The 144,179-nt window shown below is 36.2% G+C and overlaps 1 protein-coding gene across 1 annotated transcript; it reads left to right on the plus strand.

Annotated features, from left to right (window-relative positions):
- The first annotated feature begins 503 nt into the window (after positions 1-503).
- LOC111064491 (segmentation polarity homeobox protein engrailed-like) lies at positions 504-107,416 on the plus strand. The gene is made up of 2 exons (XM_022352226.2): positions 504-2,286; positions 104,250-107,416. The coding sequence occupies exons 1-2, from the start codon at positions 1,317-1,319 to the stop codon at positions 104,627-104,629; spliced, it is 1,350 nt and encodes a 449-aa protein (XP_022207918.2). The 5' UTR covers positions 504-1,316; the 3' UTR covers positions 104,630-107,416.
- Positions 107,417-144,179: the final 36,763 nt, after the last annotated feature.

The raw sequence follows: 144,179 nt of genomic DNA on the forward strand, positions 1-144,179 counted from the left end.
CACCACTCCGGGCACATTTATTCAATTAATGCCAGTGAATAATAGCAGCTAGGATACAGAGAAGATGAGAGGAGGGATGGTGATCCCTAGGAGGGCCTAGCCTACTCGAAAGTGATGGAGTTGAACGATTGATGAGTGAGTGCATGTGTGTGTGAGTGTGTGTGTGTGTGTGTGTGTGTGTGTGTGTGTGTGTGGTGTGTGTGTGTGTGTGAGGAAGTTGTTCTTTGTGCGTTGGATCTCGTTAAAGTGCAGAGAGGAGATCGAGCAATCGTTGCAAGTGCCACCAAAGTCGTTGGCTGGATCGTTTGCGATCGAGTGTTGAGGGGGGGAAGGGGGCTGCTGCTGTTCACGGCAGGGATTTGATAATTAGCAGCCATGGGGATAAGTGATGAGACGAGGTGAGAGGTGCAGGGGGGACGCGAGCAGAAAAACCGTGGTTAAAATTGATCCGCCGACAAAGGAGCGCCGCGCTAACAATAACCGGCCGTTAATCGGTGTGTGCCACCCCAACTCGGCACGCCATTGGTGGACGGCAGACAGGCCCCGCCCCCAAACATCGAACGGGTCCTCCCCGAGTCGAGACTTTTTCTGTCAGTGAATTATCGTTTCGACTGTGGAGAGGTTGTTGCTGGTTACGGCTGCCGTTTTCGTTTGACGCGAGGAAATCTGTGCGAAAACTCGTGAAAATACCGTCATATACAAACGATACACTCACAATTTTCAACTACACTAGCGTAGAACTGTTTGTTTATCTTTATATCTCTCAAAAAGTGCTAGTTTCTGTCAAGGTTACCTACGAACAACAACGTGATCCTTCAGATAGAGCCGGTGAACCTGGTGAGACTCTTGTTGTGGATGGACCTAGTGACTAGTTTTCTTGTTTTCATACCGTTCATGATACTGTGCTAACTACGATATTTCCAACACCCAACTACTTATCATGATTTATACTTGTTCAAACTTCTTGAAGGGCAGTAGTAACAAGTGAAGTTTCATCGTTGATTCTGTATTCGTGAGTGAGTGTAGTGTAGTTGAACTATATTATTCACCGAGCTTACGAAAACAGTAAACAAATCTACATTCCAACATCAATATTTAATTTTATGATTGTGTGTGTTTGAACTGTATTTATTGTGCTTGAAGAACAGTAAACAATTGAACTCTCAATATAAATATTGTATTTTCAGTGTGAGTGTGAACTGTATTTATTAGTGACATTGAATGTGTGAAATTTATTAGTCTAAAGCTTGCTACTGTCCACGGGTAATGCTGCGGACAGGTGGGCGAAGATGAAACGCGGTAGCTAGAAGCATAAGATGGCTACAGGCGTTGTCACCGAAGAGGAAAGCTCGGGCTACGAGTCGAAACGGTGTCTGCAGAAGAAGAGGATGAAGAGCGGAGGAGTGGTGAACCTTAGGAACGGGCTGGACGAGATGAGGGAGTGCTGCAGCCAGGAGTCACAGGAGGAGGAGGAGGATGATGACGAGGAGATCAGTGTGGGATGTCCAAGTCCCGTCCCCGCCGATGAGGGAGCGTCCTCGTCGTGTAGTGATGGCGGAAGGACGTCGTCTATGAGTTCCGGGTCGACGACAGTCGATTGCAGGACGAGGAGGTCGTGTGATTCGGAAGAGGAGAATGATAGACCTGAGGATGAGTACTTCAAGCCGTTGAAGAGGTTGAAGATGATGAAGATCGACAAGGTTAGTTATAGTATTGGAGGCAGCAAGACGAAGATATCTAGGAGGCCAAGAGGGAGAGAGGAACGAGCTGCCGTAGCAGCTGCAGCAGCCGGGTGCTCGGTGAGGAGACAAAGTGTTCCCGATGAAGGGAGCACAACAGCCTCAGGTGTGAAATCCTTCTCCATCCTAGACATCCTCAACCATAGGCCAAGTCGAGAAACAAGTGCAGGCGTTGGAGGCAGCATCCCCAAGATCGTCAGACCCTGGGACTACGGCGCGGACTCCTGTCCTCCGCACGCACACCCTCATCACCATCATCCTCACCTGCAGGTGCGACCCAAGTCAGCTGACTTCTGTCCCAAATCAGCTGATTTCTGTGCGTCGTCTACCTGTTCGAGTGGACGGTCGAGCACGGCGGGCAGTGACTGTTGCACGAGTCCTGATATCCTCAACTGTTCCCTTGCCGCCCCCGGATCGCGTCCGCACCCACATCCTCACGCCGCCTCCAGGGGCAAAGCTGCCAAGAGCGCAGACAACTCGCCTCTGGACGCCCTCTACCAAATGACCAGCAAGACCTTCGAGGAGCTCAACGGCGAATCTGGATCAGGTCAGTCAAAATCAAGTTATCATCACTCACTAATTACATTGTTGATGCCATTTATATACATCCCAATATATTTTATAGTTAACTGAGGATTATCTTAGATGAATTATTATTATTGTTTCTTATTCAATCAGGATAGCACAACTTCTGAAAAAGTTGCACAGGCTAAAGCTCAAAACGGTTTCAATTCTGATTTATACAACAGTCCAAATGTAGCTAGGTTATATGTCACTTTCACATTTTCGATTTACACTCAAATTTACAATGCAAAACAAAGAATTCAAATTTAAAATTACTTCCGAATCAAATAAAATCAATCACAAAAGATTATAAAAGTGCAAACTTTGAAAAACCATTGTTAATAGTTTAAATTAAAAAACTTATCAAACTTATGTCTTGTTATGCCCAGAAGTTGAGGATTGAGTAAATGTGAAGTGTTATTGACATTATTACAGGGTGAACTAGGTATTTGAAATGATATGATTATCTTGATTTGATTGATAGATAAAAAATGTAATGTTCAATTCAAGCTTACAATACAAATTGATTACGGTACATTAGATTAGATATACAGATTCCAACAAAATAACTCAAAAGTAGCACAATCAAAATTCTTAGGCATAGCCGAAGCCGTCAGCCAGAGTTGATAATTATTGTCTTCAGGTGAAAACATCTTAATCTTATCGTACTTGTCGAACAGATGACAAATAATAATCACAAATTTCATTTCCGAAATAAATTTTGGTAATAGAAAGAAACCCTGATATACTTTTATCAAGAATAGTCTGCCAAAAATTGAATGTTCATAACAATTGACTACCGTTCTATGGATATGGAAATATAAAACTCTACTGTGTCTTGTTATTCAGATAATTCAGTCAACTTATCTTATACAAACAAAAAGTATTTAAAACTAACAAAATGACACGTTTCTTACTAAAAATCACTAAACTTCTAATAAACAAGGTCGTATATTTAATTATATTTTAAGCTATATATGTAAATTGATGAATCTATTATTTTGATATGTAGTGCATCTATTAGATAATAACACAACAAATCAAATCATATTGGATTAAAATAATTACTGTTTATTCTCCAAAAAACAATGATTACATGATTTACCAATTTATATCGACTCAAATTATATTTTTCGTCCTCTGAAGATGATCTCATGATTTGGTTTATTCGGCTGTATAGCTTAACATAATAATCCTTGTGATTGGTGACGTCTCCTCCACTAGATAGGAGATCTGATAGAACTAGGAGCTGGAATACTAGCAAAATCTCATCATTCATTCAGAAAAGTATATATCATATCTATTCACCAAATCTATAATCTATTCACTGAGGCTGATGACCACACAGGTTACAAGTTTATGCGTGTGATAAATAGATAGCAGTTCAAGGTTTGGTCCAAGCAACCGAAAAGTGATTTTGAAACTCATTAAGCTTGTTTTTTGGAGCTGGACTCATGCAGTCACCCCTCCAATGAGATAACCAACAGTGTGGCTCTGACATGTTTTAAAATGTTTAATGACAGTGAAGTTTCTGCAACCTCAAGAAGTAAAATTTCATGAATATTTAAATTAGGGCACGACTTGCATAGAACAGATTATTTGTGTACTAGTATTGAGCTTATTGTATTAATTGTCGAGATAAGTGGCAGAATAATGCCACTTATAATTGATCTGTAATCAATTATCTGATAATTTTAGCCTCTTTTGAATTGCAGTACCTACTTGAAAATAAGCGTAATGTGAATTGTCAGATATACATAGAATTGAAATTTGTACAATGGTATGAGGTCTATAAACGCCCATGTAGCTTATTTGACATTATTATTATAGTATTTCATTGAAGCTTGAAATTAACCAAGGTTAATCATCATCTCACGTTTGCAATTAGATTAGAGGGCTTGAGCAATCAGATTACTTTAAATCATGAACGGTGAGAAATTAGAATAATACAAGATAGCTCTTCCACTCAGTTCATTGGAGAATATCTCTTAAAAGTTTGGCAAAGAGGAATGTGTAAGAATGAGGTTGGAAATGCATAGAATCCATAAAAATGAAATACTGTGGATACCATTCCGATATAATGACAAAATATTCCTCCTCTTGAATATGGGAATTTAATTACATACAACTTTGGTGAAATTTGCTGATGAGTATTAACTTTAGGCTATCATAGAAAAAATTTATAATTACAGTTTTGAACAGTTGAATTTGATGTTCAAAAAAATAATAATCATGATAATGAGAGATGAGAATAACTGCAATAGTTAAATGTTAGGTAGCCTACTGCTACTCGAAAATGCAAAATCAGCAATAAACAAAAATCAAAATCATAAAACACTAGTCTCCTATTGAATATTGATTATTGTATTTCAATTTGATGTAATTCGTTTGAATGCCTACTTCAATGTTGAAATACAATCTACTCTGTGCTATTCACTTCAACCAATCACAAGCAAGCTCATGTACGCTTTCATCACAAGAAGCGGTATTATTGGTTGGTTAGAAATTGTGGTACAGCCGCCATCTTGTGGCGGTTCTAGCCAGTTGGTTAGTTCTTTTCCAAATTTTCATTTCCACAATGTGAATATGTAAAAATGAAGATAATATTCTTTATCGGGTAGAACTTTATATTCTTCAAAGGTAGAACTTTGATGTCACCTCTACCACTCAACGTTGATGTGATTTAATTAGCTGATAGTAAGTAATGAAGTAAAGAATAGCCACATCAACCAAAATGAGACTAGCATTCAATTTTTCTGTAGAATGAAAATTTCACACATTTGGAGTACCAAAGTGTGTAATTCAGTTGAAAATTCAATACTGTCTTCTTCCCCCTATTTTGTCCACTGGATTGGAATCATTAAAAGCTTCAAGAGATTTTAGATTTCTATCATAACAGTTTTTCTTAATATTCAGATACAAAAATACAAATCTTATTTATAAATTCCTTCTCCATAGACCAATATTTAAGTAAATTAACTGAATTTTTCAATTGCTTTTGGGTTCAACTTCTGTTGTTCTCACTATAGAATCTCCACAAGTACTTCAAATAAAAAATAAATATTCCAATCTCTGTATAGTTGGGTTATAGCTATCCATAGATTGTACGAATCAACGTTTCCAACATCTATAGATTATCAAATAAGCTGTCTTGAAAGTCTTGTTCTTTTTGTCTGTATATTATAATCGACTTATATTATACGAGTACTTTGGGTTGTATTTTTTTCAAGATTCTACAGATTAGATTTTCATTTCTCATTTTTCTCAGATGTGTCCGTTTATCAAAATAGGATTTAATAATTCATTAGGATAGGTTGTAAATGGATAATTCTATCCCCATATAGCTCCATGTACAAGATGGATTTTTTCAGCTTGACAAATTGATTTTATTCATCGATATTTGAAAAATTTCTGCAGTTCATTATGCTCTCTGAATCCTCTTATACTCCAGAAATCTCCAGTCTATTGACAATCTATTGACTAGCCTACCCAATAGGAATAGTTGTCTATTCATGTTAATAATATGAAAATGAAAAAATGTTTCAGAAGAAGAAGATTTTTCATACCCCGTTTAAATCAAAATCAAATTTCTTCTAAATAAATTGTTAGAAATCGAGTAATAATTGGAATGAGACAATAGACGTTTCTGATATTTATATTTTTCAGCTGCAATCCTACTTAGAAAAACTGTTACTTTGTTTCATACTAGTAATAATTCTCTGCATCCTCCGCTATGTTTAATCAACTCGCAAGCAATTGATACCAGAGTTTTACAGCTCAAAGTTTATTGCTGACATGAAATTGAAAGAATCCATTGCCTGACGGTCTACCCATTTCAGGCTGGTGCGAAACGTAATAATACGAGCCTCTGAAATAAGCTCACACTAACCTACTTGTATTCCACGATGACATGCACTGTAATAAAGTATACTATCCACCAATAAACCGAGCCGAAGATATTCGTCTTCGTTCGACTAAATTAATTTTAGCATCGAGTGTCTCATTAGCTGGCTACTTGGCATCTATTGTTGGATAGGTAGCAGAGAAATAAACTGTGCGGCTAGCATCCCTGTGTTAAACGTAACTCAGCTACCGCGTTCCTGATTACATGGTCAGTTTATTGAACGAATCTGCCCATTTGCAGACTACATGTACAAAGAGCCAGCTAATTGACTTGTGTAACTAATTTTGATGAATTACGTCGCCATTTTGTTGCTTATACTTTACGACTGTTCAATTGAAGGGCACTGCATGCAGGAATGCATAAAACGAATGCTACTTGTGGAATACAAATTAAGATGTATGTAGTAGCTAGGACAATAAGAAAGCAGCCATTATGTTTTCTGTGGCAGTAGCCTTGCACAGATAACTCCGTTTTTCTAGAAACGGTTGTAAAGGCTACTGGCAAACAAACTTGAACGTTTCAGAAATTATACAAACGTGTAACTATTACAGCTAGACTTGATCGTTTTAGAAATACAAACTTGAACCACGGGAGTTGGAAATTATTAAGTTTCTTATTCAACGATTACTTGGAAAGCGTTTCAACTGCTACCGTAACTAGCCTACTTTGAGACATACATTTTGCTAATAATTTGGAGTAATGTTTTGATTCATCGTTCTACTTATTTACTACAGTAGTGGCCTACAACAGATTTCTCATGTCACTGCAACTCATCAAGAGCATCTCATTTTGAATTATTTTCCTGATAGTCATTAAGGGGGTACAATTCTACGAGTATACACTATTATGTTCAGTATCTACTCCACTCATCAACTTTAGCCAATTTTCATGTATAGGATATCACGTTAATGATAACACTAATAGTACGTATTTCTATTGTAGTTTTAAGCTTAGACTCTGAAATTAACATGGAGGATACGGAGTGTTCCATAATTGAGCGAATCACACATATATTCTAGAGAATTTTCAGATCATACTTTCATGGAGTAACTCTATCACTATCTCTATGAGTGATTCTAATTTTATCTTAGAGTAAGAGTGATGAGTAAAGTTTTCCTTATCAAGCTCAAATTAGGAGTAATTCACAGAAAATAAGTAATACATAAACTCTGGAAACTGTTACTTTGTAACTAATTCAAATTTGAAGTCCAGTCTCTCGTTTTCAAAATAAATTACCTAGATATTTCCCGTGAGAATTGAAATTTAAGATTCATATTTCTTATGAGTATGTCTTGATCAAAAAATATATCAAATCGAATATTCATTAATTATTCATCCCTGAAATGTATGGAAAGTTTACAAATACTATTGTACCACTAGAAGAGCCTCTACCCTTAGATCCCTAGGAGGACAACTATAGCGCCACTCATCTAAAGACATTTTAGAAGTCAATGCTGTGGAGGATACAACTGAATGACATGACTCAACTCAACAGATCAACGTGTGTCACACTGTTGTAGTCAGGCAGTTCGTCTTTGAAAAGAAATTCAGTTGGAAAGAAGGTCGTGTTGTCTTTCAGTCTAGCCCTGGCTTCTTCTTTCGGCCTGGGGTAGATGGGGGTGGGTGATGGGGCCTGGGTGGCCCTAAGGAGGAAAGAATAACTTGTTTATAAGAAATATCTCCTTATTCTCGCGTCGGAAAGCTTTACAAATGGGCAGCCACGCCCTGGCGGTGCCTTTGAAGTTCCCACTTGGCGGCCAGATTAGGCATTCAGCATCGGCGGTCCTCTTCACACCTTTGCTCTCTCTCTCTCCCACACTCCTCTCCCACCCTCATCTGTCTCTCTCTTGACAGCGCCGGACACTTTGTCTTTGACTTTTGTCCAGCGATGGTTGACGATCAATTTTTGGATGACAATGAATGGGTGGCCTCACCCCCTCTCACTCACTCACTGTGGACTCGTGGCAGGACTTCTTGCTCGCACGAGCTACTACGCCCTGGACATCCAACTCTGAACAAAAAAGCTGTCGTCGACATTGTCATGAAAGGCTGTTGACTATGACTTGCAAGTAGTCTGTTGAATTTGGCTCATTATCGAGGTTGAGGAAGCTTGATTATTCAAGTATCTACTACCTTTGTGTATTTATGGAAGAATTTTAATATGATATACTTGTATTTTAAAATTTCCATTTGATTAACTAGAATTTTACGTGTGATGATAAGAGGAAGTTATTTAAGAATCCAGTACTATGTTCGTATTTTTGAGGGAATATGTAATTCATGTATTTTAGAATCCCCATTTGGTTCACTAGAATTTCACCAGTAATGACAGGAAGAAGTCATCCAAGTATTCAGTACTCTGTGAATGGTTTTGAAGAGATTTCATGATGCATTTGCATTCTACAATACAGTATTAGATTGGTCCCCTAGAATTCACGTGTAATGACAGGAGGAAGTAGCATGCGTATAAAGGTGCGTACAGATTTACGCACCGCGAACATAAGCAATTCACTTTTAATCAACTGATGCCAAGCTTTTTATATCTGTATCTTACTGTTTCTGTAAAAATACAGATATAATCAGCTGATTGAAAGTGAATTGCTCATGTTCGCGGCGCGTATATCTGTACGCACCTTAAGAATTGACAAATCCAGATGAGCCATTTATCGTGATTAGTGAGCTTTTCCATAGATTACTCGTTCAATGGGATAGAGGCTTGAGAGAGATGCTTGATAAAATAAATATCTGGTTGGGAACGAGAAAAAGAGAATTTTGAATACATCTCATGGAAAGTAATGGTGAGAATAAAAAAGGAGATGAATGGGAAGAATTTATTCCATTGTCATTACAGATCATAATTATAATAAATATAATATGATTGGGAGAAGACAACAGGCATAGCCCAAAACTGTCTTCTCCCAAATTTTTACAAATACAAGTGTCAAAAAGAATAAGGTTAAGATTTCACTTCAATTTCCACTTCAAAACTAAAGACTAAACTAAAAATTTTGAATTTTGATATTTAAAAACTGATTAAAAACAAAAATATTTCACTCAAATCTCTACAGATTGGAAATTTTTGAGAAGTGAAGAAAAATAACAAAAAAATGAGAAAGATTTTTCTTAAAATTTTGATCTTCATAGATATTCTAGAAGACATGAGAATATCTTGTTGCTATAATTTTTTAGTTGCTCAACGTAAGCACTGAACAATACCTTTAGGCCTACGTTTCACAATAGTTATTCACTTCTATATGTGACAGTGTTGTGTTTTATTCCTATTTGAATGCCTCTTGAGAAACTTTTAGGAAATATTCCACACTGAAGTTCCCTTTTTCGCGCAGGACATCAGAATTAATAAACAGGTTGATATTAATAGCGTGAATTGATCACAAGTATCCGTTTGATGACGATCTGAGATTATAAATTAAACCCTGATAAAACAGCGATTTCCTGATCATACTAGATCTCCAATAGTGATCTCCATTAAGAAACTGTTTTATCACAAAAACACGACTTCCTTGATGAATATAGCTTAGTCCTCTTTGTCGTACTATCATAGATCAGCTAAAAATATAATCTACTCCTACTCAAAGCCGGCCGGCTTTGAAAGCGTCTTACGATCAGTTTAATTATCGATTGTATCGTTCCAAGCCAATCGAAAATAATTATTACCATAGTCTAACGTGATCCGAACTATCAATCAAAACTTCATTATCGTCCTGTGAGCCGATATTGAGTGATCATAAATCATTAAAGCTTTCACAATAGGCTGCACTTAGATGCCGTGCATTTTCAGCTATGATCGGTTGTTACATTGCAGATCACCACTACTATACTATTCTATTACCTATTTCAAATGCTAATTATGTTACAAGATTGAGTATTAAAATGTTATGTAACATACTGGTAAGATTGATACATTAAAGATTGAGTATGACCAGAGATCAGTGGGACACTACCTTCCAGTCATTGGCTCAAGTTTGATGAGCAACTGATTGATTGATTTGAGAATTTATTAGAATTCTTTAGGGTGACTTTCATAGTATCAAAGCTTATAGTTTCATTTGGAAATTCGATTCTCATAGGCTGCAGTTAGAATAATCAAACGAATGCTTGTTCTAATCAGAGATTAATAGAAATCTGGGTGGAGTCAATTTAAAATGAGAACTAATATTGGATTCATACAATTTAGTAGTTTCATTTGAAAATTTGATTCTCATAGGCTGAAGCTAGAATAATCGAACAAATGCTTGTTCTAATCAGAGATTAATAGAAATCTGGGTGAAGTCAATTTAAAATTAGAACTAATATTGGATTCGTACAATTTAGAAGTTTCATTTGAAAATTTGATTCTCATAGGCTGTGGCTAGACCAAACGATCAAATGCTTGTTCTGAACAAAAATTGATGAAAATATGGATAAATCCAGTTTGAAAGCTACAAAACCATGAAGCTAACAGTGGATTCATACACATTTGGAGACAAAATCTATCATGCTTCTTATATGTTGGGGTGTTTCTATGTGTTTTATGCTCCAGAATTCTTGCTCCAGCTCTATGCTCCAGTTTGAAAGCTACAAAGCCATGAAGCTAACAGTGGATTCATACACTTCTGGAGACAAAATCTATCATGCTTCTCATATGTTATGAGCTGTTCCTATGTGTTTTATTCGTTCTCCAGCTCTATGCTTGTTTGGTCTAACCCCAACCAGAGGAAAATAAATGTTCAACCCACTAAATTTGGAGACAATCTTGTTTTCAGTTTTACGAATTCTCACTTGTTTTGTTCATTTTCTAATGAATTCTTCATTTTCATAAATTTTCTAACATCCCACTAATAACTGATAGCATAGGTTGAGTTGAGGTCGATTCCCAGTGGTTCAGTACCTTGCTGTAGGTCCACTAATCTCTCATTAAAATCTTCTTCATCACCCACACACAAGTTTGTGAAGTATAGCTCAGGAAAGTAACCGTATTGAACTGTATTGTATTAGAATACATACAGTACACACTAGTACATTAGATGTACACACAATATTAACCCTACCATCATATAATTTTGTCAGAAGATGAATCTTCATCTAAAAGAGGTTAAAGTTGTATGTTTCCTGAAAATATTCGACTTCATTTCTTTGTTGGGTCAGGTAGGTGGTTCTACCGAAAACACTCTAATAAGAGCAGAATGATTAACCGGAGGTTAAATTGTCGATTAAAATGAATTAGAATAAGTGACCGTTTAGTGTTTGTTAGGAGCCGCCTTGTAAGCAACCATCTGCCGTTTCCATCCATTTTGTTCCCCATATGTTTGATACAAGGCTTCCTCCTTGAAGAGGAAGAAGCATTTTCGTTACTCCATTGCCGTATTACGGCCATTCTCACATGGTAATTGATCTGTCTCTTACTTGGAATTATCTTGATGGGTGGGCTCGAGCTGACGAAAATGTATAGTTGTAATCGTCAAAATATGAGCTCAAAAAACAATTTTCGTGACATTATCCGACTAGTTTATCCCATGATATTCATGTTGGATAAATGAGGAATAATATGCATGTTTCCGAAATATCTTGCCATGCTATAGTATAAATTGATTGCAATACTGTATTATATAAAACACTTCTCTTATGAGAACTATAGAATTTACTCAATCATCCATCTTTTTTGGTTCATTGAATTTGAATTAAGTCTTTTCCATAACTATCTGCATCACTCTCCCATCATGTTATGGAAAGCACAAGGCACAAATTCATAAATTCATGCACTATACTCAACCAGGTGGAAAATTGAGAATATAGTGTGGAGAAGAAAAATATATATTTGTTTAATTGAAACATCTATTCGAAAATTTGAACTTATTGATAAATACAGTAGTCCAAATGATTTTCATTCATCAAGACATTAGCTGTTCTAAAAGCTATGTGAAAATCATGTTTGAATCCACATTGGAAAATTTCCATTCTAAATAAGCAAACCATACGTCAATATTAGCGATTGAACTCAGAATAGGTTGATAATAAAACCGGAAGTAAGAAAACTCTCCACAATCTTCTATGTTTTTCAGGAATTTTGATCAAATTAATCATCAAAGAATGTTGTTGATTGGTTCTTGTTCAGATTGCTCAATTTCGGTCTGATAAGTAGGCTTGTTTGATAAGTAGGCTGAAGTTTAGAGTTATTTCAGAGATTGGTTTGTAGGCTAAGTTTGATAAGTAGGCTGAAGTTTAGAGTTATTTTAACGATTGGTTCGATCAGTATTCTAGTGACTATGACACGTTGAACAAAATGAATCGGAAGAAAAAATGGAGGAACTATTCAACATTCAATATTTTGAAATTTCAATCTCAATCTATTCAAAATACGATTCCAATAAAAACATATATTTTGAAATTCCTCCAGCTATTGAGCTATTGAAGGAATTATTAAATGACAATACATTCAAAGTTATCGACAAGAATACAACTGAACAAGCAGAGACAACGTGGAAAAGTTTTTTCTTCAAATTCTCAAATAATTTTCATCGAGATCGCATTGGCATATTTTGAAATGATAATTCCTATTAAAGGAATTATGAAAAGACAATACATTCAAAGCTATCGTCAATAATACAACTGAACAAGAAGAGACAACGTGGAAAATTATTTTCTTCAAATTTTTTCAAATTTTAATTGAGATAGCAGTAAAATGCCCTCAGCAAGAACCTATTCTAACGCTCAACCAAAAACATTACAGAGAACAGTACTCAACGAAAAAGACTATTCAATTCAACATTATAGTTGTGGTACTGATACGACCGCATATTGTCGATGTAAGTGTTATTTAGGGATATGATATCCCATTCACGAGAACTACAATGCGTAACTGATTATGGAATGAAATAAGACGATAAAAAGGCGGGGAAAAAGGAAAAAGCAGGAAGATAAAAGAACCGAACTCCTACTATACTTGATGAGGAGGAGAGCCGCTCGGGATGAATGGGTTGTCTACAAGCAGACAAGACAGTTTAAAAGAATATCTAGTTTGGCCGAGCGTGTATTATCCTCCAATATAGAGGAATGAAAGAAGGCGGTTTTCAGAGGAGGCTCTATCGATTTCGATAGGGTTGTGTAGTGGATGATTGTTGTGGGAGAAGAGAATTAGGAAACTTTCTGAGTAGTTGTGAAGGTGACTTTGTGGTAGTTATACTGAATACTGACAATGTCTAGTCTTTTATTCTGAATTAGAAGAAACTGGAGGAGATGACTTAGGAGGAGATGCTAATAAGAAGGATGAGGAAGGAAGAAGGGAAGAGGAAGATGGAAAAGTGATTGACGGTAAAAGGAAGGGGATAAGAAGAAGACAAAAGAAGATGATGAATAAAATATGGTTAAAGTTGATGTGGAAGGAAGTGGATGAAAGGTAAGATAAACAAGAATAGGACAAGACTAAAATGTGAGAGTGGTGGAAGGAGAAGAACCAGATGTAAGATGCAGAATAGTAAGGTGAGAAAATATAGCAGGAAGAGGGAAAATAGGATAGATAAAAGAGAGAAGAAGAGGTGAATAATGATAGAAGAAGAAGGATAAACCTGAAGGAAAGATCAAATAAGTTATAGGCGAAAGGATGGGAGAGGGACAAAGGAAAATATGAAGAGGTAGACAGAAAAAATCGAGGAAAGAGGGTGGAAAAGTAAAGAGTATGACTTATTAAGAAAAAAGAATAGAGAAACAATTCAGCAGAAGAGAAGAAACAGTGGATGAGGTAAAAAAGAAGACATAAAAACTTGAAAAGTGGAGTGCATAAGTGCAGGAGAATCGGACGAGGAATAGAGAACAAAAGAATAAGAAAATGAAGAGAAAGAAGAGAGGAAGTATAAGAGAAAGTCGAAAAAACTAAAGAAGAACGAGAAGGAGAGCTGAAGAGAAAGAGGAAGAAGAAGAATGGAAAATCAAAAGAAAAGAGAAGTGAAATGAGAGGAAGAGACAAAAAAGAAGGATAAAAAGAAGCGAAAGGTGAAGCGAAAATAAAAAAAGGAAAAAGCAATTGAAAAAAGGTAACAAGGAGAAATGAGAAACACAAAACAATTGAGAAATTTGAGAGGAGGGAGGAGAAGAATTCAGAAAAAGAACTGGAAGAAAGACGGTGGGATTAATCAGAAACGAAGTACGGGGGAAGAGAGGCCTGAAGACGGAACAGGAAAGGTGCGATGAAAAAAGGTATGTTGATAATTTAATGTGAATACGAAGGAGCCGATATCAAGAAGCAATGAGAAGAAGAAAACTCTAGAAGAAGAAGAGGAGAAAAATAATATAAGAAGGAGAAGGAGAAGAAGATGTGGAAGGAGAAAAAGAAAAGAATAAAGTAGAAGAAAAGAATGAGAAGAATGAAAAGAGCTTGTGTGAGAAGAAGCTAGAAAAAGATGAACTAGTGTAGTAGTTGTAGCCTAGCAAGCTGGGGTGGTTGAATGCAGTGAGAAGTAGTAAGTTTGGTCCAAGAAGCTGACTGCATCGAGCAGCTCTAGTGAGAAATGCAATTAGCAGCCAGCGAGCGAATGTTTTCAGAACAGCGGATAGGTGTTGGAGCCGCGGCTTGGAGCCGCGCGGGAGGATGAAGTTATTTGCGGCGGTCTTTTTGAGACCACACACCTGATACACCAATTAGGCTGAGCGCTCCTTTCATCTTACCGACAGCCGCTCCCCGTTCCAAAAACATCGGTCCACTAATGCTTTGTCTCACTCTCACTCCCGTATCATCCAGTTCTTCTTCTCTGCTATACCTTCTCACTGACTTGTATCGGTCTATTCTTTCCTTCTCACTCCCTCTCCAATCGTTCAAACCCTCACCCATCACTCTATCAACCAGTCACTCTCTCTCTCTTTCCTATCCCCCCGTCCATTCTCTGCTCTCCTCTATCATTCCTTTGCCACGATGTTACCTCTCGGACACCTTCAATGATCGTCATCATCATCAAATCCCTCCTCCCCCCACTACCACACCCCTCTCCGACACCTCTAATAATCATCATCAACATCGTCATGATCTTTGACGGCAAATCTCTGCTAGCAGGCTATTAACGTTTAATGTAAACCATGCATGATGTGTCTCATCAAATCGTCAATGCATAGTTGGTTGCCGCTGCGAAGAGCTTGTTGTAACGTTGTGGGTTCTAAGCAGTGCAGCAAACGGCGTGATCACAAATTTTGAAGATTGGTTTGCGAATGTCTGGACTCTGGAGCCTTGTTGGCTCCAAGGAGTCTCATTATTGTGATCACAAATTTCGAAGGAATGTTTGCAAATCTTGAGCCTTGATAGCTCCAAGGGCTTACATTATTGGCTCAATGTTTACGATTAAAGCATACTAGGAGAATTTTGAGATGTATTCACCCTTGAATTTTATAATGAAGTTTGGGTGTAATCATTGTCATATTTGTGGGTGGAGGGGGGGAATTTGAGAGCGAAAACAACCTGAATGGACGAAATTAGGTGACTTGAATGCTAGTCTTCTTTTATCATTTCCAGATGTAATCTGAAATTCATCCAACATCAAACGTGAATTCAAATGCGTATACTATTGGAAAGTTGTGATAGGAATGAATTCCTAGCATTTTTCTTGATGTGAAAATGGACTTAAGTTTAATCTTTAATATTCTCAGAAATATTATCATCTACTGTAGGAATATTAGCTTCATGATTCATATTGAAAGTGAGTCAGTTGTTTCTAGTTACAAGCTCATTTTCTTCAAATAATTAACCTGAAGAATCACTATTAAACCATCTACTCTCTTTTAATATTCCCTCCATTTAATCTATCCATTTATTCACTATACAAATGACACTGATGTGATAACATTGGTAGATATAATAATAAGGCCCTTGTGCTATTTTTCTTCCAAATTTATAGATGATGATACACCTTTAAAACCATCCAGCTTTATCCCAGCATACTTTGTCTTTATACTTAATGCAATTTATCAAAATCTTCAATCGTCACTCAAAACACAATATCCTGTAGGTACTCAAATAATAGAAAAAACAGAGAAAAATAGTCAATTTTCGCCCTTTCTATCTAGCAGATACAGGAGGCTATAATATTGAAGAATCTCATCCCCCAGTTTTCAGTTCTGTCTTGTTTCAATTTGGTTCCAAATAAACCAAAATTCCAACAATATTTGGCTACTTAATTCAATACCAACTAAATACTTGAGTACAATATTATTCTTCAATTTTGTTCTGTTATGTACAAATATTCATTTGATGAATATTTCTCATATACTGTAGTTAATTCATTAAATGAATCAAGAAACAAGGTACTTGCAGTACTTGCAGAACATTACCTTTTCAGTTCACCCTCACGATTCATTTGTAAAGTTGCATGTGGAGATTCAAGCCAAGCCAAGCCGAGCTGGACTGTATTCACTCGCCATGAGTGAATCGATGCAAGGTGACCATTTTGAACGCGGAGACTTTCCCCATCATAAATTACGACCTATTTCGTGTCAAGACAATGCGGCTTGCCTCTTCCGTAGGCTCGGTACTGCGGCTAGATCAAAGGGTCGCCGCCGTGACCCGTTTCACGTGTCTATATAGTAACATTCACTTTAAAATGTCAGCGTTTCTCATACAGTGCTACCCATTGAAACAATGCTGACTGTCCGTAGTGAAACTTGCTATAGTTGCGCGCGCACCTTCTCGGGACTTCATTCACCGAAAGCCTCGCATTGTCACAGAACTGTGACAATACACCCTCGACTATATGAACACACACAGTCTATAGACGTGAAGGTTAGTCACCGACATACACACAATCACTAAAGACGTGAAGGCTGTTGACAGTTTGTTTTGGTATTGTTTTGCTAGGATCTATTGGCAAAAGAAAGTGTGATCGCAAACAATATGGATAGTTTTGACAGAGCAGTCTGAAGGACATTTTCACAATAATATGGTTGGAGCCAGGCCTATTCTAGACCTATTGATAGTATAGTATAACTAGAATGTAAATAGACGTACGGTACCTATTGAAGCTAAATAGGATTTATGGTTCAGTGTTGGGTGGCTTTCTAAGAACAATCAAGTTTCCTACACTGCTTTCTTCCCAGTCACTATGTCTATAGGTAACTTACTACAGTATTCAGTGTCAATATTGATGGTAAATTGTGAATAGATAGTATAGGTAAGCTCATATTCCAGAATTGTTAACTTGCTCCTCTATAATTCTAATGATTCGTCACTGAGAACTATGCTATTTAAAAATATATAATGAACTTTCCAATATTGAATCGTTGTTTTCAAACATAATAAAAAAATTATTGTTGGGTCATCATTCTATAATATCCCTAAAGAGACACACTGGGGTGTTTCACACCCCAGGGATTTCTTTTCTTTTCTGTAGTTGACAATATCAAACAGATGAGAATTTTTTCCCAGTCTAAATCAGGTTTGAAGCATTGTCAACTGCTCTCCACCACTTCCAGTCAGTAATAGCATTCTACAAGGTCACCAGCTCATCTTATTCTTTTACGTAGGACTTTTATCAAATACTATTTTACAAAGATTCACTTGTATTGACCACTGCGAATGTGGTATGGTATGATGGATCAGATTGGAATAGATGCTAGTAGATTCTCTACTACTTGAGGTTCAAAAAATAAAATTAAGAGACGTGAGTTTTTGATGAAGTTGTCATTGGCAATGATCAAGCCATGTTTCCTTCAAACCAGATTAGGAACTCCAACACTCAGGCGGAACATATGTACTTCTGAAATTAGTATAAATATTGATAAGCAGTGCTTTACTTTCGATTTCTGTATGCACTTGGAACAAAAATGATTAAGAAATGATGAAGTATGGGCTAAGTACTTTTTTCTCTATATTTTTCAAAGAAACATGCGAAATTAAATTGGGGTGTTCAACACCCCAGTGTGTCTACTGTGTTAGCATAAAGTAATTGTGTCTCTGTAGGGTTAAAATAAAGGAAAGAATTGTTTTATACAAGTGCAGGATAGGAAATTTACGATTGAGGCATCATCACGTCTGAACTACTGGACTGATTAACATGAAATTTTGCATATAGATTCTTAATTTACAGAGGATGGTTATGGAGGTCTATTTTAAATTCTCCAAGATTTCAGTAGGTCAAGTTTTTAATAAGGTTCTTGCGAAGCACAGGTTACCTTCTAGTTTATAATAATACTAATGATTCACTTTTTGTGTAGTTGAGATGTTGATATTGTGGTAATTATTCATATTGAATGTAAAGACTAAGAAATTGCCAAAAACCACAGATTTAAAAAAAAATCACAAAATCTGTATTTTTCTTGACAATTTCTTAGTCTTTTTCATCCAATACCAATAATTATTATTATTATTAGACATTCTCAGGGTAGCATGATGAAGCAGAAATCTTCACGTAACAGAAGTCCAATGAAGATGGCAAAGGTTTGATTAAACAGATTGAAGCCCGATACAAAGCTGTGGTAGGATAAAATAATCATGATTTGAAACATCTGCTCCATCTTCATGATAATGACTTCAAATAATGACTACTGACTAATGAGCTGTGTGCATCCTCATTGAGCAACCTTGGTGATTGCTCCATTCTCATTAAATCACAAATCAGCTCCCTCACTTTTGAATTTATTCTCTGTTGAAGAGAGTGATTTTTCTTTTCACACTCATATTTTTCCCGTCAACTACTTTGTTGTCTCCTCATTTTTATTGGACGTGATGAATTGTGGGAAGGACGTCCCTGGGATTGGCGTGAGTTATTGTTTCACATAATGCAGAGCAGCTAAGTAGCCGACCTGTCTGGAGCAATGATGACGAGTATGTCCGTGATTAAGGACATCATCTGATGAACGTGATTCGGTTGCATCATAAAAGAGGCTTCGACGTATTAACGAGTGTGCTTCTTATATAAAAATGGAAATTGAATGTAGCTAGAAGCTACCTCAAATGGACTTTTCAAGTCGGCTGTGAGCAGGGTGAAATACCATCATGATAGCTAACCTCCGCCCTGGAGACGGCACATGAAGAAGAAGAAGCTACAATCATTGCTAATTAACTACTTAGTATAAGCTTCCATTTATGAATTGTATATCATTGGAAATGAAATCAGAATCAATCTAATAATTAGTAAATTCAGTAAATTCCAAATGAATTGATCATGGGAATGTCAGAAGCATTTTCGGAATGAAGATTTAAGACATTCATTCTATTCTTGAACATTTTTACAGGGGATTATACCAAAAGCATTAGTGAAATAAAGATTCAAGACAGTCATTTTATTCTTGAACATTTTTATCCTTGGAAACAAGAAATATTGCCATCAAAGCTTGGGATATCTTGTTTTACACTTAAATTGATTAATGTTCTGGGAGAACTGGAAGAGACGTGGTTTGTCATAAAGTTCCATCATAAAAGCTCCATTACTTCATCTCATTCTATTATGATGAATATTGAGTATTGTTGAGGATTGATATGATTTTTTGGATTAAATATTCAATTCTTTTTATTCTTTATTGATTCATACAATGAGTACATCATCAAAATAATAGGGAGTGGAAAAATAAGTAGAAAATGAAAAATAAATTGTTGCTTGGCATTTGATTGAAACTCATTCGTTCACATTTGGTTGTACAATTCAAATAATTGGGAGACAAAAGTTTTCCAAGTTACAATGAAACTAAGCCTCCACTTCCTCGAGTACAAAATATTCTGGTCAATCCGAGACAGCAAACCTTCAACTCTATCAGCAATATAGCTTGTTTTCAACTATGAATGGATGAAAATTACAATAATTGACATGAGTATCCCACTAACGCGTCGATTATAGAGTCATGATGACAAGCCCCATTGGCATTTCCTTGAGGCACAGCTGAAATTGAAAATGAGGCGTTACGTCATTTCTTCAAAAATCTCCTAATGATTCGTGAAAATAATCGTGTACCTTCGAGTTTGGCCGCAATGAGAGCTTACAAGGCTACCGCCACTAACTTATCATTACGAACAATGATGGGATGTCACGATACTAGAATTCAATTTGCATCTCAGTTCTCCAGTACAGGTTTCTCAGCCTATCGACGATCACCAATCCTCGACTTTCCTGTAGAGGACACTAGTGATTGGTCGAAGAAATCCAATTCTATCCGCTTGTTTGAGCCGAAACTGCAAAAAGATCGAGTAAAGTCAGAGACAATAGAATAGCAAGGCGATTATTCACGCCATATTACACAAAAAATGAGGCTCTCGTATTCGAGATCATTACTGTAATCACTTTCATCGATGTGTCCTTGCTATCATGTCTGATTTTCATAGATTTTGTTTGGGGGATAGTCTGTTGCAGCTTTAGAGAATAGCAGAGTAGTTGCTTGTCATTCCAAGCACAGTTACTTTCAGTGAGTCTTGTCAAGGTACAACAAATTTATACTTGAAAAATATGAATAAAAACTGAAAACTATTAGTTTATGAATCGTACAGGGAAATGAACCGTTGAACCGTATGAATCGTACAGGGATGTATCATACAGTTTATGAATTGTACAGGGAAATGAAACATGGAAATTAAATATTAACTTAAACATCGAACGTACTGACGTAGAATGAATCATTTTTAATGAATGTTATCGTAGAATGAATTGGTGTTTTGTACTCTATAATCGTTTTGAACCATATGAATTGTACAGGGATGTATCCTACAGAGAAATGAATCTTGAAAATTAAATATTAACTCAAACATCAAACGCACTGACGTAGAATGAATTTTATCGAAGAATGAATTATTTTTAATGAGTATTATCGTAGAATGAATTGGTATTTGAACTCTATAATTTAGAGAACTCTAATTATTTATTGATAATGATGAATTAAGATTTATCAGGTTCGAGTATTTGGCTAGGGCTACTACTTGAAAGTTTATTTGTGTAGGATTAATTTATCTCCTTGATTGTATTTTTTTCTGACACAACTTGAATATTTTAATATATTATTATATTATTTAGTTTCAATGAAAGCTTTTTTAATTTTGTAAATTTCCAATATATGTAACTGAATTTTTTTCTTGTTTTTCAAACTGGAAAAAATATTGGTATCTAAAATAAAAAATAAGGGTACTAATAAATAAATAATTTTATTTCAATCATAAATTTCACTTGACATTCATTTTAAGTTTTGGAAATGATATGACCACTTTGACAAGTTGTGTGGTCATTGTTGGTAATGTATTTAATTGTAATTACTAAATTTTTAAGACATAGATTAATTTTTGGAGTTCAGTTCATCACTTTACAGACATTTTAGCGCACGACGTCTGTAGCATCCTGTAAACTTTAATCACTATTCCCAACAAGCCAAGATAACCAGCAAGAAGCGAAAAATCAAATATAACAAGACAACATACATGAGTGGATCTCTGTACAGCACAATGATATACAAACATACAATTAACAAAAAACAAAGCAGTAAACAAAAACAATACCCAAACTGAAGAACAACTGGATTCATGAAAATCAACATAATCAACTCTAAATAAACAGTAATACTAGTAATTCTTTAAAAATTATTCATCGATAAAATTATTTAGTACAATTCATTCAGTTCCAATGTTTATTGAACTCAACCAATAGGCCCACCTACCAAAGAGTCAGTCTGTTATTGGATGAATTTTCCTTGAACTTGTTTCACGCCAATGTTTGATCATTCTGAACTTTCATTGGCTAGCTCCTCCCATTTTCGAAAGTGAGAATGCTTTAAAATACAGCCAATAGAAACACTCCATCGTCTCAGCCTATCAGTACGCAGCTAGCCAATTGCAGCACTTCTTCGTTCAGCCAGACAGTAGCAGCTATTTTCTAGAAGGAGGCGGCCATTTTTATTTTCAAACACAAACATCCATTTCCAAATGGATTTCTTACAATATAAATGAAAATAAAAATCTCAGTACCCTTTTTGAAATATTTTATCACAACATGTTTCGGACATTGATGCCGTTTTCAAGTGATATGAAGTAGGCCTAAATAAAAATTTATTAAATCTTTTATACTGAGATTTTTATTTTTATTCATATTTATATTACGAGTAGCCCTATACAGAAAAGGGATTTCTTGCAATACATTGATATTATTATATTCAACTTTCAATGAGAAAACTCGAGTTCCTTTTTGTTTGAAGAATTCAAATACTGCAAACCTCATAATTTTCCACAAATATGGTGAATGTAGTTTTAAAAATTGGGTTCCAGGCTAACTTCATGGAATACTCGAACTCAACTATCACTTTTAATTGGTTGAAATCCGAAACAAAAAATTGTGAAGGAGGAAACTACTTAGTTCGTTCAGTTTTAATCATTTCCATCCTTATTTCTCCCGGTGATGATTTCCCGTTCTTTGATTGCAACCTCAATTATTACCGTATTTTACTTGACAGAAACGTTTTTCCTAATTATCTTTGATCTTCCAATGGAAGTTTTCAAAACCATTTATTCATGAATTACAATGAATTATTCTTTAGTAGGCTACTTCTGATTCTTGAATACTGTAACATGGATGACTTGAGGTAGAAGCTTTCTCAAAAATGTCGACAACTTTTATCCATTTCGTCACTCTTCTTTCAAAAAACTCAATCAAACCAATCATAATTATTTCAATTTTCCCAGCACACTACTGGGAACTGAACCGCTTGAATGACATTATTAAGCTCTCAATCAGACATGGAGAAAATGTGCCTGTTTCAATTGAATGGAGTCATGCAGTTCTCTCAATCAGGCCCGAACCAAATAGGCTGTTCCTGTTGCAACCTACCTATCAACCAACCAGCAATCTTCCAGCATTGCTCCTGTTCCTATTGCAGAAAATGTCTCGACTAGTTTTTGACACTTTCAGTTCTGGACACTTGACTGGTATGCTCCAGACGTCTAGATAATTTGAGTAAATGGTAACAGACTGTCTAACAAGTGCGTGAATCTCACGGTGTGGCTTCAAGCACCGCGTGGGAATCGCGTCTCGTTATATCCTCTCCGATCGTTTCCGAACGACCACAGTCGTACGGCTACTGTTACGCTTGGTTGCCCCCTCGATATCGCCTTCCATTAAACAGTACACTCATCCGACCGAAATTACTCTGACGATCCTCTGATTGTCGAAACATTACGTGAGGGGGGCACTTTTAATTATGCTAATGTTCCATAGACATCAAAACTATCCATAAAAGTAAATTCCTAAAAGTGAGGAGAGCACTTTCAATTATGCTAATGTTCAATAGTCATCAAAACTATTCATTGGTTGAATTCGGACAAGTGATGTCTAGACGTCTAGACTGAAGTGTACGAATCGGCGATTCCTTTTTGAAGTTGGAGAAGTATGAAAAATAATAGAAACTATATAGTGTTTATGTTGTAGAACTAAGTGCTAAGCTGGGGTTATAGCACTAAACTATTGTCTAGAGTTATTCTTTTATAGAATTTGATGGAAATAAATTGGTCTAATCGCTAGTCTAGACATTAGTGTTCCTCAAAACACTCCACTCAAATCCACCAGTCGAATTTAGGTGGAGGAAGATAATTCTTCAAATGGAGCACTCCTTTCACGTAAATCCAAGTTGACGAATGTTTTACCAATGTCAAAATTTATCATAATTGGAGTTTATTGAAATTATTGATATATCCCTAGTGGTTTTTGTGATTAACTCCGTATAATTTCATCCTCTTTTATGTTTTTTTATAAGTGAATGGTAAACTTTGTGGATGAACTACTACAATAATATTGAATTGTCCTACATGATGAAATGAAGATATTCAAAATCAGTTTTTAAGGATGTATAATGGTTGTGTTCTTTATCAACAATACTTCTATGACATTGATTCATGCTCAATATATCATATTATGCCTTGTTCATTCAACATTGATCGAGAATGAATTTCGATGAAGAATTTTGCTATTCATTGAATCATGTGAATCGTTTTGCTGTGTTCATAATATTAGTCTATGATTTACTGAACAAGTTATGCTGTTCCCTCTCGACGCCATTCCGTTGATGATGGACCTCATAAAATTTCTATTAAAAAGTTGATAATAGAATAGAAATCGATAGCAGTATCAATTTTTATGATAATTGTGGAATGGATTGATGATTGATGTATAATTTCCATGATAGATGTGAAAATTGATTGATAGTTGAATAACAACTAGAATTAATGAAATTCCTGTGAATGAAATCTTCCTCAATTACCAATCAATTCTTCGCTTCAGTGATTTCATAGCCAATAATTTCATCATTAACCGATATTACTACGATTTTTATGTCCGATGATTTTTATCGGCGATTTCCCCGTTTGATTCGATAACTTATGTTGAAGATATAAGTCAACCGAGGCGATGCTCGCGTCTGACGCTTATGGCCTATTCTTGAATGCGAAATCACATCTCTAATAACGGAGGCGATCATGTAGAAGTTGATGGACATTTAATTTCCTGTTAGTTGCTTTCTGCTTTTTATGCTTGAAGCTTGATGTTGCAATGAAGGTGGGACGGACGACCCGTGCATACAAACTGTCTTCTGCGAGGCAGCAGAGTTGTTTTGACGTGGAAATAATGGGATTGTCATTTGAATTTCATGAATCCGTAATTGGTTTCCGGATAACATGGTTTTTGATTGATGTCACTGGTATGGGAGGAAAGATTGCTCTGAATTATTTTGTCTATTAAGACTGTATTTCAGTATTATTGTAAGACAAAATGGTTTGTCCTATGAGAGTCCAGGAGGGAATGGGTTTAGATTTACAGATATTGAGGAGAAAATAAAGCCTGGTTTTGCTTTATACTTTCTTAATATTGACAGTCTGGTAATTAGCATAGATCAACCAAAAAATTTCCACTCATCTGTAAGGTAAATGTGATCCATTGATACATATTATGACTATTTATTTATTCAATCTTCAAGAATCACCCAACAGAATTATGAAACAGATATTATAAGTAATATTCTACTGTCTTTTTTCTTCAGGGCTACTTTTAATATAAATGGAAAAATAAATCTGAATACCGGTACCCTTTTGAATTATTTTGACACGACATGTTTTGTACTCTTTTGAATTATTTTGAAACGACATGTTTCGGCTACTAATGCCATTTTCAATTCGAAATCTAGTAACCGAAACATGTCATCTTAAAATAATTCAAAAGGTTTTCAGATTTATATTTTCATTTATAATATTCTACTGATACAATGTTTCAACAGTAAAAAATTGAATCACAAGCAGTCTTAATCTTTTAAAAGCTGGGCAACCAAATGATATTTGTTTGATACTAATTCTGAATTGAACGTGAATGAACGCTGCATAAGTAGGCTATAACTAAAATATAAAAACAAATCAATATTATTTCCCATGGATTGCTGAATTTGTTAGAACGATGCAACCAAATTCGGTGCATTTCTCCAACAACCCAAACGTCCGCCAACTTCCAATTATTACAGACGGCTGCAATTTAGAACCTTGTTCTAAATCCGGCCGACGAATTACATCGCAGCTAGTTTGCAGTTTGACGATGATGAGGCCGAACCTAATTGGCGAAATCAGTGCATGCACAATATCGTACTGCACTTGGACAGTTGAAGCCTGCAAAGTTTCAGACAGGTGCGTGAGGCTCTGTTGTGAACAGTTCGCGTGCCTTATTAGGCTGACATGAGGCTCAGACTGAGCCTATCGATTCCACAACCTCACTCATCGACTACCCGAAGCCTCCTGTTTAGCCTCCTGAAAAAGAGTGAGTAAATATTGGAGAGTGAGGAGACATTATAGAGTGTGTGAGTAGCTTATTGGAGTGAGTGCGATACTCATTTAAGATACTCAGTTGAATGCTTATAAGAGAGACCAAGTACATTAATTAGAGATAGAGGAGACAAACAAGTACATTATAAAATGCTCGTAAGAGTGAGTGTGATACTCATTTCGGATACTTAGTTAAAATGGCGAGCCTAACCCAACACTAACTTGAACACCTTCCTTTCCTAGTAAACTTCAACTTTCCTGCTGCCTAATTACGACATTAACTGACAGGTTTCATGCTCTTTCTGCTGGCCTTATTGGGTTTAATCAGGTAGCAAAGTTTTAGTCCAGTTACCAGTTACTATCTAGTAGTTCCAATATACCAGGCTATAACATGGTAACGATATGAGATATCTGTATCGGCTGCCAATTTCAGTTACTAGTAGTTCCAATATTGCATCCAATAACAGTGTGAAAACATGATAAATGAGAGATATATGGAGAATATTAGCTGTACTAATCAGAACATTGATCACATTATACACCTTGCTTTATTATATTTTAGCAATTATTTTATATTTTATCAATTATTTGATCATTGTATTCAGGCGTGGTGGAACATTCGTCAGGGACTCCCACCAATGAAAGCACTACGGATATCATTCATTGATCACAAAATAGTACAGCGTTGGACTTCACGTAAATAAATGCAACAAAATATACTCTACACCTTCATCCTTATATTAGGATAAATAAAACTTGAAAAGTCTACTCATCAAGTCTTATTGATTCCATAATTAGACTGATCAGTAGTGATTAGACTTGCAAAACTGATGTCAGTGTCTGTTCAACTTTGTAACAAAAATTAACACATAATATATAACAAAATTTGAAATGTTGCTTCAGAATTCAGGAGAGGAACAGTTCTTGACTGAGAGCCTAGGAAAGTAATGTTTGAACCAAACCAGATTTTTTTAAAGTTGTTTCATTGAACCATTCCGTACCCCAATTCATGAAGATGAGTTCCCAAGTAATGATTTTAAAGAGCATAACTGAGCCTTGTTCGTTTTTGCCTGAAAGCGTTCACCATATCAAATGGTAGATTCAAGTATTCTGCTTACTTCTGAAACAAATAACAAAAGTTTCGATATCACGATGATTCACAAAAATTTACTCATGGTTCTGCAATTACATTCATATTTCAAAAATTGCACTTCACATACTAGTATACCTGAATATTATTATTTATCTGAATTGTTGAAAATTCACTATAAAAATATGATACTTCTCAGTAGCGGTGAGCTCTGCAGCATACATTTTGGTTGACCAAATGTCCAGTACTAAATAATGTAAGCGTAAGTTTTAAGTTGTCGGAATGAAGACCGCTGCTTTGAGCTTTGAGCCGGCAAGCTGGGTAGCCTTTTCTCGGCTATAAATCCCAATTAGACGGCAAGTATAAAACGAAAAAGAAGGAGAAGACGTGAAAGAAAGAAAGATGTGCAATTTTAAAGCTTGATTGTTTCCGCTTTCGCTCCTCCCGGCCCCTCCCAGCAACACGTCTGATCTCGACCCGTCACATCATTCTATTATTCTCTCTCTTTCTCAATCTCTAATTTTTCTTCTCTTTTTGATAAATCTCCATCATTTCTTCCATTTTCCAGTGATATCTACTTCAACTCACCTCACAATCATCGCACTCTCTCTCACACCAACTTTTCATTATTTTCTTGCTTTATAAATTCCTTTTTTGTTTTTCTTTCATTCCTCTTTCCCTCACGTAATTTTTTTCTGTTCACTTTCTTCTCCCACCACAACTCTCTAAACCCCCACAATACCCTCTCACACCATTATTTCATTATCCTCGTACTCTATCAATTTATTATTCTTCATCTCTTTTGATACATTCTCCCCTCCCTTCATCTATTTCTGATATCTCCTTCCCAATCCTAAACTATCTAGACCCTCACAATTAACTCACTCAACACTCAACACTACACAATAGCTTATTATTCTCTTTTTTTCTCAATTTCTTATTTCTCAACTTTTTTGAAACATATTCTTTTCCGCATCTTTTTCTTATATCTTCTTTCCCTTCCTCATCTCTTCATATCCCAAAAATCATTTCTCTTTTTCGCAAACTATCATTTTATTATTCTCTTCCCCCATCAATATCCTATTTCCCGTCTCTTTTGATATCACCTCTAATCTCTGCCTCTCTGTCCAATCATCTCTCTCTCTCTCTTTTCTCAGCTCTTCCACACCTCATTTCTCCTCTCCCGTCTTCTCACTCACACTCTTTCTCTCTCACTAGCTCTTTCATCCTCTCTTCTATCACCTCCTCACTAGCTCTCTCTTTCTCTCTCTTCCCACCTCTTCCATACCTCATTCCTTTTCTTCTGTCCTATCTCAGTATTCCTCTCTCTTTTCACACCTCATTTCTCCTCTCCCGTCTTCACACTCTTTCTCTAACTAGCTATCTCTTTCTCTCTCTTCCCACCTCTTCCATACCTTATTCCTTCTCTTCTGTCTTCTCTCAGTATTTCTCTCTCTCTAGCTCTCTCTCAATTTCTCTCTCATTTCCCACCTCCTTCACAGCTCATCTCTTCTCTCCCGTTTTCACTCTCACCCTTTCTCTCTCTTTTCCAACTCCTTCCACACCTCATTCCTCCTCTTCGTCTTCTCACTCTATCTCTTTCTAGTTGCATTGTGCATGGGCATTGTCGGCCGGGACTTCTTTTCGACTTCATTAGACACTAATAGCGTTGTGGTCGGGTGTAATGATGGATTCTATTACTGGGGAATTGATCGGCCATCTTACTGCCATTTACTCCTTGATGCCTTTTGCGCCTGCGCCCTCTCTGATGTGATCACTCACATCCGTGCAATACCTGGCACAACAGCTGACACCGATTCTCTTTTCATTATGTTCTCCGGGATGACTCCTTCAGAATGGTCGGCAGGGATCTTGAACCTCTACACTTCCGTTAGTAGATAATGTTTGATGTTTGAAAACAATTAGACGACTCAGGCTACCTGGTGATTGATTTTTTTTAGTTTTAGAGAGAACGGGATTGAATCTCATATTTCAGTAGTAGGCTACACGATCTACTAGTATGTTGTGAGTTCTTCCAGATGAGTTTTGTTCTATCCAAAAGAATTATTAATCACTTGCACTTGTTCATTTAGCTACATCTCCACAGCCTCATAAGAAAGCAGAGTGTACAGGATACATCAAAATTTGTGCTTGGCCTCTATGAAATATTCATATGATTTTTTTCGAATTCAGAAAATAATCATTTTAGATTGATGTGAAGACAGTTTGTTCATTAGCCGTTCGTTTATTTTCAACTCAAGGCCTACGCCGTCAATTCGCCGTCAATACGCTCTGATAGCTCTCTTTATCAGCAACAAAATTCAATTTTCATCCGTCTAGTATGTTTCTTAACATATCAATCTCTTACACATTAACTATAGAGAATAATATAGAAATAGGAAGATATAATTGTTCTCCCATTGGACTCTACAGTCACAGGCAACGTGAAAATCATTCATAAGAAAACACAAGGATACGTTGTGTGTAAATTGATATGATCAATATTTTTGTGTTCTAATTATGAATAAATATCACTATACCTCACTAAATACTGTGTCACATGTTGAACCCAATGTTTGTTTATTTTATCAACATGGCTCCAATGAATTGAAACTAGTTGTGATTTGATCAACATGAAGAAGGGTACTCGATAACTTTTTTGTGTCACAAGTCATGTAAAAGATATATGCAGAACAGAGTTCAGTACTTGGAAGATGCAGAACACCATTACTGCGATATCTTACCAAAATATGCCCTCAATACCTTACCAAAGTATGTTATTCCCTTCAGTTTATGCAGAACAGAATTCTGTATTTTGGAGATTCTGAGCACCATAACTTCAATATCTTACCAAAGTATGTACTTCCCTTCGGTCTATGCAGAACAGAATTCTGTATTTTGGAGATTCTGAGCACCATAACTTCAATATCTTACCAAAGTATGTACTTCCCTTCGGTCTATGCAGAACAGAATTCTGTATTTTGGAGATTCTGAGCACCATAACTTCAATATCTTACCAAAGTATGTTCTTCCCTTCAGTTTATGCAGAACAGAATTCTGTATTTTGGAGATGCAGAACACCATTACTGCGATGTCTTACCAAAGTAGTAGCCTATGTTCTTCCCATCAGTTTATGCAGAATAGAATTCTGTATTTTGGAGATGCAGAACATGATAACCTCAATAATATCTTACCAAAGTATGTTCTGCCCTTTAGTTGAGCAGTTTCTTTCTTTAAGTCAATCGGAACCAAGAGGCATTTGACCGCGCATGCAATCAGCTACCGACTGGTATAGTCACAAGTAGTCACAAGTTAGAAATCGATTTGTTTTCAGGCTGTAAGCTGCGAGTACAGAACTGTTCATTACTCTCTGCCCGCACCCGTCATTGTTCTTCTGTGGTGGCCAGTCCTCTCACTCACTCCCTCCCTCTCTTCCCTCTCACTCTCTCTCACTTCAACTTCTCTCCACATGTCTCTTTTTACCTGTGCCGCTCCCACTAATAATCAGTAGCGCTGGTTTCTAGGAGCAACCACGTTACAACTCCCAATAACCTCTTGATCATAACGCGCGGCTTATTTCAGTAATACACCTCTCTGTATACTATATCTATACCTTTATTCACTACAGTATAGCATCTTATACACCTATAGGAAACCACTTCTTATTGACTACTGTCGATACGTATATGTAGTAGTAGTTATAGTAGTTTGTATATATTATAGTGTATTGGATAGTGGTATAGTGCATAGAGACATAGGTTATTCACCGTTACATAGAGATAGAGACATAGATGAAGACATATTCGTAAAAATAAATTGATAAATAACCCTTTTGTGTGAAAGAATATCCAATAAAAGGGTTATTTATTTATACTTATATGTCTCTATCTCTATATAAGTATCTATAAATCTCTCCGTAATGGTGAATAACCTATGTCTCTATGCACTATACCTTTATCCAATACATTATATACAATATACATGCATTGTATACAATAACATAGTATACAACTGAAGGAGACCGCTACTTATTAGCCACTGACCATAAAAAAATGTAGACTTTACTTTATTTATTTTCTCTCTGTCATGTAACGTATGTCAGAAATATTTATTGAACATGGAAAGACATTTGAAATATGGAAAAAGTCCATACATACTGTTTACCAGAGACATTTCAATCATTTAGCACCAACATTATATAGTCTACTTCCTGCAAACTTTAAACAGATTAATCATCCTAGAAAGTTCAAAACAATAGTACACAATTGGTTGATGAGCAAAGGAAGACAGAACATAGAAAACATTATTTCAAATAACAACTAACCTAATGACTTACTAAACACTAACTAATTAATAATACGCACAAAAACACTAACAAAAACTACTCTAGAACATGGTACGCCATAGTGGAGTAGGTCAATTTCCACACAGAAAAAACTAAACAAGTAGAGGACACATTAAAAGAATTTTTTGTATCTAACTATTGTATGTAATATTGTAATTTATCTAATATTTTGTGTAATTGATGTTGTAGTTTTAGTTTTTTTTGGGAAATAAACATTTATTTATTTATACTAAGATTATTTCCTTAAACTATTGTGTAGCATAAGGTAATTCCAGGAGAGATGCCCCACCGGGAGAGTTGCCCCACTTGCTGTAGTTCTCAAACATAATGATAGAGGGCTCTTCTAGTACATTCATTCTGTCAGTTGAACTCCAGTCAACAATAGAGAGAAGTTACGACCGTTTTCTTTGGTTATTTTTGGCTGTAAAAATCAAAATCCATGTAAGCATTGTGTTTTCTTCCTTCGTTATAAGATAAGGTGTTATATTTGAGGCTGGTGATAACGTTTCCAAGAGGATATTGAAATGTAGTTGGTGAGAACTTGTTGTGAGTCGTTTATAGTTGATCTGTATGTAGTAGGCGGCCATATTATTTCCTTTGTAGATCGACATGGTGCTGGGGCATCTCTCCCCTGTCAAAAGGATAGATGCCCCATGGAATTCTGGGAGAGATGCCCCAAGTAAACTGTATGGGAGAGTTGCCCCAAAATTTCAAACTGCAATTAAATATGAATTAAATTCAATGTGATAGTTCAAATGAATATAAAAACTGGTTTTAGGCATTCAATATATGATTCAATCATATATATTTAGTATTCAATTTTATTTAATAATTTAATCCAATACAGGATCTAATACATTTGATTTAGAATTTCAGGATGTAATTTTTTACTCAATAATACATTTCTTATTTCATTTCTGTTAAAACAATAAAACATTGAGAATTTAAAATTACATTCTCTCAGATTACCTCAATATTAATGAATGGGGCATCTCTCCCAAACAGAAAGGGCATCTCACCCGGACACATGGGAGAGATGGCCAAATGTATTAGTGTTATAAATGGAATTATTTAAAAACAGTATGATTTCCAACATGGAATGTTTCCAACAGATGTTGATAACAAATGATAACCATGTTTAATCACCAAATACTATTTCCCTCTGGATGTCCCAGTGGTTTTTATGACGTCATTTCCTTAGGTGGGGCATCTCTCCTGGAATTACCTTACATCTGTAGAGTCTATGTGTATATAGAGATGCACTTTACCTCTCTACCTAGTTCTATCCACTGTGGTTTTCTATATACTATACACTAAGACTTAAGTAGGCCTATACTACACTGTCTACATATAGGAAAAACCACCACTTATTGACTACTGTCTAGAAAACTAGCTTCCAATATCGACGCCTCGCAAATATCAAAGAACTTTTGTGCGTTGGAGCGGTAAAGTAGCAGTTCCCAGTATCTGTACGCAATCTTGGTTTCAGCTATCTTACTGATCAACTATCCGTGTCGAAATCTGTTCTGTTGAACAAAATTGTTGCTATCCAGTGTTGAACGAAAAGTATATTTTGAGTTAGAATTTGTGGTTGCTGTATTGTATGTTGTTGGGAGCATCTACGACTGATCAACTACCCATGTGATAATCTTATCTCGTGAACAGAATTCTTGATCTCTAGTTTTGTACAAAAGTATATTTCGATTATGTTTTGATGACTTTAGGGTGGTGTGATTCATTGCAATGAACAACATTCTCAATCTCCAATTTTATGCGAAAACTCTATTAGTCTATTATCTAGACTCAGAACAACTCACATAAACGATTAGTTACAAATTTGATCATAACTAGCTTCCATTTGAATATTCCACGAGTCTCTAAGGCTGGCCAATAACGGTAGGACATGCATGATAAACATGTTTGTATATGCATGTTCATCATTCTTACACACATGTTAATAAAGCATATTTTGTCTTAACCCTTAGACTACCAACGGGACAATATGTCCCAGCAGAAATGACCAACCTCAGACTACAACTGGGACAATTTAAGTCCCAATAGAAGTTCATCGAATCCCAGTGGGTGAATAGACTATCTAAACTACACAGTAATGAATCCCAGCGGTAGTCTAGCTGTTCAGCTAGCTCATCATCTGTTTAGAACTATCTGATCGCCATATTATTGTGAATTGAGGTTATATTGTGGTTATATGCTCTCATGCATGCATGTATCAGATGCTGGTTTTGTGCTGAATAAAGCTGTTCTAATGTGATTTGCAGTGTCATTTTGAGTTGAAAGTAAGTGAATAACTTCATATAATGTCAATAATAACATGTGAAATTGAAATTGCAAAGCTATTTACTAAATTCTATTCATTTTATCAGGTTTTTTGTATTGGGACATATTATCCCAATGGTTAAATTCGTTATTTGGTATTTGACGGGACAAGCTTCATAGACCCTATTTGGTAGGCTAGTCTTAAGGGTTAAGTGAGAGGCTTTTAACATACTCTAAAAATGAACAACCAATAACTATAAACAAACCGCTGGAAAATGATCAATAATTATAATGATAGAAGAATAATTTAACCTCGAATAGAGTAGTGACGGAAAAATCAGCTACATAAATCGAAGATACAAAACTTAACCTCAAAAAAATTGTTTCAAGCTTTTCGATGTGATGACGCAGCACTTTATGACGTTATGTGTGTATACACATGTTCATCATGCATGTCCTGTCGTTAGTGACTAGCCTTAGAATCAACACATCAATTTGATCAATTCTCCAATATTGGATTAAGCAAATATGCAGGAATGAAAGAACAAGATTTTACCCATAAATTCTTCTTTCTTAGTCTCAAATAGACTCGGGCACTCAAAATTGTATTCACAACACTAACAAATGAATCAGATTATACGAATAATATTGAACTGATTATCAATATATTACAGTAAAAATGTCGATGACGCAAATCATCAATATATTATCATAGAGAAACAATAGCGTAAGTAGATATCACATGGTATAGGGAATTTATGACGCAACTTTTACTGTTATCTCAAGCCGATTACTGTCGATTATTGTCAATTTTTACTGTTTTGTTGGGGTGATAGTGTATGAACTGCACAATTTGAGAGACTACCAGCGTCACACAGCTGCATAGGAAAGAACTACGTGAACTATCGGCTTGGGATAGTTGCGACATAAACGCCCTATACCATGGGATATCTACTCATGCTATCGTTTCTCTATGATATTATCCGTTTAGACGAATAATACTAAACTACAAATTAATATTGAAGTAGATGAGAAGCGTCAACTCATTAACCGTTAAGAGAGGCACTCAACATGTGTCTGCATTCTTGCAACATGTGCATTGCTTTTTCTAATGATGGAGTTAGTTGTTGTGAGGAAGAGACTTGCACTGAACAACTACTGCTATGCATCAACCGGATGCGCGCCTCAATTGCCTGCCTGATTTTAAGCCGTTCAGAATCCATCCGAGGAGCCAGTTCACCTTCAATAATGAAGCTGTTTATTATACTGTATCGGACCCGATCATCTATCGTTCATAGATAATCTGGTTTATCATCGTTATCCAGAATTCGATGGCGGTCTCCTTTGAGCTAGGTCCCCGGCTGCCGGGCATATATGGCGCATTCATTCATAGCTCCGGTCCAGCACTGTTTCCTATGATCCCAATTTGAATGAGTTGTTGATACTGTGGGTAATCTTCTGGTTGGTGAGCAGAATATCGATGTCATGAAAAAATCAGAGTTGATCCAAGAAGAAGGGGAAATATGTGAAAAGTGATATAATGTATGCAAACATGTGGTTTTGATAGGATTAAAATAAAACCATAGAGAATATATAGAGTAACTAGCCTTCAGGCTCGCTTCGCTCGCCATATCCGTCTAGCCCGGTCGTCCAAGAATGAGATCAGCAGGCTCGCTTCACTCGCCTGCATTTTTCATTTGAGCATTTTTATCATATGTTAGGACGATCCAGTGGGGGGTCCAGACTAAACGGATATGGCGAGCGAAGCTAGCCTGACGGCTAGTAATATAATATTCCCAGGAATAGATTGAAGTAGCAGTGCCCAATTTTTCAATCTTCAACTTAGTGCCAACCTAACAAAGTCAACTCAACTTAATGCCAACCTGACAAAATTATTAATTTAGTTACCAGTTAACAACTGTTACTCTCTCTAGATTATAGTTCTATATTATCATATGGTATGGACATTTTTCAATTATAATTAATAGAATAAGAAGAATATACATGCTAAAAGACGAACTTTAAACCCTTGAAACCACCCTTAGAGTTAAAATATTACCAAAAGATTTCTTAGTGCGCTTCTAAAGGGCCAACTGAACATACCTACCAAATTTGAACGTTTTTGGTCCGGTAGATTTGTAGTTCTGCGAGTGAGTGAGTCAGTCTGTCAGTCAGTGAGTGAGTGCCATTTCGCATTTATATAGATGTGCATCTCTCCTTGTGTTATGAGATCAGATTAAAATGCTTCTAGACTACTGCGCTACTCATTGAACTCTCGCCTCAAATTAGTCGTCTATGATACAAATTCGAATAAAACTAACCTTATGTTTGTTATGTTATTTAATCACTTTGTGAATGAGAAACGCTATCCGAGCGTTTTTTTCCAGGGAAAATATATAAAAAGCGATTGAATAAATGTATTTACTCTTCTGAAATTATACAATAATAGAAGTTACCAGTACGGGTACAAAATTTAAGAATCTTTATTATAGTAAAGCTGCAAATGACAAAAACTCACAGTCAATACTGCTTTCTGTCTGCTGAAACTAAACACAGAGTCAATAATAATATTTCTCAGTGGTAATTTTGTGGGTTTATGAATATTTTCTATTTAAGATTGATAATTATTGATACAACGTGAACCTTCAATCCTGAAGTAGAAAATCAAGAATGTGAACATCTAAGGAATAAGATAGAGGTTCATATTTGTAATATTTCTGCTGCCTTAGATATTTATAATCTGCAGATTTATATATACAACAAGTTGAATCTATTTGATGAGATAGATTTTGTTTTATTAAAGATGTGTTTCTGAAGAATGAAGAATCAATACATTCTACAAATGATACAATAAAAACCTCCAATTACTTCAATAACATGATGAATAAATATTCCTCAGTGGGAAAAAGGGTATATATGTTTACCAGTAGTTCTCTGAACAGTAGACCTCGCGCTCAGTAAGTTACATTGACCTGTTGTTATGTTTTCTCAGAAATTAATAAATGATTTATCAATTTAAAATGTCTAGAAAAAATCCTAAATAAATATAGAGCTTTCTGACCTATCGTACCGTGACGTGTCGTCCCGGAATGTGAGTGTGAGCGCTGTTATCAGGTCTGGCTGCAACTGTCTACAACGTTGATGGAAAGATACATTTTCAAGATGTTCAATGTTTTTGAACGGGTAGTATTATAAATAGTCAACTGTCTACTAACGTTGATGGAAAGATACATTTTCAAGATGTTCGATGTTTTTGAACGGGTAGTATTATAGTCCACTATACAGCTGATTTATGATGAATAAATAGTCTGATTTTCACGGTAATATTGGCGTATTAGGAGGCTCCTTTTCCCTTTTATATTATCCTTGGAATGCAAAATCTCCAAAAACCTTGAATATAGGTCGACGCGCAATTTAAAAAGAAACATACCTGTCAAATTTCATGAAAGTCTTTTACCGCGTTTCGCCGTAAATGCGCAACATAAAAACATATAAACATTTAAACATTAAGGGCCGTTTGCACAGTGACAGTTTACACCAAATTCCATTTTAAACTGGATTAAATCCGTATCAAGTCTCGTTTGTTATAATGTTTTACATCTTAAGTTTAAGCCACCAGCTGATTAAATTCAGTTTAAGCTTTGACTGTGCAAACAGCCCTAAGAGAAATGCCAAACCGTAGACTTGAATCTTAGACCTCACTTCGCTCGGTAAATGAAATTATCCTCAACCCCAATGACATTCATAATCAGTAAGATTGAAACCAACCCTTCCAAGACCTCTGCTATCCAGCAGTCTACTGCTTAGATAGTAAATTGTGCCTCTATTTGGTTTTCTGGATGAACTTCTATTAAGATACGCTCCCGTAGGATTGAAGAGGTCGGCCTAGAACAGGATTTCACAGCGGCAAGAAACGGAGCGCAAAGGGTAGAGAGGGCGTGGCAAGTACACATCAGATCAATAAATTAAGTGTCCTCAAGCTAACCAAACAAACATGGCGGCGCCATCTTTGTTTCAGTCAGGTGAGGAAGACGGCTGTGGTTCTCTTTAAGTTCTCACGTGAGGCCCATTAGTGGCATGCCCTTCCGTAATCAACTTTAGTTGCCTCTCCTGGTTTAAGGTGGAAGGGGTGTCATGGATGCCAATTAGTGGCATGCCTTTCCGTAATCAACTTCAGTTGCATCTTCTCGTGTGAGGTATAAGGGGTGCGATCCTGGTAATTACTACTTTAATGGCAGTTGGGCTACTCTGAGAAGGATGAACCTTCTGAGAGAAATGAGGGAAATGTGGAACCATAGAAAAATAGTATCCACATATTTATTTATTCATTCGTTGATATAATTACAAATCATATGAATATGATCGGGATAGAACAACAGGCATAGCCCAAAACTATTCTGTTCCCAAATTTTGATAAATAATAAAATGTCCGAAAAAATAGGTTATGTTCTTACTGAGGAAAGTTAAAGTTCAAAGGTTTGTCCAAAAATATATATGAGCTGGAAATTTTGAATTTAGGATGATTAAAATACCAAATTATAGTCAAATATTGCACTTAATATCACCGCACTTTGAATAAATTAAGTTATTTCAGAAAATTTTGAAGCCAAAAATATACATACTCTCCTCTTTGGTAAGACGGAGTGTTGAATAGATGAGATAAAAATAGAATAATTAATTATTCTACGATAACGGATTTTTTGTGATCACGAACAGAGTATTGATACACAAAAATATTATGAAATATGAACAAACGATGCAAAGCAACGATTCTCTCCGTTTTGGACAGAGTAAACTAAGCTTGTTTAGACTTATATTTATAGTTTAATGCTAAGATAAACCATAGATAAACGATAGCATAAGTATATATCCCATGGTATAAGGCGTTTATGTCGCAACTTTTACTGTTATCCCAAGCCGATAGTTCACGTAGTTCTTTTCTATGCAGCTGTGTGACGCTGGTAGTCTCTCAAATTGTGTCGTTCATACACTATCACCCCAACAAAACAGTAAAAATTGACAATAATCGACAGTAATCGGCTTGAGATAACAGTAAAATTTGCGACATAAATTCCCTATATTATGGGATATCTACTTATGCTATTGTTTCTCTATGGATAAACTTATATTTGAATACAGACTCAATTGAAACGGAAATCGATCTTCGGAAAACTTATGACAATTCAAAGATGATTTGAATGTCGACTCATGTTAAATCAAGATTTCTCCTTCGAATGGAAAGCGTCGAATCTGAAAAAGTTGAATGAATACTGAGAAATATGCAGCAGTAATCTGTTAGGTCCATCCATTGATAAATTATCCCTGACCGATCTTCAATATATTTTCCATCCTCCTACAATATTCACTGGTAAGATCGTATTTTGTCGTAGAATGAATCAAGTTTCTCCACACTCAAAAATAGCTCAGATCTCAAACATGATCTGATCAAACACCCGGAGTATAAAAAAAGAAGCGAACATTCGAAATACATTGTGCCTGGAATGCACCTACAAAAATCGAATCCAATCAAGTTTTTGATACAGCTTGGGACACATTGCAACCGAATCCTGACTCGAGGTCAGGGGCGGTAATGGGTCGAGTTGGAGAAGAAGAAGACAAAGAAGAAAAGCAGAGGCATGTGGGAAAAGAGAAGGATGAGAAAAACAAAAAGTATGAGGTGTAGGAGAAGGAGGAGGAGGAGAACGAAAAAGATAGAGAGGGAAGAGAAATAAGAGTAGAAAGAAAAGAAAGAGAAGGAAAAGGAGGGAGAGGAGAAAGAGAATGAAGAGAAGGAAGAGAAGGAAGAGAAGGAAGAGAAGGAAGAGAAGGAAGAGAAGGAAGAGAAGGAAGAGAAGGAAGAGAAGGAAGAGAAGGGAGAGAAGGAAGAGAAGGAAGAGAAGGAAGAGAAGGAAGAGAAGGAAGAGAAGAGAAGAAGAGAAGGAAGAGAAGGAAGAGAAGGAAGAGAAGGAAGAGAAGGAAGAGAAGGAAGAGAAGGAAGAAAAGGAAGAGAAGAACGAAAAATATAGAGAAGGAAGAGAGGGAAGATATATAAGAATAGAAAGAGAAGGACGAGGAGAAATAGAAGGAAAGGAGGAAGAGGAGAAAGAGAAAGAATAGAAGGAAGAGAAGGGAGAGAAGAAAGAAAAGGAAGAGAAGAACGAAAAAGATAGAGAAGAAAGAGAGGGAAGATATATAAGAATAGAAAGAGAAGGACGAGAAAAAATAGAAGGAAAAGGAGGGAGAGGAGAAAGAGAAAGAAGAGAAGGGAGAGGAGAAAGAGAAGGAATAGAAAAAAGAGAATCTATAGAAACAAGAGAAGGAAGGAAGGAAGAGAAGGAAGAGAAGGGAGAGGAGAAAGAGGAGGAATAGAAGGATGAGAAAAAAGAGAAGCTATGGAAACAAGAGGAGGAAGGAAGGAAGAGAAGGAATGGAAGGAAGAGAAAGGAGAAAAGGTAGAGAAGGAAGGGAAGGAAGGAAGAGAAGGAAGAAAAGGAAGAAAAGTACGTGGAGGAGGAGTAGATGATGTGTAAAAGGAGATAAAAAAAGGATTGAAAATGATGATGGAGAAGGAGAAGAACATGCCAGAAGAGGAGGAGGAGGATGAGGAGGAGGAGGAGAAAAACATGCCAGATGAGAAGGAGGAGAAGAACATGCTAGAAGAGGAGGAGAAGGAGGGGAAGAAGAAGTAAATAAGCTAGATGAGAGGGAGGAAGAGAAGGAGAATGAGAAGAAGTAAATATATTTATTTCATGAAGTAAATATATTTATTTTATTTATTTATTTGAAGAAGAAGGTAACGAAGGTGAAGAATGTAAAGGAATATTAGGAGAAGGAGGAGGATTGAACGAAGAAGATGTGGAAAGGAACCAGGAAGAAGAAATTGAAGAGGAGAAGATAGTGGAGGAGGATAAGAGCTACAAGAGGAGGCGGAGTAGGATGAGCAGGAGGATATGTATTCTGTGAAAAGAGCTGGCAACGACACAATGGAAGTGTAGAGTTGGGTCGGGGGCAGCGATCCAATTACTGGTGGCCCTCCAGTCGCATTCCAGTGGCGCAATGTCTCGTGAAGTCGCCGACGTCGATCCCTGCACCTTCTTCCTGTCGTTCTTACTCTCTTATACACTGTCTGTCACTTTTATTTCTTCTATTTTGCTCCTTTACAGTATCTTCCTCTCCAGTTTTCTCTCTCTCTCTTCCGGTAAAACAAACTTCCATCCCTGCTACCTCACCTCCTATCATTTCTTACCCTCATCTTCCTCACTCTCTCTCTCTCTCTTTCTTTCTATCTTACTCTCTCAAACAATTGTTGAACAAAGTCTATCTCTCTCTCTCTCTCTCTCTCTCCCTCCCTCTCTCTCTCACTATCACCCACCCCTCATTACCGGATACGCTTCAAGTGGTAGCGCGTTTTCATTGTACGATAAATGGACACCGTCGGTAACAAATAACTTTGATTTATTCACTTCTTTCAGCGCCTCCACAGATGGAATGCAATTTCTCGCCGTCTCCACATCATTTCACTCCCTCGCTCATAACGAATCGAAAAATTCAATCTGCTCCGAGAGAAAACTTGCGTGCTATGATAACTAGCCCTTCGTTGCACCTAGGATGTGTAATCGATCAATAGAACAACACCAGCTAACAATGTATGTTGAACCTGTCCGATGTAGAGGCGAATCATTCTAGGAAATCGGTTGGAAACGTTGGGTTTCATTGTTCATTCATGTGAAGTGAGATATCCTCCACCAAGTGTGTTGATTACAATCAGCACCCTTATTGCATTAATGATTCACTATCATTCTACTCATCAATGAAATTCCCAATTTTTGGTTGCATTGATCATTCATGCGAAGGACGATATTTTTCGTTTGACTACTCTCAAACACCGCCATCATTGCATTGATGATGCACAATAATTTGAACTCATCAATTATATTCTTGATTTCCCGTTCCATTGATCATTCATGCGGATTGCAATAGACTACTCATCCCTTATTGTATTCATGATGCACAATAATTTGGACTCATCAATTATAATATTGATTTTTCTCTCCATTCATGAGGGTTGTAATAGACTACTCATAGGCAGCACCCTTACAACAGTAATGCTTCACAACTTTTGAGCTCATTCATGAAATTCTCAATTTCGACTTCATTGATCATTCATGTGGAGTGTGTAATTTGTAACAGTACTACTTGTAATGTTGGTGAACACCAACTTTGTTGCACTGATGATCTGCAATGGAACTATTTCGTCTATAATATGACAGAGGAAAGACTTTGGTTATACACACGTACAGTATAGGAAATTCACGAATGACGCATCATTACGTCTGAACTACTGGACTGATTAACTAGGAACTTTCTATATAGATTCCGAATTATCCGAGAATGGTTATAGGGTTTGTAAATTCTTCAAGATTACAGTAGGCCAAGTTTTCAGTTTGACAAGTTTTTAATCAAACCCTTGCGGAGCACGGGTTACTTGCCAGTTAATTGACCGAGCGAAGTGAGGTCTAAGATTCAAGTCGACGGTTTGGCATTTCTCTTAATGTTTAAATGTTAAAATGTTTATATGTTTATATGTTGCGCATTTACGGCGAAACGCGGTAATAGATTTTTATGAAATTTGATAGGTATGTTCCTTTTTTAATTGCGCGTCGACGTATATACAATACGTTTTTGGAAATTTTGCATTTGAAGGATAATATAAAAGGAAAAAGGAGCCTCCTTCATACGCCAATATTAGAGTAAAAATCAGAATATAGAATTATTCATCATAAATCAGCTGACAAGTGATTACACAGATGTGTCGAGATGCCAGTCTTTTGCTGTATTTCCATAAGGTCTACAGTTTCAATCAGGTACTTGTGGATGAGAATACTGCGTGAGGTCTACTAATCACAGAACTACTAGTAAAGGAAAGACTTGGCTTATTCACGGTAAAGGAAATTCATGAATGACGCATCATCACGTCTGAACTACTGGACTGATTAACTTGAAATTTTGCATATAGATTCTAAATTAACCGAGGATGGTTATAGGGTTTTGTGAATTCTTCAAGATTCCAGTGGGCCAAGTTTTCAGTTTGTCAAGTTTTTAATCAAACCCTTGGGGAGCAAGTAACACGTGCTAGTTAATAATAATTTTGTCAAGTGTTTCTAATAAATTAAAAGTAATTTTTTGGTTCTATGAATAACAAAATGCTAGATGTCATATAATAAACTTTAGGAAGCACTTGTTTTTCCAACTCAAGATTGAACTCTCCAACAGACCATTTTACATGGAACGTACTCCTTCAGCTGACTACATTAAATTGCACTACTCAATGGTCATTGACATTGCAAAACCTCCATTCTCCAATAAATCAACTATCAATCTCATGAAATTATAAAACTCACACCGTATTTTCCAGAATGAAAACCACAAGGTGCCGAGAAGCCGTGATTCAACTTCCCAGTTGACCGATTTACATTGAAATGTATCCGCTCGGCGCTAAACGCTTACGTCCTAGGAATGAATTCGAGCCAGGACATAATCCGATGCCTTAACAAGCTGTCAGGCTACTGCGGCTCTTTTGAGTTTCCTTTTTTGAGTTTTTTTCAACGTCATTGCCACTGCACATAACCTCCCGCACCTCTCTGCCGCATTTTAAATATTATAACACATTTTTTATGACTAGGAATTTCATATCCAACCGGCATCAACACAGCATAAATTAATCGGAAAACAAGCTTAGGCTCATAAACTAGCTGCTGCGAAAGAGATTTCCACCTGGAAATGAGATGGACATAGCGGCAGATTAGCTGGACAAATAACTGCACCATTCCTATACCTATATTTGAAGAATTCATACTTGGAGGCTCATTGAATCACTACACACATTTATACCTATATATTATACTGTACCTCTATTCAGAACCCGATAGGAACACAATATCATATACCTATATTCATAATATCCTTTACCTCTATTATATCACTGTATTCATATTTAGAACGAGATAGAATCTCTATATATACAGCAATTCTCGACACATCATTTCGCCTCCAATTCGTCATATCCTTCAAAAGGATTTCCTCCCCTTGATAAATTGAAAAGGACACTTTACCTACGTCATTTTTCACGTTGTATTAGCCGTTGATTTGAATCACTAGTGTTATCATCTTTGAACCACGTCGACTGGTGTGGTCGTTTAAAGCCTACATTTAAAACCATAATCGTCTTATTTTTGGCGTTTTATTTCACAAGTTGAGGGGAAGACTTTGGTCGATCATTATTTTAGTGAATAGAGTAGAATTTGATACAGGAGTGTGATGATCTTATAATGAGTATGATATCATCTTCAACTATCATCGAGTTTTTCTAAACTTTTCCCTATTTCAAGCAAAAGTAGATAATGATGTACGTTTCAGGATTAGTCGAGATTACAATAATAGTAGGTTTGAGTTTTTGTAAAGAGAAGTGAGGTCTAGGTGACTTCTCATGATAACATCTTGTAATTATGTAATTAGAGTCTCATTTTCAGGAAGATGTTAGCGAATTTCAGGTCGTGATGTTTTTTGTAATAAGCTCATTATCTTCAATGTGCAAATTTGAAACATGTTCCTTGAAAGATTCACTGAGACTAGTAGACTGTTAGTAGATGATTTTCTCTTGAAGCTTATTCTTTCATGATTTGAATTTGGAAACGTTATAAACTTATGGTTGATTATGACTTGCAGTTTTAAAACTGATTGATAGTGAGATCATAAAGGATGATGATTATCTTATTTACATTGGTTTGATAACTTCATTTCATTAGATATATTCCATTTTGAGGACCAGAACAGACAATTCAATATTGAAGTTTTATTCAGAGATTAAAAGGATTCAATTATTATAAATGCCGTTACTTGTTGAGATAATTGTTTATTCAAAATGTGTTTCTGCAGACTGCTCCCTTATCTGTCTTGGATTTACATAATCCTGTAAAATATCACAAAGTTACAGGAGTTTATTTATTGTTCTACTTACTGATTTATACCTGCCTATTGCATGGGAAACCATAGTTGGCAAGGTATTTTCCCCCTCTTCCTTCAGCACACATCGTTTTAGCAATATTGTCTTTTAATGTGTTAATATCATTGTTACTGTTATTGTTATTGTTTTGTTGTATATTGCTTTCACTCATTGTATTTCTGTGTGTTGTGAATAAATTGAAATTGATAATTGAATGTAAATGAGGTGCTGACTTGATAACGTGCATCTCACTGTGGAACTTAAGTATGAATATCTGAAAAATGTTACAAAATGTGTCCAATAATAAACCATAAACCATTATTAATCCTATCTCCTTCTAATAAATTATTCCACATCTGATATTCCATTATCATCTCAATTGCATTCTGCAATGATGTTTCACTATCCCTATCTTTATTATCGATGTAGCATTATCCAGAACTAATCACTAATCTTTCACTTTTACTTCAATTATTTAAAAAGTACTGTACGTAAATTAATGCCGTCAACAAAAACAAAATGAACAACAGAGTTACAGATAAAATAAATCAGTTATTCAAATTAAATTGCAGTTCAGGGGTTATTCAATTAGACATCGGAAGGAAAATTACTCGAAAATTCAAATTCCAAAAGTGACGTCGGATTCGTTCATTGTGTTGGTTTTCGTGACATAGGTTACTTAAAACGACATCATTCCACTGGCATCCAGCCAGTTATCATATCTATCTAATTATCATATTTCATTTATCAGAACTTGATCTCACTCTCCCACACACCCTAGTGGGTTCATAAATCCTAAAACATAATCATAAACCAAAATTCCTCTCCAAATATAATTATCAATAATTTGAAACTACATCTAAAAATAAACCTTCAAACTGAAGATGACATTCAAATTATAAGAATACTTAATGTATCAAAAAGAAGTCAGATTTAAAATTACATTGATACAGTATCAACAGAAGACAGATTTATCCAACTAGCTGCGTTTTCTCTGGGTAGTTGAGGATGTAAAATCACATCAAATGACAGCTGATTGTTTAAACAGAGTGTACCATTTTAATTTGGTGTTTGGGAGGGTGAATAATACAGTATTATTAACGAATGTGTTTTGGGATCGGACAGAGGTGACGAAAACGAAGCGTGGAGACAAAGGCGGTCGCGACATCTTCAAAGCAGCCTGTGTTTGCTTTGGGCAGAGGGCAAACAATGAAAGCTCTTTTAGCGGATAGAGAGCCCAAGCCATTTATTCAGTCTGAAACGGTTAATAAGTCGGCTATAATTAATTTGAACTGTTTCCCGTTTGGCGGCGCTCCTGAACTAACAACGGGATGGGGCCGGGACTCCACCTGCTTCTGTGACTGGCTTCCAGAATCCTCCACGGGCCATTTGCTCGCAGTCTTCAACGTAACTAACTTCTCTCTCCCTTCTATATGAATGCCGCCTCTTCATTTAAAATCTCGGACTGATGTGCGCTCGTCCTAATTGATCGTAATTGGAACTGAGGCTAGTCGCCGCGACATTTGTTGGCAGAGGCCAGTCTAGTTCGATAGCAGATCTGCCTGCCCGGTCGAGAGATGGTTGGTCTCTCGGAAGATAACTTGACAACTTCCTGTCGTCATGATGAGGCGGCAAGATCGCTGATTGTGTCCCTACCAGATAATTTGCCCAATTAATTTGCGTTTCACGTCGACCGAGGTTTTATGTCTCGTAATAAAATGCAACTCTTATTCCAAATTGTACACTGGTAGGAGTAAAGTTTTTTCAATGAGTTGAATTCAATGGAGTGGTTTGAGTTAAAATCTAAAAATAATGTGGGTTCTGTTACTTTTCGCTCACAGAAAAACAACTGTGCCTACTTGGTGCCTACAATTGTGTGCTTAGATTTGAGCCTACTACTCTATCCATTAAGCTGCCAAATGATAATGAATCATAATATTCAATAAAACTTTTATACCATATTCTATTATTATAAATAAGGCTATCATAAACTTCTCAACCTTTTAGTTTTTTGATTTTCCAAGGTTCTGAATTATGTATTTTTCTACTCTCTCGGGTACGTCTCCTCTGAATTCCACATCGGTAATGAGCATTCTCATGAAATCGAACCAAGGTTCTTTCTTCTATTCAATATCATCAATATGTATTATCATAGCGAAAATATACCGACTAAGAGAGATTAATACCTCCATTATTCGTCTCAGGTATTATTTAGTCCTCAAGTACGTATTTTAGTATTTCATTCCGGTAGAATACTTATTCAACTCTATAAACACACACGTCCCTCAGTCCTACCAGAGATGAAAGAAATAACCGAATACTAATAATAAATTATAATAATAATAATAATACTACAGAGTGATCAAAAAGTCCCTCCACAGTGAAATATATACAAAAAACACTCAATCATATAGCTTGTGCTGTTGTCTGGTGTAATAGAGAGTTAAGCGTGAGGGAGGGCCGACTGCGCCCTAACTTCGCTTCTAGGAAAAATAAAGGCAGTCATTCAATTCAATCATTCAATCACTTGTCAAACGGGTTTTTAAACAGAACACAATAGGCTATGCCACCAGGCAGCTACTGCGGAGAGACTTTTTGATCACTCGGTATATGACGCAACTATAAGGAGGAGTAATAATACTATATCTGCATGAGACACTCGTTTTTGGTCAACCTTAAAACCATTCCAGCCTGTGAGAGAGCTGCTGCTGCACTCGCAGGTCAAATGCAGAAGGCTGTCATCCTTGGTTCATTACGTCTACTCAAGGCAAACGATTTAATGTTAACGGACCCAGTATGATTGTTTACCACATGGACATGTGAAGCAGTCGCTCTGGTAAAATCGCTTGTGACTCTTCTTTGGGGGTCGGAGCCCAGGGGAAGAGTGGTCAAGCAAAACCTCAAACAGGATAATAATAATAATACTATACTAACAATAATATAGTTCTCTTTATTCTATGGTTCCACAAAAGAAACTACTTTCATACTGTCACGACATATTTTGAAATAAAAATAGAAACAGCCTAAATCAAAAGAATTTTGAAAGTAGGCGCCAATCTCTGAGTTCATTATCTCCTATTTCCGATAACAGAGAGCGCTCCTTCCATAAAGCTGATAGATTGATCGGCCAAAAACAAAAATATTCTACAGATGATAATATTATCCAAATTATTAAAAAATTAAAGTGATTCAAAATAAAATAAAATATCAAATTCCATTCACCATCTTTCCTATTTCCCTCCTTAATTTGGCAATTGAGTGTGACGTCACATCTCGGAAGTGCGGTGAAGAAAAATCTTATCGTTTTGTCGGTATGTGTCGGATCGTGCCGTATGATGATGTGCTGGGGACTGAACGTGTTTCATATGTGAAGGAGAGATAACACATATATGTCTTTGTCGTATCGTGTCGACCGGTTTTATGAGGACTATATAAATCGGTGAGTTGATCAATAATATATATATATATATTGCCAAATTTTCCTGCATATTCCATCACCACCACATCTCTTACCTCAGGCCTATTAATACTATTAATTGATTGAGTTATTCGGAGCAATTATGAAATATAATGAACCTTTAAAAATATAAAAATATGGAAACAATTTAAATTTATTCAAATGAAAATAGGCCGAAGTAGTAGTGGATATTTCAAAATTGGGATTTCAAGATTATAAACCCCAATAATACCAAAATAATGTACTCAAGTAGCTCACTATCAAAAAATGAGAAATGAGAAACTACTTTCACTCTGAAAAAATGTATGAGATTCTCCCTCCAACTCCGTGAACTAATAACATCTAACCGTTTGTCAACGAAGGCTTCATCCCTAACTCGAGTGCCTGTGATGCGACGGAGACTGATCGTTTCTGCTTTGCATGAAAACGAGTTTTATCATGATGTGCATCTGATGCTGAACGTGATTTTGCCGGGACATCGTGGTAGGTAGCAACCCGGACTGTGTTTGGGTTAGTGGAGGGAGTGGGGAGGAGTAAAGAAGGAGCAGAGGGGATGAGTGACTCTGTATTAGGGAGTAATCGGTCGGAAAATAGCTGGCTTGGTGACAAAGTGTTTATAGAGAGTGTACCATGGAGGGGTATTTTATTGTGATTGCTGAAGCTGCTGCTGCTACTGATTCTCATGCTGATTCTGATGCTGATTCTGATACTGAATCTGACACGGTTTCTGATGCTGATTTTGTTGAATCTGATGTTGACGGAGCCAAGACTAGCGGAATCAATTTATCTCCGGCATAAGAAGTATTTTGCCAAATCCCGTTCAGTGTCTTGATAGGCTTTGTCAACTTTGATTCCGTTTAAACAACTGAAAATCTTATGCACAATCTCGGCTTATAGGTTATAGATCAGTTGTTCATTCGAACCTGGGATGAAAGTGAAACACATTTATAATAAGTGCGGTTATACCTTCATGTATAGTAATCGCTGATCAGCGTTGAACGTGGATTATGAATTAGAAGAAAAGTTTTCATTTCAATATTTGGATAATTTTACTTCAATAGTTGAGTCCTGATAATTAGGAACAGTTCACCTCAAATTAACATCGTGAAAACTCCTGTACATCATTCGAGTACCGTATATCAAAATAAGACAATCTTGGGTTAATAGTGCCATAGAGAAACAATAGCATAAGTAGATATCCCATGGCATAGGGCGTTTATGTTGCAACTTTTACTGTTATCTCAAGCTGATAGTCCACGTAGTTCTTTCCTGTAAAGCTTTATGACGCTTGTAGTCTCTCATATTGTGCCGTTCATACATTCTTACCCGGTCAAAACAGTAAAAATCGACAATAATCGACAGAAATCGGCTTGAGATAACAGTAAAAGTTGCGACATAAATTCCCTATACCATGGGATATCTACTTACGCTATTGTGTCTCTATGATAGTGCTATTCTGCTGTTATGAGCTTGATAATACATTAATAGTTCTAATAGTAGATTGAAAAATTGATGAATAAATAAGTTACTAAATTTAGATAGAGAGGAAGTTTTGGGCTTGAGCCTGTTATTCCATTGATAAATGATGAATTTTACAAATTTTGTTTCTGGAGTTATTTGAAAAACAATAAATCTCTGGTCATAAGTCAATCATAATATTGATGATGATGGAGTAGTACAGTAAGAACGAATCTTAATTAAACAGAATATTTTTTACATAAGAGAAGCAAACAAATTATTCATGGAACTAATCATTTACAATAATTCAAAATCAGAATATATAATTCTCAAATCATCACTATAACAACACTCAACCTTATTTATCTCTTTTCTGTATAGGGCTACATGTAATATAAATATAAAGAAAATAAAAATCTCAGTACCCTTTTTTTGAAAAAGGTTAAATTTTTTTATTTTTCAAAAAAAAGGGTACCGGTACTGAGATTTTTATTTTCTTTATATTTAACACTCAACCTCTTTGTTTAGTTCATCACTTTCTTCCAACAGTTCACCACCACCGAACTGACTACTGTGCGGTAGTGAAACGCATATGTTTAAGTGTTTGCTTTTGAGATTCCGACATAGTCTAGCGACCACAAGACATTTGTAGCTGTAGGGCTGAGGGTTGAAGGGAGTGGTGGAGGTGGTTAGAGGGGGTAGGGGTGGCAGATGAGTGGTGATATGTTTGCGTGTTGCGCTGTCCAAAATAGAAACACAACTGTCACCGCAACAAGAGACAAGCGACAGCCGAGAGATGTGTTGATTTCAAGCCGAGCATTTCCCAACAGGACCACCAATCATGAAAAAATATGCAACATTTTGTGGCCAGGACTCGCAAAAATACAACACAATCATATTTTAGAACATGTTAACATCCTGTGAATGATTACTGGAAATCCAATATAGAAATGTAGAAAAGGTGAAATTTAATGTCTGAATACGAAATATTTGTTTGAAAAAATATTGTGGTCACTGAGTTATATTGGTTTGGTATTATAGAAGTGTCATGAGTGCTATTATGAGTTATAAGCAAACATTTATGTAATTTTATTAGTTATTTTGATCATTATAATTCATCGATTTTCATCCTCACTTGAAAGTCATTGAATTCATTAGAAGTGAGCAACTCCAATAAAATATAGGATAAATTGATTCTATTTGAAGAATAATCCTATTATATTAAGTGAGCAATCAATGTATATCTGTTTATATTTTTATATCTGGTTATTTATGTTCAACGGATCTCGAAAACGGCTCTAACGATTTTCACGAAATTTAGAACATAGTAGGTTTATGATATGAAAATTCGATTGCACTAGGTCTCATCCTTGGGAAAATTCGCTGAACGACATTAAAATGATAATTCATCCTTGGCTGAAACAGCTGGGACTTTCGTCGTCTGTGGGTAGTAAAAAGTGAGCGAGTGATTGGAACACTTTGGTGCAAAAATTGCACCAAAATCACCTTTCTGTGGAAAATCAAAATATCGCATCCCCGAAATTTATAAGCTGACGTATAGACAGCTGTAAAATATAAACAAGATCATTTTAGAGAATTGTGTTCTGTTTATTAATAAATAATAATAACGAGCGAAGCTCGGTGCCCCGATATTTATTATTAAACAAAAATCCCAATTATTCAATTATTAGCATATGAACAAATATTATAAAATGCAATTTCCAATTAATTTCCATCTGTTGATTCTATTTATTGTTGTATCCTCTGCACAAGAGGGATATTCTAATAAGAATAATGTTATTTGGCCTGAATAGAAATGGGAACATTGGATCAGAGTAAAAATTAATGTCTCCTCTCCAGTTGTGAAGAGTTAACTCCAATTGATTATTGGACGAATTGATTTCATTTATCGTTGGATTATCTGCATAGAAAGATAATTCAGAGTAAAGCTATAATAGCTGGAATGGAAAATGCAAACAATAGATCAAAGTGAAATTTAATGTCCCATCTCAAGTTGTGATTTATGAATTATTTTTAACAGAACTGATTGTCATACTTAACATTTATAATGAGTGCGACTACGTCGACCAAACTTAATTACGTACAAAGATGAACGATTACATATGAATTAATTATTACTTAATAAAAATGATTCACGGCGGGCCTTTTGATACAAAGTAGGCCTAATCAATTCACCACGCAATGTTCACAGGCAACTCTATCGGAATGTGAGTTAATTCTGAGTCCGAGTTCCCATTCCTAACAAAGCGTGTAGCATTTGGATTCGGGATGGGCCAAAGAAATCGGCATAATGATTATGGGAGCTAGCTGATGCGTAAAGCCTGTATAAATAACTCTAATAAGCAGAACAAATGGCGGACTATATGTTCTCTTGATTAATTTAACTGCCGTTCCAGTACAGAATCGGAGATTTATTGCAATTACCCGGCAAACGGATTGTCGACGTCGCTCGTATTCACTTCAAGAGCGGCTGTGACAATTATCACTGGCTAAATTTAAATGCTTACAGTGTCTGAGTATGTACTCTAGTAACCAGGATTCGTGATGTAATTCCGTTTTAAATCAATTATTACTTATTTATTCACCCATATTTTATTACAGGGTTATCTTCTTCTTTCAGCTCAATCGTTTGATTGGTTGGCAGCCTTCCATCTAAATCAGGGTTATAAGTTTCATAAAAACGTAGGTTACACGTTATTATAGGATATAAGTGTGGTTCTAAAGTTTGTTGAAGCATTGCATGTTGCATCCCTTACTCATTATACAATTTTAGTTGACTAAAAGCTAGAGAGCTACTAGCCTCTCCCTATATTGAAATCAAAAGATATTAAACACGTCTACGTCAGATTCAGATTCCTTTATTCATGTGTTTGATAAAACAAAATTCAACTTACGTTCTAGCGTTAAAAATAATTAACAGTAAGAGTAAAATAACATAATCAATAATTCTAACCTACAGATTAAAGAGATTTATAATTATTATTCAGCTTATGGCAGATACACAACACATATAAAGCTCATGAGTCTTAAATGTCTACATATACACTGTATTCTTTTCAATTTCTCCAAGATGTTGTGTAGTATTTGGTCAGAAGAACATAAGTTTGTCTGACCGCCATTATATGCTAGTCCATTTAGCGTTACCCAATGTGCACCACGGAGGCGAACTAGTGTTACACATGTTTGAGTAAAAAAACTGGAACAATTAGAGCTTTATAATGATATGAAGCAAAGAAATAAGATGAAATATGTGAAAGTTGAGGTATTACTGTAATGTTTTCACATGCAACGGAGAAGTTTGGACCTTCAGATGTCATCGACACAAAACGAGAGGTTCATATCTAGGAGCCTACTGTTCCGTAAGAAATGTTGTAGAAACTTCATGATATATGTTATTACCTTGATATTCTTTTATTATTACATCATAATCTTAATATCGGGACACCGAGCTTAGCTCATTATTTTTTATTCATTGATAAACAGAACACAATTATTCTCTAAAATTACCGTGTTTATATTTCACAGCTGGCTATGATTGTCATCTTATGAATTTCGGGGATGCAATATTTTGATTTTTCACATACTCACTCGCTCACTCACGTTTTTACTATCCTCAGCTGTTTCATCCAAGGATGAATTATCTTTTTTATGTCGTTCAGCAAGTTTTTATATCATAAATCTACTATGTTCCAAATTTCGTGAAAATCGTTAGAGCCGTTTTCGAGTTCCGTTGAACATAAATAATCAGATATAAATAAATAACCAGATATAAAAATACAGAAATTGATCGCTTAATATAATAGGATTATTAAGACTGTGAATAAAACAGCTCTTAGATAACTTGACTGAATCAGAAGATGAACTGTTAATATCAGATAAGAAAATGTTGAATTCGAAGAAGAGAATATCAATTATGGAATTATTAGTGTTGAAAAACCGTTTGATTAAACAATAACTCAAGTTTAACCTGAATCTGAATATTACTGTATTGACCAATAAATCTTTATTCTGCCAAAATACAAAATCTATAATACTTTAAATCTATAGATCCATTAATACTTTAACAAAATATTTCTTCAGATTGAATTCTATTTTTCCCACTTGTTCATCTTTTCAATCTGTTCAAAGTTTTTATTTAAATAGTTTGTAATTGAATGGGAGTGAGATTAATGTTGGAGACTAGTGTATTCAAATTAGTGCGCACTAATGAGAAACTCTTTTATGTCAGTTGAAATGTTCAGTTTCAATATTTAAATGTCTGATTTTGCCGGATGACACTGAACTATGAATCGAGACACCTGCCAGTGAGGACTTTTCACGTCATTAGATTTGGATAGCAATAATTGGATGCGAGATGCCGAAATTTTTCAATACAAATGATCCTAGCACAGTTTTTGGCTCGAGTTCGGAAAGCTAACATCCAAAATAGAGAAATTCAATGTTTAGCAAAATGTCTCTATTTAGAATACTTGATTGGATCTTGAATTCTCAAGACAGGTAGATCGTCTTAATAAACTCTTCGTATGTATTCTGATTCTTTAATATTGATAACACTAAGGTACTTGAGAGTGACTCACTCCTCATTATTCCAACTTCCCAATCCAATTTTTCTAGAATACAACTTCTAATTCATAATGGTTTTGGAACGATAGAACGACTTTCCAATATTGTTCAATTATCATACGATATATATCACAATATTGTATTTCCTTACAGTTTTTCCTCAAAATAAAATTTTGATGATTTTCATCTTTTTATGGAATAGTTTTGTTGTGCTTGAAATTCATTCCAAGCTCCCAAAATTTATTCATGATCAGAGTATTAATAACATCCATCTATTCAATGAAGTTCTATCAACAATAATTCATTCTCTTAATTTTTCCCAGTTTTTACAGATTTTCACCCAATTTCCCCAGAATTTCTTGATGAAAATACCTTATTTACCCTCAGCTCTGACATTAAGAAACGAATTATTGTAATATGATTAATATTCAGCATGGCAAATGAGCAAGCTTCAAAGGAATATTCATTTCAAATGCAAAAAAGCCCATACATTTCGAAATATTCCTGAAATGATGTTATTGCTTATCTTAGATTGTTCTATCCAAGGCAACAACCCAAAACCAATTCCTGTATTGGTGCGATGAGATCATCTCCACAAGAACCAGGGTGATCTATCCCTAGTAAACCTAAACTGTTCAGCAAACTCCACATAATCAAAGATCCGAGTCAATTTGTGCTCGCTTAGGGTGCAACTTGTATACAGTGGGCCTTGTATCCGACCAGCTGAGGCAAAGTTAAACGGTATAATGGGATAAGCCGGTCAGAGATCATTATAAATCAGAGCGTCGGGGTTGAAATGGAGCCGGGAGGGGTTTCGAGTAACCAAGCATGTGGCTGATGAAACCCTGCTATAACGAAGGCGCTTTAATAATATACCCCCTACCCCATAATACACGGCCCGCTGCCTTGTATAATTGAAAACCCCTTCCACCCCCCACCCCTCACCAGTCGGCGATCATCACCTCACCAACCAACCCTGGCTTCAACAGCATCGTCTCGCATTCTTGTATAACCCTCTTAACAAATTGAAATTCTAACCTAATACGATCTCGTTACGACCCGACGGCGTTTAGGCGAGTGCCTACATTCTAATAGATGCCTCATCTCTCTCTCACACACACACACTCTTCATCCATCTCTCTCTTTGTTTCTCTCTTCTCCCGTCTGTTTCTCTCTTTCGCTCATTTATGCTCTTATGGTGACTATGTCTCTTCTTTTTTCTCTCCTCTATATCTTTCTCAATTTTCATCTCTTACTCTCCCTCAGGACTTCAATATAATCGGAATTTCCGAATCATTTTTGAAGCCTAGTATTCCATCAAATTTTGTTGCTTTGCCTGGATATAATCTTTTCCGGAATGATAGATTAAATAAAGCTTGTGGGGGTGTAGCAATTTATGTGAAAGATGGTATCAAAACAAAAGTTTTAATCACATCTAAACAAGAGTATTGTTCTAGACCAGAGTTTATGCTACTTGAATTATCCTTATCCAGTACTGATAAATTACTCGTTGGTATCTGTTATCGCCCACCAAAAATAGGTCATTTCACAGATTTCGAAAGTGCCTTGCTTTCTCTTATGCCTTGTTATAACCGTATACTAGTTATGGGGGATATGAACACCGACTTGAACATGACAAATCGGAACTTTGATTACTTTCAACTGACTACAATTTTCCAATGCCTAAACATGACTATTTTACCTCTCGATCCAACTCATCATACTAATGAATCAGACACACTCATTGACCTTCTCATTGTAGTGATCCCAATGAGGTTGTTCAAGCAGGCCAAATCTCAGTCCAGCTATTTCTAGACATGATTTGATCTACTGTGTACTTTCCCATAAATACCCAAGCCAGAACAGAAAATTATCACTTATAGAGACTTCAAAACTTGATGAAGCCGCCTTCCTGACTGATGTGGCTCAGACTCCATGGCATCAAATTGAAGCATTACCCTCAGTTGATGACATGGTCAAGACTTTCGAGAATTGGACTTTGACTTTGTATGACAAACATGCACCTTATGTGACAAGGAGGATTAATAGAAAACGACGAGTACCGTGGATGACTGAAGACATACTTAAGATGATGGGACGTAGAGACAAAGTACATAGAAAATTTAAAAAGACATTGACTTGGACAGTTTGATAGAGTATAGGAGCCTTAGAAATAGAGTTAAACAGGAATTACGGAACTCAAAGATTAGGTACTTGAATTCGTTTATGACAAACAACAGACAAGACTCTAATCACTTTGGCAGGGAATAAAAGAATTCGGGCTTGGCAAGCAGAAATCGAATCAACAAATTGACTTAGCATTGAACAATATAAATGACCATTTCGTTTCACACTCTAACCAACGCGACGAAGTTGTCATTGCTAATCATATCGATGATCTTGAAGAGCAGGTTACAAACTTAGATTACCAATTACTGATCAATTTCATTTCCATCCAATCTCAGAAGAAGACACTTTCAGAGCAATTCAACGTATTTATAGTAATGCTACGGGTGTAGACAAAATTCCTATTAAATTTATCAAGAAAATGTTATTTGCTGTTTTACCAACCATTACATACATTTTCAACAAGTCTATTGAAGAAGGCATTTTCCCTGAAAACTGGAAGTTTGCTGTGGTTCGCCCTCTAATAAAGTTCCATCACCCATAAAGTTGAGGATTTTAGACCATCAGTATTTTACCTGCATTGTCCAAAGTGCTAGAAAGACTCATTCATGCTCAAGTTGTAAAATTTCTAGACAACAATAGTAAGCTTCATAACTTTCAATCAGGCTTTAGAAAATTCCATTCAACTGAAACAGCTCTGCTTCGTGTCACTGATGATATAAGGTTAGCTATGGACCAAAGAAAATGCACCATCCTCACCCTATTTGATTTTTCTAAAGCATTTGATACTGTTGATCATACAGTCCTTCTGAATAAATTGGCTATTCTTGGTTTCAGTCACAACTCGTTAGTTTGGTTTAAATCCTATCTATTAGGTAGGAAACAATGTGTATCTGTCGGTGACAAAAAGTCTACTTGGAAAAACGTTATGCATGGAGTACCACAAGGTTCAATTTTAGGCCCTCTCCTCTTCACTTTGTATGCAAATGACCTTTCTTCCATTATCAAATTCTCCAGTTTCCATACTTATGCAGACGACCTTCAAATATATTTAAGCTGTCCCATAACAAAAATTAACGAAACAGTTGGAATAATGAATCAGGATATAAATTCAATAGTGGAATGGACAAAGAAAAATGGCCTTAAGCTTAATCCCATCAAAACACAGCCCATTATAATTGGATATTCTCGTCTTATAAACAATATTGACTATGAATCGATTCACAAAATTAGTGTAGATGGTAATGACATTCCTTACTGTAGCTCAGTTAAAAATTTAGGCATTATTATGAATAATACTCTTGACTGGTCAGAACAAGTGAACAAAACTTGTAAAAAGGTATTCTCAGCCATGCATGCATTGAAGAAAATGCACGATATTCTCCCTAGAAACATTAAATTATTATTGGTTCAATCTCTCATCTTCCCACATTTAATGTATTGTAATTCTGTTCTTAACGATATGCAAGTCACTCTGAATGATAAACTACAGCGTTGCCAAAATTATTGTCTACGTTTCGTCTACTCTCTCCAACGCCATGATCATATCACCCCAGCCCACATTGCTAGTTCAACATTAAAGCTTCCCGATCAGAGGCTTTTTCGAATAGTCAAGCTTGTTAGAGATATCTTGAAATACGGTAATCCGAACTATTTTAAAGATGATTTCAAATTTGTCTCTGAAGGTAGGAGGATAGATGCTTCACATACTAGAACCGGAGAAAGTACTTTAAGGATACCCAATCATCGAACTACTATCTTCACAAAATCCTTCTTAGTCAGTGCCTGTCGTGCATGGAATGCACTTCCTGTTTCTATCAGGTCCATCGAGAGCCGAGCGAGCTTCATCCTGACTTTAAAAAAACATCTTTTGGAACAAATGACTGAAACTGTCCGGCCCTAGAACGATCACATGACAACCATCCCCCACCCATCCCACAAATACAAACCTTTAAACCTGTTATAGAACGAATTGTATATATATATATATTATATAAACTCATGTTATTTCAATTATTCACTGCATACTGCTGTATATTACTGAAAGTTGATTACCCTGATCTACTTTCAGCATACTTCATTTTATTAATCAATTATTAATTATTTGATCTTATCTACCTATATAATTATTTTACTTTATAAATTTTCTGTTTTTTTTTTCTCTTAAATATTCATATTGATTAAAACTTTCACAATATTTCCATTAATAAATAATCCTTAGTTTAAATAATGAAATTAACGTTTTGGTAGAGAGTTAGTGGGGAGGATATTTTTAATATTCTTTCCAAAGAATGGACATTGATATGTCCAATCCTCCGCCAATTTATGTAGATGCATAACAATATGATTATTATCTATAGTTATTATATTACAAATTGCTTTTTCATATCATATACAGTTCAAAAATTATTTTCTTAGTCTATATAATGTAAATTCATCTATAACTTTGCTGTATTGTAAGCTATTGTATATAAGTGTATAAGACAGTATATATTGTAATCTACATAAATAAAGTACTCAATCAATCAACATGTAGCCTACCTACGCAGTAGAAGACAGTAGTTGATTGTGTATTAATTATCTTTCACGTCGATTAAACCCTCCTGTTCGTCTCTGCACCCACTCTGACAACCCTTCTGCAATAATTCTTTGGGAGGAAAGTATTATTAATATATGTTTTCACAATTAAAGCAGAAATAAAAGTGTGGTGAACCATGTGAAATGTACAAAAACGATCCACTGTCATTCTTCTAGAATTATTCTTCCAGATCATTCTGTATAATCCTGTAAACTCTGTATATCTTAATCAAGAATTAGGTGGTTTTTAACGTGAAAATGCAATTATTCTGTGATATTGTAGAAGGAAGATATCGTTATATTGGTTCTGGTCAGTGATTTCCATTCTCGAAAATGAGCTTTTGTGAAAAAAGAATGATTCTCGAAAGGAATATTATGAGACTGTTTCGAGAAAAGTGTGGTAGTTTCCATGAAACTCAATATATATGCTTATTCTAAGGAAACAATATTTCATCGAATACTTGAATCCCAAAAGTATTCCGTCATCTTGGTGACAACTTCGATAACAAATATAATTGACACATTGGTAAATGTATCCTCATGGGATGAAATGTATCGTGGTGTGTGGAATCAGAAAATTTGAGTCAATATTTGTATTTTGGACATCGAAACTCGTAGTAGTGCATTCATCATTCCAATTTCCACAATTGATATTATAATCATCAGATAGTATTACCATAGAGAAGCGATAGCGTAAGTAGATATCCCATGGTATAGGGCGTTTATGTCGCAACTTTTACTGTTATCTCAAGCCGATAGTTCATGTGATTCTTTCCCGTGAAGCTGTGTGACACTGGTAGTCTCTCATATTGTGCCGTTCATACACTCTCACCCCAACAAAACAGTAAAAATTGACAATAATCGACAGTAATCGGCTTGAAATAACAGTAAAAGTTGCGACATAAATTCCCTATACCATGGGATATCTACTTACGCAATCGTTACTCTATGGTATTACATAGCGAGTATTATGTGAGTCAGATTTCTCATCATCCCCAATTTCCTCATTCAGATCCTAATTAGCAGTGCAATTCGTCAGCATCCTGAGTCCAAGTCACACATTCACATTAGCGTCAATGCAGTGTAGTTTTCCCCATAAGTTTGCCCATTTCAGTAGTAAACTGTGATAGGTTGCTAACGGAAGCACTAATGAAGATTGGTGCCTGGGAAGAGGTGACTTGGGCCGGGGACAGGCAGTCACAGGGCACTCTGTATACACTAGGCAGTCGCCTGCTTTATTGTCCCATTGTGAAGAAGTTGACGTGATCTATCGCCAAGGATCGAGAGCATTTGTCTCCCCGGTCTTGATTACAGTCGACAACGAATTGCCACGCTTTATCTTCATTTCAGCCCCCGGCTACCCCTTCAACAGCTCTGATCAATTTTCGCAAGCGAAACTGTTCGCGATTTATCAGAAAACTAGAGAACATTCTTAGCAGGATCCTCCAGGATTCAATGAGGGTAGTATGGAAGCGAATTGGGTTTAATGAGATGTTGATAATGGGAACGATTGATTGATTGATTGAGTACTTTATTTATGTAGATTACAATATATACTGGCTTATACACTTATATACAATAGCTTACAATACAGCAAAATTATAGATGAATTTACATAATATAGACTAAGAAAATAACTATTGAACTGTATATGATATGAAAAAGCAATTTGTAATATAATAACTATAGATAATAATCATATTGTTATGCATCTACATAAATTGGCGGAGCTTTGGACATATCAATGTCCATTCTTTGGGAAGAATATTAAAAATATCCTCCCCACTAACTCTCTACCAAAACGTTAATTTCGTTATTTAAACTAAGGATTTATTTATTAATGGAAATATTGTAAAAGTTTTAATCAATATGAATATTGAAGAGAAAAAAAACAAAAATTGATAAAGTAAAATAATTATATAGGTAGATAAGATCAAATAATTGATTAATAAAATGAAGTAGGCTGAAAGTAGATCAGGGTTATCAAATTTCAGTAATATACAGCAGTATGCAGTGGATAATTGAAATAACATGAGTTTATATAATATATATATATATATATATATACAATTCGTTCTATAACATGGTTTAAAGGTTTATATTGGTGGAATGGGTGAGGGATGGTTGTCATGTGATCGTTCTAGGGCCGGACAGTTTCAGTCATTTGTTCCAAAATATGTTTTTTTAAAGTCAGGTTGAAGCTCGCTCGGCTCTCGATAGACCTGATAGAAACAGGAAGTGTATTCCATGCACGACAGGCACTGACTAAGAAGGATTTTGTGAAAATAGTAGTTCGATGATTGGGTATCCTTAAAGTACTTTCTCCGGTTCTAGTATGTGAAGCATCTATCCTCCTACCTTCAGAGACAAATTTGAAATCATCTTTAAAATAGTTCGGATTACCGTATTTCAAGATATCTCTAACAAGCTTGACTATTCGAAAAAGCCTCTGATCGGGAAGCTTCAATGTTGAACTAGCAATGTGGGCTGGGGTGATATGATCATGGCGTTGGAGAGAGTAGACGAAACGTAGACAATAATTTTGGCAACGCTGTAGTTTATCATTCAGAGTGACTTGCATATCATTAAGAACAGAATTACAATACATTAAATGTGGGAAGATGAGAGATTGAACCAATAATAATTTAATGTTTCTAGGGAGGATATCGTGCATTTTCTTCAATGCATGCATGGCTGAGAATACCTTTTTACAAGTTTTGTTCACTTGTTCTGACCAGTCAAGAGTATTATTCATAATAATGCCTAAATTTTTAACTGAGCTACAGTAAGGAATGTCATTACCGTCTACACTAATTTTGTGAATCGATTCAAGGTCAATATTGTTTATAAGACGAGAATATCCAATTATAATGGGTTGTGTTTTGATGGGATTAAGCTTAAGGCCATTTTTCTTTGTCCATTCCACTATCGAATTGATATCCTGATTCATTATTCCAACTGTTTCATTAATTTTTGTTATGGGACAGCTTAAATAGATTTGAAGGTCGTCTGCATAAGTATGGAAACTGGAGAATTTGATAATGGAAGAAAGGTCATTAGCATACAAAGTGAAGAGGAGAGGGCCTAAAATTGAACCTTGTGGTACTCCATGCATAACGTTTTTCCAAGTTGACTTTTTGTCACCGACAGATACACATTGTTTCCTACCTAATAGATAGGATTTAAACCAAACTAACGAGTTGTGACTGAAACCAAGAATAGCCAACTTATTCAGAAGGACTGTATGATCAACAGTATCGAATGCTTTAGAAAAATCAAATAGGGTGAGGATGGTGCATTTTCTTTGGTCCATAGCTAACCTTATATCATCAGTGACACGAAGCAGAGCTGTCTCAGTTGAATGGAATTTTCTAAAGCCTGATTGAAAGTTATGAAGCTTACTATTGTTGTCTAGAAATTTTACAACTTGAGCATGAATGAGTCTTTCTAGCACTTTGGACAATGCAGGTAAAATACTGATTGGTCTAAAATCCTCACTTTATTGGGTGATGGAACTTTATTTAGAGGGCGAACCAGAGCAAACTTCCAGTTTTCAGGGAAAATGCCTTCTTCAAGTGACTTGTTGAAAATGTATGTAATGGTTGGTAAAACAGCAAATAACATCTTCTTGATAAATTTAATAGGAATTTTGTCTACACCCATAGCATTACTATGAATACGTTGAATTGCTCTGAAAGTGTCTTCTTCTGAGATTGGATGGAAATGAAATTGATCAGTGATTGGTAATCTAAGTTTGTAACCTGCTCTTCAAGATCATCAATATGATTAGCAATGACAACTTCGTCGCGTTGGTTAGAGTGTGAAACGAAATGGCCATTTTTCTTTGTCCATTCCACTATCGAATTGATATCCTGATTCATTATTCCAACTGTTTCATTAATTTTTGTTATGGGACAGCTTAAATAGATTTGAAGGTCGTCTGCATAAGTATGGAAACTGGAGAATTTGATAATGGAAGAAAGGTCATTAGCATACAAAGTGAAGAGGAGAGGGCCTAAAATTGAACCTTGTGGTACTCCATGCATAACGTTTTTCCAAGTTGACTTTTTGTCACCGACAGATACACATTGTTTCCTACCTAATAGATAGGATTTAAACCAAACTAACGAGTTGTGACTGAAACCAAGAATAGCCAACTTATTCAGAAGGACTGTATGATCAACAGTATCGAATGCTTTAGAAAAATCAAATAGGGTGAGGATGGTGCATTTTCTTTGGTCCATAGCTAACCTTATATCATCAGTGACACGAAGCAGAGCTGTCTCAGTTGAATGGAATTTTCTAAAGCCTGATTGAAAGTTATGAAGCTTACTATTGTTGTCTAGAAATTTTACAACTTGAGCATGAATGAGTCTTTCTAGCACTTTGGACAATGCAGGTAAAATACTGATTGGTCTAAAATCCTCAACTTTATTGGGTGATGGAACTTTATTTAGAGGGCGAACCAGAGCAAACTTCCAGTTTTCAGGGAAAATGCCTTCTTCAAGTGACTTGTTGAAAATGTATGTAATGGTTGGTAAAACAGCAAATAACATCTTCTTGATAAATTTAATAGGAATTTTGTCTACACCCATAGCATTACTATGAATACGTTGAATTGCTCTGAAAGTGTCTTCTTCTGAGATTGGATGGAAATGAAATTGATCAGTGATTGGTAAATCTAAGTTTGTAACCTGCTCTTCAAGATCATCTATATGATTAGCAATGACAACTTCGTCGCGTTGGTTAGAGTGTGAAACGAAATGGTCATTTATATTATTCAATGGTAAGTCAATTTGTGGATTCGATTTCTGTTTGCCAAGCCCGAATTCTTTTATTCCCTGCCAAAGTGATTTAGAGTCTTGTCTATTGTTTGTCATAAACGAATTCAAGTACCTAATCTTTGAGTTCCGTAATTCCTGTTTAACCCTATTTCTAAGGCTCCTATACTCTATCAAACTGTCCAAGTCAAATGTCTTTTTAAATTTTCTATGTGCTTTGTCTCTACGTCCCATCATCTTAAGTATGTCTTCAGTCATCCACGGTACTCGTCGTTTTCTATTAATCCTCCTTGTCACATAAGGTGCATGTTTGTCATACAAAGTCAAAGTCCAATTCTCGAAAGTCTTGACCATGTCATCAACTGAGGGTAATGCTTCAATTTGATGCCATGGAGTCTGAGCCACATCAGTCAGGAAGGCGGCTTCATCAAAGTTTTTGAAGTCTCTATAAGTGATAATTTTCTGTTCTGGCTTGGGTATCTTATGGGAAAGTACACAGTAGATCAAATCATGTCTAGAAATAGCTGGGACTGAGATTTGGCCTGCTTGAACAACCTCATTGGGATCACTAACAATGAGAAGGTCAATGAGTGTGTCTGATTCATTAGTATGATGAGTTGGATCGAGGGGTAAAATAGTCATGTTTAGGCATTGGAAAATTGTAGTCAGTTGAAAGTAGTCAAAGTTACGATTCGTCATGTTCAAGTCGGTGTTCATATCCCCCATAACTAGTATACGGTTATAACAAGGCATAAGAGAAAGCAAGGCATTTTCGAAATCTGTGAAATGACCTATTTTTGGTGGGCGATAACAGATACCAACGAGTAATTTATCATTACTAGATAAGGATAATTCAAGTAGCATAAACTCTGGTCTGGAACAATACTCTTGTTTAGATGTGATTAAAACTTTTGTTTTGATACCATCTTTCACATAAATTGCTACACCCCCACAAGCTTTATTTAATCTATCATTCCGGAAAAGATTATATCCAGGCAATGCAACAAAATTTGATGAAATACTAGGCTTCAAAAATGATTCGGAAATTCCGATTATATTGAAGTCCTGAAAACGGAAGATTGCTCTGAGTTCATCAATGTGGCAGCTGAGGGATTGTACGTTAAGGTGAGCAGCCTTGAAAAGTTTTTTGAAAGAGTGGAGCTTATTTGCTAGAAACATACCTGCGTCATTATTACTATTATTGAAATAATCATACCTACTTGAGGGCGAGCGAGCTGACGTGTCAGTGAGAGGCATCATGGAAGCAGCAGACCAATCGTGAACCGACCTCAGAACGACACATGACGGGGAAATGGGGATGAAACTGATAAAACTTAACCTAAATGAAAAAGTCTCTTGATTCGAGTGCATTCAGTATGCCTTGACAGTTCGGCTCCCTTCACTATTTAAAGCACTAGTTCAAAATTCACTAAACACAATAAGATGTAGATGTGTGGAGTCTCGGTCACAATAAGATTGAGAAAGAACTGGTAGTGGGAGATCTGGTCCAAGTGGAGATAGAGCGAGTAGGTATCCAGTAGTGGAAGAATCGGGTCCAAGTGGAGGTAGAGCGAGTAGGTATCCAGTAGTGGAAGATCGAGTCCAAAGAAGAGAAGAAGAAGAAGAAGACGAAGAAGAAGAAGAAGAAGAAGAAGAAGAAGAAGAAGAGAAGAAGAAGAAGAAGAAGAAAAGAAGAAGAAGAAGAGAGAAGAAGAAGAAGAAGAATAGAAAAGAATAATAATTATCATCGCAAACAACAATATTCAAGTAATCATTATAAATATAAGATCAAGAAGAGAAACGAGAAAGAAAAAATAAGAAGTTGAGGAGACGATGGAAAAAGTGCTAGATTATTTTAGATGAGTTTTAAATAGTATTGAACGGTGAAGTGTGAAAAATATTATATAGTATTAGAAGTATAATTAACTATTGGGAGTTGCAATAACGATAAAAGTAGTAAATTGAGAACTGTAATAGTTTAGTGATGAATGTCTAAGATAACGTTAAATGAAACACAGCCCCTATATAAGCATATGAACAGACTACCCACCCCTCTGCTCTATCAATAATTCTTCACACATTAGCTTCTATTGTTCAAGCTGTGGCAACAGTAGAAGATATCATTATATAGGAGATTACTATCTTTACCTATAGATTACATCCATATCTATAACGTATGTTAATCATCCAATTTATTTGAAATTCAGCATTTCGAAAATTATTAATTATGGAAATAATTTTGGTAAGAGATGTAATAATTATTAGTAAGAATAGAGATAATGATTCTCTAAGTACCCTCTGGAGTATAGTAGTTGATGCATTGAACGTAGTTTTGGGAATTAATATAAAGATAAATTATTAATCAGTATTAACAAATGTGGATCTCCTTAGTTTGAAATAATTGCCTCATATATAATCATAAATAGCAGTGGAAAGATTCATTTATAGAACAGAAAGCCAGCTCATGAAAAATGCCAAGGTATATCTACTGTGAAATGTATTAATACGAATTTCCTATTATTGTAGTGAAGGGCACCTTAGTCATCGAATCCTGAAATGATTTAATTTACCTTTATTTTTTGAAGGTCGGTCATCCTCTCGACTGTGTGGACCCTCTTGGATCCTCCCTCGCCGATAGAGATCTTGATCCTCCCGTCCGATGACCAGACATTCCTATGCCCATGACGGTCGGCCGCAGCGTTGAGGATCTTGAGACGCTCCGCAGTCAGATCCTCGCGAATGGTGACGCCGGAACCCTTCAGCTTCCTCTTAGCGTCGAAGATCATCTTCCTGGTCCGGTAGCTGCAGAGTCGTACTATGATGGGTCGGTCCTTGGGTTTAGCTTGCCCTTGTTGAGGTGGTTGACGCCTTCCAACGCGATGCGAGCGGTTGACATCCGCCAGAGTCACGGGCACGTTCAGCTTCTTGTTGAAGACATCAAGCGCCAGCAGGTCCGTGTCTTCTTTGTCACTCTCCGGGATCCCAAAATACGTATTGAATGTCGGCGCCCGTATTGCTCGAGGTCGTCGACCTTCAGGTGACAAGACACCTCTAGCTCACGAATTCTATCGTGCAGCTGTTTGTTCTCCTCCTTCAATGCCTGAAGTTCCTCAAAGATAGACTTCACTGCCATAGAAACAGCATGATGCACAGTTTCCTCGATTTGCTGTCGAATAATTTGGAGGGTCTCTTCAGACAGTGATCCAGAAATAGCTGGCCCTGGCTTCGGAGCATTGACCTCATTCCTCGGCTCGCCTCTGTTTGGTCGACCCATCGTGTACCGTTAGGTGGATTTACACTTTTACAGGCGAGAAGGTAGACTGAAGAATTATGAATGTTTTTTCAAGATAAATAAAAAGAGTGTGAGTTGATCAAAAATATAATTTCACTATTGAATTAAGCTCGAGAAACTGAATAACTAGATGTATAATTTGAAGTGAATTGAACTGTATAACCCTACGAAATATCTGTTAGAAGACGGAGCCGAACTGACACACGTTTACTCACTCGACATAACCAAGAGAGAGGATGGAGAGAGGAGGGAGAGGATGAGAGCTTAAATTGGGAATTGAAGTTAAATTTTTTGTAAAACTTCAGGAAATAGAGGAAAAATGAATGAAAAGAGCAAATAAGGAAGTATAAGAGTATAATAGAAGTGTAAAAGTATTGATTTCATACTACATCAATCCTCCTTCTATGTGACGTTGCGTGTTGAAAACAGATAATTTCAGTCTGAAATTGACATAACACCAGGAATTGCGAATAATGAATAAATGTCTGTAAAACCAAAGTAAAATACAGGGAATATTTATTTATTTTTTGATACAATTTTAGATCATATGAGTATGATCGGGATAGAACAACAGGCATAGCCCAAAACAATTCTGTTCCCAAATTTTGATAAATAATAAAATGTCCGAAAAAATAGGTTATGTTCTTACTGAGGAAAGTTAAAGTTCAAAGTTCTGTCCAAAAATATATATGAGCTAAAATTTTTGAATTTAGAATGATTAAATACCAAATTATAGTCGAATATTGAAGATAATAATGAACGAAGAGATTGAGTAGGCTGAAAAATGAATTGAAAGCGAACGAAAGCGAAAATTGGTTTAATTTTAAAATATGGATGGAAAGAGGAAATAGAGAACGAGAAAAGCGTTGTAAGAACAGGAAAAATGTAGAGATATAAATTAATCTTCTTTAGAAACTATAAAGAAACAGATAATTTGAATCTAAAATTGGGTTATAGAAAAAAATTATTTAGAGAGAATGCTCATCAGACATATCTTATTACATTTGTACAGTACCCATTACATTATACTGTACTAGGTTGATTTACTACCAAAATTTACCTATTTCTGGTTCTAATAGTTATTTCACTTAAGTAACGTTCGAAAATTTAAACCAACCAATTTGTTCGAGTTAATTTCCATGTTACTCAAGTTGATTAGTTTGGAATGACTTGGTGATGTGACAGCGACTTTCTAAATATATCAGTTTATATAGATGTATTTCCACCATATATTATATAGCAGATATGTGTTTCTGCTACATGAGTGGTGTGCAGTATGGGGGTCCCGCAACCAAATAAATGGATCCTTAATCATGTGGTGACGTCCACTAATGACTGTCTCTATTTTTGTTAGCTGGAGATTTGGATGAAGGGAGGTTGTGCTATTTGTTTAAACGTTATTCTAGCCCTCAGTTTTCGTTACGTTCCGTTAGGTTAGTCTAGGAAGTGTCGCTCAACGTGGGTTAGTTCCGTTGCTCGCTGGGGAGCGATAACTTTCATCCCTTACGACCGAGGTCTCAAATTGACCGCAGCATAAAACTCCCTTAGGACATATTCATATTGCAGTTGATCACTTGGCTGATGGACGAATGATTCCTGGTGGTGGAATATTCAACAGAATCTTGGGTACATCCGGAAATCGTTAATAGAAGATTTGGTAGAAAAGTTCTATCTCGGAAATGAATTGAGAAGACTGAAAGATTCAATTTAATTTGTTTTGACTACTCCTCTTGGGGTTTCAAGAATCAATCTTGCAATCCACTGATAACGATTGTTAGAAGACTTCGCTTTCGTATATGAATGATGGAAGGATTGAGTTTTAGGGTGTGATTGAATTCGTATATGTACAAGTGCACGTCGAATCATGCCAAAAAACAAATTCTGAAAAGTGCCATTGAAACAAGTTGTGACTTGCATGCAGCTACTCACACTGAACTCAGCAAGCGCTCGTATTCAGTGTGTGTTCCAATTGCTCTTTCCAGATTTTGTTTCTCATCTGCACGCTTGGTCATGAATAACAAAGCGTTTACTTGCACATATATGCAACCAATGTGATCAATCACTAACATTTGTTCTGGTCACCTATCTATTGATCTTGAAGTGTGACTGAATATCACAAATTCTTCTTATAAAGGTAGTAATCGGACTGAAATTGATAGACAGGAATCGAATGATTGGACTGATAAATCGAATGATAATAGTCTAATAGTAGTCTTAATAGTCTAAAAAGACTGATAAATCGAATGATAATAGTCTAATAGTAGTCTTAATAGTCTTAATCGGATGATAGAGACTTATATTCAGAATAGTTTTCAAAATTTGAACGCATGTATTCTACTGTACGGTACTAGAATAATACGGCTGTATTACACTCTATGTTTTCTACTATTTCCAAGTTTTCTGGTTAAAGCTGTTCACAACCTTGAGATCTAGTTCTCAATTCAGCAATAATCAATATTATTAGATCGTTTCCCAAGTTACATGCCTGTAATTGATTCAGGTTGGTTTTTTAATAAGCCAACTACTAACTCCACATTCGCAAGTTCTTTTGCACTTGTCCGGAACCTCTTCGCTCGTTCATTAGTGCTGCTTGTGACTTGTGATTACTTTTATCATGTGCAACTTCAATCTGATTTACTTTTCCGAGCTTGTTTGAGTTTGAAGGCGAGATTCGGCAGCGCGATAAGTCAAGAGCGTACCTAATTTCATTGCAGTGTGCTCAGTCATTTAGTTGTTGAGAACGAATATAAATTTCCCGCAATTTTCAAAAGCAGGCAGCTCATATTTATATCAAAAGCTGTATCGAGCAGTGGCATCGACGGTTTAATTACTGTAATTTTCTTGAGTGGAGTCCAATTAGAAATGGGGCGAATTGTGATCGAGAGATTTTTTAACGATATCACCTCCATAAAAACTGTTTGAACACGCAACTGATGTTCATTACGTATTTCTACAAGCGCTGTGGTAAATAGTTCGGATGGTAATTTACTGATGGCTACAGCACATAACTTATTAGTTCTTCGGGGAAAACAGCATATTGACGAGTCACTCAATCGATTCAAGGAGGTGCGATAATTAATTCAACTCAATCTGGCTCTAGTCTTTCTGAATAATTTAATTCTCAACCTTGAGTAACTTATTCATATATTCATTTAATCCATCTATTGAGATTCATATTGACATTCATTTACTCCATGTATTTATTGAGATATGTATTTAAGAGTTTTTAAGTTTTTTTAATCTAACTTTTTCTAGTTTTGTTATTTTTTTTAAGAGACATCATTCCTTAATAAGCTTCTACCGAGAAGTGTTTGTAATTTAGTGAACAATTACCAATTATCAACTAATGTTAATTTTCAAATGCAATTTCTCAAAATTTATGAATTCAGGGCTACTTTCTTGTATTTATAAAATAGAATTAAAGTACTCTTTGAGATTAATAGTAATTTATATTAGAATTAGAACGCAACTTCTCAAATTTGGCGTGATCGAATAATATTCTGTGAAAATCCTCAAAACTATTCGTTCACTACTAATCGCGGTGAGAAGCAGCAGCGACGTGTTTTTCGTTTAATTGGACGTTTGGCCACAATTAGAACGAGCATCTCATTAGGGAGCCTCATAAAGAACGGCAAATAGTTGGGTGATATAACAACCCGGAGCATTTACTTGAGTAAGTTGAGAGTGTCAACGATTTAAAAAGCGAGGGAAGCGATCATCCATCAACTGCCACATTTTATATTACAAGATTTCCAGTAAAAATAACATCGCATCTTTCAGAAAGAAAACACAGCGAAGCGTTTATAGAGGCGGAGCGGCTTTTAAAATAACGCTGCTACGATCACCCATCCATCTCCTGCCCTCTTCTCAGACAGCTTCCACTCTACGCCGAAAAAACGCGTCATTCTATCTCTTTCTAGTGACAACTGCCTTCTCCTCCTCCTACTCCTCAACCTCCTCCCTGTCAGGCGATAATTCTTTCTCGGTTTCACTTTGAAAAACAACAAGACAAATCTTTTTCCTGTTTCTACAACTAGTTATCAAATTATTCATTTCAACATTTAATTAATAAGTCCCGTTCTGTATGGTCTTTTTCGCCGAGCTAAGCTACTATTAGCAAACGTTAATGACTCGTCAAAGCCTTTAGTCGTTCATTCTTCTAGATTTATCCCTTTTGGCGGCTGTTGAACAGTTTTTTCGAACTGTATCTCTGCTTCTCAAAGATTCTTGTAATGATCTCGTTACTTCTAACAAGATAAACTCAACTGATGTGTAACATCTATAACAAGATGTACCTCAGTTGATACGAAACAACTAGGTGTTTTGTTATCTTAATCTCAATCTTGGCAGACTACTATAAATGTTCTCTTGCATTTTTTAGAATTGTTTCCGAATAAATATCCAATTAGGTATTCTGGATTATGCTTTGAATGATGATACAAATAATGGTCAGATATGATCAGAAATTCAGATTTAGGTGATATGAAACAGCTTGAAAATAATATTTTAAAACTGATAATTGGCGAAGCTGCTCTCAAGCAAATAGTCTTCCAACAGCAGAACCAATACAACGGCGCCTATTATCCGGGTTATAAGCCAGACGGGTTACAAACTAGGTTAGACCAGACGGGCTAGACTTTCTGCGAGAATAACGACTATTCAAGCAAGATACTAATGATAAATAAAGGGAAGTAAAGAACCCTTTTAATAAGATAATAATGATACATATAGGGAAGTAATCTTGATGTTACTGAAAGACTGAAAAACCGGGTTAAATACAGCACATATCTTACTCATTGCTTATGACTTTTCATAGCTCATGACCAAATTTGATTATCTTTTTATTTAGTAACGTAGTCTACAGATATCACACTTACATGGGAAGACACAACAGGATTAAGCCTTGTCCCTTTTTCAAATGCATACAAATTCACTTATGTGGGAAACCCAAATCAAAGTTGATTGAGCTTGGAGGCGTTACAAAGTCGCTTTAGAAATCTATTACAGGAAAATGTCGAGAAAAAGTACTTTGAGCGGATTTGGGGACGGTTTCCTTTTACTATTGGTTTTCAATATTTTCACTCAATTATCGTACTTTACCTCACATTCAATACCAATTTTAGGTGAAGATCAGCTCAATCCGTATCAGAAACACATACTCTGCCTCAAAAATGTTGATTGCGATATTATCACTTTCTCACTCGGCCGGCGTTTTCTATAAATTGGACAGTGAGCATGCTGTGGCTTTTCACTGCTCAAAGGATCTATTTCATGGTTGGAAAGAGAAGATTCAACCGCATTGTACTTCAATAGTGATGCTGCGTCTTATTCTTGGAGAGAGAATTCGAAGTGAGAGAAAGAGAGAGAGAGAGGAATGGGATACAAAGAGGAGAAGAAGAGATGAGATTCTGGTGAAAAAGAGATACAATGGAGGACAGTAGCGGTGTGTCGTAACATGATCGCTTAGTTCACAGGCGTGAAATTGGTTCTTTTTCGAGGCATCCACACTTTACACGAGCCGTGAGTGAGGCGAACGTTTCAGTGTATCTGTAGCGGCAAGCCGTGATAGTGGTGGGGGTAATTTGAAGGAAGCAACCTGTACATCACATATCACTATGAGGTATACAAGAATGAAAATTATTACTCAAAAAATAGAGATTTATGCATGAAAATAAGACATATATGCACCATACTCAATGTGGAAATTGAACCTCCAAAGTTGATTGAACAATATGAATTACCTCCCAAAGTAATAATTAGAAAATAATCTCATACACAAGATTCGATAACTCGATCTTGAATAATTGGAGTGTGGAAGTAAATCTGCACATCCGATTTGAATTTATCTTATATTGAATGAAAAAGACTAAGAAATTGTCAAAATTTATTTATTTATTAATTTATTCATTCAATATGAATAATTACCACAATATCAACTTCTCAACTACACAAAAAAAAATTATCTTATAGGTTATCCGTGATTCAACTCGTTTTAGGGCCGGTAGAGATTTGTTGAGGCCGGTGGAGATAACTGTAACTCAAAAAGCTTCAAAGACTCGTCAAATGTCTTATTATATGCCCGGTTTCACCAAGCTCGGTCAAGACATTTGAACATAGTAAAATAGTAGACAGTTCACAACGAATGCATAACATAATTATTATGATTTCTATGAAAATAGTTACTATTGATAACTCCAGTGCACTGCTGTGAAGCGTACCCAGTTTGATCATGTTCAAATGTCTTGACCGAGTTTGGTGAAACCAGACTTTGAAAACACAAATAACTAATTGTCCCAAACGCACCTCATGTGATTGAATGTGATTACAAATTCGTACTAACTGACATCTGTTTATTCAAACTGACAAATGTTGATTCAACATCTCCGTTCCAATGTATTCACCACTCCACTACTGTACACTTTTCACTCACTTATACCATAGATAAACAATAGCGTAAGTAGATATCCCATGGTATAGGGAATTTATGTCGCAACTTTTACTGTCATCTCAAGCCTATTACTGTCGATTATTGTCAATTTTTACTGTTTGTTGGGGGGATAGTGTATGAACGGCACAATTTGAGAGATTACCAGCGTCACACAGCTGCATAGGAAAGAACTACGTGAACTATTGGCTTGGGATAACAGTAAAAGTTGCGACATAAACGCCCTATATCATGGGATATCTACTTACGCTATCCTTTCTCTATGCTTATACTCAACGATTTTCTAACTCAAAATACTTTGATCCATGAGGTTCTAATGAAATGAAATGAGTAATCTTTTTAGCAGTTAGTAGAAGACTTATAGAGTATAGTGAGTAAGAAATAGTATAATAACGTACAAATTTGATGCATATGGTAGATACTCGTATGTGCCTGTGTTAACGTATCCTATTTCTACGGTAGAATACAACCCTATCCCATCCCTCGTTCGTCACGCTCAACTGATGTGGGGTTCAACTGATGTAGGCCTGTGATGCAGATACATCAGCATCAGAAGCATCAGCAACAAGATCAGTATCACCATCAGCATCAGTTGAATCTGTTGCCTTAGTCACGGCGAATTGGAGTCGGTCTCCGGCAATAAACAGTAGTTAATTCGTTTTCTTTATTGAGAAAAGAATTTATGTCCTCTCCGAGAGGAACATCGTTTTAATTTGTGAGACGTCAGTCTTATTTAAAGTAAGAACGGCTGGCTTGTGGGGTGGGCTGGAGCTGGCAAACTGGGGAGAAAAAGAGGTTTTAATGGTCCGTTTGCAGGATGGTTGGTTGCCTGGAGAGCGGGAGGAGAGAGAGTGAGAAAGAGAGAGAAATAGAGAGAGGATGAGTAGGTAGAAACAGAACTGAAAAATAGAGTGAGAGGGAGATGGTAGAGACAGAACTGTCACATTTTGAGACAACTATTACAGCTCATCCTGAAGTCTCTTGGATCTCCTGAGAGATAAATGTCTCGTCACCTTCACTTCCCTCTCCTTCTCTTCTTCGTTCACCTTTCCGCTCTTCCTCTTTTACTCATCGTTTCTGTTTCTGTTGTTTCGATTCGTAAGCTTCTCCCACTTCTCTCTCTACTTTCTCAACCTTCCTATTCTGTTTAATATACATTCTCCACCTTTGCTTCTTTTCCTCATTTTTTTCCTGTTTCCATTTTCCTTTTATTCTACTCATGCATTTCTATTTTTTACGGCTCTTCTACTTCCTCTTCTCTTTCTTTGTTCTCCTCCGTTCCTCCTTTTCTCTCCTTCGTCCTTCTTCTTCTCTCCTTCGTTCCTCCTACTGTTCCTTCTTATCTTCTTCCACTCTTCTTTGTTTCGACTTCTCAACTTCTTAATTGTTCCATTCTCCGTCTACTAGTTCTCTCCGTTCCTTCGTTTTTTCTTCTTTCCCTCCTCATCATCCTCCATCACACTCTTCTCCTGTTCTCCTTCTTCCTATTTCAAACCTCTTCCACTTCTTCCCCTACTTCTCCTTCTCATCATCCTTCTCCTTCTCCAGTTGTCATATCTCTCTTACCTTTTTCCACCTAGCCTACTTTAAATCCGCTTCCTCTCCTTCCCTATTTCTCATCCTTCTCCTCTTCCAGTTGTCTTCACCTTCTCCTTCTCTTCCACTTCTACTTTTTTGTCCTTTCTCACACGCATCCTTTCACATCTTAACCCTCTCCCCTCTTCTTCTTCTTTCCTCTTATTTCACTCCCTTATCTACCTCTTAATATCCTTCTCATTCTATTTCTCCGTTCTCTCGTCCTTTCCTCACTTCTTGTACCTTTTCTTCTTTATCATTCTCGCTCTCTCACCACCCACCCACCACCATCTCTCTCATTTGTATCTATTTTGTTTTTCATTCACCTCGTTGCCTTTGCTCAGAAGCACGCTACAATGACCGTGACAGTCTACTAGCTTCCTGCCACTCAAGTTTATTTATTTATCTCTCACCCCCATCCATTTCCCCCGTTTCTTCACCTTACGTCGTTCCTCCCCCTCATGAGGTAACTGATACAAGCAATTCCCAGTGAAATACTGAATACTCTCCATTCCATGTCTAATCGTATTTACTTGAGAGATTTCATAAGATGAGAGAAATAAAATAGAACTTGATGAAATTTCCATTCATGTTAAAGTATGAGCAGTGACACTCCAATGCTGACGATGGTGTTGATAGCAAGATGTGGTCACATTATTGATGTAATGTATTGAATCTCTAGTCGTCTATGAACTTCCAGCAGTTCAGTTTCAGTTCAAACTTACACTGTTCGAACAAAACTCATTAGTAACGTGAATTCCAATCAAGCATTTCTTCAAAATTGGAATGAATTTTAGCCTTAGAATAATTTGAATTTGAATAGACTAGAAACAATATATAGTGAAAGATGTATTGCTATCCCATTTGATTCAACCAACTCAGTATTGATTGAATTTCTGTATCAGAGAATGAAATATCACTATGATTGTTGAGTAAATTTTAATTGATTGGAAGTAACATATAGGCTGAAATAAAATTCTATTTTATCAATTCATTCTATTCTACCAAAATCTCAACCCTGGTTCAAGCCCAGACTTATTCACTTCATCAACTTGGTATTGACTCAGATGTAATTCAGAGATTCATTTTGTTGATGAAAACCAAGTGTCCCATTTCTCTTTTTGAAAGTGATACAGAACTAACTTATTATGTGGTTTTGTTGTTCCTTGAGTCTGAAAAATTCAACCGATCCTTCTACATCTGTTTTTCACACGCTTTAGCAATGAAATCAAAAGCTGTTAATCCCGTTCGTAATCACGCCTTTCAACAAAGTTGTAAAAGCTGATGTTGTTAGCTAAGCCAGACAATCTTCGAAAGTGTTTTTGGAAAAATTTATCGGACATCCACCAATAAAGTTTGAGAAAAATGTGACAATTATCGTCCCTCAAACGTTTATCCAGCTATTTTTATTCCATTAAATGGACCACGTATCAAGAAGACAGATAGCTTGACATGTCTAGTGATAGCACCACAATAGTCTGTGTTAGTAATGGAATGCTCAAGTGAAACGTGTGCTAAATGTTGAATTGAGTGAAAGAAACCATGATCGACTAACAAAGTTTAAAAAAAGAATTTAAATAAAATCGAGTTAGAATTCATAAGAGAGTTAGCAGCAGTTTGCCAAATGAGCAAATCTTTAATATTCTATATTCTATATTCTATTCTATATTCTATATTCTATATTCTATATTCTATATTCTATATTCTATATTCTATATTCTATATTCTATATTCTATATTCTATAATCTTTAATATTTAAATCTTGTAATATTCTTACTCATCAATCCAACCGAGTGAGAATATTTAAAATTTGAATATTTCAAATCATAGTAACATAAGGATAGTAGTTAGTGGATAGCATATTTGCTTTCTACATCTGCAGGTTACATTGAAAGGGTTTTGATATTATTTCGTTGGAATCAATGCGGTATCCATTTGTTACCAACTGATGAACTGATTGATCAAACGTATTATTATCGTATGTGAGCTCCATTTTATCAGCCTAACTTAATACAAACCTCTCAAACAATGGATGAATCAGATCTGATTTCACATAGAATAGGTGAAATAAGTTCAAATGATAATAATATGTGATGAAAACTTCCAATTCATTGAAATATTTCTGTAACGTCAATTCCTTCCCGTCGGATTCCTCTCATCTCATCATGAAAACATTTGAACATTTATCACGAAATCATATTTAATTGATAGCTACAATTGGTGTACTGTAATAAAATTTTGAAGAATGTTTGTTATTGATTACCTAAGTTCATCTCATAATTTACTGAGAAAATGTTACCAACAGCAGAGTTATATACTTGTATACTTGTTTGCTGTAAGGGCCAGACCACATCAAGCGTTTTTGGACGCTTTTTCAGGCGATAACCCAATCAGCCAATCGGATGTATCGGAAGCTTCCTGCCCTGCCGATTCAAACACTGTTTGGAAACGCTCGAAAAACGTTTAATATGGTCCGTCCCTTATTGTCTTATAAATTTTTATTGTCGAAACATTACATCTCTACACTATTAGCATTGAATTGTAGACCCAAATACAGACCCTTGAGGCCCATATTGGCGATAAACAAATATTTGTTTACTATATGCTTATCTTGTTAAATAAAGAATTTGAATTTGAATTTGCTGAGACGTTGTAAGGCTACCTGTATCACAGTATATCTATTTTCAAGAAATCTCCATTCTTGAGATTTCTATCCTTCGTTACATTCAGTTGGCACATGCAGCTTTGTTTGAAGCCACAGGATATCATAGCCCATTACATTCGGTCAAAACAGGGTGCTATCGAAGTGTTATCTGAGGTAGGGATGGGGATAATTGTGTGATGTTTCGTGATCAGCGTTTGTTACGACGTACTAATTACGTGGCAGCGTTTGTAGAGCAGCAATTTAATGGGATGATGGGAAAAGGGAAGTCGTCGTCATCATCCAATTTTCTCCGTGTGAAATTAGAATTTCAAATGTTGGCGCTGCACCTTGTAAATTGGGTGCGCACGCATCTAGAGCAGGTGCGATCCTGGCGGATAATTCGAGAACTAATAACAATGACAAACTACACCACAAGAAACTGCTACATTCCGTGGTACCTGCTGAAAAATGCATGAGATATGGAGCAGAGTAAACAGCGTGTGTGAGTGAGAGAGAGGTGGTGGTCATTCAGTCTGTGGTAATTTTGAAGCGCAACTTCACACGCGAAGCGATAATTATAGAAACGGCGACTAATTATCGCCGAGAGTCGCTCACTGGCTGAAACGTTGGCAGCAGTTGACCGCCATTGTGGTGTCGTCGCGCCGCCATCTTTAACTTACTAAAGAGTTATTATCGCCCCGAAATATGCTTTTAACTAGCTCACTGCTCGACAGCTATTCATTACAGTTTTCTTGGAAAACGTTCAGTTTGGGGTGGATTGGACGTGTAATATCAACTGATTTTTAACAAGATGATCAAATTTTGTCCTAAATACACTCTTCTTTTTGCACTCTTCTTTGAACTATATGCTTCCAATGAACTTAGTTCATTGGAATTTAGAACTATGCTCTAATGAACATAGTTAGTTCTTTGAACTTACTATGCTTCCAATAGTAAGAGAGCAATCTATGCTCCGAGATAAATTACTGTATCTCAATACAGTACTATTTTTGCGTTCTTATGCAATTTTGTTGAGAGGAGCTCACACAATTATTTAAATCTTAAAATGAGAGATTTGATAGGCTAGTAGTCCTTGCCAAATGTATATGTTATCTAGCAATGCTGGTTCAACAGTGGCTTTTGAGGTTCAAAATGGATCCAATCTACCACTTCAAGGATACATCATTCATGTCCATGAATCAATCATCCATTATCCTCAACTTCTAACACTATTCTCTTTGGATTATCATCAAACGGGAGAAATACCCGTTTCAATCTCCTTTCTTGCTTATATCGATCCTGCATCTCACTTCATCAACACACACTCATTAGATATGCCTAGCTCCTTGAGCCTACAAAAAATCCCAGTAAATAAGCCTTCACGAAGATAATCGTAGGCAATTGACAACGTGTTACCAACGTCCTATTATGTGATATCATTGCCAAACAAATTTGCGGTTAGAGGCAGCAGCAGAGAGGATACTCCTAGGAGCAAATTGACGCGTGACAAATTCTGAATTGATTCAGTGTGTAAGGTGTTTTGGGTTTTAGATGGATGGCAGCTGACTATAGGCGGCCATTTGATACGCGGCACGGACACCTTAGGAGGTCCAACCCAGGCGACGTTAGCGGCATAAAAACCGCATTCATGCTACACTAGGCTCGCTGCTATGCTATGCTTGGTCACACTGCATTTTCGCCGCCTTAATTCAATCTGACAACTCGCCGCGTTTTCGAAGCCGGTGGTCGAGCGTCGAGCAAGCTCTGACTCTGATCTCGTTTGAATTGCAGATAGCGATCTACTAATCGATAATCAGACATTTGAAAGTCGATCTGTTGCGGACAGTAATTGACTTGTTGCAGCGCAATCTGAGTGAGAGTGTTGCTATTGGTGTAAAATTGATAGCAATAATTTGAAATGTTGTAATGAGATTGTTAAAGATGTCAAGAGTTAGGTGCAACAAATCACATGCGTGAATCTTCAATAGCGAAGATTTTTCTGAAGTTTACTAGCTGCTTCTTTTTCACAGCGTCTACTTTAAAATTTCTCTGCCAATATTGGAATATGTTTTCTATATAGAATCAACACGAATCCAAAGAATTCGTTCTCTATATTTCTCTCCAATCATAAACATCACAGTGATTGAGCCTCCAAACAGATAATTCTGGAGCATTATTACACGTGACTTGATGATCTGCAAGCTTTCGACCTAACAATCGATTTTCATCAACCCTTACCATTCTTATCCGAAACTATGATATCGAATGTAACTCTTGAAATCTAAATACATGTAGAAAAACACACTATAGATGTAACTAAGAGCTCTGTTGGGTTTAGATTCCATTGATTGGAGAATCAGTCTAATCTACCAATTATTCCAAACAGACGAATTTGTTAGCATTTCATGAATATTAGGTATTTATTGCAGTGTGAGTTGTAGAACTTATCTATCAATCTAATCTGTATTACAGAACTTTATTTTCGTAGATGTTGAAACGGGCACTAGATCTGAAAAGAAACACTAGTCACTGAAGTAGCAGAGTGTATTTTCTAATACACTTAAATCTGGTGGCATATTACTGGTTGGTTTCATATCTATTTACTTGCTCTCCTAGTGTCATTCAAGGCCTCTCGAATTTCTTAAACAAAGAAGACACTCATCCAAAAACTAATCTCCTGTTAGGTAAAGTGCAATTACCAGAGCCGCAAAGCAAGCATCCTTGAAGATTCAATTGCCTGTTGTTTTTATCAGATTATGTAGTCGATGAGCGTCGCTTGGGTTACAACCGACACAGGAAATTAGTGACGAGCCGGTCTGGACTGAGGAGAGCCCAGAAAAAGCAGTCGCTTCTGGACTCTGAAGAGATGCCCAGAAAAAGCGTCGGCGATGTTGGAGAGCCGAAACGTTGGCAACACTGTGGAGGAATTGAGCGCGAATTAATGTGGTTGGATGGAGAGTTGGGGACTGAACGCTGCTTTCTTATTGGCCCACAGTTTCTGAGACAGTGTTTTTGAATCAGTCGCGTAACGCAGGAGTAGCTGATTTTCCGATTGGATGGGCTCACTGCAGTGCTCTGTCGTGTCCTCTCTTTTCACCTCACTCACCACCCACTCTTCTCTCTTTATTCTAATCATTCATTCCTCATCCTCCATCTCTTTTCAACTCATTACCTCAGCTCGTAGAACTAATTAGCTGGTCTAATTGGCAAGCACTTCCTTTGTCTCCAGATCCTTCTATCTACAAAACTACACTCTTCCTCTTGCTCGCGCTCACTGTCTCTCCTTTCCTGTTTCTCTCACTCTCATTACGTTACCTCTTTCATTCAGCCCAATCTTCACTTTTTGTTAGTGTACGCCATCTTTCCTTCGTCATTTACATAATGTGCTTCTTGTCTCCTGGTCTCAAACAAAGTAGATTCTTGTCACGTCAATGATAAGCAGTTTTTCTTTAACCCATTCCTTGGAAAGAATGGAATACTTTACGGAACTACATATAGTCATAAAGTAGCTGTGGATGTTGTAGAATCTGACTAGAAATTCATACACCATGAAATATCTAGTGAATTGAGTGATATATTTCTGATACTGATTACTTCGGATTTCTGTCTCTTGACTGACTTGGGTGACATGGAAATATAAAATGTATCTATAAATCAAATTGCTGGACCATATCAATCCAATTCATTGCCCATAAAATGATATGGCATTGTACTTTTGTGAGCATTTATGCAATAATTTGTGGCTCAGCAGAAATAATTCTTGAATATTGAGATTCATGCTGCAGTGTTAATAACGAACTTTCAACTAAAAATGCATCAAATTTATGTTCAATATGTGAGTTTTTCATGGTGTATACTGTATAAAAAATGTTCATTCATAATGAATGAGTCTTCAATGGTTCATTAAACACATCTATAGTATTCATTAACCACAATCAATTATTCAATCAGATACAATATTGTACAGAGATAGAATGGCGTGTAATTAAGCGTGTAATTTATTATCCATTGATTACGACCTATTGAATGCATTATCTTAGTAATATTATCATTCTGATCAGAACATTATACAATACTGTTTATTGAAAATTATCTACTATATTATTTGTTTTAGAAGTTGAAGACATGATCATTGAATATTTAAAACGCAATGAAATTACTGATGATTGAAACGATTGATAATAATCAAAATACATGAGTGTCAACTTGTGATTGCAAAAGCATGAAATATGAAAACTTCAAGCTTCGGAATATGAATATCAAGGTCAGGCATTGTTCGAAAAGCTATTGTTTTACAGCAATAATTCAACAGAAATGTCAGGTTTGAAAGATTATGATCAAATTGAGATATTTATTGTGGAAAATTTGATAGAATGAGTTCCATTTACAATAGAGTGAACGAATGATAGGTGTAGGAGTTTGAAAGTTATTGAAGATTTATCCATTGATGTTGACAATTATTTGTTCTCCAGCGAATAATGCTAGTAGGTTTTTGAATTGATCGCTCACGACCGATGCCACCTAAATATATTTATGAATGATAACATCATCAATCATATTTTTCCAGATGATATTTGTGATCTATACCAATACCTACTATCACTTCTTGTAGGTATAGAGAGAAGTAAAAGGTATTGCCTAATCAATTGTATGATATTAAGGTATTGATGAAGGTATTGAAGGTATTGATGATATTAATGATAAAGGTATTATCTACACAATGTGTGATATCACTATCAATCATGACACTCATTTGTACAATTTTTGCTTGTTTCGTACGCATTTAACAATATTATTTTTTTGTGAAAATTCGGAAGTGGAAAAATTCAAAAACAACATGCTTGTGGATTTTGGATGTAAAGTAAGATGTTATGATAATGGCATTTGAAAAGTCGATAGAGTTAATGATTAGAATACGTTTTTATGCACTACAATACTTCATTGATTATTCTATTCTTTTTTTCTGCAGAGATAGTTCATATTTCAGTAAGGTAAAGCCAGAAATTAATACTTTCCGATAATCATAGAATGAATTTCACAATTGTCTTCTTCTTCTTCCTCCTTTCACGGTTAAGGGATCATTGCAAGTTCCGAGCCTCTGTGTCTCTACAATCTGATCATGTATTTCTTGGACGTCCTTTATATATTTTTCCAACTGATGTGTACAGTAAGGCCTGTTTAGGAATCCGGTCTCCACTCATTCTATTCACATGTTGAAAACAATGTATTCCTACTCCCATTTATTGTATCTTCTATTGCAAAAATATTCAGGTGAGATTTGATATCTGTGTATCAACTAGTCTTCTTCAAGTTGATTTGTCTTTGATACAACTATGAGAAGTAGAAACTAATAGAGCTAGGAGCTATAATAGCATGAGTGATTTGATTAAGGCCAGAAGATCTAGATAATTCATATTTGCACAAATGCGAAATAGTCTTCAATAGTCTTCAACTAGTCTTCAACTAGTCTTCTTCTAGTCTTCTTCTAGTCTTCTTCTAGTCTTCTTCTAGTCTTCTTCTAGTCTTCTTCTAGTCTTCTTCTAGTCTTCTTCTATCTTCTTCTAGTCTTCTTCTAGTCTTCTTCTAGTCTTCTTCTAGTCTTCTTGTAGTCTTCTTCTAGTCTTCTTCTAGTCTTCTTCAAGTCTTCTTCTAGTCTTCTTCTAGTCTTCTTCTAGTCTTCTTCTGTCTTTGTTACAACTATGAGAAGTAGAAACTAATAGAGCTAGGAGTTATAATGGGACTTGTGCCTTGAATCAAGCCAGAAGATCTAGATAATTCATAGTTGCACAAATGCTCTAGTAGGCCTACTATCAAATTCTTGTTATCGTATTCGTTGTTTGATTTGTAGGACAATTTGTCAACAAATAATTTGACGGTGAAATGTGGTCTGAGGGCTATGAATTACGAGATTGGGACTCGAATTCTGCTTGCTAGCGCCCTGCTAAGCTCCACAAAAGCAAGAGTTATGAGGCGCGCGAAGTCTTTGGAAGAGGAGTCGGCCGACAAATGGATTTTTACGACACCGTATGCAGGATGTTTATGGCGGGTCAAAGACCAATTAGGAAATAATAAATTTCCGTTTGATAGATCCCTTTTCTTGGTCCGTTCCCGCCCCAAGGTTACAAAGTTGGTTTATTAGCACATGCGCATTTCTTCAGCATTTTCTTGCAACTTATTTTGGATTTAAAATAACTCATAGAATAGTTATGGTTATATTATATTATATGCTCATATATTTGGTTTAATTTTTTAGTTTATATTCAATAAATATATTACTGCAACTTAGGTCTACGCACAGGTTTTACCTTGTAGGCTACTCCTTAAACATAGATGGACATACTGCAGTTTTGGGATCATTTTATATATTTTATAGTATTATTCTTGTATTATTTTTAGATGTTATAATATTAGATTATTATAATTGTGTATGTTTTTTGAGAAATAAATTTGAATTTGAATTTGAGTTGATTCAGTTGGAGATTCAAACTTTGAAGAGCAACACGTTCTCCTTAATATTGTTCTTGATTTATTTAGGTGGTCGTTCCAGAACTAAAAATAGGGTATAAAAACTTGAAAATGTCAAAAATATCATGAAAGAAAAATATATTTATGAAAGAGAATTACATCCTTGAGAAATGCTTTTAATAAGAGCAAATAATACTGCTCAAATATTGTTCTGATTAATATAAGTTTCTAAAAATGTTGCATTCCTTTCATCACTGTATCTAATTTTCGAATCATTAATTTATTGATTGATATATATATGTAACTAGCCGTCAGGCTCGCTTCGCTCGCCATATACGTGTAACCACCGACTGGATCATCCAAGAATGAGATCATCAGGCTCGCTTCGCTCGCCTGCATTTTTCATTTGTACATTTTTATCATATGTTAGGACGATCCAGTCGGGGGTCCAGACTAAACGTCTGGCTAAACGGATATGTCGAGCGAAGCGAGACTGACGGCTAGTTATATAATATTCCCAGGAATAGCTCTTATTGAAGTAGCAGTGCCCAATCAATTTCTCCGCGATAAATGCATTTCAATCTTCAACTTGGTGCCAACCTAACAAAGTCAACTCAGCTTAATGCCAACCTGATAAAATTATTAATTCAGTTACCAGTTAACAACTGTTTCGAAGAGGAGCTCTCTCTACATTATAGTTCTCTATTAGCATATGGTATGGATATTTTTCAATTATAATTAAGAGAATAGGAAGAATATACATGCTAAAAGACGAACTTTAAACCCTTGAAAACCACCCTTAGAGTTGAAATATTGCTAAAAGATTTCTTAGTGCGCCTCTAAAGGGCCAACTTAACATACCTACCAAATTTGAACGTTTTTGGTTCAATAGATTTTTAGTTCTGCGAGTGAGTGAGTGAGTGAGTGCCATTTCGCTTTTATATATATAGATAGATGATGGATTACACGAAAAGGGGCAAAGTAGGCTACCGGCTAAACACCAAAACAATACCTTTTAGACTACGCACACACCAGTTAGTCAAGACAAGACAAGACATGATCAGACACGTTTAGTCACAATCCTTCACACAGTTGCTTATGAAGACATTTCTAATTACAATGATTATCAATATTTAATCAGTGTGTGTTGCGTCATAAGAAACTATGTGAAGTATTGTGTCTGATCATGTCTTGTCTTGTCTTGACTAACTGGTGTATGCCTAGCCTTAGGAAACTTTCTTCTGAAGAAGAAGTATCAATTTTGAAAGTCTCTCCTATTTTTTGGCATATTATAATACATATATCTAATTTAGATAACTCTGGTCCCCCACTTGATTTAGAAAGATTCAGGTAGGAGCTGAAGCCCTTCCCTGTGGGCACCCCTGATTATTTTGATGTTGCTGCTATTCCAGTGACACTCTGAGTTATTTTTCATCTTTCTCTAACAGCTGCATCAGCTTATACTGTACTCCTTCACGTATTCCCTGTGTTCAAGAGATCTGATCCTTCAAAAACATACATAATATACAAAAATACATAAAAACATACCTTCAAACACACATACCGATACAAAATCGGTCGAATCAATCACAACTTACTTTGTTCAACACGGTTCAAGGTGTCTGTCCTCCAAATATAGCCTATACTTCACTTTAATTATCCATATCTACATTCATCTCCAACGTATTCACTGTGATTAAAAGGTCCAATCCTTCATAGACCTTCATTGTCCAATCGATCAAATCAATCAATAATATATTCCACTTACTATATTCAATACGACTCAAGAAGTCAGTCTCCCACGTGACCCACACCTCACTTTATAAATATCCATCTCTTCATCCACCTCCATACGTTTGTTTTGTGTCGGGTAACTGAGCAGACATTGGTGAAACGTGGACCAATCATAGAAAGCGGCACATTTCACAACCGTTTTCAGCTGTGAGGCAACGGCTGGGAGGGTCGGCCACCGATATATCTTCCTAGTTATCGAGAGTCTATCTTGCTGATGTATATTCCACGACTGGATTATGGAGGGAACGCCCACGACCACCCACGGGCCAACGTAAAGGTTACTCGAATTTAGCCGGTCACCGGCTGTCTATTATTGAGTGATCTATGTGCTAAGGAATTGAATTATCAATAAGGCGAGATTGAGTCATGAATTATGCAAATGCGCATGCGCGCAGCTAGCAGCCAGCGCTCTTTGTTCAAACTCAATTAATCGTAACCAATGTCTAATGACGCAGGCGGGAAACTCGACTCTCGACTCTCGACTCTCGTTGTACTGCCTGCAGCGACCTCCGTCGCTTTCCTTCATTACATCTCTGAATAGCAAATCTGGTCCCGTCTTCTAATTATAGGTAGTCCACCTTTCGTCTAGATCATTCCGCCTCTAAGCTCGCTCCTTTTTCGCCGATTCTCATGTTCGTCTAATCATTAAAACGCTGTCGTTTGTTACTCGAAACGAGAAAAAGTCTGACTTGAGAACGAAAGTCATTATTGAATGCAACCACGGTGATCCGATGGGATTGGATTGATGATTCTCTGGGGTCTGGAAACTGGAGGCTGATAATGTATTTGATTAGGCATCTCCGCATCTGTACTTCAATTTACTTTGGCCATTGTCTTGATGGACTTCCATTCACATACAAGTCTGTTTCTCAAATTGATTTGATGTGTCGTCACTTAAAAATTCCAATATTCTCTTGCAAGGAACGGTAGGCTATCAGCCTGTCTGAAAAAGTGATGAAGTGAGTAAGTTGATTCATGAAATCGTTTGTAACTCTGGATTCAATTTTGACCTCTCTGCTGTAGTCTGATTTGATCATGTAAATCTTGATACCGAAATCTCGATCTTGTGTAAGAGTTCTATGCTGTCTAAACATTAGAATTGAAACATCTGAATGAAGCTCCTAACGGAAACTAGTTCTATCCAATTTTGAGAGCTAGAAAAGTATTTAGGACTGAATATACTTACTTAGTACTTTAGAACTCAATCAAACAGTCTTTATCAAACATTCAAGAGCCAGGTTCACTTTGATTTATAGATCTACTGCCATGAAATTCCACGTGGATCCACTTTTCTCGAATGCTTCAATCACAAAAATGATTAGGCTATTGCTAAATGTTGCTGCGTCGAATTGGACTGGAAATAGTTTCAGAGGGTGTATCATTCAATCCGAAATCAAAGCTGGAGTGCCGACAGGCCGATACAAGTAATAATCGGATGTGTGAGGAGAAGACGACGATTGACAACCTGATATTTCAATTTAGACGAGTCAGTGGGAAGTTTTATAAAGATTGTGCTAGGAGCATCCTGCTTGTAAGAAGGTGAGCGAGGTGGTTGCTTTGCAGAGAGGAACATCACCGCGGCGCTTGTAATGACAGGGCTCGGCGTATTTACATTCAGCGGGCCATTCCAATTACTAACACCTGGGATGTCTTCTCCTTCTCTCTCTTAAATCCTGTGCTCTCTCTCCCGCTCACGATCCCCGACCTCCGCGCCGGCTCATTACCACTAATGACCATGGACACCGCTCATTTACCTACCGAACACCTATCAAAAGCGCCGCCAATGATACCCCGGCTACACAGTTCAGTTTCCGGTCTCAATCAAGAGCCGAGGCTTCGATTTAATTTTCTCGTCTCGTTTAAAAAAACCGATACACGGCACTCGAAAAAAGGCTCGATTTGTAGCGATTACAATAATAAAAACTCCGAAACGCGGCTGGAATTGAATGCTAGCCTCGAGCAATGCTTGTCGGAAATAGCTCTGTGATCGAATTTGTGTGTTGTTAGCAGTGTTCTAAATCACATTCGATTCCATTTTACTCCAGATTCATTCGAAAACAACTCTAAGATTGAGTTGTGCTCTAAGCAGTGTTCCAAATCAAATTCCACTCAGGATACGTTCAAAAACAGCTCTGTGATTGAGTTCATAAGTTGTCACTGTTATCACTGTAGAATCTCAATATTCCATCCAACATTTTTCCATCTATTGATTCAATTATACACAATTATTCATTTGAATATCCAGTCTTGTAGATAGATTCAGAGGTCGACTTTCGACTGATCAAATTTGTAAGTCTCAGAATTACTGTTTAATTTCATTGATACATTTGTGTAGTCGTGATGAAAGTAGGCTATTGTGACGAGAATAAATATTGGATGGTGATGCAATTTTATACAATCGTCAAAGCTAGTTATCCAAATAACGAGAAACTTGTTCAGATTGTTATTATCTTACAAAACATCAGACATTGGTAATGACGTAACAACCGTGAATAAATTTATTGATCTTACTACTCCACTACTGCTGTTATTGGAGATCTGAGTATATGCAGGAAAATAGAAGTGAATATTGAGATTCTATAGTAATAACAGTGACTATACAAACTCAATCACATAGCGCTTTTTTAATGTATCTTGAATAAGATAGAGTGGAATTTGATTTGTAGAACTGAGTACCCGAGAGACTCAATTGATGTATTCGGAGAACAGTAACGCTTTGAACGCATTGAATATGTTTTTGGAGGATGTTCACCTTTCCATGCTGTTATCCTTTCCTCACTTATTCAAGTTGATAATTGATCATTCAATTCTCCACCTCCACCTACAATCGCCTCAGATGTGTTTCCACATCAGTAACTCAGGATACATCACGAGTTCCTCCATTTCCTCAGGGGACACGCTGTCATCATTACTTTGAACTTGATAAATCTCCTAAATCATATTCAAGATCATCATTACTTGCACCTCAATAACGCTTTTCAATAATATTTAAGTCGCCACTAACGAGTGACGTGCTTTCCGTATTTCACGCACTATTACTTTCATTATCACGCATACAAACGATTGTAATTTGGTTAGTTGAAGTTGCATTTTCGACAATCATGGAGTGAATGCGTTCAGCTATGCTCCACTTGACGCATTGTGGTCTTTGACCCGGGCGGGCGCAAAGGAAAACAATTAATTTGTGTTTTTCATGGCACACTGAGACATCAACAAAGCTGCATGCAGTAGGTAGGCTGCTGCGTAGATGAGACAGCTGTTCGGTGGTTGGTTTTCAGGCACGATTGCACCCTTTGTTGCGCTCTGCTGCTCTGCTGATTACTGATTGCTCACACGACTGCTCTCAATCCACAATCGGTTTTCCCAACATCACTGTTAGTTGGCAGAATCATCTCTAAGTGATAGAAAGATCAAAGGAACAAATTGTTTCCCAGCGAATAGGTGTGATAAAACTATTACAAATTGTATCCATCAGCTACAACAACATTACTTATCAGCATTATTCGAATCTGCTTCAAATTCAATAAAAAAAGGTGTCTGGTGCAAAAAACAAACTATGCCTTTACGATCGTGCACACCACTGCTATTCACATATGCCACAGACGATTCCAATCATGCGGTAAAAATTCCTTCGTTGTCGTCGCCGTCCTGTGAATCGCTGAGTACGATGATGTGTGTCGGGATAGTTTTGGAAGAGTGATAAAAGATTCCTCTCAATCTACAATCAATTCCATCAGAAACATGTTACTTAATAGCACCTGAAATTACTTACATACCTGAAATTACAGATCACGCCAATATAAGCGACTTGTTGAAAAGTGGTTAATTATAAGTGACCAAGAGGAGTATGAACGTGTACTTCTCTCTGTATATAGTTAGGGAATGCGAAACTTGGTAATCTTGTCTGTGATCTTTCGGAATCCAAGTCCCATAGTGCTTATTTTTTTGTAGCCAGTGTAGTTTACTGTTATAAAATAAAATGTGTTGATTAGATCGTCCATCGTCATCACCATCATTCATTATATGTTTTCAAAAATTCTTTATAACTTAGTATTTAATTGCATTGCTATAGTGTATCTATCTTTTTAGTTTTACTAATTTTTTAGTCATTAATTATTATAACTGGCTGTTTCCGCAGCCAATTATTTGTTTTTTCTATATTTTCAACATTCATTCCTATCATAATTTTTATCTGTATTTTTCCCAAATTTTGTTTAATATAATATCAATTTCATTAAATTTAGTTTATCGATTTTAAATTCAGCGAATTACGCCAGGCCCTCACAAACACAGGCTTAAGCCTACATGTGAGTCTCTCATAACGTAAGGGTATATATAAATGCACTGTAACTGTACTGTATTATTTGTAAATAAATTGATTTGATTTGATAGAATTGGTAGGGAACCTACGAAATAAGTTTAAAAAATAATACTACAAATTCTCACAACCCACAATTCACATCCACACCAATCCACTACAAGCGTCTGATTCAAGGAGAAGAACTGTGTGGAACTGTGGATTAATTTCACCATATAAATTCCTAGCTTTCGAACAGAACTCGGAATTGAACAAAATACTTACATTTCAGGCAAACTGATCCTAATGACCCTATAATTGACTTCATATATGTGAGAGTTTGAATTAGAAATTAATGCAATCTCCAAGGCTGGGAAACTGCGGCGCTCGAAAATTACAGCATTGCATATTCATGCTGTCTGGTCGGTCACCAATGCTAATTACAATCCTCCACTTCAATCACATTACTCACTGCTCATCTTCAATCTCATTTCTTGATTTCGTCCTTAATTTCTCTCTATTTACTCTCCCGTCTGTTGGTTAATTGCTAATGACTCGCTTTTCCAAGCTCTTGCCAACCGTACACTCTTCCTTCAAATCATTCTGCCGATGAGATTACATCCTGTTCCACCGGCCATTGTTTGTGTTTTCTTGTCTATAATCTGATGCATAGTTTCACCTCGAAATACGTGGCTCATCTATCTGGTGCATTTATCAGAAAAAATATAATTTTTCATATTACCGTTAGCGCAGCTACTGTAGGTTGAAGGGAAATGAGAAAACTCAATTTTAAATATGTGGAATGATAACAGAAAATTATAATTGGAATTTCTCTGGTGTCTTATGTTCAGAATTGTTTCTACATGGATCATCATTACCCATTCATTCTACTCAGCATAGTTTTGTAATATGTACACACCTATGAAGTACAAGAAATTCACATTCATCATAATATATGGCACAATATTTTTCTTTCTTGTAGAAATTTGATCGTTTCATAAGACTTCCTTCACATTCAGAGTTTGAGATCTCAATTCGCGTTAAATTCTCTCTGAGTGGATTCCATCTTCCAATTCTGCCAAACAACAGAGAAAGTTCAATTTTTATCACTCAAATCAAATCAATTTATTTTCCTTTTTTACAATATATACAGAGCATGAAACTGAACATATACATAGTCACTGAAACAATTACCAAATAGCTAAAAAATCACTATCATACCGTGAAGAACATTACCAAAAATCAAATATACATGGGAAATAACCCAAAGGTTACGAAAACCTGATTGGGCAGAAAAAAACTACTTAAAAAGAAAAAGAAGTGTTACAGTTTACAAAGCAAATTAAGAAAGAGCAGAAAAAACTAAAAAGACAAGAAAAAAAAAAGAAAAAGAGCTTCAGTATCAGTTTAACATTATTAAAATAATAACAATATTACTTACTTACTTACTCCATGGCACTACAGCCCATCCAGGGCCTTGGCCTCCTCAAGAATGCCTCTCCACTCCTTTCTGTCGGCAGTCTTGCGTCTCCATCCCCTAACGCCTATTTTCCGGAGATCATCTTGCACATCCTCCAGCCAGCGCTTGCATGGACGTCCTTTCAACCTTCTTCCGCCTGGGTTTTCTCTGAAAACTTTTTTAACGGCTCTTTCATCGCTCATTCTTTCTACATGACCCAACCAGCTCAAGCGTCTCACTTTGATCTCATGTACAATAGGTGGTTTTCTGTACAGGTCACGCAGCTCTTGATTCGAACGAAACAATAACAATATTACACTATAAACAATAACATCACAAACTAAAAAAAATGTCGCGCTTACCAGTTATAGAAAAAGTGGTAAATAAAGTGCAAGCCTGCAGTTCAAACAATATTTTCATGATAACCGGAAACATCTTCATGTATCATATGGCTACAGCATACTACAGCATTTATAGAGTCTATAAATTTCATCTTCCAACAATACACTACATCATTTATTCCATCCGATTTCTTAACTGTATCAACTGTATTAAATGTTTTCTTTTGTCTTCTGTATTAACTTATTAACTGTATTAGCTCAATGACATTATCAACTATTTGTGATTTTTCAACTATATCCTTTATCACTGTATTAACTGTATCAACCGTATCAACTCTGTCAACTTAATTGAATCCTGGGGTGCCCACCACCCCAAGTCAGGGACGCACCCACCCTAAATAACCTAAATTCTAGTCCAACACTCAGAAAAAGTTGTCAGTCAATATGTTAAACTATTAAACACTGCTGACTATTTTTCCTTGGGATCCACCAAGAATAGGTTTTCAACCCCCTCCCCAAGAATTCCAAGGACGCTGTCCTAGCAAGGAGTTGCTCATTGTTGGATCAGATGCTGGCTTTATGATTCAGAGGCCCGGGTTCAAATCCCGGCCCGGGCAAGATATTTATCTCGGGCCACTCCTGTGTTTCGGATGGACACGTTAAGCGTCGGTCCCGGCTGCCTAAAAAGCAGTCGTTAGGTCATGTCAGAGGCCCTAAAATTGATCAGTTGCGACCTGAAAACTCTGACACCAGACCTGAGCCAGCCAGGTCACTCGAATATTATTATACCCCTCATTGTGGACATCCCTGTCGAATCTATCGAAGATATTGCTTGCTATAGGCTTACTATATCTTCTCACGATTACTATATCTCCTCAAAACTGTGCTAAAAACAACCTTCGAGCCAGACTAATAAACAACATCGTCAACAATATTTTCCTTGTGAGTACGAACAGGAACTGAGACAGGCAACAGAACATGCAACATCATCATGCATGGTTCGGCGCCTTCACATTTGCTCAACGAGCACATACTAAACGGTATCTGATAAGTGTCATATACATCGTGTTTTCTAATTAATGTGCGCTCTGAGACTGTGATGGCGAAGGCTTTTAGCTTCAACCGACTGGACTGGGTCCAAGTCTTCACTACGATATGAGTTATGCCTGTTGTGGCCACTTTTTTCACCACTTTCCTTCTTTTTCTTCTTCTTCTTCTCTTCTTCTTCTTCTTCTTCTCTTCTTCTCTTCTTCTCTTCTTCTTCTTCTTCTTCTTCTTCTTCTCTCTTCTTCTTCTTCTTCTTCTTCTTCTTCTTCTTCTTCTTCTTCTTCTTCTTCTTCTTCTTCTTCTTCTTCTTCTTCTTCTTCTTCTCTTCTTCTTCTTCTTCTTCTTTCTTCTTCTTCTTCTTCTTCTTCTTTTCTTCTTCTTCTTCTCTTCTTCTTCTTCTTCTTCTTCTTCTTCTTCTTCTTCTTCTTCTTCTTCTTCTTCTTCTTCTTCTTCTTCTTCTTCTTCTTTCTTCTTCTTCTTCTTCTTCTTCTTCCACTTCTTTTCCTCGTTCATCTTATTTTTCCATCTCACTTCAATATTCTATTCATCTCTGTTGATTAACTTTGTTGGCGCGTAAGCACATTTGCCGACAATACTATTCCAATAATGTACTGAAAATCTAAATTTGACTTTGGTTCAAGGTGTTGGTTTGAACTTTGCCACTTCTCAACAAGCTTGCTCAAGTAATTTTTCCGTCATTTTGAGTTTCGATTTTCAATTAATTTTGCCATTTCCTTGGAATATCAATCATTACTTCTTTTGACAGCTGGTTATGTTAATACTTGAAACTGGTTAACTCTGAGCTGTCGACCGCTAACGAGGTTTGTTTGAGCCTTTCTTTAATTACAATTATATAGTCCTTATGTTTAGAAACTTCAGAATGTTACATCAGACTTACTGATCAAAACTCAGTAAGTTTGACAATATCAAAGTCTTATTCTTTCAATGATCAAAACTCGTTGAACTATTTCCTATTTTTCATCCAGTAACAATATCAGAGCATTTGAACACTTCATAGCTTAACAAAATATTCAAACACTTTCATTTCACGAATAAGGAATTGAAGGATTTGGTGAAGAAGGAGACACCAGTGAAAATCGGTGATAATGATATAATAAAAACATAAAATAATGAATCATGATATTGATTGATCATAATAAAACTATAAATGAATATCAATAATCATAATAATTGAAAAATTATATAATTACTATTTTGCTAAAATCATAATAAATCATGATATTGATAGATCATATTCTTTAACCCACTCTCACATACTTGTGTAAAATGGATAAATACATACAAGTAATGAGTTAGCTGCAACATGGAGTCAACTGCAGAGTTCACTACCAACATACATAATAATGAATGTTGAACTATTATTGTGTTAGACATTAAAGTATTTACAACCCTTTTTCCCAATCATTCATATGATTTGTATATTATCCTATGTAAAAGTGAAATAGATGAATGAGAATGGATCACTTCACTAGCAGGGACTACTTTAAAAACTTAAAAAAACACAATATAAGAACATAAATTACCCTTCATTAGAATATTTCAAAAGAACAACTAGTTTCATTCTTTGGTCATTTTCAAGTTCTAATAAATAAACGATAACAATATTGAATAATCTATGTTGAAATGATGATCTAATATAAATGAGAATCCAATTGCAAATAACCGTTAGCTGAAATTATACAAAAATATACATTATCATTATGTTGATTTGACATTTCCAGTTCAATCTCTTCCATTTCACTGGCGAATCTATTGACTGAAATGAAGCAACTCTAAAAACTCAAGTGAACATCATTAAAGTTTGCTGCCGGCTGGAGCTTAGCATAGAGCGCTAAACTGTCAGGTACTGCTGTTTCAAGCTGGCAAAAACCGCCTACCTTCACCCGTACCTCCACCTCGATCTCTTCCGCCACCTCCACCTCCTGCCGAAGAATCCTGTTGGCAAGATTGATGATCCTCCCTTTAATTGCAGCTCGGCGTTTGTATTAATCACCTGGAAACTGTCATGCCGCAAAAATATCATTAATGAAACCAGCCCACAATGCCCAAGGACTGCATCGTTCTCACCCACTATTTCGACTATCGGTCCTCCGTTTTGTTCTCACGTTTCTAGCCTACTATTATTCTAGGGCCTGGGTGTTCGATATTGTTCTGTAGCTAACAAAGTATCGAATTGGTAACAGGTCGAAGAGTTCATCTGTGATAAAGGGTTGGACATCCTCTTATTGGGTGAAAAATATAATCAAAGATTGAATTCAAACTGTTTCAATCAGTCAACAGAGTATGGTATTGGTAACATGTACTGCTTTTTGATCTACTATGAAGGGTTAGACAACCCTCTTATTAGGTGAAGAATATAATTCAAGATTGAATTCAAAATAATAAGTTTGTTCAAGATTGAACAGAGATGCATCATGTATCAAGAATCAAGAATTTTTTATTGTCACAAACAAAATTGCATTGACAAAAGTCACTTGACATGACTATTAATACTTAGGATCAAGTACAGGTCAGATTAACTTACATTATAAAAACTATAATAAAATTAAAAAACTCATAATATTATGGATGAGAGTCACTAGTTAAAATCTCTTCAACAGAGTAAAATGCTCTCTCCTTCAAACATTTTGTTATAATATATTTGAATCTTTACATTCAATATTTCTAACTTCAGGTGATAGAACATTAAACATTTTTACACCAACATAACTATACATTTTTGCGTCTTAGCTAGCCTAACTCGACTTGGATCAATTTGAGTGACAGCTCTTGTGTTATATTCATGGATGTTTCCTCTTAAATTGAAAAGACTAAGGTTATTCTTCACATACATTAAACAGTTCAACATAAAAATACAAGGATGTGTCAGCATACCCTAGGCTGAAAAAAACTACCTACAAGATTCTCATGCCTAGATTTAATACTGTACTGAGAGCTCTTTTCTGGCAAAGGAAGACATATTTTGCCCCGTTAGAGTTACCCCATAACAGAGTTCCATACTGCAGGTGTGAGTGGAAAAAAGCGAAATAAGCAGATAGAGCAAGGTTTGTGCTGGTACAAGATTTTATCTTTATAATGATGTTTCATGACTAATGTTTAAAGGAAAATAATACATAAAAAAACACCTTAGTGTCCGGTTTCCCAATGTTTCTCATAAGGGAACTCATAAGGGAGACTATATATGGCGAGGTGGAACTACCCTTTAGTCTGCCCATCATTGAAAGCAATACGCTAATAATAATATGACTAATGTTTCAGCCGTTGAGAAATTGATGCGTAAGGAATAATAAAAGGAATAACAAAATTAGGATGTTATTATCCAAGTTTGAATTCAAACTTGAGTAGATGTATCATGATCATGAATCATAGATGCATTATGTATCTTGGTATAGCTGTATCATGACTAATGTATCAACCGTTAAGAAATTTATCCGTAATGATTAACAAAATAAGAATATTATTTCTGAGAAATTCTTGCAGATCACTTTGAACTCTTCTATCGGATATACTATTCTTGTTTGTCATAGATAGCATTGTAAGTATACGGTAATCTTGCCGAACAAAGCCAAAATGATTATAGATTTCATGCCGCTATTCAGTAGTTCTGCTTGCCTCAAGTTTCACAACTGCTAGTGATTATTTCAACAGCTTTGACACAAATCATATCAGAGCTCGTGAAAAAGATTATCCTGGCGTGACTGTGAGCAATCTGACCGGGCAAGGTGTAATTTATTTCGGATTTCTTGGACTGGTTGAGAGCTGAACAGACATTGGTCGCTCGGCAGCCCGCAATACAATGTGTTATTTCAAGTAGTTTGATCGAAATTTGCCATTAAACTCTTAGGTTATATCGCACACGGCATTGGAAACAACGTACGGCAGGGCGCATCTCATTTCATGCTTGAATTACTGATTTCTGATGGCTTAAAATAGGCGGCAAAACTTAATGAAAAAGTGTTTTATTGAATTAGGCTTGTATTTGAGTCGTGCCGATCATTCAACAAAACAATGGCGATTTTCTGGCCTGCAGCTGTGATTTATTTAGGGAATGATCGAGCACTAAAATTGTATTAATTTAGCCTTGAAAGCATACAGTGAATTTATCTTTACGGAGTCGATTAATGAAGGAGGAAAGATTGATGAAAATCAATGATTATTAAATCGAAATTGGATTACATGATTCCATTGATAAGTAGACGAACTTGAGAGGTTCAACTTCACCAGAATTTCCTCAAGGTTTTAAGCTACTCAATTGATTTTCCATTATGACTGATACTAGTCACACAGTATAATTATTTATCCACGTTTTGAATTTGAACGTTCCGTTCTGATTAACTTGATAAGCTTCTGCCTAGTATTAAAAGACACTTATTTCACCTTGCATGTATTTTATATGTATGCAATGTTATCATAAGCACTTTGAAAAATGTAATACTTGGTTCATAGTATGGTAATTGGGCCATCAATTATTCTACGAAAGCCAAGGATGAATATCTAGTAATGAAAGCCATTGAACAATAATCTTGTCAACTGGAAATATTAATTGATAATTGATATTATTATGACATTCATTCATTACTATGTCTTGCAGTGGAGAGCGACAAAATACTGATAAAAAATTCGATTTCAAAGAAAAAGACTGGGATAATTGTTTAGTATTGTGAAATTCATTAATAATAATTATTGATAGAATTATTCAACAGCCTTGTTCATTCATTCGAATAACAACAAGATAAGGAGAAAATCCGGATTTGAATATAGATAGGGAGCCCACTTTAATAGTGGTAGAATCATTATATTGAAGTGTTCGCTGATGATGATAGGGAGAATTTGAACTGAGAAATGTTGAGAAAGGAAAAGTTGAAGAAGAAGAGAAAGGAAAAGAAAATAGAATACTATGAAGAAGAAGAATATATAATATTGAGAAGGAGAAGTATAGAAGGAGGAGGAGAGGAAAACGAATAGAGGAAGGTCAAGAAGAAGAAGTAGTGGAATATATAATATTGAGGAGAAGAAGAAGTATAGAAGAAGAAGAAGGAGAGGAGAAACGAATAAAGGAAGGTCAACAAGAAGAAGTGAAAGAGGAAGGAGGATGGGATGAAGAAGTGGGGAAGTAATCAAGGAGAAGAATATAATGGAAAAGATTTTAAGAAAAATGGCTAATGGAGGAAAATAAGGGAAAGATGATGAGAAGGAGGAGAAGACAAAGGGGAGTGGACTAAGAAAATGAGTTGAAGAAGATGAGAAGGACGAAGAGATACGTAGATGAAGGAAACGAGTTAGAGAAAAAGATAAGAGAGGTAGATGAAGAGAAAGGAGAAGAGATGAAGTGGCTGTGGATGAAGAATAAAAATAGTTGAAGATTGTGAACAAGAGGTAGAAGAGAGAAAAACAAGATGAATACAAGTATCGGGAATGCATGTATGAGAGTTTCGGAGGGAGGAGAGCGGTTGGGTTGGGAGAGAGATAGATTGATTGAGTGTGAGGGACCGATTGGTGTTAGTGACTATGTATCAGAGAGAGGTGAGACGAAATGGGAGTCTGTGTGTGAGTGTGTGAGTGTGTGAGTGTCGGTACCCTCTTGTGATCTGACCGGTCGCTGTCATTAGTCACACCTGGGATGCTTTGAAGTTCGCCGCCGGCACTCTCACACGCACAGGTTCGCCCGCTCGCCGCCCTTGTTAGCCTGCATAATTGGCCTTGTCACCTGAGGCCCGATAACATTCCATATCTTACCCCCTTTACCCCCCCTTTACCCCCCTGAACATCCCCCACCACCCACACCTCGCATAACTTATTAAATACCGGTCGCTCGCCGCGCCACAATAGAGCTGTAAGAAGTATTCGCTGGTCACAAGAGCCGCGGAAGTGAGTCCTGTCCTCTAATAACATATTGTTCCTGTCCTATAATAACTTATTGTTCATCTCCCTCTCCTCACTGAATACAACTCAGCAAAATATACTTTCCACATATCATTTCTTCTTCCTCGGATAACTCACATTTATTCGTGGTAATACTTTCTTGTAGAATAATATGTTCTCCGGATAGCAAGATAATTAATTCACATCTTACCATAGTGCTACATTGTAGGCACCTACTTGTATGCTCTTGTATCTTGTATCTTCTTTAAGGCTGAAAGTTGTATCTCTCCACAGTGAGATTCTTGTATGATCTTGTGAATTCTAGGAGATCGAGAAATATCTTGAGATAATATGTTCTTACAGTGATATGCTCTACAGTATCTGATGTTCTTCAAACAATATGCTCTTACAGTATCTATGAAGCAGTCTATAAGTCATGAAAGTGCCCTAAAATTGATCAGGTGCGACATGAAACTCTGACACCAGACCTGAGCCAGTCAGGTCACTCTGCATTTATTTATTCTTACAGTATTTTAAATATGTTATTATATTATGAATTCCAGGGATAAAAAAGCAATATAAATATGTAATGTAGAATACAGCAGGAATTTAACTCATCCTCCCCATTATGATGTTGCTTCATGTATGCTGTGTATTTTTCGAGGAGTTGAAAGTGATCTTAGTCTCATGCCATGGGTATCATGATAAACGTTGATGTAATTACATTAACCTTTTTCGAATCATGTCATGCAAATACATAAGCTGTTGGTAGAAGTAGTTTACAAGCACCTACTAAGCCCAGGCGCCCAGTCGTTAATAACTAAAACCTACATGTAATTAAGATAACATAGTTGTAGGTTCCAGTTGTTTAGATTCTTCCTAGAACAAGTACTTCATTTTTCTTGAGATTTTTTGTTGAATAGTGGTTTCAGACTAAGACTAACTCCTGCTTACTACTAAGGATATAATGTGAAAAAGTGATTGTGAATCACTTTGGAGGACTAAATTACCATTTGAACAAAATAACCAAACTAAGGAACTCATTCTTTCCACAATAACTTGAGAAACTAATTCTTTCTAAATCACTTTGGAGACCATAAAACAATAATTGAACAGGATAAAGGCATTTTTCTTTTACATCATCATAGGTGACGAAATCATCAAATGGGGTACCGACTCTTTCAAAAACCTGTATGATTTATATGGACAGAGTACCAAACTATACATCTAGCTATCCACATCACGATGCATCCTATCTCACTCCCACAAACCACCTTCCCACAACTCGGCTTCTGATATCTGAAGTCCGCTCTCTGATTGAATCCGTCAGCAACAATGGATCTGGTGTCGATGACTGTGCGTCGCCACATGAAAGCTTCGATTAACTAACCAGGATCACTCACGGCTTCATCAAGAAACCGTGATCTGACAAAGACGACGGTTGTCTGTCTCTGTCTGCCGAGCATGACACAGCAAGTGGATTATGATTTCTGTAGGATGCTATCATCACTTGGGCCATTCGTTACTTGTGAGCGATCACCAGCGTGAAGAAAGAGCCTAGCCTTTCCACGCGTGGTCCTAATAAAATCAACAAGTCACTACTGCATCATCTCAACTAATCTACTCATTCCCCACTTGTAATACACCCCGGCAACATTATCATGATACACAAAAGCCTGTCCCACCCACTTCAAGCCGTCAGCATTTGTTAAATCAGAAGCATCGACGTTGTTTATCATGGATCCTGACAATGAATCTCACAAAAGCTACAGTTGGTTTCATTTGGAACTGTCAGGATTGGTTAAATTAGAAACATCAATGTTATATATCATGAATCCTGTCAGTTTGAGTCTCGGTTCACCTAGTATAATATCCTCCTTACAAGTAGGAGCATTAAGCATTAAGGTCTCCTGATTACTGAAGTAATTGTTACCGGAATTATTACATTCTGGGCAGCAAACAAAACGACGCATGTTCAGATCCCTCAAATGACTTGTAATCTTTAACCAGATCTGTAATCTGGCTCTCCTGCCGACTGGAGCCGTAATAAATTGGACTCTCTTCACGACAACTAACTACGGTTTCCATTATTTTCCTCCATTGTTCTCCTGAGTTTGTGTTTGTATGACTTGGAAACTTCAATGTTATGCTAGTAACAAACTTGGAAGAACCTATTCTTGATGGGAAGATGGATTTATAGAATGTTATTCATTTGGGGAATGAATTATATTGTGTTCATTGATACTGATAAAATGCATACTTCATCCTAATTCAATTCTATAAAGAAAATATGTCCAATTCATCAATAATATATTATTACAACTTTCAAAGTAAAATTATCATAGTTAGGAATGATTCAGATTATTAATGACTGGAAAAAGTTCTATGTTATGCTACTAACAAACCTCTAGGGACTAATTCTTGATGGAGTGATTGATTTATAAAATTTTATTCTCATCATACAATGAATTACTGTATATTGTGTTCATTGATACTGATAGAATATTCAATTTATCTCAATTCAATTCTATATAGATGACATGTTCAATTTGTCAATAATATATTATTACATTGTTGACTTTAGAATTATTGTAGTTAGGAATAATAATTCATGTACTTGATCTCTGCAGTTTATTAATGAATCAAAATACTTGATTCAAGTTCAAGTTTCAATGATGAAAATACTTGAGTGAAAGTTCAAAATACTTACCAACCTGTAATTTACATATTTACATTTATTTTTCTTGTTTTGAAAGAATAAATCTCCTGTATTACTTAGCAGAATGAATTTTTCATTCTGTATTAACATCATCTTAGCCACTATTAATATCTCTATAATTTATCAGTTTTGAAATAGGATTAATTAATCTTTCAAAATAGGAGTCATTTAGATTCCTACCCAAAATCTTCTATCTATTTTTCTTTGTATACTTATAATCAATCTTTTCTCGGACTTTATTCAAGCGCTCACTTTACTAGATGGGGATTTGCATGAATTCAAACTAGAACCTTTTCCACACCTTTCACAACACCTTTCCAGCTATGGGGATTGTTAATTTTTTTCGTCTCTTACTTCGTTGCTGACTCACTTTTAATCTTCAAGTTCATCTATTTGCATACGAATTTTCAGTGTTCAATCCTCTATCAGGAATTTCACATGTATTGAGCAGAAAAGCAGCTAAAAAGTATCTATATCACCGATTTTTTAAAATTATTCCTGGATTACTAAATTACCTCATTTGCGAGTGAATCATACAGTCTTACCAGTTTATAATCGTAATTCTGTGAATGTATCATATTCATAATCGTATTTGGAAATTATCTTACAACTGATATTGAAATCAAACAGATGCACGTAGAATACTTTTTGAAAGTTGTTGGACTCTACAAACTAGTTTTTACAGCTCATAAATATTTGAAAACAAGTTAGGATGTTGTTGATAGGGAGATTCTTAGATTACTCCACTTACGATGATTGGCAAGTATGATTAAAGAATGAGGCTTTGACAGAACAACACCTCTGGAATAAGATGCAGCTGTTTTGTCGCCGAAGCTGGCAAAGATACCTTTCATATTTCAGTTCTCTAATAATGATAGAGGTGTTGAAGAAATTAGAGGTCGCCGGCTCGAAAAGCCGCTTAGTAAACAGGGCGCAGAGCGTCTGACTAACCGATGGATTGAAATTTGGGTTGGCCGCACTCGCGACCAAATTGATCTGATGAAATAATGACAGATCGGCGCGCTGAACTGCTTAAATAACATCTTGTCTGTATGTAAAAAATAGTTCAAATTTCCCGGGCTTATCATTAGGATGCCGCTCTCACACCTTCGCACCTGACCTCGGTACCTGTGAGAGAGACAGAGAAAGATGATTCTCGGTACCTGTGAGAGAGACAGAGATCGAAGATTATCGGTACCTGTGTTGGTGACGTCATCCACCTGCCAAAGAATACCAAGCGAATGCTAATGATCGTTCATAGCTTTGTCACCTGGCGAAAGGAATTTTCGGCTACAATGTCAAATAATATAGAGACCGTGCAATAGTAATATTCACTTGTAATTCTCAGTAAACTCATAGTTATACTCACTCTAGACTACGTAATATAATATAATCCAGTGCTGGGAACAGACAGCATCAGCATTGGTTTTATTCGAAGTTTTGGTGTTATTTATAATTAATTGAATGGGATTTACTCTCAACTCTCAGCCTTCATTAAATGAAAAGTATGAAACATAGATTGATTCATTAGCATTGGACCTTAGAACCCTCTATAGCGTTGAATCATATTAATTGAAATTGCTAATAAGGAATGCCTACACTTTAAAGTGAATCTCCCTACAGCAATGTGCTTTACCATAGAGAAACAATAGCATAAGTAGATATCCCATGGTATAGGGTGTTTATGTCGCAACTTTTACTGTTATCTCAAGCCGATTACTGTCGATTATTGTCGATTTTTACTGTTTTGATGACCGGGTATGAGTGTATGAACGGCACAATATGAGAGACTACCAGCGTCATAAAGCTTCACAGGAAAGAACTACGTGGACTATCAGCTTGAGATAACAGAAAAGTTGCGACATAAACACCCTATATCATGGGATATCTACTTAAGCTATTGTTTCTCTATGGCTTTACTGAGAAAGATGAAATTCTATTCTCAACTGTATAAATTTGGGCGAATACAATATTAAGGCTTTCTAGAGCGAAATTTTCATAGAAAATGTCTGTTATATAGCCTTTATTGTAACAGATTAACAAAATTTTAAAGAACAGAGTCTTTTATGGACAGGACGAGAGTTAAGAGAGCATCCTAACCGCCTACTCCGTAAAAATCAACCTGAAAAACGTTTCAAAAATAAAACTCACGACGAATTCACGAATGGATCATTTTCCAAAACATTGCTGTCTTTTACATTGGTTGAATTATTTATTAGGTTGATTCAATGTACCTAGAATACATTCTAGGTTTATCTCTTTTCTGTATAGGGCTACTTGTAATATAAATATAAAGAAAAATAAAAATCTCAGTACCGTTTCAGTCCCTGTGTTATTTATTATATAGCCGTGGAGTATATGGCCTGAATAGGCAACTTGGACTGTTCAAGTTGCCTATTCAGGCCATATACTCCACGGCTATATAATAAATAACACAGGGACTAAAAGGGTACTGAGATTTTTATTTTTCTTTATATTTACATTCTAGTTTACTTGGGTTGATTGAATTGTTTTCTGAATTTGAATAGATCAAATGCTTTGAATAGAGTATCTAACTCATGTCTATAATGCTCTATTTTGTGAATGATCTTGTTACTAATATCCACTTAGCGAGTTTACAATAACTTTTCGTTCTTTTTTATTGTTACAGACGGCCAAGCCAACCACCTGAACCTGTTCAACTCGCGACAGCAGCCGAAGAAGAAGCGGAAATCGCGAACGGCATTCACCAACACGCAGATCTTCGAGCTGGAGAAGCGCTTCCTCTACCAAAAATACCTGAGTCCCGCCGACCGCGACGAAATCGCAGCGCAGCTGGGACTTTCCAACGCCCAGGTGATCACGTGGTTCCAGAACCGGCGCGCAAAGATGAAACGCGACATGGAGGAGCTGAAAAAAGACGTCGAGTCGGCAAAAGTGCTAGCCACGCATCAATCGTTCCTGGAGAATGTGCAGAATCTGGGCATTCTCAAGAAAAAGTCTGTGGTAACTAGTGACGAGAAGGGCATGACTGTTGTGATAGAAAAGTAGGGGCTGTTTGGCGGGAAACGAACATTCGAAATGATTCCTCGACCAGCTCCCTACTTGAACATTTTTCCTTTCCAAAGAGATCTAAGCTGTTAATATGCAGGCCTCAAGAGCCATAGTATACAGTGAAAAAGGACGCTTGTTTGTAGCGAACTAAACAAAATCCACTTCTTCGTTCATATTTATGCAAATCCTTCAAATGATTGAGAATGTTCGACTTAATATTTAATAAAACCACAGAGGAAAGATAGCATGAGATTATCACTAACAAAAGAAGCTATGCATATGATAGTCATGAACTATTTATCATAGATAGCTTATGGTATATTTCCTTCATGATGAAACTCTTGTATGGTAACAACTGAAGAGGATATAGTTCATATTTATGCAAATCCTTCAAATGATTGAGAATGTTCGATTTAATATTGATGAAACCACAGAGAAAAGATACAACTTATCACTAAGAAAAGAAACTATGCATATGATAGCCATGAGCTATCTATCATAGATAGCTTATGGTATATATATATTTCCTTCATGATGAAACTCTTGTATTAGAACAACTGAAGAATATATAGCTCTGAGTTGTTCCAATGCGTAGGTTCAATTTACTAGAGTGTAACTCACTGAGTGAAGAAAATAATGAATTTGATTCAATTATTTGTCTTCTCGGTTTTTCATAGAAATCACACCATAGTCAAACATCTAATTAATCTCATTCTATTTTAATAGAACACTTTTGCAATTCTATTGCAGTATGAGAAGCAAATTTGGAACTTGATACTTGATTATACAGTTGTAGTACAGGGGTGCCCACAGCATGTTTTGATGTCGCGAATTGCGACATGAGGCTGAATTTTGGGGGGGATTTTTGGAAAAAAACTAGGGAAAATGGGGGGGATTTTACAATATACAGTTTTTAAGTACCTAAATGGATACCAAATTTTTAGAATTTTGGGGGGGAATTTTGCGACATGGACCATTGGGGGGATGGGCACCCCTGCAGTAGTATGAATATCGTATCGAATGTACTCGTATCATTGTAGCGGTCTGAGTCATTCATGAAAAACTATACTATTGTACGATATGAATCATTACATTATGAAGATTTGCAATGAAGCATCATAGTTTATGATGTTTACAGTACTTAATTGAACTTGACTGAAGTGGATTTGTTTAGTGGGGTAGGCTTATGCTTGCTCATGTTATTGTTCCTAATATTGAAATATGTGTAAACTTTGTAATTACAAAAATGGTCAGTCGTTTTGGTGATGGTTGTGTGTAAACAATGAAATAGAATAATAAATTTGGGCTGCCCAAGTAATTCGTAACTGGTCAATTTCAGTAACTAGAGAAAACTCTAGCTGAAGTTGTAACCGAAATTAGGTAAGGAGGTACCTTCTCATAGAAAATACAGTTTTCTATATCTTGGGAGTAGTGGAAATCTTATAATTCAATGGAGTACAGTATATTTATGTTAGTTCTCGCAGACTGGTACGAATTGCGACATATCGAATAAATTGATTATGCGTTTTGTTAGATTAGCTACGCGTTTTGAACTCCCATTCCGACTGAGTACTTAATTGAAGATGAATAATCTTTAACAGTTTCAAATCTGCAAACGCTGATAATAGAGATTATGCATATTATGAAGCAGTGTTTCAAATTCCTCTGAAAAAGTGTTCTCGCGAACTAGACTAATTCATCTTCTTGTTTCACCTGAAACAGATTTATATAGTTGTAAAAATGTACAGTTCATGAGATGTATTTGTTAGTATAGTGTAGAGAGATGTGTACAATCATTGATAATTTTAAGATAACTTCTCCTAAGTAGAAATTACATGGATTTACTTAAAACTTGACTTACCAAATACAGTTTTTCAAGTACAGTGACTTATTATACAATGACGTCTCTTTGAATCACAAAATGTTTAAAATAGTTGTTATGAATAATTATTATATTCTAAACATCCATTTGAAAATGATTTTTTAATTGGATAAGTCAGTCTATCATGTCAGATTTTAGAAACTAGTTTATTGCAATGACGAGAGAGAGTGCAATACAATGAATTTAGAATCGTCAAGGCATTTTAAGCGGCTTTAAAAATTCAGAAATTCTGATCTCCTTCTATAACAAGGAAAACATACTCTCGTTGAAGTATATAAAACAGTTCTGCAATATAGCAAACATGACTGAATATGGATAACGTAATATAGAAATATGATGTATCTGATGAGCTTCATTTTTTTTAAATATGTCAATAACTCTTGGTGTGCAATTGCACATATCTTTGGCTGGCCCAATCAAATATGTATCTATCTGGTGAAAATTGAAAGATTTGTTTGAAATATTCCATTTATTTTATCCAAATGATTCACCAATAACTTCGAATGCAACTTGAAAATCATATACGGATATAAAGGTGCGTACAGATTTACGCGCCGCGAACATGAGCAATTCACTTTTAATCAGCTGATGCCAAGCTTTTTATAACTATATCTTACCGTTTCTGTAAAAGTACAGATATAATCAGCTGATTAAAAGTGAATTGCTCATGTTCGCGGCGCGTATATCTCTGTACGCACCTTAATGTTCGATTGCGAAGGCTCATCAGTGAAACGTTTTTTGTTGAATGTTGTGTTTATCAGATTTTTTCTCATATGTGTAGATTTTTTCTCACATTCATAGTTTCTCAAGTAAGTCCGCATATCTTGCAGATTCACTGCATGATATGATGAACAACTCAACGAGAGCTTCACAGAATACATAATTATTTCGGTAAACTTTTAAAAAATAGCAGATGTATAGGGGGCCCTCTTATTCTTCTCAAAAAACGTTTGATTTTATGTAAAGTAAAAACTTTCTGGAGAAGTTATCATGTATACTGAATAAGTTATGGATAACGTAATATAGAAATATGATGTATCTGATGAGCTTCATTTTTTTTAAATATGTCAATAAGCATATTTTTGACAAGATCTCCAATAATGTGTCAGCTCTTGGTGTGCAATTGCACATATCTTTGGCTGGCCCAATCAAATATGTATCTATCTGGTGAAAATTGAAAGATTTGTTTGAAATATTTCATTTATTTTCTCCAAATGACTCACCAATAACATTGAATGCAACTTGAAAATCATATACGGATATAAAGGTGCGTACAGATTTACGCGCCGCGAACATGAGCAATTCACTTTTAATCAGCTGATGCCAAGCTTTTATAACTATATCTTACCGTTTCTGTAAAAGTACAGATATAATCAGCTGATTAAAAGTGAATTGCTCATGTTCGCGGCGCGTATATCTCTGTACGCACCTTAATGTTCGATTGCGAAGGCTCATCAGTGAAACGTTTTTTGTTGAATGTTGTGTTTATCAGATTTTTTCTCATATGTGTAGATTTTTTCTCACATTCATAGTTTCTCAAGTAAGTCCGCATATCTTGCAGATTCACTGCATGATATGATGAACAACTCAACGAGAGCTTCACAGAATACATAATTATTTCGGTAAACTTTTAAAAAATCGCAGATGTATAGGGGGCCCTCTTATTCTTCTCAAGAAACGTTTGATTTTATGTAAAGTAAAAACTTTCTGGAGAAGTTATCATGTATATTGAATAAATTCTATGTGGAATCTAACATCCTTGTATATTCAAACCATTGTGCAATGTATGAAGTGTATTTAAAATCTATATTGTGAGTGTTTATAAATGAAAATTTTTTGTTAAATATAATTTACGTCTCTCATCTATAAATAAATCGATGATTACAAATAAATTATTCCTTGAAAGATGATGTAAAATATAAGTTATTCGAAAAACTATACTAGGATAAGAATACACTACGGAATCATTGTTATAAATAAATACATGAATTTGTCATATCTTTTCAAATATCAATTGATCTTCATTGCTTTCTTGTGCTGAACAGTTCAGTTCATCTAATAAAAAATCAATTTCTCAAGGTTTTACTGCATTTCATTCAAGTATCCCAACCTGATATTTTCATAAGAAAATGCATAACAATTAGAATTGATTAAATAGTAAAAAAAATACACTATAGTGATCCATAAATGGATGGAGTCATTCTACTGTTTCAAGTTGAGGTCTCTTCAGACTTAAGCTATACGCTTTGCTGAAATACGTTTTCAAAACACGTAGCCGTCCGCCCTATCTCCCAATATTGAAAGCTACACTACGCTGATATAAAAGGGACAGATTCGTAGTTTGGATTTTAACATTGGAATATGGGACGTATTTCAGCTTAGCTCAGCTAAGTTTGGAGAGACCCTTATATTGATGATAGCTGGAGCATCGAGGTTTACATCAAAAATGTGATTGATTAATTTGATACTATGAGCAGTATAGTACCGTATTTATAGACAGATTTCAAGGATGAACTCAACCAAGTTGGTTTGGTTTCTGGCCTAGCAACCAAGCACTTAAGAGTCTGATCATAGAGAAATAGAATTCTTCGGAAATAGAAAATAGAAATAGTATGCATAGAAAATGGAACAGATGTATTGTGTTTAGTCTGATATATGCCTGGTTGCAAAAAGCCTGTTGGATTTTGATCACAATCAAATAATGTCACGAGAACCAATCAGAGAAGGCTTTCCTAAGAAGAGGGCTTCTGTGATTGGTTCTCGTGGAATTCAATCATGATTAAAATTCAACAGGTTTTTGTGCAACCGGGCCTAAGTTTTCAGTCATTTTATCGGTTGCTAGAAAACCAAACGGTATTTGGCTCAGTTTGTTTTTGAGAATCTTTTGTAAACGTTTTTAATAGGAGGCTCTATCAATGTACCTAGCATACCTAGATAAACGATTATAGACAATTCTCAAGAACGACCTGAGCCAAATTCGGTTATGTTCTATAGAATAGTTTGGTTTTCTACGATTTGTTTGGTTTTTTTGAATATGAATCATAGATATGTTTGAAATATGAGAAAATTAGAGCTCCAATATTTATCCAAACAAATAATTCCTAGGATCATTTTATCGTATGGTTGAAACTGAATGCAGAGTTATGCAAGTTGTCAACATCAACCTATGGAAAACCAAGTACCTACATCTTTAAAGGTGCGTACAGATTTACGCGCCGCGAACATGAGCAATTCACTTTTAATCAGCTGATGCAATATCAGCTGATATATTCATAATTAATTATCTTTAAAGGTGCGTACAGATTTACGCGCCGCGAACATGAGCAATTCACTTTTAATCAGCTGATGCAATATCAGCTGATATATCTATAGTTAATTATCTTACCGTTTCTGTAAAAATACAGATATAATCAGCTGATTAAAAGTGAATTGCTCATGTTTGCGACGCGTATATCTGTACGCACCTTTACATATTCAGTAGTAAGTCAATAGAACTCGAATGACATTAGAAGGTAACGTAAGAAAAGAGGAGCTTAGAAATTCTATTAAGAATTGAGGAATAGCATACGCTTGAAAAATGTCGTTTCCGTGCACTTGTGAATTCCAACATCAGCCGGAAGCTCTACCACGACATCGTCTCACAATGTCGACCAATCACATGCGAAGTGATAGTATGACCACGCCTACAAACGCTCTTATTGGCTGATGTATCTACGTCATCCATCAAATGGACACCATTTGTTGAATGCTATTCGAGTTATTGGGAGGATGATATAGTGAATCCCAATTTGTAGGGTCATAGATCAATGAGTATTGACAATGTAGATTCACTATCCAATCAAGGAATGGAATAATTGAAATTGATCAAGTAGATGGAAGAGGAGATTTATGATTTTCGCGAGTAATAGTGAATATCTATTCAACTTTTTCTTATATTCACCAATTTGTGTAGAGTGTGTAATTATTGTTAACATTGTTATCTCATATTCACAATCATATGATCAAGTCTATGTCAGAAAAAAGTTGAAAAATAGGATTTCATAAATCCAATGTATCTTTGAAAAAGTTATTTTCTGAATCTAGTTGAAATTGCGTGAATATTTGCAACCACTGAGATCTAATTTATTGATGATTAATAGGGGCCTGATAGAACTACAGAGCCCTCCTACGATTTGTTTATGTAGAACAGTACCATTCAATGCATAATCGGAAAGATCTAATAAGATGAATGTTTAGACAGGAAATCTCTCTCCAGGACACACATGTGGTGATCAATGACTCAGATGATGATGATGATGATGATCAACGATGACTCAGATGTGTTAATGAATGGGACTTTGTTTAAGGAGGCGGAAGACTCAAAGAAACTGCGGCTTCAAGTTAACGCCTTTTGTTTATGTCCCGTTCAGATTCTCAGAATTCATTATTATTCGAATGATTTGAGGTGATTGATTTTCATTTATTCCATAACATGGGAAGCATCTGCAGAGTAGACAGGAGACAAGATAAATTTAGGAAAGAAAGGAACATATGGATCCTCTGAATTATTCATTTATCTGTTGATAAAAAGAAAGTCAACCATTCAACGTTTCATTGTATTCCTCCTCAATAGTAATGATATTTCTCAATGATCAATGAATCTCTGTTAAAAAAAATTCATATTCATTCTCATTGATTGGATGAGAATGTAGAACAATATTGTAAATTGAATATCACGCTATCTAAAGCATAATAGCCCTCGCAGATCCTTTATTAGGTGTTTTGGTCAGATTCAGGGTGAGACGAAATCTGGAAAAGACGGTTCTGGCTTCCAGGCTGCCTTTTCGCGTTCAACTTGCAGGCTATGCACTGTGTTTTGAACAAGCTCAAACTGGATTCTTTATAAATTCAAATCTGATTCAAATTAATTCAATTCAATACTATTTACACTGTTATATTCATAATTCACACACACGACACTCAAACAATTATTTACAAGAAATTTCCGATCGAAATTACATGACAAACACAATTTTGGTCTTGCAACAAGACGGGCTGACGAAACAAGACAGACTAGACAAGGACATCGTGAAGGCCAAAGCAGCAGCACGGTCTGCGCTGGCGCAAACACAAGCCTGCTATTGGCAGAACTGCAGTCTGGCATTCTGGCGTTACAATTCGGATTCTCTGGCCAGAACATACCCCCGCCTCTGAAAAACTATTTTTCAGCCAAGTTACAAAACTGCAAAAACCAAGGAAAGGAAAAATCCAGACATGCCAAAAAAAACAAAACACCAACACCAAAAAAAAAACAACACAAAAGAAAAAAAATGCAAAAATCACAACAACTATTGAGTTGGGAGTGGATAAAATTTTGTTACTAGGTCGAATATGGGAACAACGATTACACTTAAAGACACAAATACGAATAATAGAGCGAGCAGACAGTATCCAGAATTTCTGTCTGATCAAGGACAACAATAACGAAGGTCCAGCATGACAATTCTTCTTGTGATGATAATCAATTAACACCACTACGAAAGCGTCGGATTTTGGTAAGATCATCTGATGACAAGTCTCAAATTCAAGTCCAGCATGAGACAAACGACCGCCGACGCGAATCACACCTCTATCAATGAATGGAGACAGGCGACGTAGGCGCATAGAACAATCTTCTCCCTTCTCCAATTGCACAAATTCAGATGAAAAATGTATCTTCTGTACCACTTTACATAGATACCTCTCAGCAACATCGAAATCTGATTCTTCTGATTGGGGTAAGATTCGTAAGAATTTGAGAACAAGAATTACAATTCTCAAAAGACGACCATAATCCGAACAATGACCAATCAATGAATATATTGCATTGCTGTTACAATCAGGAGATTTTGTGACTGTCAACACTGACGGTTTTTTCGCCTCCGGTGGATCCACTATCTTTTCCAATTGAGTTCGAACGGGCCAATCGCATTCGTCCTCTGTTATCCATGATGGACCTGAGAGCCACAACGGAAAGTTCACAAGCTCAACTGGTGATAAAACTCTAGACAAACAGTCAGCGGGATTTTCAATTCCGGCAACATGCATCCACTCCTATATACAAGAATCCTGTATTTTTGCAATGCGATTACCAACAAAAGTTTGCCATTTCGCGGATGGAGCATTAATCCAACACAAGGTGACTGTAGAATCAGAGAGTGCGACAATATGAGACACATGACAACGTTCACTAATAATAGTGACTACTGAATTCATGAGTTCTGCCAACAAGAGTGCCGCACACAACTCCAAACGAGGTATTGAAACAACTTTAGATGGTGCTACCTTGGACTTTGAACACAATAATACAACTCTTGGCTCCTCGCTCTCCTTCTGCGACTTCACATAGATAACTGCACCATAACCAGACAATGATGCGTCACAAAAACCAATCAAACTGATGTGAGAATCCTGAAAACAAACCAACGTGACGCGGAACAGCAATTTTCAACAATAGAGGCAACTCTTTTTGACAATTCTCCCAAAAGAGTGCAGATAGACTCAGGCGGCTTCTCGTCCCAATCCACTCCTAAATTCCACAGTTTCTGGACAAGACACTTTAGGAATAATGTGAACGGTGACAAGAGACCAAGTGGATCATAGATACGAGCCATCACTGACAGAATAGAACGCTTAGTAGCGACGACCTCACCACTCTTGACTGAAAACTGAAACAGATCAGTACTAGGTTGCCAATTCAATCCCAAGGAGTTGTCTGCTTCGAAATCCTTGTACGAAAACGATTTCTCTTCCTCCGAGAATTTCTCCAACATTGATGGTGAATTTGAAGTCCACTTTGTGAGCGAGAAACCTCCTCCCTCAAACAGCTGCTTGAACTGACGATACAGCTCCGTGGCCTCTGACTCTGTGGCGACAGATGTGACTAAGTCGTCCATGAACATGTCTCTTGGTATTCTCGCCTTGGTTGCTGGAAAACGATTTCCATCCTCCTCTACAAGCTGGTGAACGGTGCGAATCGCCAAATATGGAGAGCTTGAAACACCAAAAACAACACAATTGAGCTGATAAATTTCGATTGGATCCTCCGGCGAAAATCTCCACAATACACACTGATAACGACGGCAGGAATCCTCCACTAATATCTGTCGATACATTTGTTTAATGTCGGCAGCTAGTGCGATTGGGAACAAACGAAAATTAACTAACAAAACAAAAATGTCAGTCTGCAATTTGGGACCAGCATGAAGAACCTGGTTCAATGATAAACCAGATGATATTCTGGGCGTGGTAGTGCTGCTTGCTTTCACGATGGCATGATGCGGTATGTAGTAACCACCTCGGTCTGTCTGATCTGCTACAAACGACATGTGACCCTGACGTAGGTAATCGATCAATATTTCATGATATGAAATACGAGTATTGCTGTCAAGCTCTAGTCGTCTCTCCAAAGTCAGCAGTCTGCGTTCGGCGACAGCATACGAATCTCCCAAGCTGCTGGGCGGCTCCGCAAATGACAAGGCAACAACAAAACGACCAGAATTCACACGATGTACAGACTTCAGAAAATTTACCTCACACTCCAACTCTTCCGGTTTCAGTTGACAGCTTGGTGCAGGGCACGATTCCAACTCCCAAAAACGTTCCACAAAACTATCCAGTGATGGACTACTAACGAATGGACTACAGATGGCTGTAAAACAATTCGACACATTCGTTGTTGAAGTGAGAATCGGCGCTCTCCCCATCAGAATGTGACCAAAGACACTATTAACAGTCAATTCATGCGATTCACCTGTACTAGGAGTCCCACGTAGCAAGTGAAGAACTAACTCCGCACCAATGATGCCATCTATTCTACTAGGAAGGTAAAATTTGTCGTCAGCCAGTGTGAGATTTTCAAGATGATGAAGTTTGAATCTGTCGATTTCACAAGAAGGCAACTTGTCGATGATTTTATCTACCACTGTGGCATCCATCGAAAACTTGACGGTAGGATCCAACTTCGACTGAATCGACACACAAGTACGACCTCAAACTTCACTAGTACCACCACCGAATCCACGAACAATGGTTTTCATGTGCTGGAATGGTAGTCTCAAACGCCGACACAATTTGGCTGTAAAAAAATGACACTGACTCCTGGTGTCAACCAAGAAACGAACATCACAAAGCTGATCATTACAATCTCGAACATGTGCAGTGACGGTCGACAACACAACGGTCGAATTTTCTACATCGTTGGATGTAGAACAACAACTAATAGGTGATGTGCCACCTGCCTTGGAGTTCGACGAGGACGCAACACCTTCATTGGAACTTGATCTGGAAAAGTGCAATAAAGAATGATGGGATTCTAGACATTGAGCACACTGAGTTTTACTACAACAATTTCTACTCAAATGATCCACATCAAGACAACGAAAACAACAAAACTTTCCTTTAATCAAACAATAATGATCCCAAGGTTTCATTTTCAAGAAACTTGCACAATCTACTAACCGATGACCCGGTTTTGAGCACTTCAGACAATTGGGATTTTTATTAGATGCATCGTTAGATGAATCATTAGATTGAACCACAAACACCTTTGATTTATTATCCTTTTTGTGCTTCATATTAAACGATTCAGTCTGTTTCTCATCAGAAGGAAGAGTCTTAATTTGCTTTTCAATGAATTTGACATAATCGGTATAAGTTGGCATAGCCTTGTCACGGACGGCCGATTCAAAATTTCTACGAGAACTTGGATCCAGCAATCTCAAGCCATGATAGAGGAATATCGAGTCTGACAAATCAGTGAGTTGCAATCTCTTCAATGCATTGATTGAACTGCAAAACCCATCCAAATCGCAATACAACCTGCCTTTGATTCTGATTTTATTGGACGAATTCAAAAATTTGTTTGAAATAGGCATCGACTTGCGCCCGTGGATCGTTATAGCTTCTCAAGAACGACCTGAGCCAAATTCGGTTATGTTCTATAGAATAGTTTGGTTTTCTACGATTTGTTTGGTTTTTTTTGAATATGAATCATAGATATGTTTGAAATATGAGAAAATTAGAGCTCCAATATTTATCCAAACAAATAATTCCTAGGATCATTTTATCGTATGGTTGAAACTGAATGCAGAGTTATGCAAGTTGTCAACATCAACCTATGGAAAACCAAGTACCTACATCTTTAAAGGTGCGTACAGATTTACGCGCCGCGAACATGAGCAATTCACTTTTAATCAGCTGATGCAATATCAGCTGATATATTCATAATTAATTATCTTTAAAGGTGCGTACAGATTTACGCGCCGCGAACATGAGCAATTCACTTTTAATCAGCTGATGCAATATCAGCTGATATATCTATAGTTAATTATCTTACCGTTTCTGTAAAAATACAGATATAATCAGCTGATTAAAAGTGAATTGCTCATGTTTGCGACGCGTATATCTGTACGCACCTTTACATATTCAGTAGTAAGTCAATAGAACTCGAATGACATTAGAAGGTAACGTAAGAAAAGAGGAGCTTAGAAATTCTATTAAGAATTGAGGAATAGCATACGCTTGAAAAATGTCGTTTCCGTGCACTTGTGAATTCCAACATCAGCCGGAAGCTCTACCACGACATCGTCTCACAATGTCGACCAATCACATGCGAAGTGATAGTATGACCACGCCTACAAACGCTCTTATTGGCTGATGTATCTACGTCATCCATCAAATGGACACCATTTTGTTGAATGCTATTCGAGTTATTGGGAGGATGATATAGTGAATCCCAATTTGTAGGGTCATAGATCAATGAGTATTGACAATGTAGATTCACTATCCAATCAAGGAATGGAATAATTGAAATTGATCAAGTAGATGGAAGAGGAGATTTATGATTTTCGCGAGTAATAGTGAATATCTATTCAACTTTTTCTTATATTCACCAATTTGTGTAGAGTGTGTAATTATTGTTAACATTGTTATCTCATATTCACAATCATATGATCAAGTCTATGTCAGAAAAAAGTTGAAAAATAGGATTTCATAAATCCAATGTATCTTTGAAAAAGTTATTTTCTGAATCTAGTTGAAATTGCGTGAATATTAAATTTGCAACCACTGAGATCTAATTTATTGATGATTAATAGGGGCTGATAGAACTACAGAGCCCTCCTACGATTTGTTTATGTAGAACAGTACCATTCAATGCATAATCGGAAAGATCTAATAAGATGAATGTTTAGACAAGAAATCTCTCTCCAGGACACACATGTGGTGATCAATGACTCAGATGATGATGATGATGATGATCAACGATGACTCAGATGTGTTAATGAATGGACTTTGTTTAAGGAGGCGGAAGACTCAAAGAAACTGCGGCTTCAAGTTAACGCCTTTTGTTTATGTCCCGTTCAGATTCTCAGAATTCATTATTTTTCGAATGATTTGAGGAGATTGACTTTCATTTATTACATAACATGGGAAGCATCTGCAGAGTAGACAGGAGACAAGATAAATTTAGGAAAGAAAGGAACATATGGATCCTCTGAATTATTCATTTATCTGTTGATAAAAAGAAAGTCAACCATTCAACGTTTCATTTGTATTCCTCCTCAATAGTAATGATATTTCTCAATGATCAATGAATCTCTGTTAAAAAAAATTCATATTCATTCTCATTGATTGGATGAGAATGTAGAACAATATTGTAAATTGAATATCACGCTATCTAAAGCATAATAGCCCTCGCAGATTATTTATTGTTTTCCATAAATCATCTGAAGACTCAAGCCCCGCAAACACACGCATCGGTTTTTGTTCTTACGGTATTTTGCCATCCTTACAAATTCTATTAGATTGAACAGATGGTGCTTGTCAAGTTCTGTTTAATCTGTTATTAAAAGAATTCATGAGTACGGCAAACTGGGCTTTACGATACTGCAATTATTATTGGCAGCAGAGAGAGAATGACCGTTATCACACATACAGCGTTTTGCGATGGTGAGAAATGAGATAGCTTCACGTATACACCCAGGGGTGCCATTTAGGGGTGGCAGGAGGGGGCCTAGGCCCTTCCCCAAGGATCGGATAAATAATGAAAATGCGGGTCTATCTACACGAATAATTAGAATCGCATACTGATTTATTACTTTTTTTAAAACAGGTGTAGTATAATCCATCCTACAGTATCAACAATGTTGCAGAATTGCCTTGAAAGTATGGCTACGGAGTAATAAAGTATAAAATTACTAACTGCTAATCTATATTTATATATAACAGCGAAATGGCACTCACTCACTGACTGACTGACTCAATCACTCAATCACACTCACTCACTCGCAGAACTAAAAATCTACCGGACCAAAAACGTTCAAATTTGGTAGGTATGTTCAGTTGGCCCTTTAGAGGTGCACTAAGAACGGATTTGGAAAATTCTCCAAAGATACGCCCAAAACTGCGTTTTCCCAGCGTTTTTTGCGCTTTCTCAGCTTTATCTAGAACAAATGAACAGAAAATGTTCAAATTTACTACAGAAGCTCAGCTGGGTGTAATAATGTTGTGTTGGAAGGAATTTCAGATAACGCCAAGGATACGCCCATAATTAGCGTTTTCTCAGTTCATTCGTCAAGTAATAGACAGAAAATGTTCAAATTTGCTACAGAGGTTTAGCTAGGGTCTAAAAATTGTGTGATAAGGTGACTTTGATATTTCATCAAAGATACTCCCAAAATCAGCGTTTTTCCAACGTTTTTCTTAGTACTTTGACTTTCTGATGGAATGAAGCATGCCCAAATGAAAAATGCTGGCGAGCGAAGCGAGCCCGCTGATTTCATTTTTGGACGATCCAGTCGGGGGTCCAGAGGGTGGAGCCCTCTTGCTAGACGGATATGGCGAGCGAAGCAAGCCTGACGGCTAGTAATGTATAAGTTTGTATTGATACTTCAACCACATTTGTATAAAACTAGGAAAAATGAAACATATAATAACATCTTGGAATGTAATATCTATGGGGAAAACCCATGATTCTCCATCCTTTGGGTGTATTTTATACCCCCCCCTCATACCTTCTGGTTTTGCTCCTCCCCCCCTTTCACCTTTGGTGAAATGGCGCCATTGCATACACCAAAGTTGTCCGCTGATAATATTGTGTAGTTTTGGGCTCCCACAGGTTTTGACTGGCATCGCTCTGCCATCCATTGTTTAGAACATTATTTTGTCAGTTTGAGGTTAGGTAGCATATTATTAGTGCTCTGGTTGCAAGTTACAAGTTTCAGGGAACTTGTGGAATGAAGAATAAAACACATATGACTCAACGGTAGCTTCAAATAATGTAATAGTCAAAACCCTGTCTAGCCAGTTACATACACATACATTTTTTGACGTACGATTTCTTGCCATCCTAGTAAATTCTATTAGATAAAACAGATTATGTTTGTCATGCTCTATAGTGAGGTCCACGTTATAATGGCAGTGAAGAAAGATAGAAGAAAAACGTTGTCAAGTCTCTCATTTTGCCACTGACTGTACACAACTGTTACTCAATTCATCCCATTAAATTTAATCTAATAATAATTATCATTCCTTGATAAAAAAATCAATTTAATGTCAAATTGATCAAGAATATATATTTTTTCATAATTTGATTCAAAAATCTGCTTTCATGACTGAGATCAGATTTTTATTTTTATACAAACCTGAAATGGCGGCTAATTTAAAAAGCTGTGATACAAGAATCTGAATTTCAAAACAACAGAAATTGAGTTATATGGTAGGTATTCTATTCCAATTTCCTTCAAAAATAATAGAAAAAAGAAATCCTATTCAAAAATAAAAAATATTAATGGATTAATTCTGAAATAACTTTTCAATATTATTTTTATACCGGTACGAGTAGGTCTAACCTATACGGGTAGGCTAACTTGAGCATAGATGAAGTCTAGGATGGTTAGTTATCAACTTTTAAAATGTCATTTCAGGTATTTTAATTTGTGTTTCTCATAAGGTAATGTTTCAAAATTATTTCATTGTTTCAAAAATACATTTTAAATCAATTATATGACTTGTGTACTCAAGTTTTTTGATAGAATGAAGGAAAAAATGGCGGCTGAGAATATAGTTTGTTCAGTTTTGTACAGTCACTGTCAAAAGTAAATATAAATTATTCTGGCAAATAGACAACATTGCAAAGCAACAGTATTGTCAATCATACACTGCCATTATAATGTGGACCTCACTATAGGCTATCCAATCTGTTAGAATTTATAAGGACGTCAAAAATTGTACATCCGAAAATCGATGTAAGTATAACTAGCTTTTCTGTGCTAAGATTACAGATATCGTGTCGGTGTAAAAGGCTTCACGTTGTTGGCTGACAATCGGAAATGTTTGTGTCATCGCAAAATCGGCCTGTGTGGACGATCAAATTCTATGAGCCCTACTACGCAAAAATATTAATCTGAGCAAGGATTAGATTAGAGTTCTTCATTCATGTGAGTTAAAATATATTGTGGCGTATACACTAATCTACAATAAATTATTACAGTATGGCTAGTTATTCAACAAATTTCAAATTAAAAATATTATATCAATCAGAATAAAGATCAGATGCAATTTGAATATCAATAATATGATATTGCAATGTAACTACATCGGCGGTGTTTCAACAAATAATAATTGTCGACTCACTGACAAGGATATATATAATATCCAACCGATCAATACACGACCGGAGAGGATCAGAGAGTATATATAGAATGTAATGAATGCATTACATCCTGTGTACTCTATGACCAGGTTTCATACCCAGCATATTCAAATTGCTAGAGCTATTATGGATTTTGATTCATTTCTCTATAATGAATCCATTAGAAACTTGATAACTCTTATCTCTTCTATTCCTCAAATGCTGTTCGTCAAGTTTTGTATAAATATAGACCAGAGAGCTACTTGTTAATTCATTAAAATAGTTGTTATGATAGATTTGGTTGATTATAATTCAAATTATTGGAAAATAAACAAAAAGTGAGATTTAAATGTGCCTCGAAAATCAATAACTGAGTCTGAATAATGATAATATTAAAAAATTCATCAAATACATGATGAATGAGTAAATTTAATATGTTAAGAATAATTTATGTTTGTCCTGCTTTCTAGAAGTAATCAATGTGCAAACCTGTAAAATCAAAGTTGTTCTACATTATCAAGTTGATCAGATTGAAATAAGTATCCAGCCTTCATTGGAACGTTTCTTTTATTTGAGTTTTGGGATCATGAAACTTCATCAATTATTGCTGTTCACTAGTCTCCTTTCTTCTGAAATGTCCATATCTTTAATGAATTTTCGTTTCAAGACCTTTAAGTTAGTTTTAATCTTTAAAAATTGATGAATACATAATAACATATTGTCTATTAAAGAGGTATTACGTTATATTACAAAACAGTTCAAGGTAACTAGAATGCAAGTACAAAACTTGGTTCAAAACATTCTGGATTGTTCTAAATAAATGTTTTTTTTTTTTTGTGACAGGAAAACTGGAACAATACTACTCAACCTTCCACGTTTGGTGATCCACCTTTGGTTGATCATGAATTATTGTCGTGTTCCAAGTTCCATTAAACCTCGTTTCGGTCAGACCTTCAAGGTCCTACTACTCGCTCCTGATTGGTCATCATTTTGTAGCTCCGCCTACGGTTCCCTGATTGGTTGACACTTGATCAAGACATAGTTTCGAATTCGGCCACTAGATGGTCTCAGTTGCTGGTCAAAGCACAACTGCTCAAATGGCGAAACAGCAAGCCTCGCCTACTTTCTGCTATCATGGTTCATTTGTGAACTATGAATGATGATTGTCAAACCACTGAACTGAAAATCAATTTATCCCCTTCCCATATTTGTACATTTAGTAATTGGATGGCCTTCCAGCTTCAAAATACGCAAGAACAATATCCTAATCTGCCATAATAGATGGATTGTTCCGATAAAGATTGGTTATTTCTGTACTGTAATTTTTTGGAAATCATGAAACACAAACTTATAGAATCTATCTCATCGCTACAAACTGAAACGTTTTTGGTCAACAATTAATCAAGAAGTAGGTTGAAATTCTGCCTCTAAGTGGACGTTTCAAAGCTTGTAACTGACTGATGTACAACATTTCAGACATGACTAAGATATATAACTGAAAATTGTCAATTATAGACTTCATTTGTTATATTTTGAAACATTTTTAAACTGGTCCTGGCTGTACAAGGAAAGAGTGAATGAAATTTGAAATTTTCTGTCTTGATCGTTTTCGAAAAATATATGAAAAGCTTTGAAAGTCGTAGATTATCAGCGTATGTTCTGATAATTTCGGTCACCCTTTCAACAAACCTTTCCTACACCTTCTCCATGGACATCTTCTCACTCCCAAACATTAGCAATCAGAAACTAGGTAGATGAAATACTATAACGTGATTAAAATTTTCAATGCAAAGTAATTTTTGTTATATCGAGCATTCAAAGAGAACTCAGTCATAAGCAGTTCAGTCAAGTCGAGCCCGAATCATCGTATTGAAACTCAACCAAACATATCATTAATATAAAATTTTATAAAAATTGTACACGTGAAATTCTAACCTTATCTTGGACTTTGTCACCTATAAATTTGGAAGAAAAATAGCACAAGGACTACCTTATTATTTTATCTTTCAATGTTATTACATTAGGGTCATTTGCATTGTAAATAAATAATTAAATAAAAATAAACAAAATTTATAATAGTATTACTTGTAAGTGTTCGAGAAATACTTCATGAAATACTTCATACAAAAACATTTCTCAGTATCACTTACTTCCCAGCACTTCTGACAGAATTAGAATCTTTTTATTCATCACTAATTTCCGTTCGAATTGATAGAGCTGATGCTTTCCATGCATATCAAATCGATAAGCGATATCTATGAACTAGATTTTCACACAGCTAAAGCATGGAATGATGGGATTCAACTTGATCTCAGAGTTGCATTCTTGAATATTGAAAACTACCTAGTAATATTGAATTAGCCAGATATCAGAATGAGAATCAGGTATGAAGCTGACAAAAACAGATACAACTACAGCCAAGAAGCGGTAAAATTGAATTACTGTCAGCAGGTCTCTTCAATTTGTGAGATGGTATCACTACACGTAATAAACAATAAATACTTCGTTTTTGTTCAACTATAACGGGAAATAATCCCAGTGTTCATCCGAAAATAGGGAACGTTTTCACACGCTACTTCATTTTGCGGTTCAGAGCGGGTGTGATAGCCGCGAAAATGAAAGAAATAAGCGGAGAAAAACTGTTCCATACGGTACAATCATCAGGAAAACGCTACTTCTGCCGGTTCCCACGAAATTTCAAAATTTTCGAGAGTAATCATTTGCGCTATTCCGCCTTTTCGTCGATTCGAGGCGGACATGTCGCCGCCATTTTAGAGTTGTGGAATCACACAACCGAAACAGTCACTGCGATCTCTCATGACTTCTATCTGTATCGAATAGTGGTCATTTTGACAAGTCCAAGTCATGAGAACTGGTCGTCAAATCGTCGTAGAGAACTAGGTTAGTCCCTTATGAAAATTCTGGATCGCAGGATGAATTGGAAAACTTAACTTGAGTATACAAGTGAACAGTAGTTTTAACATTTTCAGTGTATGATGTTCAATATTATTATCACAATTTAATTTTGATTGTAAAAACTGCTTGATCGCAGGATGAGTATACCCAACTTGATTCTCCAATAAATAGCAGTTTTAGCATTTCCAGTGTATAAAGATCAATATTTTTGAATCGATTTCATTCTGATTGTCATCAGATGGTTGGGAGAAGTCATTTTCCCCTCACCAACCATGAATCAAAATTTATTGTCTCTTAATTTGAATCTGAGTAACCCTCATCAGATTATTGGAGAGAAATAAAAATCCCATACATGATATATCTGTGAGTCAAGAGTAGGAGTCGATAGCACAATACTACCGGCTCTATAAAATGAGAAAAAATATAGCATAATCGATACATTCAAATCAAATTGTTAATTTTAATTGCTAGTACATCTCTAACAAGAAATATAGAATAGATATTTTGGTCTCTAATATCATAATCACATGATGATTAGAGAACTACACTGGCAAATCATGAAATGTTTCCATATAGCCCAATTCGATTGAACTATAGCCTATTCCACTAGTGTGGAATTTGATTGATCAGCCTTATTCAAGCTATTATTTAATGAAGAATGAAGTGAAATTTTGAGATTGAATAAGTGACTATGATAGTTATTTCAAGCAATGCTGAAGGATAATTTCAAGCAAAATTACTTCATTGACGATAATCTAGCTAACTCACCCAGCACAACATAACCATGGAATAATATAGGATAGAAAATCAAATCTATTCATATCCTCAGAAAATTGTCAATTTCTCTTGCGTTGTTATAAGAAAAAATCCTTGCATATATGTAACATATATGTAACTGTATATTAGCAGACTGGTAGGAGAAGAAATAATGTTTTTCAATTTCTTAGGACTCTTAACACATATAAGCTGTTGAACTGATTTTGATTTATCATGGCATAAATTTAATAAGAAATAATAGAAAAAGTAATAACAATTTCTACTTTCCTAGCCCTATAACCACAGGTAAGGAAAGTATTGCTATCAGAAAAAAATTAAGGTACCTCAATTTTAAATTTCTATACGTTTCAAGGTCCCCTGAGTCCAAAAAAGTGGTTTTTGGGCATTGGTGTATGAGTGTATGTGCGTCTGTGTACACGATATCTCATCTCCCAATTAACGGAATGACTTGAAATTTGGAACTTAAGGTCCTTATACTATAAGGATCCGACACGAACAATTTCGATCAAATGCAATTCAAGATGGCGGTAAAATGGCGAAAATGATGTCAAAAACAGGGTTTTTCGCGGTTTTCTCAAAAACAGCTTCAGCGATTTTGATAAAATTGATACCTTGAATAGTAATTGATAAGCTTTATCAACTGCCACAAGTCCCATATCTGTAAAAATTCCAGGAGCTCCGCCCAATCTATGCATAGTTTGATTTTAGATTCTCAATTATCAGGCTTCAGATACAATTTAAACAAAAAGTTCCAAGTGGAAAAGATTGAACATGAAAATCTCTACAATTAATGTTCAGTAGCATTTTCACCCAAAATTGAAAATAAGCTCGAAATTCGAGAAAATGTGATTATCCAGTTGCAAACTGTTGGCAACTATTGATTCTACTAAATGATTCACTATGAAGAGATAGCAGATCTCGCATGTCTCCTGCGTTATTGTCCTGTCACCAGTTGGCTCAGATCTTTGTTTATAAGTAGACTTGAGATGCGTGTGAACACTAGTGGCAGGTGATCAATTTTCATAACGGCAAAGAAAGTTGTGTGAGTGCGCCACACCAGATTTTTTCTCATGATACACTATACAAAAATAGTCATTTTGAACTCTTGGTATCATTATTTCATAGTTTCACCTACTTCAATAATAATTCACTTTGACACCCAATATGCTTTCATTATGCCTTGATTCAATCAAGAGCCAGATATCTTCAGATAATTCTTTCTCGAATAGTCATAAGCTATTTCTAATTCGAGGTGCAGTATATTGATTGAAAAATGAGGAAGCAAGAGAAAATATAACTAACAGTACCTATGAATAACATGTTCCATACGCTACTTGGAAAATTATTTTATTGTGATAAGATCTCCTCCTCGTGAGAATAACGACTTGCATTTCTATCAGGAATTGGAAAGAAAAGCGGTCTCTCAGACAACAAGTCATACACAAAACGTCGATTGCTACTCGAATAGGCATCTAGCAAGGAAATTGCGAGATGAGAGAGGCAGATGGCCGTATTTCCACGCGCGTATCTTCAGTAATTCTCAAATTACTCCCAGCTACCGCTGGCTGCTACTTCCACGAACAAAGTGGCTGGAAATGCGTATGGCTGGTGCTGGTCTCATTAATAATGCAATTTGCTGCAAGAAACTAAATAATTCCGGTAATCGTGGCTGGAATTGTAGATTGCTGTAGTCGGCATAATATAAATCTGGTGAGATAGTAGCATATGGAATAAGGATAATAATTCGGAGATGGGTATGGGATGTGTTGGGGATTGAGGAGGTGTGGAAGGAGGAAGGGGAAGGGAAGTTGGAGGAGGATGAGGAGGTGGACGAGAAGGGGAAAGAGAAGAATAAAGAGGAGGAAACCTAACCTCTTCTTTCTTCTCTAATCCCCTAGTCATCCTCCTCCTACTCCTCCTCATCGTTCTTATTCTCCTTCTCTTCCTCTTACTCTTCCTCCTCCTTCTCTTATCCTCCTAGTCCTGCTCCTCCTCCTCATCCTTCTTCTTCTTCTACTATCCTTTTCTTCTGAATCCTTCACCTCCTCCCATTCTTCCATTCTCACCTCCTCAACCCCCAACACATCCTAGTCATGCTCCTCCTCCTCCTTCTCCTGAAGAGGAGGCTTCCTAGGAGGATAAGAGAAGTAGAAGGATGAGGAGGAGGATGATGAAGAGGATTAGGAGAAGGATGACTAGGATGATAGGAGAAGAAAGAGGAGGTTAGGTTTCCTCCCCATCCTTCTCCTCCTCCTCCTCATCCTTCTCCCCCTCCTGATCCTACATCTCCTCATCCTTCTTCTTCTACTTATCCTTCTCTTCTTACTCCTCCTTCCCCTCCACCACCTTCCTTTCTTCCTTTCTCACCTCCTCAAACCCCAACACATCCTAGTCATGCTCCTCCTCCTCCTCCTCCTTCTCCTGTAGAGGAGGCTTCCTAGGAGGATAAGAGAAGGAAGAGGAAGAGGAAGGGATGGAGAAGTAGGAGGATGAAGAGGATGATGAGGAGGATTAGGAGAAGAATGACTAGGAGGATAAGAGAAGAAAGAGGAGGTTGGGTTTCCTGCCCATCCTTCTTCCCCTCCTCATTCTTCTCCTTCTCCTCATTCTACTTCTTCTCATCCTTCTTCTTCTACTTATCCTTCTCTTCTTCCTCATCCTCCCCCTTCTACCTCTCCTATTCCTCCTTCCTCACCTCCTCAACCCCCAACACATCCTAGTCCTGCTCCTCCTCCTCCTCCTTCTCCTCCTGTGGAGGAGGCCTCCTAGTAGGATAAGAGAAGAAGGAGATGTAGAAGGATGGAATGTAGCAGGATGAGGAGGAGAAGGAGGACTAGGAGGATAAGAGAAGAAAAGATAGGAGAAGCAGAAAAAGGTGAAGAGGAGAATGCTGAGGTGAGTAAGAAGGTGATGAGAGGGGAAGGATGACTAGGAGTATGAGATAAGAAAGAGTAGGAGGTGAAGAATATAAGGAACAAGGAGAAGAACAAGAAGGTGATGGGAGGAGAAGGAGTAGGAGGAGTAGGAGGAGGAGGTAATTCAGCAAAGCAGGCGAGTAATGGGAATGTACATCCGAGTGTTGTAATTGAATTGAACTTACCGCTTTCCTAGAGAGATCATGCATTCTTGCATCCACAGGAAGCCACAAGGCTACCAGTCACCACCTATATAACACACACCATCTCCTTTCCCATCTTCACCCATCGCACTGGACAAACGAAACCAATCCAATGACTTGTAATTACAAATGGACGTGCAGGGTAATAGCTTCTGTTTCCACTTTTGTTTATTCATCTATGACACTAATTTGCCGGGTAATGGAGTCTCAAAGGTGGGCCTCTATCATCATTGGACTGTTTCCCTTCATCAAAAAACTACATCAGGCGGGTAATTGAAGCAAGACAGAATGAAAGCGCATTGCTTCTCAGAGCAAAGTAGGTTGAAATATGAATACCGAGCGTTGGAAAGTGGCCATTCGTGTGTTATAGGGAAACTACTATGGTAATTGCTTTCTCTATTGCTTATTTATGATATAATAGATCAAAATTGATCCAGCAACTGATAAAAAACTGTCTCGAAATTAGGGATAGCTGTTTCTTCTACAGCACTTCTAGTAGAGTAGTTCAATAAAAGCGAAGATTGCTGTGTTTCCTCGAAATGGAAGAGAATTCACACTTTCTTGAAATAGTATATTTCGCACCTAGAGCAGAAAATTTTTTATTTATTTATTTATTTATACGTGGATACAATAACAAATCATATAAATTAATATGATTGGTAAGGAACAACAGGCTTGGCCCAAAACTATTCCATTCCCAAATTTTGATTACATGTCCAAAAAATAAGTTATGCTTTTTCTGTAAGGAGTTCAAGCTCAACTTTCGTCCAAAAATAAATATGAGATGCAAATTCTAAATTTGGAAAAATTAAAACACCAAATTATAGTTAAATATTACACTCAATTATCACTGCACATTGTATTAATTAAGTTATTTTATGAATTTTGAAGCCAAAAATACACACAAATTCTCACTAAGAACAGCTGATGATCTATATGAGATTTTTCCGGCTCGAAATCGATTTTCAAGTCTGAGGCCGTAGGCCGAGGACCAGAAAAGATTGAGAGCCGGAGAAACATTTTTGCCCGTGGTGCGAACTCTATTTTTCGCCACACACAAAAATAAACAATATATATATATGAGGATAGTTGTTTACTAAGCACTTCCGAAAGCAGAAGTGGAAGGTGATAGCTATAGCAAATCTGAGGTAATCTGAAAATCAGGAAATTGTCCAAGTATTTTTATTTTTATTCTGATTTGTCTAAATAACCTAAAATATGATGTTCAATTATGTGTGAGGTAGAGTTTATACTTTTTATCCTTTCAAATGACAATAAGATGATATTATTATAAATGTTTTAATTATTGAATAATGAACACAAATAATGAAAAGTTTTTTGATCAGCTGTTTTTTGATCACCTTTCTTAGTTCCATGTTAGCGGCTGAAAAGGGTACTCTTTCCGGCCTAGGCCGGAAAGAAACCTGTTCTGACGTCAGACGAGAGTCGTCTGCAAACAATGTCTTTCAGATCTACGTAGGGACTGGAAGACAGCTGCTTTCTGTGCAGTGTGGCGAAAATAATTTATTGAAAGTATAGCTTTATTTATAATTTCTACATTATTACAAGAATTAGACTGAGATGGGCTAGTGAGTGAACCTCACATGCAACAAGAACAAATTGGAGCTTTATCATGCTTACCAGCTTTTCAATAGAACTTATAATATTGTTAAATTCAAGAAACATGTAGTTGCACAATATCTTGTCTTCTTATTCAGTATGAAGAACTATCTCAATATCAATTCATTCATATATTTATTGTATAAAAGACTATAATCATAATATAGTTCGAGGAAAAACTATGCTGAGCCTGTACTATTTTTCCAAAAATTTTGATAAAATGCTGATGTTGTCCTAAAGTTTAGGTTATATAATCACACACTGCTTCGATCCAGGAATAATGATTTGAAAATTTTGAATTTTGAAGGTTGATGTTATACTCTAAATGAGTTACAGAATGTATCACAATGAATGTTACCTTCACAATTACTCAGGAATGGGAGATTTTCATATTATTTTATTCAGTATGGAAAACTACCATCATAATCACCTCCACAGCTACTCAGAAGGAGAAAATGTTCATATTTAATTGCTTCAGAATAAAACAAGGTAGGCTTGTATGCAGCATAGGCGAATGCACACAATGTACAATATTGGAGAACGGAAGATAATAGCATTAGGAAGTTGTATTGGAATTACTGTACTGTATTGGAATTATATACTAGACTTAGTAGTTGATGGGGAATCCATTGATTAGGGAATCCCATCTCCTGAGTTCATGATAATTAAAGTGCTACAAATTATTCTAATCAAATTCGCCAATGCGGAGCACGATAACAGACTACATTGTTCCTAACTGCAAAATAGAATCGTGAATAAGCAAGCAACTGTGTGAGTTTTGGCGTGCAGCAAACGAAGAAGCGAGAACTCCAGTCCTTATTGAGCGTTCTAATCGAGCAAGCAGTGCCAAAGCAATTGAAGAGCTCGGCCGAGATAGAGCTAGTGGTTTGGGAGAAGTAAAGATATATCTGGTGGTTTCGTTGCAGCAGCGCGGTAGAGCAAAGGACAGAAGCCGATGTATGGTGTGAAAGGGCGGGATAGCCGACTCAAATTACAGAACACCGATTCGCCGCTCACTAATCCACACTTTTAACTGGAATTGTTTGGCGTGGTCCCGACAAAGAGCCCGACAAATCTTGCCCTCTTCCTCCAACATTCAACCAACAGCTGCTGGCGTCCTTTTCTAGTTCATCTTCTCATCGTTGAAACTCTTCCCCGGGACGACAACACAACACGTCTCATTCTACAGATCTACCCTAGGATAGATTACATTATTTTAGGGAGAGGTAGTGTCACCCCTGAAACAATGTCAGGGAGGGGGATTACATTTAATAGGAGAGGCGGTGTCACCCCTGAAACAATCCCAGGGAGGGGGTTATTGTGAATTAACCGGTGTATCGACAGCCGCAAAAAACAAAGGCGAGAAAAATTTCTCCTCGTAGAAAATAATAATTGAATTCGGTTATGGATGCTCCCCCGCTTTTAATAGCAGTCATTAGAGCTATTAGGGCGGACTGCAGACGTCGTCATGGGGTGAAAAAGGTGGGGATGTGCTGGAAAAGGTGGTGGCTGCTGGCTCAAACATCCCCCCTATTATGACAGTTGTTATTACGATTGGTGGTCCTCTAATATTCTTTCCGAAAGCTGCCTCTTGATCATGTGTTGTTATTGTAATTTCAAGACGGTCGATCGTGGAAGATACTTCATCCCCCTAGGCATGTGGCATTGTTAGGTAATTGATGAGTCGTAATGAATTGGGTGAGAATTCATGAGAGATGAATAAGAAATGCGTTGTGAATTTCAAAGCGAAATGCTAATAATTTTGACCATCCCTCCACAAGATGTCTAATTTATTCCATCATTTCTAAACATGGTCTCAACTTGATCACTCAACCCAGCTTCTCTTAGACCATTCATCACTTGTCAGATGAGAGGTTTTGTGTAAACCATAAAATACAAATATATCGATCGAAACCAGAAAACTGTTCCAAATGAGTATTTTTGGGACAAATTTCAATGATTTGAAATATTAATATTTATCACATTTTCACCGTTGGTAATAGAAAAATGAAAATGGAAATTTCCTCCCCAACTCAATCGATCCATGTCTCTCACTCAAGTGTTCATTTGCAATTCGAAATGCGCTTTTTGTAAGGTTTTTTTATGTAAAGTTGTCCACTCTAACGTAAGAGCAAGTATAACCTACGGACTCTCTGTCGTTCCTATTCTGCTTCTCTATGGTTCGTTCATTCAACGATTTCGTAAATACCAGAATAATTGATTTGACACTGTTTGAAACCAGGAAGAATTTTCATTGAATTCATACCAACTAGATCTGAATGTTTCATTTTTGTTTCTTGTCTTCTCTTTTTCGCTGTTCAGCTTTAATATAGTATATGTTTGTAAGAGTACTTGTTGAGTTATTACAAACCAATAAGAAATATTGTTTAGTTGATACAACACTTTGAGATGATTCCTTGTTGAATTTGAGAACTACTTTTCTACACTTTTACAAGAACATTGCTTAATTATCTTCTTCTAAAAAACTTGAACACCAAGTGTCGGCGATAGTAAGAAGGTGTCCGCCGAGATGAAGAGGGTTAACAAGCGACAAGGTTGCAGCCATCCTCGGACAATGACGGCTGAATTGATACGGCAACTGAAGGGCTTGACGAAGAAGGCAGAAGAGAAGGAGGCGGACAAGGAGAGTGGTAGAGAAGGACACAAAGCCAAGAAAAAAAGAAAAGGAAGAAGAAGAGGCTCGGCGGCAGCATCTGAGAGAAGTCGGCTCCGAAATTACAGGCCAGTCTATCAGATATCCATTACTGGTGGAACACAATATTTCCTTTAATTAGCTCACTGCCAACAATATGCTTACAACCTTACCCGGTCCACCCTGCTCACAACCCTTCTTCTCTTTCTCTCACCCTTCTCTTCCCATCCTATCCTCTTCTCTCACATCCTTCAACATCCTAAATCGTCGTTCGATTACGTGTTTTCTTCGACACCTCGCGCGATGTTCACCCTTTCTCTCTCACACACACACATACTCTCTTTTTCTATTTCTCGTTCTTAGGTTCCATTCATGTCGGTGAATGAGACTGACCTATTTTCTTCGCTAGCCACATTCTTTTTCTCAAACGGAGGGTGGAGCAACCAATAGTTCTCACACGTCCATCTCAGAAATAAGTGGCTTATGATAGCTTAGTGTTGAAAATGTTTTTTTAAAGGATATATTGTTGAGTGTGGATGAGCTTCATGGGTATTTCGTATTTCCATCTATACCATGAGCTTAGCCTACTCAGTAGGTAAGATGTGAACACTTGGGACCGCGTCAAACTGGGCTGGCGACAAAGTGGGCTGACGACAAACTGGGCTGGTTTTCCAGCCCAGTTTGTCGTTGCATGCACCCCCAAACTGGCACTCTAAAGCCGCGTCCACACTATGTCGATCGACACCGATCGACAAAGTCGATCGACAATGTCGAACAAGTCTGGACGTGTCGCTAGACATTGTTGAGCACTGTCGAGTCGAGTCGAACGCAACCCGAATCAGGTCGGTCCGGATCAAAGACAGTCGAGTCGAAGGCACCAGTGTGGACGTGTCGATCTTGTCACTGCCGTTTTGAAAATAGAATAGTGCTATACTGTTGTTCAAGTGCTTACATTTTTATTGAAAATGAATTGAAGTGATACCCAAACGTCGAATTTTATTGAAATGTACCGTGATCGTTCTTACTTATGGGATTCAAGTGATGTTGACTATAAAAACAGAAACAAACGGCATGATGGTTTGGTGGAAATTGCGGTGTCATTTGGCATTGAAAAAGTGGAGGAGGAAAAGAAAATTAGAAATTTTCTAATTTTTTCAAAAAAGTATATGAATCGCCAGTTGCCAAAAAATGAAGCATTACTGCAAGGCGATGGTTTACTGGAATTGCTTTTCTGAATGGAGTGTCTTTTTTAATTACGTTAGGCGCAATCATTTTCAAAAGATTTTCAAAATCGGAACTTTTCATTCTAAAAAAGTTTTCAAAGCCCGCGTCACATCTATATTCTAGATTTAATTCGTCAACCTCATCCAGCAATAAATTTTCCATAAATTCCTCCGTACTATACTTTTTTCTGCCTCGAACAAGGCTAGGCCGTACCCAAAATTTCCGCGGGCGACGATCTTTTTGGCTTCCCAAGATGGCAATAAGAATTGCAGCAGAAGCCGCTGCTCCAGCATCTTCATCATCACTCATTTTATATAAAAACTCGATTTATATTTAAAATAAAACACTCGATTAAATATAAATCACTCGATTATGTATGGAAATTTATGATGGTTGTCGATCGACTCGTCCACATGTACTGAGGCAATTTTGTCGAGTTGACACAGTCGAAGGTGTCGAGCGACTTTATCGACAGAGTCGATCGACATAGTGTGGACGCGGCTTAAGGAATGCAGCCCAGTTTGACGGTGTGCAACTTTGTCGTTAGCCCACTTTGTCGTCAGCCCAGTTTGTCATCGTCCCGAACACTTTCACGAAAGTTTTACTATCAATCTATCCGAATTTAAAATTGTTTGTTTTATTCTAATCTATTTTTTCAGATTGTGATTTGGTGTAAAAAATTGAAATGGACATAACCTATGTAAAATATTTGGAGAATTCAAAACTAAATTAGGAAATTGAAAAAGTTTTGGGCAATAGCCTGTTTTTTTCTTTTCCGATCATTCTATTGTTTGTGCTAACCTAACCTAACAACAAATCGAAAGGGTGATCATGAGAAACATTGAGAAACAAAGCCGAAAAAATAAAGATTGAAAACATTGTCCTATAATGTTATTGCTGAAGTTGATACCAATGTAATGGTGAAATGTAATTTCTACTTCATCGGCATTGCAATCACAATCCTCTTCTATGGTTTTTTTCACTTTTGATCTATATCATCTGTTATCTGTGTTTCTAATGTATTTTGTTCTTGTATATTTTGCTTGAAAAGAAATCCAGAAGGACGACGGCCGAGAGGAAGACCACGACGGAAATGGTGGAGTCAAGTGAAGGCCGATATGGAGAGAATTGGAGAAACCGAGGAGGACGCGGAGAATCGAGAGAGGTGGAGGGGCTTTGTTGGTGCGGCTAAATATCTACTTAGATATGTATATGTGTATATGTAGGTCAGTTGGTATAGGGAAGAAACTCCTGGATCTTGTAAAGTACACGGGAGTTGGTTTGCCTAACTAACATACTTTTGGGACACACAATAAGCTTCGGTTGACGTGTGTTCTTCGAACCTTTGGATCTTTGAATCCGTCCCTTCAAAACATAAACATAAACATATGTAGGTCATGGCGGTAAATAAGTATGTTTTTCTTGTAAGTATTATTTATATTATTTGATTTTCATATATTGTAATATTGTTTATACTTTTTTCTTGTATCTGTTATCTATTGTAATAATTACTTTTCTTGTAAAATTAGTGTTGTACCGTTGGAAGCTGAATGGATAAATATATAATTAAACACAATATTAAGGCTGTTCGACACCTTTTTATGTTTATTTAAATTAGATAATATTTTTCAATAAAATTGTTAAGATCATTATAAGAGTGAGAAAAAGTGGCATCTGAAATTTTTATGTGGTCTGATAAGCGAGTTATGTGTTGTTGAAGTGCTAAACTCCGTTTCGTTTTCTTCCTAGATCATAAACGGTTTTGAATTTTCCATTGGAGTTCTTTCAATACATTCAGTATATCATTGGCTTTGTTCTAATAAGCGTTTTTTCGCGATTAATTCCAAAATATACAAGTCATCGAATTTACAAAAACTGTTACTTTTTTATCCATGAACGATATGGGGAATAAGATGTTTTAGTTTGGAAAGATACATTTTTTGAATTTTTATGAGAAGTTCTAATAATATAGTCGAAACCGTTTATGATCTGGAAAGAAAACGGAATCTGGAAAGTTAGCACTTCAACAAACCATAACTCGCTTATTAGACCACTTAAAAATTTCAGTTGCCACTTTTTCTCACTCTTATAATGATCTTAACAATTATATTGGAAAAGATTATCCCATTTAAATAATAAAAAAGTGTATCAAACATCCTTAAGGATAATTATAATATTACATATTAATAATGATTCGAGTTGTCATTTTATTTTCAATTGAATTAAGTGCCAAACAAAAGTACTTCTTTTTTCTAAATAGCCATCCATTGAATATCCGTTAACTACAACTTAACCAAGTCCACACTTTAATCTACATATGGGCACTTCAATATTCATTCACTTCATTGTTTACATCCAGAAAATGTAATCAGCCTACACCTATCATAAACGAGGCAATTCATTTACTATGCAGATCATTTGCCCACCTGTATAAGCTCCTAACTCACGTGAACATGCATAGTAAGTATCTCCTTTACTCTCATGTATCCTTTCTCTCCTCAACTTGTATTTTGAACATTCTTTATCTTTGTTATCATAAGTTAATATACACACACACACGCACACACATATTGGAAACCAGTCATTCCAAGTTTGAGCATTCTACCAACAAGCTAGCTCTTGAAGCTATCAAATCCAACCAGTCTTATAGGCTGAATTATGACCGGAAGTTGTTTATAGGCCGATCGTAGCTCAATAATCTTCGACACTTATTCCATTAAATAGCATCTACGTGATTCAAGACTTGATTAATCGTAAATTATAGGCGGCTGGGCAACGGGGATTTGATTCGCATTGTAAACTAATCAATAATTTTCCTGCTTCAATGAATTAATGACGAATAGATTGCTTGTATATTGGATTGAAAGCATGTTCGGAAATTTGAAATCAATAAAGCATTTCATGTTCATGTAAGTCTCATGTATCTACACTCTTGAAAACACGTATAAATGCTGTTGAAATATGTCTTACTTGCTAACGTCAAGTCTTTAATACAAGTATGCGGACTAGAATGAGCGGATTCAATTGTTCACCTAAAATGTATGAGCAAGAATCATGATGAAAAATTCACATTGATACGAGTTGGAGAGCCATATACTTTTGAATTTTAATTCCTCATACACTCGTAAAAATGTTGTATATCCTAACGCTGCTTTCGAAATACTCTGTTAAGAATATTAACGGAACCGCATTGGGTAGCTTTGAAAAGTTTGTCTATTCTTCTTCAGTTCAATTTTTCCGCGGACAGTTCTAATCTAACGTCTCTAATTTTACATATCACTAAATCGAGTGACTTCGATGTGATAATAGCTATGAAAATATAATTTCAAATATCATAAATTTAACGTCTCTAATTTTAGTTATCACTAACTCGAGTAACTTAGATGAGATAAAATAGCTATGAAAATATAATTTCAAATATCACTTTCAATGAATATTCTTCGAAAATACATAAATATCGCAAAAAAATTTCAAGTAGACTTGAAAAACAAGAAAAAATAAGAGAACAATGGACAATTTTTGAAAGAAAGATCCATTATTATCCATTGTAATATTTATGTGATAGACATTCAGAATATTGATTAAATAAGTTACTCGAAACTTATTGCAAGCATAGATTTACTCTGCGCATCCATGGCATCAAAATGAAACACAAAGAGTAGTTATAAAATAGATTAAAGTACCATTTCTTGAAATTAATAAAATAATAGATTAAATTCTCAGGAGGTGAGGGCTCGGATTGAAAATGCGAGAGCGGCATTCAAAATGATGTCAAGAGTATTCAAGTCGCATAATTTGACCCTTGAACTGAAAATTAGACTCCTCCGTTGTTATATATTTTCCATTTTGCTATATGGAGTTGAGTCTTGGACCCTGACTGAAACAATAACAAAGAAACTTGAAGCGTTCGAGATGTGGACCTATAGACGAATCCTGAAAATATCATGGATGGACAAAATTTCCAACAACAGGGTTCTTCAACAACTCAATAAGAAGACGGAAATAATGTACACTGTCAAGAGACGAAAATTGGAGAATCAGGGACACATTATGAGGAATGGAACTAAATATCAGTTGTTGAAATGTGTACTAAAGGGTAAAGTTCTTGGCAGGAGAGGTGTTGGTAGGAGACGAATTTCCTGGTTAAAGAACTTGAGAACATGGTTTGCAGTGTCCACCCGGGAACTTTTTAGAGCGGCTGTCAACAAGGTTATAATTGCCAGAATGATTGCCAACATTCGGTAACGGATAGGCACCAGAAGAGAATAGATTAAAAATTGAAATTATAACAACTAGTTTTTTTAAAACCTGAAGATGATGTGGATCACTGGAACTAGTTGTTATAATTTGTATTTTTAATCTATTATTTTATTAATTTCAATAAAATGATACTATAATTCTATTTTATAAATGAAAATAAGTAGCCCTGAATTCATACATTTCAAGAACATAGAATATTATTGAATAAACAAAATATATTGCTCTGTTGTATATCCATACTTTTTCACTGTTAAAATTAAACTTGGTCATCATCTGATGATGACCAACAACAGGTCTAAACGATCGTCACTACAAAAGTAAGTGTATTTTCACTTCAAAAGTGTTTTTTAAAATCATCATCAGATGATGACCAACAACAGGTCTAAACGATCGTCACTACAAAAGTAAGTGTATTTTCACTTCAAAAGTGTTTTTTAAAATCATCATCAGATGATGTCCAACAACAGGTCTAAACGATTGTCAATACAAAAGTAAGTGTATTTTCACTTCAAAAGTGTTTTTTGAAATCATCATCAGATGATGACCAACAACAGGTCTAAACGATCGTCACTACAAAAGTAAGTGTATTTTCACTTCAAAAGTGTTTTTTGAAATCATCATCAGATGATGTCCAACAACAGGTCTAAACGATTGTCAATACAAAAGTAAGTGTATTTTCACTTCAAAAGTGTTTTTTGAAATCATCATCAGATGATGTCCAACAACAGGTCTAAACGATTGTCACTACAAAAGTAAGTGTATTTTCACTTCAAAAGTGTTTTTTGAAATCATCATCAGATGATGTCCAACAACAGGTCTAAACGATCGTCACTACAAAAGTAAGTGTATTTTCACTTCAAAAGTGTTTTTTCAAAATATAATGAATAAAAACTGTGAATTCACATGAAATGCTATGTCCATACTCTTATGGAACCCCCAAAATTTCACAGAATCTGATTCCTGATATAGTCCTAATCAGTTCTGTGACACACAAGTCTGTACATCAATTCATTAGTTGAAGGGTTCTCTCGAAGGGGAACTCAAGGATACCCGATCGTTAGAGAGGAAATGTCTCATTCAGATTCAGCGAGAGCTGCATATCATATACATCCCGTTGTGCAGAAATATCCAGGTTTGAAATACGTCGGTCGTAGGCAGTATATTTTGTGCGGCGAACTAACGAGCTGACGTTTCGATAAGCAACTTTATCTTTCTTTGCCGAAGCGGAAAGTTCGGAATGTAATTGTCTCTCTCTCCGGAGAGCATTCTGAGGTTTGTGGTTTGAAACGGTACGGATCTCGTCTTGTAGTAATTATCGGTAGGCATCAGACCTTGATGAGCCTTCCCATTCACAATTAGTAGTCTCAATGGCTGCACCGACTGGGGTTGCAGATAGGCCGGCTCGTTTTTTTCTGCTGGGGGAAATAAAAATGTATTTTGTTTCCGTGATTCCTGTACATCCAGTCGGCCTTGCAGCTTTGATATTCGTTTATGATTGACAACCACCATAAAATCCTTCTTCTATTTTAGGTTAATAATAATTAGCAGCATTCTTACCCTATTCGTGATAATTTCCCCATTAAAGAGCAAATTGCCGACTGTAATAGCAACAAGTAGTCATTTTTCGCTATTGTTTCTAGTTTTCTTTGTAATGAACAGTTGACGAGTCTGGTATTATCTTAATTTTCAAATTATGGCTTCACCTTGCATCGTAATAATATGCGTAATCACAGATTTGTCTCTTCATCGTGGAGTGCACATCTGAAGAGTGGGTTAAATCATTGATGGAATAGCAATGTAACAATTCACAATTTTGAGAAGCTGATAATTACATTCTCTTCATACAGAGTATTTGAGCGATTGTATTTATTTTTTAAGGATCAATAGGACATGATAAATTAATGTGTGACATGAATCAAGCCCATCATCATAATCATCAGTATTCTGCCCTTGGCAGGTCCATACATGGTTCCTCCTACTTCATTCCTCTCTGTCCTGTGCGATTCTCTCCAGCATGAAGTATTTTCCCTCCTCCCTGACATCACCCAAGATGTTGAATCAATATAAAGTAATTCAGATTTAAGTGACTTAGCTGTGGTGAATGTGCTTTATCGAATCACTAGTTTCTAAAAGGAAAGGAGAATATTCTTGTATTTTTATATCTTGTTGATTGTTAAGATATTTGTAAAATACTCTTATACTTATGTAGTTCATCAATTTCAAGTAATGGAGCTGAACTCTCTATATCTCAGATTCTCCCTCTTTCTTATGTTATCTCTTATTCTCTTCTTCTCTCTTCCCTCCCTCCTTATCCTCTACATTAATCTCCTTATTATCATCTTCTTCTTCTTCTTCGTCCTCTTTTCCCTTTTGTTCCCTCCCTCTTCCTAGTATTCCTTTTCAATCAGATGTGATTCTCATTCCTGTACTATTTTCTCAATCACCTCATTGTATTTTTTCCTCCTATCTTTTTCTTCTCCTTCCTCCTCCTCCTCCTTCTCTCCTTCCTCGTCTTTCGCCTCTTCCTACTCCTACTCTCCTCATCATACTGATCTAAAAGTGATCATTAAAGCATAGGGTCATCTGCATAGTTCAAATCTCATGCTAATAATGTACAGCTGAGAATGGTAAAGTAAGCTGTGATCGCATTTATCATAGCTCACTATAAATTTGGAGTTTAAACCACGCACACGCCAATTCGAGACTCTTTCAAAACAGTCTTTCCGTGTCGCTGGCGTACGTTGTCGCTGGATGAGATAGTCGCTGTCCACTCCTGTCAGGTTCTAGGTGTGTCGGAGGTCTAAGGTGGCGCGTACCCTTAAGGCTGTGCAAAGACTAAAAATAAACTTTATACTGGTGATATTTTGCATAGTTTTTCGATTTGTATATCATCAAGCTATCAAAATGAGAAAGTTTTCTCAGGAAGACATTTTTTTCATTAATACTTTTTGAGATATGAGCGCCTTAAGTTCAAATTTTTGGGACAGAACATATCAAATTCGGTAAAAAATAAATCCATGAGATTTAGTGGATAAATTCTTCATGGTATTGATGATTGAATAAAGCACGAATTTCCTAAAAATATCAATTTTTGATAAAGTTATTAAATTCACCTAAAATAACTTTTTTTGAGTAATTTTTAGTAAATTGGATAACTTTCTCAAAAATTAATAATCTCAAACCATTTTTTTAAATCAACAATTCCATGAAGAATTTATCCTCTGAATCTCTTGAATTCATCTCTCACCGAATTTGAAATGTTCTGTCCCAAAAATTTGAACTTTGGGCGCTCATATCTCAAAAAGCAATGATCAGGAAAAAATGTTTTCCTGAGAAAACTTTTTTATTTTGATAGCTTGATGATATAAAAATTGAAAACTTTGAAAAATATCACCAGTAGAAAGTTTATTTCTAGCCTTTGCACTGCCTTAAACCACAACCTGGTCCGATTCAGTTAGAAATTCTTCTCCAGTCGATCAGCCTCTTATTTCCTCAACTATCAATTCTCAACTTCCATACTCATAGAACTGTTAGCACCACATCTAGAAATCAACCAGAAATCCACTCTGATGAGGACTAAAATATTCTCTAGAGGTTTACTGGAGATAGATTCGCTTTAAACTGTCAGCATGCCTTATGGATAACATCGATGATTTCGATTCAATCAATTCTGACAGCTTGAAGTTGAATTCACAAGGTGGTGGTTGTAAGAATCAAAGCTTAGACTGTCAGCATTCCCTTTAGATGACATTTATGTTTCCAATTCGATCGATGGTGACAGTATGAAGTGAATTTGACTGTAGGTGGCTTGCCTGCGGTGGTAGCGGAGTTGCAGCTATTCATTCCTTTGTGCCAAGAGGGAGGAGTCAGCCATCCAGTCAGCGGTTGTTCATCAGACTCCGGAGACCTCCAAAGTAGTCCCTCGTTCCCAAGAGGTGTCCGCTAATGAAAGGGTGCTGGCTGGACCTTCTTGTTCACTGTGCGCGCATCTGCGCGCATGTGCGTGTGTGCGTGCACCTCCACACTCACACTCTTGGTGCGTTCGTCAATTATTTGAGACTTCTTAATTTCGGTCAAACTACGTTCGTCTGCTGCTCCAGTTTGTTAGCCTGTCTGCTCGAGACTAGCATCCTGACCTATACTTATTCACAAAACTAGTCGCCTGTCTAATAGGTGCCTCCAAATCCCCCAACTCATCGTAGATTATCGTCTACAATCGAGATCAACTGCCGACTTCCAAAACTCTAACTACACCCCGGTTATAGCTAACTAGTCCACGTTCCTAGCCAAATTGGCATGCTGGTTAGTGTAGACCTCTATTTTGAGTTGTTAAATCTTTAGAGATGGAAATAAAATGGAAGGTGCATTTGTTCAAATGCTAATATTAATGAATAATTATTAATAAACGATAATCCCAATTAAATGTTGTATATCACCCCGAAGACTTCTGATACTACAAATATTGACAACAGGATAAACAGCTAGATGGAAATTCGATGAGCGCTACTATACAGAAATTATTTGTCTTCCCGGGCTGACTAATGTTTGTATAGTAGCGCTCGTCGAATTTCCATCTAGCTGTTAACCCTGTTCTCAATATTTGCAATAGCAGAAGTCTTCGGGGTGATATACAGCATTTAATTGGGATTATCGTTTAACAATAATTATTTGTTAAACTTTTTATCCTTGACATATTCCGATTATTTCTTCAATGAATTATATACACTTATTGTTCCACAATAAAATAATTGCGAAATCTCAAAATTGTCGTTCCTCTCACCTTTCAAAAACTTTTTCATGGCAATTGTCTAATTGATTTGATTTAAATTGTCTAGTCTGTGGAAATCTTGTAACGGTTTCAGTAGAATTTTGTAAGAAACAGCAAAAAGATTCATGTATTAGGCTAGCTTCACACGCTTTCGGTTTCATTCGGTTCGGTTCGTTTTCGGTTTCGGTTCGGCTCGTTACCGAAAACGAATGAGGCTTTCATACATGTCAGGTTTTAATTACTACGGTTCTAATTAGGTATTTTCTTCTCAAAAACAGCTGTGTTTGAATTTTCACAATTCATGCTGGTATATTTAAATATAACAGTTGGTGTTGAATTGTAAGATGTTATTTCTTGAACAACAACATTTTAAAGTTAATTGAAAATTGTGAATTATTTTAATAGTTTCTTTTTGATTATGTTAATTTTGGAAGTTCAGAGACATTTTTTTTATTGAAAATTTGTTCCTTGTTTTGACACATGGTATAAAAAACTTCATCTCTTCTCTCCATTGATGAAATCATGTAATATTCGTGGGAAAATAAAAAAAATACAAAAATAAAAATTCTTAAAGTTTTAATTTATATCTTTCATATTTTTTTAGCAAACTATTCATTGAAAAAAAAATGTTTCTGTGAACTAACAGAAATGAATTGACCAAATGATTTTGACTTGGAAAATTTTGAAACAGATAATCACGATATCAGGTTAAAATAAAAACAAAAAAGGCAAGCGTATGTAGAAGACTTTGTTTTTTTCTGTTTCCCTAGCAACGAATTCGAATATAATGAAACCTATTCGTGTCAAGGGGGCGTTCGGTTCTATGCGGTTTCTATTCGGTACCGAATTCAAACCGAATTACCGTTTCACACTTATCGGAATTTGCCGAAAACGAATCGAAAACGAAACGAACCGAATGAGTGTGAAACTAGCCTTACTCAGTAGTAGTACTCAGCATGATCATAGTTTTCAGAATCTTAAGCTACTGAATGTTCATTATTCACTGCTGAATTTCACAAGCAGGACCGTTCCATTTTCAATCCACAAAACGTACCAAAGATGTGAGCATGGAAATTGATTCCTATCAAATTGATTTTCATCCCTTTCAACCACAAATCAGATAACACTATATTGAATATTTCAGGGAAGTTGATTGAATTCAAATAGAGCTTAATTGAAATTGAATTTCTTGTTTTCCCAACCTGAAATTAAGTTAAAATAATTGAAGTTTGAATAATCATCAATTGTGAAATATATAAGAATTTGTTTTTTTTTTTTGAAGACGAGAATCCAAATAAGTAGGCCTGCCCTACTACTAATACTACTCGTAAAATACTCACTACGAGTATTGACCACAGTGGTGGTAGTCTCCAGGGAGCAGTTTTGGTTTGAATTCCCATTCATCAATTAATAATCTTAATTAATTTCAATTCAATGCAATAATTCATTCATTAAAAATAACTTGCTACTCATGATTCCTTTCATCTTCAATACAGGTACCACATAATTCTGTCTGTTGAGCAGAAATTGTCTCTCAATTCCCCTTCATCGGATGCCATTTCCTGGAACAAATAAGAAGAATTATTACTATTCTAGAGACTCGAAGTAATTCATTAATTTACTTATTTAATTTTATTTATTTATTTATTTTATTTATTTATTTAATAAATAACTTGCTACTCATGATTCCTTCCATCGTCGATACAGGTACCACAAGAGCAGAAATTGTCTCTCAATTCCCCTTCATCGGATGCCATTTCCTGGAACAAATAAGAAGAATTACTATTCTAGAGACTCGAAGTCAGCTCTCAGATCTGGACAGGCTATTTGACAGGCAGCGGTCTGAGCTGTGAGCAGAGTGGTCTAATAGCACTATAAGACAACTGACAGAGCATACTTAGAACCCATTACCTAATTATAGCCTGATTTTTCCATCCAAAACGAGTCCAATTTCTTTGCCAGCCTGTGTTAGAATGTTGAAGCCAACCGTTTTCACAACTAGTTCTCATTCAATTATCGTAGCATGGCTATGAATGAGCCAACTCATCGCCTTGGATAGAAAAATACTTCCATAAAATTCCCTATTCAGAATATTAATTATTGAAAATTTTAAATTGTCATTGAGAGAAATATAATCATTCATAGTTGAGAATGATATTGTATCTATCAATGTATAAATAAATAAATTAATATTATAGTAGAAGAAAATCTTATCAATTGTTGCAAGGTGCAAGACAGATATTCCTTGAAAATGTTTTGGTTTGGTACATTGATTTGTTCTTCTTCAAAGTATGAAATATTACAGCCCGGTTGCACAAAAAGCCAGTTAAATTTAAATCATTATTGAATGCCACGAGAAACAATCGGAGAAGGCCTTTTTGAAAAGAAGATCTCTGTGATTGGTTCTAGACTCGTGGCATTTAAACATGGCTGACATATTTACTTCTCTTCCATGTAATATTCTACGTGATTATTATAACGAGAATCCAAATTGAATGCTGTAAATCACCCCGAAGAATCCACATTAATTTTACAAAATGTAAAAAATAGTTTTTTCCTACAGTTACCTTGGAAAGTGGCCATTCTTGCACTGATTACAGAACGCAAAGAATCACTTTTCCGCTCTAGTGCGGGAAAAATTTTTTCTGCACTCCAAATTTGCAACATGGCAACGCAAA

This window comes from Nilaparvata lugens, chromosome 1 (assembly GCF_014356525.2).
Source record: "Nilaparvata lugens isolate BPH chromosome 1, ASM1435652v1, whole genome shotgun sequence".
NCBI lineage: Eukaryota > Metazoa > Arthropoda > Insecta > Hemiptera > Delphacidae > Nilaparvata > Nilaparvata lugens.

Coding starts and splice junctions, on each gene's coding strand:
- LOC111064491 (XM_022352226.2), top strand. CDS start 1,317: ATGGCTACAGGCGTTGTCACCGAAGAGGAAAGCTCGGGCTACGAGTCG. Junction 2,287..104,249: donor CAACGGCGAATCTGGATCAG/GTCAGTCAAAAT, acceptor TTATTGTTACAG/ACGGCCAAGCCAACCACCTG.